This window comes from Leucoraja erinacea, chromosome 35 (genome assembly GCF_028641065.1).
Source record: "Leucoraja erinacea ecotype New England chromosome 35, Leri_hhj_1, whole genome shotgun sequence".
NCBI classification, from domain to species: Eukaryota; Metazoa; Chordata; class Chondrichthyes; order Rajiformes; family Rajidae; genus Leucoraja; species Leucoraja erinaceus.
The window spans coordinates 6,760,196-6,893,215 of NC_073411.1; the positions used below are offsets into that span (position 1 = coordinate 6,760,196).

The window sequence follows — 133,020 nt, forward strand, 5'->3', positions numbered from 1 at the left end:
CGGGCCTCCAGCTGGGATATGTGTTTAGGATGTGGATGGGGGGGGGGGAGAGGAAGGAGCAGACCCTCTAGAGGGGACAGGGACAGGACAGTGTATTAACAATGGCGTGGAGGGGGCTACGATACTTTAGGGAGGGAGGGACAGTGCTTTACTATGTTTAAGAGGGAACTGCAGATGCTGGAGAATCGAAGGTTACACAAAAAAGCTGGAGAAACTCAGCGGGTGCAGCAGCATCTATGGAGCGAAGGAAATAGGCAACGTTTCGGCCCGAAACGTTGCCTATTTCCTTCGCTCCATAGTTGCTGCTGCACCCACAGTGCTTTACTATGCTCGGCGGGTTGGAAGTGGGGCCAGAACAATGGCCAAGTTAAGACTCCAACATGTACCCCAAAAAACTTTTTTTGCAAGTTACAGGATGGCACCAAAAATGTGGTGATTGCTCTCATACTTAATATGATTGTGCCTAATGTGCAGTATTCATTGTACTTGGGTACACGTGACAATAAAGTACAATTGAACAATTGACTAACCCCTCGGATCTTGGGGAAAGCACTTCTTAAGATGAGGTGCCGTTTTAGTGGAGTGGTCTGCTCATAATTTCTTACTGTCAATAGTGATAATGCTCTCATTTGTAAGGTGATTTGATGAGATTGTCCAAGAACTAAACAAATATATTGAGTTACACAAAAAAGCTGGAGATTGTCCAAGAACTCTTCAGACTGGCGTGTGAATATATTGAGTTGTTTGGAAAACAGTTCACAAACGTATACTTTAACCTACATTGGAATTAACCCATAAGGAATATGCAGAACAACCAAATGGATTTTGTTAACTTGATTAGTTGACATATTCATCGTATGTGAAGAAAGAGGAAGATATATTGTTTTCTACTTTTGGTGTTTGAGGTGTTGCCTGCAATAATGCATTAAGTATAACTGGCATTTTGTTTTCGGCACCTTGAGATGCCTGCTATCAGAAATCCAGGTTTCAGATAATTGTAGGCGAGCAGGGATTGCTGTTGTCGGATAGACTGAGGTTTATGCGAAGTCTGTGGTTTTGATGTTCAAACACCAATCACATTGAAGGCATTGGTGAATATCGTCTTTTTTTTTCTATCTTTGTTGAAATGGAACCCAAGATATGGGGAGAGGTCCATGTTCTGAAAGGTGTCAGCTTGACCATTTATTATCGGGGGCCAAGTTGATCGAGGACCTTTGTCTTTCGGATGCCATGAGTGCTCAAAGTGGAGAAAAAGCATTGGGACAGTATTGAGAATTTCAAGACAATGAAGCCAGGATGCATAAAGGCTCCGCTCCATATGTGTAGTGGTCTACCTCACCACCTGCCCACCTCTGTCAGCCAAAGCCTGCCCTATCTATGGAAGAGGCTGCTGCTCGCACTTTGTCCTTGACAGCCACGTCATAGCCCAACCTACCAGAGTGCAAAAAAGCCATCCTGATTCTGAGGAGCTAGCCAAGAAGATAAGGCTATAAATGTGGATTTTGAATGGGGGTTGTGTCTTTTCTGTCATTACTGACATGAACTTTGTTGTGTCAGCAGAATGGCACGTAAAACTTAGAACATTTACAACACAGGATGCCTTTTAGTTTGTCACATTTGTGCTGGTCAGTAAAGGGTTCCCTGGCCTGTTCCTACCTTCCATCAATTGGTCTGTATCTCAGTTGGTTATAGCTTTTTGAGTACACATCCAACTACTCTTTAAATGTATGTATTGTTCTTGCTTCTATCATCCTTTCAGATAGTGACTTCACACCCTCATTATCCTTTGGGTGAAAATGGTTTTCCTCATCTCCTGTTTCATCCTTGCATCAGACGTTTGGGTTCTTTATTTTTGAGCCTTCTACTAAGAGTAATACATCCTTCCTGTACCTTCTGAAATGATTCATCGGGTTTAAGGGTGATTTGCTACCAGTCCAGTCTGAGGGTTGTAAGGTGGCCAATGAGGCCATAGATGGAGCTGGAGGGTCAAATATGATATAGAAACATAGAAAACATAGAAATTAGGTGCAGGAGTAGGCCATTCGGCCCTTCGAGCCTGCACCGCCATTCAATATGATCATGGCTGATCATCCAACTCAGTATCCCGTACCTGCCTTCTCTCCATACCCCCTGATCCCCTTAGCCACAAGGGCCACATCTAACTCCCTCTTAAATATAGCCAATGAACTGGCCTCAAACATATAGCGTCAAACAGATTGGAAGCAGGCCCAACTTGCCCAAAATGCCCCATCTACCCTGGTCCCACCTTCTCGTGTCTGGACCATATCCCCATAAACCTTTCCTATTCATTTACTGTCCATATGCCTTTTAAATGCAGTTATCCTACTCTGGCAACTTGTTCCATGTATCCACAACCCTCTGGGTGAAAAGGTTACCCCTCAGATACCTGTTAGTTTCTTCTCTCAGCTTAAACATTTGTCCTCTGCTTCTTAATTCCCCTACTCTGGGTAAATGACCCTTGTCCATGTTTCAAGACTGCATCTGTATTTCAGAGGCAGTGTTGTAAAGCAGGGGTAGATTGGTTGAGGATCTTTAACCTGCATATGTTATGCAAAAGACCCTCGGGTACGCTTCAGCTGACTGATTTGATGTTGATGGAGCTCTGATACCAAGTGAGAAAATAGAAGCATCGTATGCATTGTGCATTTGCTGAGTTTGGGTGATCGTAGTTCTATAGCGTGGCTACGGTAGATTGAACAGCTTCCCATTAGTAAGGCTGTAGTATTGATAACGTCTGCCCTCCGGCAGACGTTACAAGGCCTTCTACGCCCGAACCTCCAGACTCAGAAACAGCTTTATTCCAAGAGCTATAGCGGCTCTGAACCGGCCCTGCTGAGTGCCCCCCATCCCCCCTGGACTGACTCCCTCGGATGGTCATGACACACAGCTTATTTATTTATTTTGCTTTTCTTTTTCATCGGTTGGAGCTGCATACTAAATCTCGTTGCACTGACGTGCAATGACAATAAATTATGTTATTATTATTATTATTATTATTACATTTCCTTCAATCTTTCTCGTTACTTTTCCTCCCAGCAGTACCAGTAAGCTTTCACCTGGAGTGGTGTAATCTACGGGACCTTTCTTTTAAATCTGCCTCTCGTCTACTAATTTTATACAGGTCAATTAAAGTTTCAAGAAAACAACCGATGTGCATCCAGTTTATTCTCATAAGTATATTTTTTCTCCTAACAACACTTTGTCAATCTTCTCTGCACCTTCTCAATGCAATTGCAACTTTCCTACAATATGGAGATTCGAGTCATACCCAGTGCTGAAGCTATGGGTATGACTCTCCGTAACCTCTGATAGCCCACCTAATCAAAAACCCATTAATCTCTACCTCAATAATCCCCAATGTCTTGGCCTGCATACCAGTTTGTGGCAATGAATTGTACAGATTCACCATTCTCCGACTAAAGAAATTCCTTCTCATCTCCATTTTGAAGGGATGTCCTTTTATTCTGTGGCTGTGCCCTCTAGTTCTAGACTCTCCCATTACTGGAAACATCCTTTCCATGTCCACTCTACATAGGCCTTTCATTATCCTGCAGGTTTCAATTAAATTCCACCCATCCTTTCAAACTCCAGCTAGTACAGGCCCAGAACCTTCAAACGCTATAAATTGAAGCATCCGGAGAAAACCCACACAGCCACAGGGAGAACGTGCAAACTCCACACAGACAGCAGAACCTAGACATTGAATCCAATACACCAGAGCGGTGAAAGAGCTGTACTACTTGCTGAGCCACTGTGCTGCCATTAGACATGCTCTCATGTCCTGGACGCTGCAACCATCACAAACAGTTTTGTTCTACCAATTCTGTCAACTTTTGATCAAGTTATAAACTTCACTGTTACAAAAGAATAGATGTTCATAATTATTCAAAACTAAAAGATGTATAAATATATTTTTCTCATTAGTTTATTCTTTGCAGCAACCTAAACAAAAACATGTATTACTTAAAATTTGGAAATGGTTGCTGAATGAATCCGACCATTCATATTTACGCAGTTCATGAAACCAAATGCCAAGGGAGCTGTGACTGGAACAGGGAGATGTCATCATGCTTTGTTATAGCATTTACTGCTGGTTTTCATTACAGCTTTAACTTCCTCATTGCCTTCTGGTTTTCTCCTGTAGGTTTGAGTAAAAAAAACCTTAAAGATTTTCAAGCAGTCAATATCCTGATTTTTCTGGCATATCTGTTTGTTCGGATTGTTTCAGATCCCGTACATGCAGAGAATGTTGGCCATGTCCATTTGCAGCCCATTCTGTTCAAGTGTCGCCTTTACTTGGCCCAATTGTGTTTAACTTGTGAGCGGATTCAGAGACAACACAAAGGGCAATTTGGATCTGGAATCCTCTTCCGAAAAAAGGAAGCTACACTGAGTTTCTCGTGGATGTGTGTACTAATATATTAGCATTTAAATATTGCTTTTACTAAAGTCTCTTGGAAGACTGTAAACTGCATTTCTTTCCGAGGACTTCACATTGAAAATGTCTCCAGGCAGAGAGGATTGATGGATATGGCTGCAAAGACGATGATATAGGTTTATTATTGTCAAGTGTACACTGGAATGGATGGCTAACGGTAGACTCGCAGAATGTGGAAACACAAGGAACTGCAGATGGTGGAATCTTGAGTAAAACACCAAGTGCTGGAGTAACTTGCCGTTTTAGGTCACCATTTCATCTCTAGTTTTTGTCCACACATATTCCTATCAACCCCCCCATCTGAATCCACCTTTCACTGATCAGGCTTTGTCTCGCCCCATCTTTTTTCCAGCTTTCTCCCCCCCTATTGCAATCTGGCTGAAGAAGGATCCCAACCCGAAACGTCACCAAACCATCTCCTCCTGAGATGCTGTCTGACCTGCTGAGTTACTCCAGCATTTATTGTTTTAACGGTCTTGTCAAGATGGAGGGGTTTCAGAAGAAATCATAGCAAGCGGGACTCGGTTAGGGCCATATTTTTGGCTAAGAGATACATTTAAGTAATGCAGTTGGCTCATAACTACATCCTCAGTTTAAGGAAAATGGGGGAAGCATAATAAAAATGTTGGCAAAGGCAGCTATATCCACATCCTGGAAAAGAACAATTTATAAAAAAATTTAATAACTTATCTGATGTTTTCTTTGCTACTTTTCTTAAAAAAAGTTGGTAACAAATGACATTATCTAAACACTGAACATTCGGTGCTTTGTATTATAACAGCAGCTTTTGCAGAACAAGAACCCAATATTGGTGAGAAAATTGAAGATCTGTGGTTGTTGTGTGCATCTGCATGAAAGTTAGAATGGTATCGGATTTGAGACCAAAGTTTTGCTACCACGGTGTTGCAAGTCAAGTGCAGTTCACAGTCATGATGGTTTAATACTCAATCTCTATTGCGATGGCTTTTGTACTTGATCACTATTGTTCATTTGGAGAGATGAAAAATATGCAGTTAATTCACTTTTTAAACTCTGCATGCCAAGACCAAGCGGAGGTATTTGGAATGTTCCCTGGCAATTTAATATTCTTTAACATTGATTTTCTTACTTGTGCTTTTGTGACCTTATTTGCATCTGAACATGAGGCCACTGGAATTACAGGTTTGTCACTATAAGTCTGTACAATTGCCCTTGGTAAAACTCTGAATGGCTGGCAGCCTCTGCTCATTTCAATAGCAACAAAGTGCATGCAAATGCACTGTGTCCAAAATGCTTGTTGTAACATCGTGAAAGAGTACTTTATTCATTATTAATAGGAATTTGAAACATTTCATTTTTCATATGCTGCCCTGTGATCTCAAGTGTATAATCACAGCTCGGGTCAGCATTTAAGACAATCTAGACTAGTTTGAACTGCACTCCATCTGTCCTGTGAGTGTGTAAAATAATAACTCTTCTTCAGGATAACTTACATCTGAGAACTGTTCCATTGTTGCCTGTTTTTGTCCAGCTTCCAGAAAGTCAAATTGCGACATTTATTTCATCTGGCACTGTGGCTCGGCACTGAGGACAGTGGCATTATTTGTTGCCCTGCCTTTGTTTCTTTGTGGAAGTTACTTTATGGACCTCTGATACTCTTAAGAAGTGGTTAAACAACTTGCCAATGCTGTATCTTGCAGTTTTCGATTGTCTTCTAGCATAGTTGGGACTAATGACAAAGACCTGCGTTCATGAAGGAACATGAATTTTATTCTGCGTTCAGCTGTCTTCTAAAGATTGTTTCGGTCAGTGAGTTCAGATGAATTAATGAGGATCGGAAATTAGTAAATGACTGGAAGATAGGTTTCACCCCGAACCCACAGGCAAGGTGAGGAAATTCTGTTTCGTGGTCTTTCCTATCAACCAGACTCATTTCCAAGCACGACACAAGTTTTATTTATTCATTATTCAGGATGACCATGTGATTAGCAAGTTCCGCATTTAGTGTTCATCTCCATTCACCCTGGGGTATATGGTAGCGAGCCACCTGTTTGAATCACTACATTATGACAACACTGCTGAATGGCGAGCTCCCGCATCTAAACCCAGCGACGATGAATGAACGGTGATACATTTCCAATACAGGTTGTTATGCTCCTTGGAAGGGAAACAGCTGGTGTTTGTATTCCCACGTGCTTGCTGCCTTTATCTTTCTTGGTGCTAGACGTTATGGGTTAGTGTGCTGCTGTTGCACAGGTGAGTGTGTTTTGTGTATTTTGTTGAGTCGAGCAAAGATAGGAACCGAGGTGCATTGGCGATGGAAGGAATCATAGTTTAGGGTAGTGAATGGTTGTCAATGAAGTGGGCTACTTTTATCCTTGGTGCAATGGGAGCTGAACTTATCCAGGCAGCTAAATGGCATTTCATCACACTTCTGACTGATGCTGCATAGATGGTGCAAATACTGGTGGTGAGCCACTTGTTGCAGGATATCCAGTCTTTGAACTGCTTGTTGCTGCTGGTCTATTTGAATTTTGGTTAATGCTGATCACCAGGATTTTGATGGGGGTCAGATGATATTAATGCCATTGAATGGTACTTGTACTTTCTTGTTGGAAATGGAACTCTCTATCTCTCGATGGAAATGGGTTTTATGGGATGAATTACTTGCCATCACCCCATGCCAACTGTCACTTAAGCACCTCTGCATACGAGGTATTGATTTTGCTAACTCAGCCAACTGATCCATTTCTGCCTGTAGTATGGGTATGTTAATTACCATTATCTGAGGAATCAAAAGCTAGACTAGACCTTGCATGCAAAATATGGATAGCCAAAATCAATAAAGGAAGATGCTATATTTTACGCTGCTGGAAGCTTCAATGATACGATTATGACTGCAGCAATGAAAGTCTTACAGTGGAACCTGTCATAAAAGCTGTGTGTGGAAAGGAACTGCAGAAGCGGATTCATACCACAGATAGACACAAAGTGCTGGAGTGACTCAGTGGGCCAGGCAGCATCTCTGCCGAAAAACGATGTGTGACTTTTCTGGTTGGGACCCTCCTTCTGACCCGAGAGTCTGAAGAAGAGTCCCGACCCATCCTTTTCCTCCAGAGATGCTGAGTTACTCCAGCACTTTGTCCCTATCTTCTGTCACAAAAGACTCCTCTCCGACCTTTTCCAGGAAACGGTGACATTTAGTCAACTATACCAGAGCCTATTTCCAAAACCTGGGCATCAGTAAGCAAATTGCTATCACCGTCTTATGAATAGAGGGATATCACAGCATGAGATCATTGGGCTGTACTGATGTCACAAATCGTGGCATTCCATGAGAATATCAAAAATTTTTTTTTTTTCCTTCCCCCGAAGATCATGTCATGGCCACGGTCAAATCCGAATGACTGTGAAAGACTGGCCTCCCAGTTAAAGAAAGGCTGATTGTTCAAGCGCATAGCTTGCTGGTGGAGGCCCGAGATACCGGAACCAATAGCGGAAAATCAGTGTAAAAACAATGACATAAAGGCTGAAAGTGAAATAAGAACTTGACAGCTCCAGCTGCATTTAGGAAGGAAAATGCCAACAAGTAGTAGAAAGGGCAGCAATTCTGTGTCCACTTTGATGAAGCGATCATCGTAGCATGTTAAGCTGTCAGCGTCTGACTGACCTTTATCACTTCACTTGTCCAAGTTAAAAGGGATTGCAGCGAAACAACTTGCATTGATTTTGAAGCAACTTTGTTGGCAGTAGAAAATATTTTCACTGGGCCATTGACTGCTATTTATTGAACAGTGCCTGGTATAAGTACTTGGAAATTTCTAATCCCAAGAGCATGACAGTGGGGCAGTGTAGATTAAATAATGTGTGTCATGCAATGACCGTGCTTATATTGAACAAATGTTAAAATTGCAAACGTTTGCATTGGCGAAAAATGGCGTGCGTTACCTGTAATCTAGGCCTGCTAGTTTGTAGTTGTTTGATTGTAATCGGAAAAAACTCCGCCGCTCCTCCCACCACGGTGGAATGCTACGCTTTCGGAAATGGAGGACGAGTATGTCCCTGCGTGTGATGCCTCCATGGGGTGGGAGATTGCAACCTTTCACGTGGTCCTCCCTGTTTCGACGAATCCAGCGTGCACAATCAAATGAGATCAAATAGAACAAGTTGTCCTACAACTTTAGGCTGTGCACGCCATACGCAAGAAGAAGATGCCTCCGTAATTCAGATGTAGATTATGCTGGTTGTAAAAGCATATGTTGCCGGGATAGTACAAAGTTGACCGGAAGTGAGTATAAATTGTAATTTGAAGGGATAGAATAATTAACATTAGACACCTAACATAGCATCATTCACGAACGACCTTCTCTGTCCCAAAACAATATACAGCCAGTACATTATCTCTTAAGTACAAATAGTGTGATGATATGGGAAACCAGGAGTGCAGTCATGCACAACAAGCTTCCATGTGCAGCAATGCGACATCAACTCGATCATTTACATTGTGATACCGATGAAGCCATATACATTGCGATAGAGTGGATAGCTCTTCACGATGCTGGTTGTCACTCCTAAAGGAGCACTTCAGAATATCAGCTTTTAATTTCCATTTGAAAATGTCATGTTACAGAAGTCTTGGACGGTTTTTAAGTGAATATTTCTGAAAATTGATGTGCAAAATCATTCATGTAATTGAACATTTTGCAGGAAATAACACTATTTGTTCTTCAACTGCTGATATCTGTGGACTTTATATTCCTGTTGTGGGCCTTTTGGTTTAATTTGCAAATTGTGAGGATCACAAATCATGTAATATTCTGCAAAGCATGCAATATTCCACAGAGATTTAAGAAATGCTCTTTTACAGTAATTTTAAAACTAACACATGGTTTTAAAACAATTCTAAGTGAAAGTAATTACTTTTTCTGTTTAATATTATTTTTTTCCCTTTGCATCATGCTATTTCTTGTTATCTGACAATACATTTTGATTAGTTTCTGTGCGCATTCTGCACTCAACAGTTTCATTGAAATATTGTATGAGTCGGAAGTTAATCACAAACCATTTCAGATTGAAGACCCAGTAGAACTGGGGAAGAGAGAAATAAAAAGGACACAGAAAGAGCTGCAGATGCTGGTCTACAGAATAAGAGACAAAGTGCTCAAGTAAATCAGCGGCTCAGGCAGTGTCTTTGGAGAACGTGGATTTTAATAATAAGGAGTAAGCCATTTAGAACAGAGATGAGGAAACACTTTTTCTCACAGAGTGGTGAGTCTGTGGAATTCTCTGCCTCTGAGGGCAGTGGAGGCGGGTTCACTGGATGCTTTCAAGAGAGCTAGATAGGGCTCTTAAAAATAGTGGAGTCAGGGGATATGGGGTGAAGGCAGGAACGGGGTACTGATTGGGGATGATCAGCCATGATCACATTGAATGGCGATGCTGGCTCGAAGGGCCGAATGGCCTACTTCTGCACCTATTGTCTATTGTGGATACATGATGTGAAAATGAATAGAAACCTAGTTCTGTTAATGTTGATTGAGGGATAAATATTAACCAGGACATTTGTATCCCTGCTTATTCTCAGATGGGAGGGGGGGCACAGTGGCAGTGCCAGAGACCCGGGTACAGAGTTTACACATTCTCCATGTGACTGCGTGGTTTTATTTAAAGGGTGCTTTGGTTTTCTTCCACACTCCAATGACAAACAGGTTTGTAGGTTAGTGTTTAGGATAGTGCTAGTGTATGGGGTGAGCGTACTCGTTTGGCCGAAGGGCATGTTTCCACGCTGTATCTCTATAAAGTCTAGAGGACTTTTACATCTACCTGAAATGGTATGGCAATATTCTCAGCTTAACTCCTCACCTGAAAGATCTTGCCTTCACTTGCTCTGCTTTGCTGGAGTGCCAGACTCGCTTTTTGTGCTGACGTCTCCAGAGAGGCACTTGAACAACCAACTTTCTGACCTCAGTTGAAAGTGTTGTCAACGGAACCACAGCTGAACATTACTACAAAGTGGAGTCCGAGGGAAATGCAGATCTGAAATAATAATTGCAGAATTATATTTTACAGGATGCCTTTCAAGATCGGTCAACCCAAGAAACAGATTGTGCCAAAGACTGTGAGTAGATGCCAAAAGTAGAGAATGTGTCATTTCACACTTTGGACTTGCCTTTGTGGATTCACTACGCTTTCTTTTCAGTTTAGAGCATTTTATGATGTCATTGATTTAAGCATGGAGTATGAAACTTGAATTAGTCCATGTCCCCAAAGCGTGTGATGTTTTCAAATGGATTGGATCTGATTTTTTTTTCTATAAATAAGAGAGAATGTAGCAGTACTTTGAAGTGGCCATCAGAATTAGCAGCACATATGAGTTAAGTGTGAAAATCTGCTTGTTGGTGTGAGGCGCGGTGTTCCTCAATGGACTGTGAGAGGTCAGCATTGTGGCAGAACACACTCCAGTTCTCCAGCAGAGAACATTAGTGTTCTTGTCCTGATGCCATAGCTGCTGATAAAACCAGCAGGTGGAAACCTCCTTGGCACGAAAAACAAATGTATCCAAATGCCCACTTTCATTTCTGCAGCTTTATTGGTGATTGTAAATAAATTAATGGCTTCTTCAACTTCGTTTGATCATATTGAATGGCGGTGCAGGCTCGAAGGGCCGAATGGCCTTCTCCTGCACCTATTTTCTATGTTTTTCTTTTTAACTGTGATAATTTGTTGTTATTACCCCTATCTCCATATAGAATCAGAGTCGTACACCATTGAAACAGACCCTTCGGCCCAACTTTTTCATGCCAACCAAGATGCCCCATCTAAACTCGTCCCATCTGCCTGCATTTGGCCCATATCCCACCAAACCTTTCCTATCCATGAACCAGTCCAAAAGTCTTTAAAAGTCTTTAAAGTCAAAAGACTGAAGTATGTCTCGGCCAGAAACGTCACCCATTCCTTCTCTCCAGAGATGCTGCCTGTCTCGCTGAGTTACTCCAACATTTTGTGTCTACCTTCTTTTAAATGTTGTTGTAGGAACTACCTCAACTACCTCCATATACCGAAGACACAAAAAGCTGGAGTAATCCAGCGGGACAGGCAGCATCTGTGGAGAGGAATGGGTGACATTTCGGGCCGAGACCCGTCTTCAGACCCGAAATGTCACCCATTCCTTCTCCCCACAGATGCTGCCTGGCCCGCTGAGTTACTCCACCTTTTTGTGTCTATCTTCGGTTTATACCAGCATCTGCAGTTCCTTCTTACACATACCTCCATATACCGCTTGTTCCATATATCCACCACCCTCTCTATCTTTCTTCCTCTGCCTGTATTTTGCTTCCTGTTTCTGATTTGACATTGAATTCAGTATCTGAGCTTGCATTTCTGTATTTCCTGCATTTGGTTCTCAATTCTTTAATCTGATGGGTTAAGTGGATGTACAATCACTTCATTCTATTTAAGTCCCAGATGCAAACTGGTTAATATTTTTAATCTTCTGACTGAATCCCAATTCTCAATTAACTCACTGGATGATTGCGGCGTGAAATCGAGAACTTTTAAGGCAGTTCCCATTTCAAACACTATTAAAGATGTTATGTCGCTGTGTTTAGGCGATGTTACACGTTACAAATAATACCATAATTTAATGCACATAATAATGGTTGTGAAAATCAAGATATATTTCTTGTAACTCTTGCTAAAGGATTGTAGCTATATTTCCAGTTCTCTCACATCTTATTTGATAGTGAAAACAGTCTATTTCGCCGGTCTGCCGATCTAGATTTGCACTGAGATATCAAAGTTGCAACTGGACAGTCTGGTTCACTCTACTCGTTTGTATTTTTTGTCTTCTCATGATGTTAACTTGCTTACTTTGGCTTATCTCTGTGTACTGTGATTCACGGTGACACAAGAGACTGCAGATGCTGGAATCTGGAGCAACAAACAATCGTTCGGGGGATCTCAGCGGGTTGAGCAACATCTGTAAATAATTCTGATGCATGATTTTGACTCGAAACGTCAACCATTCCTTTCCACCCACAGTTGCAGCATGACTTGCTCAGTTCCCCCAACAAATTGCTGCCGTGAATCATGCCAGGTTTACGGGCAGTGTGCAATAATCCTTGAATTATTTAAAATTTAAGACCAATTTTTAATTTTTGTTTACATTGAGAGCTCTGCTTGGAAACCTAATTTTCAGGAGGTTTGTTTGCTATTTTTTAACTTAAAAAACAAGTAGATATACAGATTAACATGACCATCAAAAGTGCAAACAAAGCACTGGGGTTCATTTCCAGAGAAATAGATCTGAAAATTTATGTTGAACAGACAAGACTCTTGCAAATTACTTAGACTGGTATCCAGTATTCAAGTTTCCATGTACGCTAGGAGATTTGGGGTAAATACAAGGGAGCAATATAATAGAATATGTTAAAAGTGAGAGATAAATTGAGACAAGAGGAAGACAGTGTGAAACATGAGCAAACTAGTTGGGCTAAATAGTTTATTTGTATCCTATTTATTGCATGCGTCAAAAAATTTTTTTATGGCTTAAATATTAGACAGTATTAAGGAGACTCCACTTGCATAATTCAAAAATATTTATATTAAAATGGCTTCATGTATTATAATCACTTGTTTTCCTTTCTGAGTGTGCTGTGATTCAACTTGTTTCTGTGATATAACTTAATATGACCTCTGTGTGATGTGTTTGTTGCTTGGGATGTGTGTGTTACTTGTGATAACTTCCCATTTTGAAACCAACAAGGATTGATAACTTGATCTTTGATGAAGCATGCAAATGTTTTCTCCAAGTCCTGTGGTCTTAATCTCAGGGATTCTGCATGATTTATTCCTCCTAATCTCAAATCATGCTCTGCGATAATCCTCAACAATGGTGCCCTGCAAGAATGTGTTCTTGGACCCCTTCTTTACTCCTCATACACCCACGAATGTGCAGCCAAATACTCCATTTACAAATTCATGGACGACACCTTCGTAGTGGGCTGGATATTAAATAATGATGGGATGGACTACAGGAACGAGATTGAGACCCGCGAAACCTGGTGCCAAGGGAACAACCTTCCATGTCGGCTAAAACAAAGGAGATTGTGATTTACTTCTGGAAGCAAAGCAGTACACATAACCCACTATACATTGACGGAACTGAAGTAGAGATGATTGAAAGCTTCAAGTTCTTTGGAGTAAATATCACCAGCAACTTGGCCTGGACCTGCCATAGCCAAGCATTAGCCAAGAAAGCCCACGAATGCCTTTACTTCCTTAGAAGGCTTAGCAAGTTCAGCATGTCCCCATCTGCTCTCACCAACTTCTACAGATGCACCACATAAAGCATTTTATCGGGATGCATCACAGCATGGATTGGGAACAGCTCCATCCAAGACCGCAAGAAATTACAGAGTTGTGGGCGTAGCCTAGATCTTTACGCAAACCAGCCTCCCTTAATTCGATCTGCGCCTTGTGCTGCCTCAGCAAGTCTATCAGCATAATCATCCTGGTCACTCCCTCTTCTCCCATCTCCCATCAGGAAGAGATACAGAAGTGTGAAAACTTATACCTCCAGAATCAGGGAGAATTTCTTCACACTTGTTATCAGGCAACTGAACCATCCTATCATCAACTGGAGAGCGGAACTGACCAACCTCATTGGGGACCCTCGGACTATCTTTTATCAGACTTTACTGGACTTTATCTTGCACTAAACGTTATCCTGTATATGTACACTGTGAACGGCTTGATTGTAACCATTTTTGCTGAATTTTTTGCTGATTGGATAGCACGCAACAAAAAAGCATGACGATAATAAACTAAACTATTTCCTGTAACTCTTAAATAATAAGTGGTGAAAAAGTAGTGGCTTAATACTACAATTTAAGAACATGATCAGTGTGCATAGTTGAAGTACTAATTTAAATGTTTCTATAATAAGAAAGCCAATGGTAGAAATTGGCTGTTGTGAAGCCTTATCACCTCCTTAAAAAGGGGACAATTTGATACAAATGACTTTGCCCAATTTTACTTGGTCACGAGATGGAACATGTTGCTCTACTCGGAAAACTATCCTGGCAAATGACAGAAGGCTTAATTCTGATCAAAGGGTTACATGTATGTACACACATTGAGCGTGTGTTGGAGTGAGCAAAATTATGATGTGGATGATACTTCTGAGAGTTCAACAGCCTTCTAACATGCTTCAACACAACCATGATATAATATCTCATAAACTATGCAATTGGGTATGTAGTATTGTCTGCTAGAGTGACATTAATGTATTAGAATTTATCCTGAGGCAGGTGTGAAGGCTTTGTTACATCACATTTATGTTTGGTGTAATCTTTTGCCATGCTGCTTTGGGTGGGGTGGTTTTTCTGACTATTTAAATTTAAGCTTGTTTTTCTTTAAACATTCTTGAGTTTAAAAGGCATTTATTTCCCTGCACGTTTAATAGATATGCACTGGTGAGCTTCCATTATTAGACTTTAGAGATACGGCGTGGAAACAGGCCCATCGGCCCACTGAATCCGCGCCGACCAGCGATCACCCCATATATTATCCTACACCCACTAAGGACAATTTTACAATTATACCAAGCCAATTAACCTACAAACCTGTACGTCTTTGGAGTGTGGGAGGAGATCCCAGAGACAACCCATGCAGGCCATGGGGAGAATGTACAAACACCGTACAGACAGGACCCGTAGTCAGGAACAAACTCGTGTCTCTGGAGCTGTAAGGAAGAAACTCGACAGCTGCGCCACCATTCCGATAAAGAATTTTCTGTTTTTTATAACACATGCAATTAAACTTTGAGTGCATTATGAATTATTTTACATAGTCATTTAATAACAAAATAAATCTAGTCAAATTCACATTTTCTGCACATAAACTAAATATCCAATGGCTAACCTGATAAGTTATTAAACCCAGTAACAATTCCTGCTATGTTGGCTCAATTGACCAATATGACCAAGTATTTGTTTTTTTTATTACCTAAGTTTCCTTTAAACAACTAATTGAATAGCTTTTTGCTCCCATTTTGTTAGTATCAGATTAAATTACTTCCCTTTTAGCTATTTCACCTCATATATAAAATACATTAGGCCAGCTCCATAGAATGATGACCATATCCCACCAGGTTTCTTCGATGTACAAAAATAAAATTGCATATTGTTATTTCAAAATCAAGTAGTGAGAGACCTAGTCAGTAAATATCCTTCATTGCAATATTACAGAAAGAGATAATCCCAGTCATTACTGTTTCTGGGAGCTTGTTGTCCACAAAATGACTGCCACGTTTCTTAGATTACCATGGTGACTACACCTCAAGTATATTTCAGTAACGGTTAAAGCCCTTGGAACTGATTTGTGAATGCTACTCTATAAATGGTTTCTTCCATTATTTACTTGGATCAACTGAAGTGCAAAGAACAAACTATGGAGGGAGGGCTTCTAACTTGCCACAAGTTGACTCTTTGGAGGCTGTGGGTGCTCGGCTATTGAGGGCATTTGATTGAATCATCAGGCCCTGGTATCATTTTCGATGAAAAATCTGACGTTCCGAATGGCAAAAGCATCATCATTTCCATAACTGCTTAATGATTAAGTGAAGCCCACAGGCCATTGAGCCTCTTTATTTTATTGTAGCTATGAGGGGCTTGGCCACCCCTGAGACCAAACCATGACCGAGCTGGCCTTCACCTCCTATATTTTTTTGCCTCCTTGCAGGTTATTAACCAGTTGACTAAGCTTTTGCACACCTATCCTATTGTAAAGGCAGCTCGGGCGAGGTGCGGTGGAAGTGCAGAAGGGGGAGCTCCCGTGAGGTGTCCCAGCGGCGGCATACAATACGGACCTGCCGGCCAGCGTGAACAACCAGTGGCCTGTCGAGATTAAGAACGGCCCCGGTGGCTTATGGGAACATCAGGCAACCCGTCAAGAACAAGGACAGACCGGGCCGGCCAATTAAGCATGGATGGACGTGGCGGACTTTGATAGCAGAGACCCAGCTGGCCGCTGCCTACAGGAGAAAGCTCAAAAGCCCCAAATACTGGAGAGACGAGGAAGCCGCGTGCGACGACGGATGTAAGGAGTGGGCCGGTAGAAGAGGAACTGGGGTTATTGCCTCCAGCGCCTGCAAGATCAGCTGCAGGAAAGAGTCGATTGAGCGAGGAGATGGACGTCAGGTCGCAGGCCTCTACAGCAGCTTGGGGCTTATCTGGGTTTACCTTGATTGGGGCACTCCAGTACTTCCAGCATGTGGACTTTGGACTTTTTTCTTTAAACAGCACTAAAATATGGCGACTGTGCATTTTATGGGATGTGCAAAAGAACTTCACTGTGATGTGCATAGGCGACAATAAAGAACCATTGATTATGTGTCTCTGCAAAATATTTCGTTTGATAATTCTCCAGTAATGATTTGGAATGATTTACTATGTTAATTGTATATTTATGCAGTGTCTTTAAATGCTGTAAATGTGTTTCACAGGAATAATTTGAAGCTTGTTTATATGAACAAGACGGTTTCATTTCTTTTAACAATCTTTTGGTCATTTGGTCCAATATTTTTTGTTGTTGCTTTGTCTAAATTGATAACTCTTACTTTATGTTGTAAGAAAGAATTGCAGAGGCTGGAAAAATCGAAGGTTGACATAAATGCTGGAGAAACTCAGCGGGTGAGGCAGCATCTATGGAGAGAAGGAATAGGCGACGTTTAGGGTCGAGACCCATCTTCAACTGTAGATGGGCCTCGACCCGAAACGTCACCCATTCCTTCTCTCCATAGATGCTGCCCCTCCCACTGAGTTTCTCCAGCATTTTTGTCTAGCTTATGTGGTGCGGTTTGTTTTACTTTGTTAAAGTCATCATCTAAATAACTTTCATTTATACGCCATATTTACAACAAGATATGGTTCTGTGAATTTCTCCCTTGGGGCAAAACTAACTGAGCATTAAATCCCGCGGAAAGATTTCTGTGCCATAATATAAACGCTGTGAGAAGAGCACCCCATTTCGCAAAAGCCGTTTTGTTGTGGCCGGCTTAAGTACAACAATAAAGTTCACAACAGTGACTAACCAGAAATATTTCAATGCCTCTAAAAGTGCTTTGAGATAGCTGATTGCATCGAAGCCCGCAGTTCACATTTTGTGGATAACCTTGGTTTGAGAATCTTGAGTTCACATGAATTTTTGTGAGCTTTTTTTTGTGAGCTTGTCTGAATATGTTAGTTTTAAACTGCTGTTACCCAAAATATAAGGGAGAAAATTAACTTGCTTTGCTACTTGGTCCCCTAGTCGAAATCATGAGGCATATGTAAAAATTTCACCATTTGCGCATCGGATTTTCGAGGAGATATGAATCAAAGAAAAAGAGAATCAAACACACAAGGCACAAACAAGTACACAAATATCCAAGATCAGAGTTTTATAATAGTATAGATATGATATATAGAATTTACAACTGAATTTATTTTCATCTTTCAAATATTACAGATCATCACACATACAGATTCAGATTCAGATTCAATTTTAATTGTCATTGTCAGTGTACAGTACAGAGACAAAGAAATGCATTTAGCATCTCCCTTGAAGAGCGACATAGCAAACGATTTGAATAAAAAATAAATAATAAGTGTCGGGGGGGGGGGGGGGGGGTGATTGGCAGTCACCGAGGTACGTTGTTTAGTAGAGTGACAGCCGCCGGAAAGAAGCTGTTCCTCGACCTGCTGGTTCGGCAACGGAGAGACCTGTAGCGCCTCCCGGATGGTAGGAGGGTAAACAGTCCATGGTTGGGGTGAGAGCAGTCCTTGGCGATGCTGAGCGCCCTCCGCAGACAGCGCTTGCTTTGGACAGACTCAATGGAGGGGAGCGTGGAACCGGTGATGCGTTGGGCAATTTTCACCACCCTCTGCAGTGCTCACATACAGATTACATGCACGTGAAAAAAATGTTCTTCTCCTATCCTGTTTTGCCAATTGTCTTAAATCTTTATTCTCTGATTACCAACTCTTCTGCCACTAGAAACAATTTCTCCCTTTCTCCCCTGTCACAACGCTTCATGATTTTACAATAATATCTTGAGCTATCACTGTAATTATTTATTGTCAGAGCTCTGTATATCCCACTTTGTCTCTCAATTATCATGTTGTCCATATTGTCAGCTGTAATTATATTTATGGCATTTGTAAATGTCGCAGTAGATAGAATTGGCGAATATTGTTAGTGCCGTGCTAATCACTGTGAATGGCCAATCCTCAACACTGTGAATGATTCATCAATCTGAGTGTTGGGCAGGTCAAATAGTGTCATCTGAATCATCTAGGCAGGAATGAAAATTGTTCCTTTTAATGCCAGCCCTGGTGCTGAATGGGCCACAGTAAAGCTGTGATGGCTTTGTTTTACTGGAGTGAAGTATTAAGCCAAGAAGGAGCACTTTTACCACAGAGATTCAGAATGCTCTTGCAAATTTAGCTTACATGCATAGGTTAAGCTTGGTCTCAGGGCGGTTTTGCAGGATTCAAGCAAGATTCAAAATGTTTTAATGAAAGATAAAATAAAGTATGTGAGATTTTATTTGCACCTTGAGCACTCCCATGAGCAACTTTCAGTTCTGTTGCATCTCATGAATCGTTAACTAATTCCTTAGTAATGTCTTGTGTCTTCCTTTTAGAATACTTTTCCATTGAGGACACAAGATCATTTGCTTCAGTGTGATGAGATAAATTAATTAAAAGTTGTGATTAATACAGTATTATGAAGAACCAAAGTACAGTGACAAGAAACAACTTAGTCAAGGCTTCAGCTCCACATGCATTGTATGTTGCCACCTACGTACAGTGACAATGCATGCATTGATGTCCTGCTTTTGTTGAGCACTCTATAAAGTCCTAATTTGTCTCTCTGTTTGACTTTTTAATTTAAACTCCCATTTTTACATAAACAATCAGATAAAACCACGCATTGGAGTTCTTTGTAATGATTTTCTATTGGTTTCTATTTAGCCATGGTTGAGCCACCTTCCCAGTTTTATTTTTGGAGTTCATCCATGCAGTCTTTTCCATTGCATCTCCACCGTCAACCCTTTAAGCATAATTTGCCAGTCTATCCTAGCCAATTCCTGTCTCATACCTCCAAAGTCTTCTTTCTGTAAGTTCAGGACCACATCACTCTCCATCCTAATATAGAATTCCACCATATTATGGTCACTGTTGCCCAAGGGGCTGTACACAACAAGATCACTAACTAATCCTTCCTCATTACACAATACCCAGTCTAGGATGGCCTGCCCTTTAGTCGGTTCTTCTACATATTGGTTTAAAAAAACCCATCCCGCATACATTCCAGGAAATCCTCCTCCTCAGTGCTGCTACCAATTTGGTTGACCCAATCTATATGTAGATTAAAGTCACCATGATAACTGCTGTACCTTTGCTACATGCATCCCTAATTTCCTGCTTGATGTTATGCCCAACCTCCCTACTGCTGTTTGGTGGTCTGTATACAACTCCAACAAGCTTTTTCTGCCCTTTGCTATTTCGCAATTCTACTCATACCGATTCTATAGCATCCAAGCTAATGTCTCTCCTTGCTATTGCATTAATCTCCTCTTTAACCAGCAATGCCATGCCCCCTCCTCTTCCTTTCTTTCTATCCTTCCTGAATATTGAATACCCCTACGTGTTTAGCTCCCAGCCCTGGCCACCCCCCTTAAGAGTGAGTGTCATTCTCCCTGTGTCCACGTGGGTTTTCTCCGGGTGCTCCAGTTTCCTCCCACATTCCAAAGACGTTTCCTGTCTGTATCTCTAAAGTGGAGGGGACTGAGAAGTGGAGAGTATAAATTTCTGTAAGATAGGAAAGACACTGTTGAGGCCCCTGTCCATCTGTTGGTGGCCGGAAGTGCTTGTTTAAGGTGAAAGACATTGAAAGCAGTCGTGAAATGTGGCATTATTTGATTAGAACAATGGAATCACTTTGTGATTCTCGCAAATAGGTTACCATCGCAGTTGGGTGGAAAGGATGTATGGAGGGGAAAAATCAGATTGAAGGTTTGTTCTAACAGTATAGATATGATCCTGACATTCTTCTTTTCCTAGAAGTACCCTATAACCTCAAAGTGGCGTGTGTTGTATTCTGACAGCTGATGAGTGATTGTCAGTCAACGGTAGAATATTGAAGTTGAATGCTCTGCATGGAATGCAGTAATTCAAGGTTAGGTGTTTTTGATCTCGGTATGAAATAGTGAGAACTAGGAATCTACTGTCTGTTAGGCTGGTGGAAATACATTTAGCAGAAACCTTCAAAAGGGAGTTTGATAAATACTTGAAGAAAAAGAAATCGAAAGCTGCAATGAAACTAACTGGAATGGTCTCAGAAAGAGCTGCTGGGACGCAGCGGGTCAAATGTCTGCTTTAGTCTTAAGATCAACAATTGATAAGCCCAAGGATCATTTCTTATCATTTAAAGTTACAAATGCTAACCAATCCAGTTTATAAACTTAGATTTTGTAGATATTTTCCAGTTGATCCATGTCATTGAGTCTTTTACGTGTATTGTCGTCTAATTGACAATTATTTCTCCATTTAAATTTTCCAGATTTTTCATCCATGTCATTGAGTCAATATTTAAATGTGTGTATTGTATCTAATTGACATCTTTATTTTTTTCCCCATAGAAATTTAAATTTACAGGAGTAGCCATTCAGAGCCTGAGCCATTTTGATCATGGCTGATCATCCAACTCAGTATCCCGTACCTGCATAGCTCCCCAGCCACAGGGCCACATCTACTCCCTTTAATATAGCCAATGAACTGGCCTCACTACCATCTGTGACAGAGAGTTCCAGAGATTCACCACTCTCTGTGTGAAAAAAGTTCTTCTCATCTCGGTTTTAAAGGATTTCCCCCTTATCCTTAAGCTGTGACCCGTTGTCCTGGACTTCCCTAACATCGGTAACAATCTTCCTGCATCTAGCATCTAGTTTTGTGCCAGCATGATGTTTGATTGTTTACATTGTTAATCTGGTGGGGCTTGCATTTCTTCTTCGGCAAGACATGAGCATTCTTGATGATCGATCAGGCGTTGTTCATGGTACCTGCAACTGAATTTAGTTGGTGGCAACTCATCTCGACTGGTTGCATCACGACCTGGTTGGGCAACTCGAATGGCCAGGATTGAAGAAGATTGCAAAAAATGGTGGAACACTGCCCAGTCCATCACGGGTACCGGCCTCCCCACCATTGAAGGGATCTACAAGAGTCACTGCCTCAAAAAGGCAGCCAGCTTCATCAGTGAACCATTCCACCCTAGCCACACTTTCATTTCACTCCTGCCATCGGGGCCTGAAAACTGTAACATCCAGGTTCAGGGGTCACTTCTTTCCTATAACCATCAGGCTATTAAACATTACAACCTCCAAAATAGGCTCTGAACTATAAAGACTAAATTACATTATTTTATATTTGTTGGTAATTATGAGTTTTACAGAATACTAGATTTACATATCTGTCGTGCCACTGCAATAATGAATTTCATTCTTCCGTTTTGGAACAGATGACAAAACACTCTTGACACTTGATCTACAATGGGGAACACAGTTTGGTTTGCACCAGGGCGCTGAGCTTGGTTGTCTCGGCTCCTGGTTGCATCAGCACCTCGCCCATATACGAATGCCTCTGTTCAGGTCCATCTCGGGCAGTTCTGTGCCAGAGAACTGGTTGAGAGTCAAGAGTGTTTTATTGTCATTGGTCTCAAAATGGAACAAAAAAATCTTACTTGCAGCAGCACAACAGGTATGTAAACATAGTACTCAATAGATACTGAAATAAACAATAAGTTCAATAGATTTTTAAAAATGATATAGTGCAAAAACAAAAAAACAAAATCAAGGCCCCAAGTGCCTAGTGCAATCAAGTTCAGTTGGAATTTGTAGTGTTCAATAACTTGATGGTTGGTGGAAAGAAGCTGTTCATGAACCTCGACGTTGCAGTTTTCAGGCTCCTATACATTCTTCCTGATGACAGCAGTGAAATGAGAATGCGGCCACAGTAATGTGGGTCCTTGATGGTGCTGGCTGCCCTCAATGGTGGCAAGGTCCGTACCCGTGATGGATTAGGCAGAGTTGGTAGTCAACACGAAAATGCTAGTCGTCTTGCCGTGGGGCCTCATCTGTTATAAGTTGACATGGTAGCCTCGGCAACGAAAGATATTGTATTGCAAGATCTACAGATGCTGCATGAAATGGTGGTTGAACAGAGACTAATGTAGCATGTACGTTCCTAAGCAGCCTGTATGTTGCATTCTCCGTTCTATGTGGCTTGCATCTGGGAGCCATGGAAGATGAGATGTTAGATTCCTATAACAACAGACATTGTTTAATTTTGTAAAACACCTCATTTGTTAGATTGTGATGATGAAATATTTAACATCTGAATTCTTTGTGGCAGCACAAATTACCATCCTTTTTTGATGTGAAATGCTAATCTGAGACTCATTCTGATTTTGCATTCAGGTTAGAAGATCAGATTAAGAAGCTCCACAAGGATATGAAGAAGAGTACTGAAGCAGATGTAGGTAAGTACATGTGCTGCACTGGATACAATGAGGAGGTGTTGGCAGTGTGGAAAGGGCAAATGAACTACCTGGAGACAAGGAGGCAAGGCGCATTTCTTGTCACATTTACAAACTTAGAATGGTCGGAGAAAAGCTCAAGGAAACAAGGGCATTGGGTGTAGAATCTGCGATTGGGGATAGGCAAATGTGAGATCGGGTTGTTTGGTCTTAGAATGCTTGTTCATGTGCTTCGGGACATGATTTACTTCCTAGCAGATAGAGTGTTAACGGCCCTCTAGGATAGAGCTGATGTGCAGGTGGATCGTTGGTCGGTGCGGACTTGGTGGGACTAAGGGCTAGTTTCCACGCTGTATCTCTAAACTAAACTAATCTAAATAAAGTGCCAACTCTGATCATAGCCAGCTGCCATTCATATCAATGGAATGAACATCCAGGTAACTTGCCATAGGAATTTTTTGAGGGACGCTGATTTAAACGCTCTTGCACTATTTATAAATTGTGCTCAGGATCCTTTCTATCATCCAGAAGCTGGCACCTCGGATGGTTGTGGAGAGTCAACCTCGATCTTGTGCTCAACTCTGGTATTTACCAACTCTCAATAAACATATGGTTGAGGAAACATTATGCTTAGTACCAGTGATCTGCATCGTTCCTGATTCTGAAAAAATCCTTTTCTTACTGAAGGGGTATAGGGCCTGTCCCACCATGCGAGTTTACCCAAGAACTCTCCCGAGTTAAAAAAAAAATCAAACTCTTGGTAAGTGCGTAGAATGTACGTTGCAATGAGCAAATAATCTGTCTCCTAGAACATAATTGGAGCTCGTGGATGTCTCGTAGCAGCTCGTAATGCTAACGGCAGGTACTCGGGAAACGCGGTAACTCGTGAGGTTTTTTCAACAGTTTGTGAAAAATTTCCAAGAGTAAAAAAAATACTCATGATGAAGTACCACGAGCTTGATTTTTTTGGTAAACTCGGGAGAGCTCTTGGGTAAACTCACATCGTGGGTCAGGGGCTTAACATCTATCTATATATATTTAAAACTGTGTGTGTGTGTGTCTGGCTGTGTGTGTTTCTGCCTGTCTTGTGGGTGCCACATTCAGCCTTTGATTCCATGCTACACCAGCACTCTGTCATTAAACTCCGTCATTTTTTCCATGTCGCTAGCTCATTCATTTTAATCCGATTTTGCACTCCTCAAAACTTTTTTTCTTTTTATGTACCCATTTTTAAATAAAATCATACACCCCCCCCTCACTCATTTTGTCGCCTCCTGCTGGCCAGCGACCATAACGGCTGCTGGCGCCCGCCTCTCGCCTCAAAGACGCCATTTAAAAACAGCCGCACTGCTGAGTGCTGGAATCTTATGTATGGAACGGCTTGAGTTGGAGGACCACGTCTCCCGTGGGGGCTACGGGTAGGGAACGGGTGCGTTGGGGGAGCAGACCCAACGGGTCTGCACTTGGTCTAGTTTCCTATAAAATCTTAAAATATGCCCATAGGGAAAGAGCCATCTAACAATAGAAATGTTCACAATATGCACCCCTCATCATTGGCAAATTATGTTCTAGGAGACAGATTATTTGCTCATTGCAAACCAATTTAAGACTGGATTATGGCAACTGAAACAAAAAGAGTACATTAATAGTTTGTAACCTATCAGAGAGAATGATCATTGTCGCATGAGCTAGTCAATTTATACAGTGAACACTGAGCCTTGAACTATCCACAATGACAGTGCAACATGAGTATATGATTACACATTGGAACTGAACAACAATTGCAGTGCATTAGAACCTCAAGATGTGCTTTTGCTTGCACAAGCTCTTGCACCCATTATACTTTAAAAATAACATGAGAGATTTAGATGCATGTTATGTAATGTAGCTAAATGGTCACTGACAAAGAAAAAGTGAATGTTGCATGACTCACACTAAAGTGATAATTGACATTCTACAAGCTGGATGTTGAGAATTTTGTTAAGCTGAATGCTGGAAATAAAGCAACTAATGTATTACTTATCTTCAGAATTATGTAGCTGCCTTTGGAGAAAAGCATGATTTTTGTAAAAGGCAACATGAAACACTTTGGATTGTATTGCCTAAATTTCTATTTTATTTTTTTAACCTTCCATTTTGTATCCATTGAATCTAGTAAAACAGAAAGACATGCTTTTTAAATCTGTCCACATGTGACCACAGGAAACACTGAAGTACAATCATGAGAGGAATAGATTGGGTAAATGCACAGAATCTCTTGCCCAGAGTAGGGGAATCAAGAATCATAGATATTAGGTGAGGGGGGAAAGATTTAATAGGAACATGAGGGTTACCTTATTTGCACAAAGGGTGATGGGTGTGTGGGCAAGTTGCTGAAGGAGGTAGTTAAGGCAGGTGTTAGCGCAACGTTTAAGAAACATTAACACAGGTACATGAATAGGATAGGTTTAGAGGGATATGGGGCAAACGCAGGTATATGGGACATGTTGGTCGATGAGGGCAAGTTGGGCCAAAGGGCCTGGTTCCACGCTGTAAGACTCTATGAATCTATAACTATATAGAAGCTTGAAGAGTTGTTGCAGTCTGCAGTAGAAAATATAATGCTTATTTTATGCATCTTTGAATTAGAAGAAAGAAGTTGCATATAAATTCCATCACTGGCTTCTGCATTCCAAAATCTTTGCAGCCAGAGAAGGAAAATGCAGTCATCCTTGTGGGAAATAAAGTGTCAAATTTAAGTATAGCCGAATCCCATCGAACACCAATGAAATGAACACCCAGGTAACCAAATTCCCACAAACAGCAATAAGATAATAGAGTCAGACAGCGTGGAAACAGGCCCAACAGTCTGAAGAAGGGTCTCGACCTGAAACGTCACCCATTCCTTCTCTCCAGAGATGCTGCCTGTCCCGCCGAGTTACTCCAGCATTTTGTGTCCACCTACAGTTTTAGTGGTGGCTTTAAAACAGGCCTATTGACTGATTGAGGCATATCAATATTGGTATGTTTAATTTCCAGTCTCTGGAGAGAAAAATAACTCACGGTCTACTTAGCACTCATGAAGCTGTTATTTTTCATTGGCAATTAATTTATTTTAAGCAAGGACTGTAACATTCTTCTCCGCAGCAATGTCAAAATCCGCAGTGAAAATTTCATCAGATCTGTTGGCCAACCCTTTGTGCGATCAAGACCAAACGTTTATGGAGACGGTGACTGCTTTGGACACTGCAATGCGCAGAATGGATGCCTTCAATCAGGAGAAGGTGTGGACATTCTTTTTTTGCTTTAAAATAGATTAGATTAGATCCTTTATTTGTCATTCAGACCTTTCGGTCTGAACGAAATGTCGTTGCCTGCAGCCATACATATAATAATGATAAACAACAAAACACACAATAAACACAAATTAACATCCACCACAGTGAGTTCACCAGGCACCTCCTCACTGTGATGGATGCAAAATCTTAAAGTTACTGTCTCTTCCTTCCTCATTCTCCCTCTGCGCTGAGGCGATACCCCACCGGGCGATGGTAGTCAGTCCCGAGCTCAACCGAGCTCCGCGAACGGGCCGTTTCAAGCTCCGCGGCCCGGGGTGGTCGAAGCTGCCGCCCTCCAGTCCAGCGGACGCAGCTGTTGCCGCGGGAGCACCGGAAAACAGGCACCAGCCTGTGACCTGCGAGCTCCCGACGATGTCGTCCACTGGCCCGCGGCCGAGCCCCGGATTCAGGTCGCCGCCGCCTCAGCCACCGGAGCACCGTCTCAGCCCCGAGTCGTGCCGCTGCCACTGGAACGCCGGAACGCCGTTGCCGCAGCTCGAAGACGGCCAGCCTCGCGCTGGTGAGTCCTGGCTGGCTCTGTTTCCTTAGCTTCGAGGTCGGTCGCAGTTGGAGGCCGCCAGCTCCGCCATTAGGCCTCAGCGCAGACGGAGGCAGAGAAGGGGGGATACGACAAGAAGAGTCACATTCCCCCGAAGGGAGAGACAGAAAACCACGTTTCAGCCCCCCCCACACACACATAACACAGCCTAATAACTAAAATTTGACTAAAACAAGACAGAAAAAACAACAAAAAAAAGTAAAGACAGACGGACTGCAGGCGAGCAGCAGCCGTTCAACAGCGCCGCCACTTCCGGATATCATTTAAATGATGAAGTAACAGAGATTACACCGTCACTGTCATGTGGAGTGGAAATCTAATGTGATGGTGTTGGATTGGCAACTCGAAGTTGATACTACTACTTGAGTAATTTGGGAAATGCAGAATTGGGCGATCAATGAGTTTGCACAGGTGAAAATGATTGTAAATGTACAAGTGAATCATCAATACTCTGGAGTTTAACTACATGCAACTTGAGTCGGACAAGAGGTGAATTTTAATGCCCCATGAAGTAGCCGTGCACTTTGATTATGAAAATAATTATGGGAGTTTTGGTCTCCGATTCTATTGTGGAATTTTGCGCGGCTTCATAGTCCTTGCATTTTTTTTTTTTTTTGGCTTTAAATTGTTTGCTCTGGGCTAAATCTTGTGACATTCTTTATTTAATATTCTATTATTTCAGAATTATAAACTCCTTTATCACAATCCCCTTTGTGCCACAGTTCAAGTCTTTTTAGTTGTGTTTCTTCATTCCAAGCAGTAGATTGGGCTATTGTGTCTCTGTTTGCCAACATCTTTCTTACAGTGTGGCAACCACAATGGAGAGAGACAGTAGAGATGTCCTTGGATTTGGGTAGAGTGACACTGGTAGGAGAGTTGGTTACCGTTAGACTCACCATAAGATTAGCAAAAACAAGGCAAAGATAATCAGATAAGAATCCTTTGACGCAACAAGAATCAAGGCTTCATGAAAGGGTAATGGAAATGGATGTATTTCAACTTTCAAAGTGAAATTGGATAACTAAGGAAGAGTTGCAGACAAGAGAGTGCAATGGAACAAAAATGATATGTACGCCTAGTCAAAGAACTGGTAGAGGCGCAGCATGCCAAATGCCACCTCAGGTGTAAGATTCCATTGTGTAAATCGTAGTTTTTGATAGGCATTTTATTAATAATATGGAAAGAATGACATTTTATTTGCCTGCCGAGCAATGGCAAAATTATTCCCCACCCCCCATTCCAACAGAAGTAGAGATATCTAGTGTCTGCATTTGTCTATCAATTAAAGGCCTTCATTTCTGTTGAAAAGATGTTGGATGCGAGTCCCAGAACGTAATGGAATCCTGTAGAACTAGTGAAAATTAGAAATTAAAAATGGAACCCTGTGTAAATTGTATGAAAATGACTTGCATCTTGGAACAGTGGAACTGCTCACATGCTTTTGTTATCTTCGTTTTTGCATGCAGCCTTCGCTCTTAACTTATACTTCCTTTCAGTGCTCAGCATATTTATGCAAAATGTTTCTTTACCAGGTCAATCAGATTCAGAAAACGACCATTGAACCCTTGAAAAAGTAAGTTCAAAATCTTTGACTGTAAGTTCTTGTTGGAATATTGACCTATGTGTGGCATATTTGTTTGAAAGAAGGGATTGATGTATGTATTCAATAGTGGCAATGAAAGTATTGTCCGTTTTTCCTATTAATGCCACAGCTAAACCAGTCTTTAAGTTAAATCGGAAATTGAGGCCAAAGAACTTGACAAATGAGCAAATCCAATTGGCGATGCACAGAGGAGGCCATTCAATCCAATGGGTTTGTGCTGAATGTAGAGCAATCTAGTTATTATTCAGTGTTCTTTCTCACCAGCCCTTCTCATTTACCTTCACATATTTATTCAGTTATTTTCTAAAAAGTATAATTGAGTCTGCCATCAACACAGTCTAAGGATCGCATTCCAGATCATACTGCATAAAAGAAAGGATTTCCTTTTATTTTCCCTAAACCACCTGCATATTAAATCTGTATCCCCACTTGTTTTTTAACCCTTCCACCAAGCAAACAACGTGCTCTATTTCCTTCTCTAAACCTGTCAAGATTTTGTATACTTTGATTAAATAAATGCATTTATAATCTATGCTCCATGGAGAAAAATCTTAGCTTCCCTACTCTGTCTTTATCATTTAAAATTAGCGCAGTCCGGGGATATGGGGAGAAGGCAGGAACGGGGTACTGATTGGGGATGATCAGTCATGATCACATTGAATGGCGGTGCTGGCTCGAAGGGGCAAATGGCCTACTCGTGCACCTATTGTCTATTGTCTATTTAAATCCCCCAGTCCTGGAGTTATTCCCTTTCCAACAGTTCCTACATCCTACTTGCCTGCAAATCCTTCAAACACGGAGTGGCCGGAATTTAGCTCTATGCTCTGATTGTGGCCAAACTAGTGTTATATAAACATCGACCATAATCTCTTTATTTCCTCTTTCTGCATCAAGTCAAGTCAAGTTTATTTGTCACATACACATACGAGATGTGCAGTGAAATGAAAGTGGCAATGCTCGCGGAACAACAAAACATCCAAACAAACTATAAACACAATCATAACACACATATTATTTTACATAATAAATAATAGAAGGAAAAACGTTCTGTACAGTTAGTCCCTGGTGAGAAAGGCGTTTACAGTCCGAATTGCCTCTGGGAAGAAACTCCTTCTCAACCTCTCCGTTCTCACCGCATGGCAACGGAGGCGTTTGCCTGACCGTAGCGGCTGGAACAGTCCGTTGCAGGGGTGGAAGAGGTCTCTCATGATTTTGTTTGCTCTGGAGTTGCACCTCCTGTTGTATAGTTCCTGCAGGGGGGTGAGTGAAGCTCCCATAGTGCGTTCGGCCGAACGCACTACTCTCTGCAGAGCCTTCTTGTCCTTGGCAGAGCAATTCCCGAACCAGATGGTAATGTTCCCGGACAAGATGCTTTCCACCGCCGCTGCGTAGAAGCACTGGAGGATCCTCGGAGACACTCTGAATTTCCTCAATTGCCTGAGGTGGTAAAGGCGCTGCCTTGCCTTACTCACCAGTGCTGAGGCGTGTGATGACCATGTCATATCCTCAGAGATGTGGACAGAATAGGTTCAAGGAACGTTCAGACTGGAACATCACAATGTTAACCCCTTCACACAGAATCATTAGTTGAACTTTAGGGATTGCATAAAGACATTGGGGGGGTTGATGAGGGGGTAGATTGAGAAGTTTCTGGAAGATGAATCAGCCACTAAGCGAGAGTCACAAGCCAAGCAAATCTGAGTCACAAGGATCACTGTCTATTCCCACTGAATAAAAACTCCAACGTAAAAAACTATTCAACAGCACATGTTTGTCAGCTGTGAAGTCGGTAGAGGTGACTTTAAATTCATGACAGTGAATCCCATCCTTTCCATCTCCCATTATTCCCTAGTTTTATCCATGACCAGTTTGATCCTGGTTATGGTATTAAATGGGCCTTCCCAGAAGGGAAGCAGGTGTGGATTACCAATTGAGGGCAACTCAGATACTTGAACATGATGTTCAATTATTAGCCCATGTATTTATCATTTTGTAAAGAAACACAGATTTTTGTAAAAGCATCAACAGATGATTTGGGAACGGAATTAAAATTTGAACCTGAATTATTATTTTGTTTTAGCCTCCAGGGACTTACTGTTCCATTCAATGAATTACAGATTCTACTCTTGCTTGAGTGCTGCTCTTTTTTTAGCCTGCTGCCTAGGGATCTGTGGGATAGATACAGCAGAATAATATCCTGGAATCCAGTTGAAATCTGTTTTGGAAGCCAATCGCATGCAGTTCTTCATTGCATCCCTCTGCCAATTGTAGCAAGCTGGTTCACATTTGATTTGAATTGACTAGATAACCATTTCCATCATCGGGGACCACTTTCAGTTGCGGACACTGTTCAAAAATGCCATCGTCATGCCTACCATTTTCATTTCACAAACTGAAGTTTGCCTTGACATAGGAATTAGGATATAATCAGTAATGACATGATGGAGTTAAGCTAAACAAGAATCTGAGAGATTCTGACCAACATATGCTCTTGCAAACACACAGCCTTGCTCCCTCAAAAATATTTTTTTTCACTCCATGGCTTTCTCGCACACACACAATTGCAGGTTGGTACACTGCTGCCATCAACCTGCCAAGTAAGGGAAATGATACCTAAAAGGAAGTCTCGTACCTGTGTTGGACCATTACAACAGGCAACATGTTATTAACACCATTGGGATAACCTTCTCGAACTTGAATAGGCGATTGAAGCTGATATTTAAGCGCAGTATTGAAGCCCCATTTTCTGACTGGAAGCCATGTTCTCAGATGAGATAGACTGAGATTCAGTCTGTTTAAATGGATGATGCCGACTCAAGTTCAAGTGAGTTTATTGTCATGTGTCCCTGTATAGGACAATGAAATTCTTGCTTTGCTTCAGCACACAGAACATAGTAGCCATTTACTACAAAAACAGATCAGTGTATCCATATAGCATGATATAAATATATACACACACATGAATAAATAAACACATGACCCATTTAGTTCTGATGGAATGGCTTTAGATCTGGTCTCTATACAATAGTGGTCCCTCAATCACTTGGGCAATTCTGTAGTACTGCATACTGCATTTCATAAATCAAAGTAAGTTACTATCTATTTTAATGCATTTTTGAACAAAATGTTAGCTGGTCTATAAATACAAAAATACAAATTTACAAATCTATGTTTCAACTGTTCCATTTGCTTGAGTAAATAGACAAATGAAAGATATATGGATAGTGATAGGCAACGTTTCGGGCCAAAACCCTTCTTCAGACTGATGCGGGTGGCGGGGGGGGGGGGGGGGAAGAAGCCCGATTTATTTTATAATTTCTGATTTCACAGCCAATAAAATAATTCCTAAGTTTAAAAAACGAAATAGTCAGGAGATTAGGCAGTGTCTTTGTTAACCTTTTAAGTCAACAATTCTTCATCAGGATGAGGAAAAGTTAGAAATGAAACTCTTTAAAGTTGTAGAGAAAGGAGAGGGGTGATGGAAAAAGTTATTTGCAGAGGTGGAACCGACAGCGTTTGAATGAGACAAATGGCAGTCATGCTGGTTGACAAAGTGTGGAATGTTGAACTGACTTCAAGAGATGTAACTAGAAGAGAGTGAATGAGAACAAGAGGATTAAAGTTGCAGAACTGTGAGTTAATGGAACATTGTGATTGTTGAAACTCTGAAACAAAAATGACTGCTGGAAGCACTCAGTAGATCAGGTAGTTGTGAATCTTGGGGAGGAGGTAGAAGTGGTCTGCGCATGTTTGGAGGACCTTCAGAGGACTGTGAGACACTGGCCAGATGTTCACTGTTGCGGGCCATGCTCCAGAAGGAGAGATGAGAAGGTGCCAGAGAACTGGTGTTCAACTTCTGTGAAGTAGGTCAATTGCCAAACGACACCACGATTATCACCTGACTCTTGTGTATCTCATATTCCCGACAACCACAGGGTTTTGTATGAGACAGTTCCAGCTCATTTATTTTCTCCATTCTTGTTCAGCTCCCAATACATCACCAAACAAACCAGCTGCACATGACATGCCTTCATCACCTCTTAGCTAGCATTACACAAAATGTGTGTCAATTAATCTGGTACGATCACAGACATTTACTTTTTACTCTCTTCTCTCCTTTCCCGGTTCAATTTCTAATTTGTGCTATTTCTGATGAAAATCTTTTCAAACGGAAATATTAACCTTGTTTCTCTCCCCTGACTTAAGTATTTCCAGCATTTTTTTATATTAAATTTGCAGCATTTGAGTATTTTTGTTTTTCTCTAGTAAAATATGGTCAAATACTGTAATTTCAAATAGTGACAGTGCATTTCATTGTTTTTTCATCTCTTTGGATGCCCAATGGCATAAAAATAGTTGTTTTCTTCTCTGATTTATTAGAAAAATAAAACCACATATGTTTATGAAGTTAATAGGACAAAATAATGATAATTGGAACAGTCCAAAATCAAATAAAGATCTAATTCAAAGTGAAAATAATTTGTAAGGATTATTAAATGGCCTTTCCAACTCAACATGATTTTAGCTCCCATTGGCAAACCTGCAATACTAAGTTTTGATCAAAACCACACACACATTGTGAACAGCAATAGCTTGCAGCAAGCAATGCCTGCGTTTTATATGTCTTTTATAGACTTGCGAATGTTGGAAAGTGTTTTAATGCCATATTTATGCAAAAAATTATAGTGTAAATTTATTTATGTATTAAGATTATATGTAAGTAAGGAAACTTGGGAAAATATAACAATGCAGATAGATTTTAAGCTAATACAGAGTTTGTCTTAAACACTTGGAAAATGCCTTCATCATGAGCATGTTTTCACAGTCCAATACACAAGTCTGTTGGTGGATGCTGCCTTTTATTAGCTTGCTGAAGTGTTTGTACCTGGATGAGTTAATGCGCTTGCCTACCCTGTAGACCTTGCATGTTGCCTTAGAAACACGTGTACTGGGTCAGAATAATAGCTATCTTGCATACAAAGCCAGCATTAGACCTCAATATAACAAGCTTTTGATCGGGTCAAATCAGAGATAATGGTGAATCACACACAAAGGATTGCCGTTAAAACAGCTGACATAGCTATTGTTTAATTAATTTCTTGATGAGGGTTGAACACTTAGTCAAGGGCTTTGTCCTGCTTCTTATTTACAGATTTCCCACCTCTCACAGCTGAAACCAAGTCATAAAGAAAAAGAAAATCTAAATTATTCTCAGAGTGCTTGTGCAGGGAAATATAAACATAAAAACATAGAAAATAGGTGCAGGGGAGGCCATTTGGCCCCTCGAGCCGGCACTGCCAGTCATTGTGATCATCCGCAATCAGTAACCCGTGCTTGCCTTCTCCCCGCATCCCTTGATTCCGCTAGCCCCAGAGTTCTAGCTAAACATCTTTTAAATTCATCCAGTGAATTGGCCTCCACTGCCTTCTGTGGCAGAGAATTCCACAAATTCATAACTCCGAGTGAACTAAGTTAGTTCATAGGTTTGATTGTCCGGTGATGAGTTTGAAAGGCATCAAGTGGATAAAATAAACCAACTACAGATCTCCAGAGATGCTGCCTGATCCTCTGAATTACTTCAACAATTTGTTAATCTTCAGTATAAACCAGTATCTGCCGTTCCTTCATACACAGTGAAATTTGAAGCCTCTTCTCTCTCTACACCTTCAGTCTACATATTGAATGCTTTAAAAATTACCATTTCCAGTCATTTTCTTTGTCCCTTTCCTTCCTATCTCTTTAAACCTTCTCTTAATCTAATCTTTATTTTGCTTTTTAGTATCTATCTTTTTGTATCTTATTTTCTGCTGAATTCATTTTTATCGGATAATTCCTTCATATTGCTTGCACTGTCAGTTGTAATGGGTTCAGTTGAAGAGGTGTGAAGTTGCTGCTTATTCTGTTCACTTGTGCCCCCGATGCCCAGTCTATTTTCTACAAAATGTTAAGCTTGCACCACTGCCAACTTGTCTTTAAGGAAAATTAGAAACTAGCTTTCAGGTATGTTTAGTGGATGGCAAGATGTTATTCTATGCCTTTTGTATGGTCACATCTTATTATGTGCCTTGGGTTTTTTTGCACAGTTAAATGCTACAGAATCCTCATCTATCACAGGTGATTCTAGATTATTTTAAAATAATTGTAGGTATTGTGTGCTTCATCACACTCTCTATCCCAACCTAATGTTGATGGATGTTAGTAAGTTGTGAAGACTGCTGCATTAACCACACATACACATTTGGCAACTGTACATTCCAAAGTTTAATATTAAGTGTGTTCTATATTCCAGCTGTGACTTGAGAAAGTGTGCAGTTGTGTTTTACGATTTTTAATTTTATCAGTGTGTCCCCAAATGCTAATTACTTAAAACTGTAGTTTTGGAAGGTACTGTCGGGCAATTTCTGCACAGCAAGATCCCGCAACTAGTAATAGAAAAAAATGGCCAGCTAATTTGCTTTTGATTATTTTTCTTCAGTATAATGATGCTTGATTTATTGCTTATGTACAAATTAATATGTGTATAAAATGATGAGATGTATAGATCGGATGGATAGTCAGTGTCTGGAGGGTAGGGGTTGAAAGGAGTACTGAGGGATACATTAAATTTGATACTCAGTTTTGCAGGTTGATATTTTAAATGAGCTTTTAAATGAGGTGGTGGAGGCAGGAACAGTAACATTTAGGAAGCTGGAGCAACTCAGCGGGACAGGCAGTTTCTCTGGAGAGAAGGAATGGGTGACATTTCGGGTCAATACCATTCTTCAGACCCGAAACGCCATCCATTCTTTCTCTCCAGAGATGCTGCCTGTCCCACTGAGTTACTCCAGCTTTTTGTGTCTATCTTCAGTTTAAACCAGCATCTGCAGTTCCTTCTTAAACATTTAGGAAGCATCTGGGCAAGTACTTGAAAGAGCAAGCACAGAATGATATGGAATTAATGCATGCAAGTGGGATTAGCGTAGATGTGCATGATGGTAAGTAATGATGCAGTGGGCCGAAGGACCAGTTTCTATATTGTACAACTCCTTGACTTTATCATTAGAGCAGTTTCATGGTGATACAATAGACAGTAGACAATTGGTGCAGGAGTAGGCTATTTGCCCCTTTGAGCCAGCATCGCCATTCAATGTGATCATCCCCAATCAGTACCCTGTTCCTTCTCCCCATATCCCCTGACTCCGCTATCTTTAAGAGCCCTATCTAGCTCTCTCTTGAAAGTATTCCAGAGAACCGGCCTCCACTGCCCTCTGAGGTGATAGGCATATTTTAAGTTGTTCATATTTATCTTAGAGGTAAAAAAGGCAATGAATTGTCAAGCTGTAACAAAAATAGTAATACCAGCAAAGTGCCAAGTCCAACAGAAGGAAATATAAATGCATTCAACCTTTCATGAGTTAAGGAGACCAGAGTAAGAACAGATGACTGAAGAGAAAGCTTTGAAAGAATCTTAAAGCGTTTACATCATGTTGCTGTTGGGTTTCAGTGTGAGTTTACCAGATAAATGGAGACACAAGAGACTATAGATGCTGAAATCCTCAGCAAAAACATACTCCTGGAGGATGTGCAAAAAAAGAAACTGCTAGAGGATGAACAACAAACAGAACCCTTCAGACTGAAGAAGGACTTGATCCAAAATGTCATCTGTCCATTTCCCTTCACAGATGCTGTTTGACCTGCTTAGTTCCTCGAGCAGTTTGTTTTTCAGTAGCTGTAAAGCAAGGTGTTTTTAAGTTTTCAGGATCTGTGAAATAATGTTTTCATCTTTGATTCTTGTGCGGTTAAGTGAAGCCATTCAGGCCATTTGTTCCAAAGCAAAGGAATTATAGTCATCCTGGGCACAGTATTTTGGTGGCAGGATATAAAACAGAGGGGATTTATCGCAGTCGCTGCCTTAAAAAAGCTGCCAGTATCATCAAAGACCCACAACATCCTGGCTACACACTCACCTCCCTGCTACCTTCAGGTAGAAGGTACAGGAGCCTGAAGACTGTAACAACCAGGTTCAGGAATAGCTACTTCCCCACAGCCATCAGGCTATTAAACCTGGCTCGGACAAAACTTTGATTATTAATAACCAATTATCTGTTATTTGCACTTTATCATTTTATTATTCATGTGTGTATATATTTATATTATAGTATATGGACACATTGATCTGTTTTGTAGTAAATGCCCACTATGTTCTGTGTGCTGAAGCAAAGCAAGAATTTCATTGTCCTATCAGGGACACATGACAATAAACTGACTTAAATGTGTTATCAGTATTCCCTCATCCCATTTTCTTTCACATCTAATTCTGAAGGCCTTAGAAGTTAAGTGTCACATACCATTCCCAAGCCACAAGGAATTCTGTGATGCCAGTAACCTTTATCACAACTATTAAAAATACACCATTCTAAATCACTCAGAATTAACTGGAAAACACAAGGAAAAGACTAGGGTCGAGGTTATTGATTCATGTCGATCTATTTATGATGACGTGGTGTACAAGTGGTAGAGAGCATGTGAACTTGAAGCAAGTTCTGTCTTTGACAAGCAGGTGGGCTCAGAGGCTTTGCTGCAGGAGCAGGTGAAACATAAAAAGAGGTGGTTTCTCCGTTTAATTGGGATTATGTTGGAAGTTGTACAGACTACAACATTTTGACCAATATACTAGCGTTGTGTCGAGGTAAATCAGTCGAGGAAACCAAGGTAGGTTTCAGAGCGTTTCCGGTGCAAAACCTTACTGCACTAATTGGAAATCGGTGGAGATGGGGAAAGATGGCGGTAGTTTGTGGAACATGGAACGTAAGAAGGAGGAGCAGGAGCAGGTCATTCAGTTGCCGCTTCCATTCCATAGGCTTGTGACTAATCTTGAACATTAAATACTTTCTTGCACTATTCCCTTATTCCTTGTTTCCCAAGAAGTTAAAATGATAATCCCAACTCTTAACGTTGTTCCCTTCGCTCCATTGATGCTGCCTCACACACTGAGTTTCTCCAGCATTTATGTCTACCTTCGATTTTTCCAGCATCTGCAGTTCTTTCTTAAACAACTCTTAAATTCAGTACTTTTGGCTTCAGCCTTTCTTGAGATCATGAATGTTTCCTTTGGTTTCATGTTTTGTACAATGGTAATCTGGGCTGGACTATTCGCATTCCAGGAATAAGCATTGTGATCTTGCCATACAGCCCTGCACACAATGTTTGTTTTGTCTTGGAGACACATTCCGGTGAGGAATTGCTCATGGTGGAAACAAACTCATCCATATTCTGATGCCTTTCGATGTTAAAGTGCACAAGCTGACGGAAGCCATGGATTTCTGATCACAGACTGTTATATTTGGCCCATGTTTCGATCTATTGTCATAGTCTCCAACTTTGTTACTGACATTGAGTGCCGCTTTTACTTTGTCCTGGTTTTACAATTCCAAAGTTGTGATAACATCATCGACACCATTTCTGAGAATGTAGCAGTTAACTTGTAAAATTTAAAACGTCTGCTGCAGGCTCTGTTATTGTTATGCTGTGCTTGGCAGTAGATTACAGACCCAGGGAAAAACTTCACTGAACGGCAGTTATATATCAAGAAAGCAGTTGTAACACTCCTGTCTGTATTGCCCATTGAAGCTTTGGATTTTTTCAGTAGTCCATGCTTGTGAACGTAGCATAAATCTGTGGGCATCTCATATTTCTACACTTTTTCTTTCACAGGCAATTGATCTAGTGTGGTGGGAAAGTTAGGCATTTATCTATTTATAATTGTAGAGATTTACTGATTAGCACCTCATGCAAATCTTTCCTGTCTCTGGGGCGAGTGCGCTTTGCTCACTGTTAGATCATGCCTGTGGTTCAATGAATGGATTCATATTTCCCTTTCATTAAGCCATTAAAAAAAAAAATACTGCTAACACTGCCTTACATTTTAAACCACTTGGCTGAAGCAGACTGGTTTCCATTTCACTTCCTGGTGGGTGGATGGACGGACGTGTAGGTTCACATTGGGGAAGCAAGCATTCCTGAAGGCTGTTTAAATATCCGATGTTGCTTCTTCTCTTTGTTGCATTCATTTGATTCATGGCTTGAATTGCACACCTGACAAACTGAGATAGAATCCTTCCAGTGACGTTGGCTGCGCAAGGCATGATGTCATCACGCATTCTACAACCACATTGTGCATTTTAACATAATGGCTTTGCAAAACCTCTCTGCATTCCTTCAACCTGAATAGCTCCGTGAATAATGGTTTATACAGTTGCCCAGTTTATTCGACTTTACAGATATCAGCTTGATTATTTTCCAAGTAGTGTCATACTGTTTAACCCTACAGTGGCTATTTCCACTCTCAAATCAAAGCCATGTATTTAAGGAAAAAAAAGTTTCCATTCTGAGGTTGTGGTGCCAACAGTATATTGTGGTTCTGTACATTTTCACAGCTGTGACAATTAAATGTATCTTGTATCTTGTATCTCTGTGGGATAGTATAGTGATGCTGGCTCAAAGGGCCAAATGGCCTACTCCTACACCTATTGTCTAAGTGCAAGATACGAATGATAGGAACAAAATGTATTAAATTGGCATAAAAAGGTGCAGAGGATAGGATATAAAAGCAATAAATCTAATTGAGCCTACTGGTCTTGATGGGAATATATATTTCACTCCTCACTTTTGTATAATTTTATTAACATATGTTTTCCCCCCTTTTAAGATGTTTTGAATTACTACAGTGGGCAGAAAGTGAATATCTTTGAGCTTTATACAAAAAAAAGCAGGCGCTGGTATATACAAAAAGGGACGGTGGTAGAATAACTCAGCGGGCTAGACAGCATCTCTGGAGAACATGGATAGGTGACATTTTCAGTCCGGACCCTGCTCCCAAAACGTCACCTATCTAAGTTTTCCAGAGATGCTGCCTGACCCGCTGAGTTACTTCAGCACTGTGTCTGTCTTTGAAGCTTAAATGGATCAGAGTACAAAAAATTGTTTCAAGTATAGGTTGAGATCCAATCTCTAATGGGACACAGCCGAGCAAAGTTGCATTAGCGCTGGGGTGTGTGTGCTTGTGTTTCTCATCTTTCATGCCCATATCTTTCAACATCATCCATGGGCAATTTGAGTAGTTTACTGGCAGGAAATTCCCATTTCAATAAGGGATATTACCTTTCTACACAATCTTTGTGAAGCATTTTCTTTGTCCTTTCTGAAAATCCATTCTTGTGGCAAAGTTCGGAGGAGAGTTTCTGAGCGGTAAGTCGGGTGTTGGCATGGTAGTGATTTGATTACTCATCGCTACTGGGGATGGTGGTCTGAAAGAGGACATTGACATTGTTTGCCCATCCTGCAAACTGCTTCAGAGGATTTAGCAGAGGCGACATTGTTGAAATTTCTCCAGTGCCTTGAGGTTATCCATGATTTTAAAATGTACAAGTGGACATGGATTTTTGTGCTACTTGGCAAACAAGCAAATGGGTGCTGAAGTATGAATTCTAGGTGAAGACTATGCTTGTTGTGAGGTGCTCGTTAACGTTGCGCTAGATTTTGGAGTGGACATAGTAGAGAACGCATCTGCTATGAGAAACCCTGCCAACAATCACTACCTTGGTAGAGAGGAATTACTTGATTGCACAGGACTGGTACCAATAAAAACCGTGGCACAAGCCACTAACCCGAGCAAAGAAATGATGAAAAATTAGTAAAGAGGATTTGTTTGATTGAAATAGATGCCACAACCGCGGACTTTTTCTTCATTCCACATCATATTTCTGAGGGATATGGAAGCTTACCTTGTGAGGATCCACATCCATTGTGCGAATGTGCTGCTCTAATGTTCAATGCAACTGGTTTGCTTAGGATTTAAAAAAATAGTTGAAGCTTGTTGCCTCAATCTCCGCGCTTCACTGTGACAGCCTCTGATTTCTTTTCCTGCACCTTCGCTATTATACGAGTCAGTGATGGTAAAACTGTCAGAAAGACGAATTTGGGCTTTGATCAGTGGCTCGGAAAGCCAGCAATCGCTTCATTTTGATATTTGGGGCTGCCTACAATTTTGAAATGAGTTCAGTTATGTTGCTACTTTGGGTGCTATGTCACTAAGCAACAAGTAAACAGTTAATTGGCAGCTACTCGCTCCATCTGTGTATTTTAGTACCACTGAGAGGATTTTTTTTTTTAACCTTTTGTGAAATCAAATGAGGATGTCAGTCAGCAAAACACCAATCACAGCTCACTGAGTGAAATGAGCCAGGGAGCACAGAACAGTTTTTTTGCAATTGGTGGTTCCAGATTTTACTTCTTGAGTTGAAGGCAGCTGATGGATGAGAGCAGGCATTGTGTTCACGTTTCTCAAAGGCTTGAAAACATTTGCGGGTTTTGTGAAACAGGCAGGAAAGAGGAGTTGAGGCCAATGATCAGATCAGTCATAATCGTATTGAAGAGCAGTGCAGACTTGAGGTGCCATATGGCCCACGACTCTTTTTATTTCTAATGCTCTTATGATAGGGAATAAAGCGGGGGAGTGGGACTAACTGGATTGCTGTTTAACGGAGCTGGTGCTAAGGCAGTGGCGAATTGCATGGCATCCTCCCATCACATGACTTTATGAATTTACATTGACAGTGTAAGGCACGTTCATTTTTGAGGGTGATAATAGGGCTGCAGACTCAAAAGGCTCTCATAACATGAAGTCATATAATTGCACACCTTTTAAAAAAGAGATACAGCAGGGAAACAGGCCCTTCGGCAAACCGGGTCCGTGCCGACCAGCGATTCCTCTCCCCCCCATCCCACACAAGCACTACCCTGCACACTAGCGACAATTTTACAAAGCTAATTAGCCTACAAACCTCTTTGGAGAGTGGGAGAAAGCTGGAGCTCCTGCAGAAAACCTGGGCAGAACGTATAAACTTCATACAGGCAGCACCCGTAGTCAGGGTCCAGCCCTGGGTCTCTGGCGCTGAAAGGCAACAGCTCTGCTGCTGTGCTACCTTCTTTAGTTCACTTCCATTGTGTTCCCATGCAAGAGTGCTGGCAAGCTGATTTAACACACCCTGCATTTGGCATTACCTAGTTGGTTATAAAGCTCACAGGGATGCCCCAAGGTCATGAAAGGTGTGGTTGAAATTCAAGTTCGTACTTCCTCGGACCACAGAACTCCTTGGATACGTTAATGCATCCACAACAGGCTTAAATCTGTAATCATGGCACAGAACTGATGAGACGGGGGTCCTCATAAGTATTGAAATTATTTTGTCGGCTGACAGTAAATACAATCACATCAGCATAGAAATAGAAAGCTCTGCCCAGTCAAGTGATATGAAAGTTATTTTTCAGTTAATGATTGAATTACCCCCTTAAATAGTGGTAAATATGAATTATTGAATTGCCTTCGCAGAAACACAGCTGCAGGGTGACAATCTGGGAACAAAGTTTGTTTTGAATTTATTTGTTTTTTTGCGGATTTATGTTTATTGCCCATCCCTATATGCTGCGGATATTGTTGAGCTTCATGGGAGTAGCACTTGACCAGGCAGTGTGTTTTCCATTTGACTCACGACCTGCTCCTTGGCGATGATGAAAAGCCTTTTGGGAAGTCAGGAGGTGAGTCATTTGGCATAGGATGGCCAACTGCTCGACAGCTGTTTATAGCCACAGTGTTTGTAACTCATTCAGTTCACGGCCTCAAGAAGCGTCTCGACCCAAAACATCTATCACCTATTCCTTTTCTCCAGAGATGCTGCCTGACCCGCTGAGTTACTCAGCTTTTTGTGTCTCTCTCCAGTGTAAACCAGCATCTGCAGTTCCTTCCTGCTCTTTCCATTGAGTGTCCGTTCAGTGGAGACTCCTGGATATTCACGGTGGGGGAGACACAGCGATATTGCCATTGAGTGTCAGGAGTGGTGCTGAAACTCCCTCTTGCCGGAAAGTGTTGGAGGAATTTAGCAGGTCTGGCAGCATCCGAGCAGGGAATGGTCAGATGGAACTTCGGGCTGAGACCATTCACCAGCTCCTTCGTCTGTGACTGCCATTGATGTTACTTACCTCTTAACAGCCCTCGTCTGAATGTTGTTTAGATCTAGTTACATTTCGGCATAGGCTGCTCCATATACTGAGGAATTGTAAATGAAATTGAATGTTGTGCAATCATCAGTGAATATTCTCACTTTTGATCTTGAGATGTAATGAAGATTATTAATGAAACGGTGAAGATAGTTTTGGCCTGGACCACATCGCAGTAACTCGCACAACGATACTGTAGCACTTGAATGATCAACCTCCAATGACCAAAACCGTGTTCCTTTGTACATAGTGTGACTTCAATTGCTGGAGCTTTTTCCTCCTTGATGCCAATTGATTTCTGTTTTAAGGGCCTGCCTCACTGTACGAGGTAATTCAAGAGTTCTCCCGAGTTTTCCCCTGATTCGAACTCGGAGAATGTCCGTAGCGGGTCCGTAGGAGTTTGTGGATGTCTCGTAGCGGCTCGTACGAGTAAAAATTAACCATTTTTTTTCATCACGGCTATTTTTTTACTCGTGGACATTTTTCACAGTTTTGAAAAAGAGTCACGAGTTACCGGATTTCCCGAGTACCTACCGTTAGCATTATGAGCTGCTGCTATTTTCACTCCACTTCCATTCACATACTGACCTGTCTGTCCTGGGCATCCTTCTTTGTCAGAGTGACGCCTTCCGCAAACCAGAAGAACTCGTGCTCTGCTTGGATCAGCTTGAAGAGCGGGTCTCAACCCGAAATGTCAGCTATTTATGTTCTCAATGATGGCAGAATGGTCTGCTGAGTTACTCTAACACTTTGTGTCCTTTAGGATCTTACCTAGTTCTGGAGCTGAAGTAATAGTACTATAACTGGAAGGTTGTCTGATCTCATTGTGTTTGCTTAATCTCGTGGTTTATGCTGCTTGTTGATATTCACACTATTCAACATTTCAGAAGGCCAGGCATTGCCATTGATACAGTCCTTGGAAAAGATTTTGGTTCAGCAGATTAGTGTATAAAATAGAATCAGTTTGGGTTGAGTTAAAAAGCAGCAGAGGGCAGGAAAGATTTGGTGGAATTGTTTATAGGCTGCTGAATAGTAGTAGAGGGATTTTAATCTACGTACTGAAAATGTGAATTAAATTAACACTGACAAGTTAGAGAATGAATTTCTGCAACAAGTATGGGGCAGATGTCCAGATCAGCATGACAAGGATCTACGAACAGCTTTTAGTTCATACACAAAAGAGGGATTAATAATTTTGTTGCAGAGCGTCATAGTAAAGCAATAAAATTTTGCAAGCGATATTGTTCAAATTGAAAGCAGGTTTGCAATTTAAACAAAAGAAACTATGAAGGTGTGGCTGTGGTTGATTGAGAAACCACATCAACGTCTTAAGATGGAAGACAGGAAATGGGTACAATTTAAAAAAAAACAAATGTTGTAACAAATGTTCACTCATGCCAAGGCACAAAATGCAACAGTTTTACTGATCCAACAATAGATTACCGGGAAATAAAATTTACGGAAAAATCTTAAAAATGTCAGAAATGCCTGGGATTAGGAACATTTTGGATTTATGATGAATGGATGATGAAGTGATTTGTAGTAATGGAGGGTAAATAATGAGATAGTTTAAAGCATCAATAAGAACTTCTAGAGATATAAAAAAATAAGTGTAAAAAATGAGGACACATGTGCGTATGAATCAGATGGAAAACTTGTAATGGGGTATTAGGAAATGGCAGTGGATTGATACATATACTTCCTGTTTATCTTTGTAGAGGAAGACACAAAATGCCCAATAATTCTTTTCTTTGCCATAAATCTAGAATGGTAAATGTGTTGTAATGCATCAAAGATACAATTACTGTTTGCTTTAAAAAAAAAACTAAAATCTTGCTCAGTGGTTTAGGCGGTGGCTACAGTGAGATGAGCAGAGTTTATGTTTCGTATAAGCAGCGTTTCATCAGAACTGGCAATTCGGTGCTTAATACAAGTTATTGGCAAAATCTAGATCAGATTAGAAGCCACAAGTGTTTACCTGGAAACAAAATAACGAGTGGCTTGGTTTGTGACAGCTCATGGCTTATTAAATACACGTTTCCGATACAGTGGGGCAGAGTATACCTCATGTTTAAACAGCTAAAGGTTTGCGACACTCCTATTCTCTCTCTCTCTCTCTCTCTCTCTCTCTCACTCTCTCACTCTCTCTTTAACCAAATAGTCCAGTGTGGCCTTTGTGGTATTTGATCTCCATGTACGTGAGTGTGGGAGGACTGGTCTTGAGTTCAGCCAGCTGGAGCCAGTGAATGGATATTCCTGAGAGAGTCCTCCCACTTACAATTCATGGAGAACATTGCAAGTGTGCCTGGCAGATTAGTCTCTCTCTTAATCCTTAAGTAGGGGTTTGCAAAGCTTTTTCACCGCTGTGGATTAACAATTCTATAATTAGTGTAATGTGGCAGTTTATATATTAAGAGGTGAAGGAAGGTCTGTAATTATTGGACAAGTATTGAATTTGCACCCTTGGAGATAAAGAAACACTTATATTCCCTTGCTTTAGCATTGTTCTGTGTAATATACAGCAGTTGGTGGTCTCAACGCTTCATACTTCAAAAGTGGGTATTACAGAGGAACTCTTCAAATGAAAAAGAGAAGGCAATGTTGGTGTTGATTTCTAGGAAAGTTTATTTCATAAAGCATGGAATATCTTTTATTCGGGCTCTTGTGCCCTTTGAGAAAGCTGCGTACAGCTCAGTTTGTGGTCACATGTGGCTTCTATCCAGGATTACTCTTGCATGGGCTGTAAGCGCAGTTTGGCAGAGACCAGCTTTTGTAAAAAACGGAGACAAATATATTTACTGTCTTCTCCACAGGAGCAATAGGTTTCTATTGCATCCATTGTGCACACACCCTTCCCGTTCTTGGTGGCTCTTTATTGAAAAGAAACACATCAAGCAGGCTAGGGGTTGCATTAACTCTCAAATCTGATTGTAATTGTAGTCTCAATGTTGATATTAAGTTCCATTACAGCTCATGTCCTTGTTGGTATAGACATTATAACACTCTTGTTGTGTGGGGCCGATAAACTTGAAGAAGATGCTGATGCCTATTAACTGTGACAGCTTTCAGTTTAAGACAGGCTGGTGGAACATTCCCTCTGGGCATAATTTATCTTGGAGAGTTAAGGCTCAGTGGGAGTATTTTCACTTATAGTAGATTTTTTTTTTTATATGGAGGGGGTCGTGGTCTTTCTATTGGGCTTTGAGAAGTACCCCAAGTTATCAATTACCTCCCCTCCCAGCATTGTGTCCGATTCCAAACATGAAGTTCAACTTATTTCTGCATTATATCGTTTTTCTATAGTAACCATCTTCAAAGACCAACCTGTGATTTTTAGTTACCCACCATCTAGAAAGTGGTTTACGCTGGCCACAAAAGGAGATAAAATGAAATGGAAATGGGATAAAAACATTTCTGAAAAAACAAATTTAAAATATTGATCTAGTGTGGAATATTTAATCACTTCTCTGCATTCTCCGAATAAATTGAGATGGGTTTATACAGCACATTTTAAGATCTCAGGATATTACATAGTGCTTTACAGCATTTTTGTTGTAATACAGGAAACGTGCGAATAATGGTGAAAAATTGACCAGAAATCTGGTCAATGTATGGTATTAGGTGAGTACATTTTAGCTTGGGAACTGTCCTATGCTCTTTGTTGAATATATTTATCCATCTTGGAAGAGATCCAGGACAAGGGGTTAGCTTAAGGATAAGGGGGAACTGTGAGGAGCACAGAGAGTGGTGAATCCTGGTGCTCTTTGTTGAAGTTGAATGGCTATATTTAGGGAGTTAGATGTGGCCCTTGTGGCCAAGGGGATTGGAGAGAAGGCAGGTACGGGATACTGAGTTGGATGATCAGCCATGATCATCTTCTCCTGCACCTAAGCCAGTTTCTATAGAGTCTTGGTTTAATATCCATATGCTCCTCATGAATGCTGACTGAGTGCAATGTTCTGGAGGTAAACTACAAATATCTGGCTCTGAGGCACCATTACTAACCACTGAGCCAACAACAAACTGTTACATTTCATAGTTTCTACGTCATTCAAATAAATAATTGCCATATAACCATTGTCAGCTGCCCTATTTTTAAACCATCAAATTCAGAATAAATTCACTTCAATCAATTTTGGTTTCGTGGCATTTCAATAGTATCGTTAATAATTTGGATTGGTCTGCTCTGAGATTTCCTCATCATTTCGGCTCCATGTTACCGGGTAATTTTTCATTGTGAGCATGGTCAGACATGAGATCAAAATGTATTCTTAGGTTATTGCCCTTTTAACTACACATTAAACACCCTAAAAGCCATAAGAATCTTTTACAATTTCCAATCTTTACCAATGATAATGTATTCCCAGTTTCCCAGAAAGTCTGTTTTCGAATGCATTATTATTTTGGCCCCATCAAAGAACGTTCATTGAAGTTAATGTTAATGTTAAATTCTCTATAATCTTGAACCTCTGAGCTAATTGACTTTGTATTTGGATAAGGACAATTAAGTCTTTTCCCCTACACAGGCGGCGTATCTGTGTGGAGCAGTGGCCTTTAAATATGCAAATAGTATGACACATGAAAGCATGTCGCTACAAGTGGAATCTGTAGAAATCTAAGTAGTTAGTTGGGCAAGTGAAGGCAAGCGTAGTGTAGCTTGTTGAGTAACACTTTGTTGAAGAGTGCATTCGCAACTAAATTAGGGTGCAATTTTTGGGAGGGTTAGAAGTCAACAGTGCCAAAAAGCCACAGTATCGCCCTCGCCCCATAACATTTGTAGAAAAACAAAGAACTGCAGATGTTGGTTCATACATAAAAGGACACAAAGTGCTGGAGTACCTCCCCCCCCCCCCCCCCCCCCCCCCTCCCACCTATAATCAGTCTGAAGAAGGGTCTCGTCCTGAAACTTCACCTATCCATATTCTCCAGAGCTGCCTGACCTGCTGAGTTACTCCAGCACTTTGTATACAAAACTCTAGGCTGCTGCACACGGATATGGTTCAAAAGAATGCTGTGGTATTAGAGGTGATACCTTTTGAATTAGGTTTTAAACTGGAGCTCTATCATGTTACCAGCATGGATACAAAAGATTCCCTGGCACTAACCCTTGTTGGGGTCAACATTAAACACTCACTCAACATGAATTAAAAACATTAGCTTGGTTATCATTGGTCTTTGTGGGAATTAGTCACGGGCAAACTGGTTGCTGTGCTTCTAGCATTGCAACTCTGACTCTAAATTGGTGCGGAATATTAGATATCCCCATTCGGCCCATCAAGTCTACTCCACCATTCAATCATGGCTGATCTATCTCTCCCTCCTAATCCCATTCTCCTGCCTTCTCCCCATAACCCCAGACACCCGTACTAATCAAGAATCTGTCTTAAAATATGCATTGACTTGGCCTCCACAGCCTTCTGTGGTAGAGAATTGAGTATGAATGCAATTTTGTGGCAGAGTATGAATGCAATTTACTCCTTTAAATGACATCAAGTTAAAGCACCGAGAATTGTAAGTTGCATCACTTTTGTTTTATTGTTTTGTTTTCCCAGAATAAAACAATTTTGTTAAAACATCAAAGTAAATGATACATCGATGTGACTTTTTCCCAAAAGGTGTGCAACATCTCTTAGTCATTAATAGCGTAATTTTGCTATAATATCCTGAAGGGCCTATATACACAGCCTCCACAATGCATGTTTTTGTTAGAGCTTGTTGCTTGCACAAGTAACTGCTTGTGCTGCTCATGACGAAAGGTCATATTAATCCTCTGTAAAGTGGGCTTGCGTGATGAAAGCATTGTTAGATACAAGTATGATATTCATTGAGTCATTTTGCTTTGGCACCAGATGCCACTGAAAATGATGTGAGCCAGTCAATGCAGTTAAAGTCTGCCTTAGTTCACATACAAAGGTTTTTTACTGCGAGATTAGTTGCCAATGCAGCCATTGTTTTGCGGTAGAGTCATACAACATGGAAACAGGCCCTTTGGCCCACCTTACCCACACGGACAAACATGTCCCATCTATACTAGTCCCTTCTGCCTGTGTTTGACCCATATCCCTCTAAACCTATCCTATCCATGTACCTGTCTAAATGTTTCTTAACCGTTGGCAATAGTAATGTTTCTTTGTGATTTGTTATAGTTCTTCTCTGACCATTGGTTTTGTCTATCATACTACAAAGTTAATATTGGCAACACCATATCAATCTTAATGCAGATATTATTTACTGTGCAGGTGACATCTTATTATGATTTATGTCGGCATGAAGTAAGTGCTCAGGTTGTTGGAGGAACAGGTCGAAGATGAGGGATTCTCAAAATCTAGAATACTTATCATCTCCTGCATCTTTCAAAGATGGTTATTAATGACTGATGTATTGCTCCTGGGCAGAAAAGGAAGGGTCTGAGTTGTAAAATATAAACCTTTGTCTAAAGGTCCGTACATGACAAGCTGATTAAAATTACATAGTTTGAGAAAAGAGCATGAAGTGTCTAAATGTGCCCAGGTTTGAGCCTGACGGGATGATCACCACCATCAGAGTCATCAGTGTTTATTCGAAGAGCGCGGCAACTACCATATATTACACATTAACCAAAGCCTCTTTAACAAGCTGTGCAACGATCCTCTTCAAGAACACTGTACTGGCAGCTCTATCTTCTAAGATGAATCTCAGAGACAGGAATATCGATTGATTAGTCATTTTTCAGCTATTCAGATAATTGTCCACAGTACATCAGTACAAATTGTCCAGCCCAATGTTCATCAGTCTGTTCATCAGTTTGAATGCACACTCCAAACATAGAATATTTGGAGTTCCAAACATAGGTTTGGAGCTCCAGCCCGGCTGGAGCCAGCAGATCTTTTCCCAATAGCCTGATTTCCGAGGCTGACTTTGCTGGCCGGTGTCTTGACTTCCTGGCGGCCTAGGCAGACCGTTCTGGTATCGCTGGATTCCTCTCAGAGGCCGTGACGTCTGTTGGTCTGGCAAAATGGATAATCCAGAAAGGCTCTGGAACCAAGGATGCTGGAAAATCAGTGATGGACGTACTAGATACTTGCCTTGACATGCTGTGTATTGCATTCCACTGCTCTATATAATTTACTTCAAAAATGACAAGAAATAATGATTTCAGGTGAAGAAAGATGTTATATACAAAGCAATTTTTATTTGTTATGGAATTGTGGAATCTAGTACCAAGAAATTTCAGCTTGATACTAGCTTTGACTTTTCAATACACTGACCTTGCTACAGTCCATATTTGCCCAAAGTAGCATATATAAAAAGGTCTATTAAATTGTGTTTATATTTACTAATATAGTTAGGTGCAGGTGTATTGGAGCATAGTTATGACACTACTGATTATTAATCCATTAAAATCCAAACTGGAGTAAAAATCCCCAAAAGTCAGGAAGACAATTTCAATTCAATTAACTAATTAAATAAAATTAAAATCATTAATTATGATCATGAAGCTACTGGATTGTCATAAAAGCATCTGGTTCATTGATGTGCTTCAGGGAGAGAGCTGACAGATGTATTTAATGCAATTTCAATGAACCTTTTCTCTAGACTTATAGAGCACAAACAAGCCATCATCTCCATGTCAACCATCTGGTCTCCATCTTAATTAATCCCATTTATGAGCACTTGGCCCCTAACCTTTCCGTACCGTGCCAGTTCTAGTGCTCACCCCAATGCTTTTTGAATGCTGCAAGAATCTGTGCTTCCGCCACCTTCTCGGGCAGTGCATTCCAGTTGTTTACACCCACCCTCGAGGTGAAAACAACTTTGCTCAGCTCCCCTGAACCCTTCAGCTTAATACTTTACCCTCTGGTTTTTGATGTATCTGTGTTATGGGAAATGGTTTCTCATCGTCCACTCTCCCTGTGCTTCTTATTTCGCATTCCACTCCTGGGTTTACCCTTGGCCTCCTCTGCTCCAAAGAAAGCAACCCAGCCTATCCAGCCACATGGGATAGTTTCATCCGAGCAACATCCTGGTAAATCTGCCCTGCATCCTCCATTAGCGTTGCCGCCAAAGCTGTACAGTATTCCAACTGTGGCTGAACAAGTGTATAAAGTTGTACCATGATCTCCATGCCCCTCTGCCCAGGCTAATGAAGTTCAGCATCTTGCAATGCTTTCTTCACCATCTTGTCCACCCATGCTGCCATCTTTGGAGATCTATGGACTTACACTCAGATAGAAAACATAGAAACATAGAAATTAGGTTCCTTAAGGAGTCTTTGGTTTTGGGCCCTTCGAGCCTGCACCTCCCTTTAATATTATCTTGGCAGATCATCCAACCCTGTATCCCGTACCTGCCTTCTCTCCATACTCCCTGATCCCCTTAGCCACAAGGGCCACATCTAACTCCCTCTTAAATATAGCCAATGAACTGGCCTCAGTCTACCCTCTGTGGCAGAGTTTGCACGTTATCACCAACTCTGTGTGACAATGAAAAAAGTTCTTCTCATATTTCGTTTTTAAAGGATTTCCCCTTTATCCTTAAGCTGTGACCCCTTGTCCTGGACTTCCCTAACATCGAAAACAGGCTTTCCTGCATCTGAGCCTGTTCCAACCCTCTTAAGAATTTTGTAAGTTTCTAAATATCCCCTCTCAATCTTCTAAATTCTAGAGAGTATAAACCAAGTCTATCCAGTCTTTATTCATAAGCACAGTCCTGACATCCCAGTATTTGAATCAGTGCTCTGGTGAGACCGATCTAAACACCCAGATCCTTCTGTTCCTAAATACGCTTTGGTTTACTGAGGCAGGGAAAAAAAAAACGAGAACCGTCATCATGTTTTGGTTGTAATCCATCCGGATTCAGTTTTTTTTCTAATTTTATTTCAACTTTTAACTCCACTCCAAGAATTGTGACATAGCTGGCACATAACCTGCGATGCTTATTTTTTGAAGAAAGTAGATCATGTTCAGTCTTTTACATAATGGCCTTAAGTTTGCATGTTAACAAGAACTCTGTAATGACAATGAAAAATACTGTGTATAATATTTACAGTTAAATATTTTAAACCTTGAGTCTAAAGATTTTCCCCGATCATTCATTTCCAGAGATTGTCATTGAAATTCAGGCTTTTTGGGTTCACCTGAAATGTTAACTCTCCTCCTCAGAATTGCTATTATTTTAAATATTTACTTGCAGGTGATAATAATAATAATAATAATAATAATAATGTTTATTTATATAGCACTTTTCAACAAAACCAGTATTTGAACCAAAGTGCTTTACAGAGATTGATTAAATTAATTGAACAGATCAAATGTCAATAAATCCATACAAAACAAAAAAGAGAAAAAGAAAAAAAGACACAGAACAGTACACTATAGAAATCAACATGAAACGTCCCCCCACAGCAGAATTCACTGTGAGGGAAGGCACTAAAAATATCCAGTTCATCATAGTTCATCATCAATAATCACATCATAGTTACTGGATGGATGCTCTGTTGCCTGACTGCAAGGCCAGAGGATTCTTGACGTATCTTTTACTACTATTGGTAAATTCTACTTGGAAGTGTCATGGTTTATAAAGTGTATGATTTATTTATTTTTTAACATCAACACTTTTTCCAAAATGTATTTGAAAATGAAACGCATCATTTACTGTTACTGATTTGTTTTTATTTTGCACATGCACGCACTGGAAATTTTCAGCAAAAGAAACATTTCCAAGTGTTGACTTTTGGTGACTCAAAATGAGTTGACTCAATCCAGCAGTGTCTGGTGTGTTGTCCATTTCAGCTAAAATAGTTGTGTGGTCAGCCACTACTGATTTTCTACGGGAATGTAAAGTGCTGATAAAGCTGCTTGCACTTTATGCCAAAAAAAAATCCGTACCACTGAACAGGTTCTGGTTACGCTGTTTGCTGTTTTCCTAGCAGCATGCAAGGTTAAATTTGAGCGGGAAGTTTTAGCTCTGTTTACCAAGAGCAACATTTCAGATATCAATTGCAAGATACATAATACAGTACGGTATGATGTCTAATTTTTATTGCATTGCAATAGATAAGTGCATTTTTACTTGGAAGATATGGCATATTTTTCATTCTCATAAACCCCCTACTGATGGATCCTGAGTTGCCAAATTAAATAATTCTGCCATGTGCATAATTTAGCCAAATTGTTCTCAGTTGCTCTGATAAAATACATGGCCTTAAATTTATTTTTCCCCTCTTGGAATTTGATACAAAAGTTTACATTGTACTCTTGAAAAAGATGATAGAAATTCTAGGTGTGTGACACAGTGTTATCTCCTCAGCCAACATCAGTAAAACAAACTTATCATTTGGTGTTTGAAGGATCTTGTGCATGAAGTGGGTACTTTGGTTCTAGCATTGCAAAACTTCAGAAGTTCTTTGTGGCATTAAAACATTTAGAGAGATCTTCAGTTTTTGAAATGTGCAAGATGTAAGGTCGTCCTTAGCACAGAGTTGCTTTAAATTCTTCACTAATACATATGGCATTACCTTTTACCCGCATTGCTGTTTTCTTGTTTTTTTTGATGTTATTTTAATATTTGCAATATTTTGCATTTGTAGATTCAATGATACTTTATTGTTGCATGTACCTAGGTACAGTGAAATGCTTTGTTTTGCATGCAGCCTGGTAAAATCAGGTAGCAGACCTCACCTAAGCAGTACAAGTGACAGTCATACAACTCTTACTGAGCTGTCCTATCTATTGCCTACTGCCGCACGTGGCAACAGCCCCTCCCCCCGCCGGGTCTCTCTTTGTATTTGGCGCCCCCACCCCCCCACCTTCACTGGGTCCTTCTTCATTCTCGGCGACCCAGTACCAGGTCCCTGTTCGTTTTGGAGTTACATTTGGTTTGGAGTGAGTAAGAAGGACAGATTTCTCTCACATAAGTGCAATTAGCTTTACTGAAAAAAAATGTATACGCAGTACTGTTTGCATGAGATTGGAATATATTGCAAAGATGATGTTTAAAGCAAGTTGCTTGAAAATCGTGATTACATCCCTTTTCATGAATTCCTGGCATCGTGTGTTTGTTTCAGATTTGGGAATCGGTGGAACTGGATGCAAACCGCTTTTTTCATTTATCCTGGTCTTTGACCAAAGAACGCGCCCAAACGTAATGAATAGAAGCCTTCTTTGAGTGCTGTAAAACTTCTGCAAACATTAATAAAACCTGACTCTTGTAATGATGCAGTCATCTGTCAGTCTTCCAGTGCACAGGACATTGAGATCCAGTGCTGCTCTTCACCCATTTCAAAAGCAGTTTGTTAAATGATCAACATATCAGCCTTGAGATAATTCAGTAGTGGAGTGGGCCCAGCTGACTGAAAAGGCTGTAATTGTGTATTGTTTGAATTTCATCTGGTTGCTTCAAGAGATCTTTTCTTCAACTTCCCTCTCCACTTGATTTCTATCACCCTTGATGTTAATAAATGAAATATTTTGGTAGTTAAAGCCGTTCATTGTTGTTTCATGCTGCCCCAATATTTCAGGCGTATGTTGCATTTTCTCTCCACACTTCTTGGTTTTTTTATTATGTTCTTGTTTTTTTCAAGTCTCGGACTGCCTACAATCTTGGCTGTACAGTTGACGTTTGACCAATCACATGATTCTTCTATTGTGCAGTAGAATGCAAATTCAGTTTTGCTTCTACGTGAAAATGACCTATTGTCATCACCTTGAAAGGAACGTGATTGAATTGAAACCCCCGCAACTTCTTGTAGTTCACTTGGTGCCTTGTTTCCCGTCACTATCTTGCCTTGAATTTGAAGATGAATAGATTTAGCAACATCTTAAACATGTATCCCTGTGTGCTGTGATTTTGTTTGTTGTTCTTTTTTATTTCCTGTTGATTGTAATGCAACAAATCTGTATCTACGTTCTGTGACTGAAAATCTCCTTGACCCCTCTCTATGCAAGTCTGATATGTACTTTCACACCACAAGGTTATTCAGAATTGCACAAAAACGTTTCAACTTCAGTCCTTGTGGTTAAACCTTTCTTCCAATAACGTGCTGCCAGCAATCGAATGAAGCAAATCTAATGAAGGTGCTCCACCTAGGTTCAAAGTCAATACAAATAATGCAGGTCAGTGTTGGTTAAAACCATGACAGCAGTCAAAGCACTCACTCTGAAGTTTGACATGGGAGGTTTCAGAACCATGGCTAGTTTTATTCCTATCGACACAGTTAGCATTGCACAGTCTGTGTTGCATTGAAGTTATGCTCATGCACTGAATCTGTTGAGCATAAACACGGAACTGCAGGTGCTGGTTTACAAAAAAAAAAGGGCATAAAGTGCAGGACTAACTCAGCGGCTCAGGCAATATCGCCGGAGAACATGGATAGATGACATTTCGGGTTGGGACCCTTCAGTTCAGTTTCTTAGCAGAATTATAGGTGAATTGAGCTGGAATAACTCAGCATGTCAGGCAGCATTTCTGGAGAAAAAGGATGGGTGGCGTTTTGGGTCAGGACGTCACCCAAACCTATTTCTTCAGGGATGCTGTCTGACCCACTGAGTTACTCCAGCACTTTGTGTCTATGTTTGGTATAAGCCAGCGTCTTCAGTTCCTTTTGAGGCAGGATTAGGCTGTTTGATTCCTCTGTGTTTCTCTAGTGTTCCTCGTCTGTTGATCGTTCAATTACTTTGAATTACAGCATGTTTCTGTTAATCTGCAAGAGCCCTTCTAATGACTGAATGTTCCAAAGCAGTCTTGTCACAACATCACTGGAAGGGAATCCTGCCTATATTATCGTTTTTGTAGTAATGGTGCTCTGCTCCTGCTAGTGACCTGGGAATGCTGGAGAGAGAAAAACTACTCTACACGTTGCAATTAACATCTGACAAATGATCTGTGGTACGCATATGTTTAGGAAAAATACTTGGACGTATTTAAAATGGCCACTGTGCCCATTTTCATTCTCTCATGTTTGATTTTCATGCATGATGTTGGTGTACATTTAATATCTTAGATTTACAAAATATCTTTACTTATCCTTGGAATGTTGCCAAAGTGCCTCCTATCCAGGGATATGCTTTGAAGGTTGGTCGCAGGCAAATAGGACATTATGTACGTCATTAAATGATGATCCACAAGAAGTGTGCACATGCTTAACATCTAGAACAATCCAGAAAATACTGCAAGGGAGACAAAAATGCTGGAGAAACTCAGCGGGTGAGGCAGCATCTATGGAGCTAAGAAATAGGTGACGTTTCGGGTCGAGAGTTACCATGGGCCTATTGGCTGTTTCTCTGATCAATGCTCGCCTGTCAGTTTAGGTGGATGGCCATGTCTTGGTAGGTTTGCAGTTGTGCCATACTCTTTCCATTTTCGGATGATGGATTGAACAGTGCTCCGTGAGATGTTCAAAGCTTGGGATATTTTGTTATAACCTAACACTGCTTTAAACTTCTCCACAACTTTATCCCTGTCTGGTGTGCTCCTTGGGCTTCATGATGCTGTTTGTTCATAATGTTCTGTTTGTTCAGCTGTATTTAATGTTCTCTACACAAACTCTGGAGAAACTCAGCGGCCTTCACAGAAACAGCGTTTCGGGCCAAAACCCTTCTTCATACTGAGATTAGATTGGGGACAAGAAACACAGGAGGAGTGGAAGGCTGGGGGATGGGAGGAGACAGCAGGGGGGCTGAGGAAGGGGAGGAGACAGCAAGGACTACAAAATTGGGAGAATTAGGTGACTTCTGAAGGTGCTGCAATTGGTTGCACTGGACTCTTTTATTTAGGGGTATCACTGGAGTAAAGGGGTATCTGAATACTTTTGCACAACACACTTTTCAGTTTTTTATTTGTAAAAAAAATTGAAAACCATGTATCATTTTCCTTCCACAATTATGCGCCACTTTGTGTTGGTCTATCACATAAAATCCCAATAAAATACACTTACGTTTGTGGTTGTAACGTGACAAAATGTGGAAAAGTTCAAGGGGTATGAATACTTTTGCAAGCCACTGTATATACAGAAAATACTGGAGACACTCAGGAAGTCAGGCAGCATCTGCGCAGAGAGAAACAGCATTAACATCACGGGCCAAAGACCTTTGGACAGAATTGTTTCACATTTCTGACGAAGGCACTTCAACTTGAGATGTTAACTCTTTCTCTTTCCTGACCTGCTGAGTGTTTCCAATGTTTTCTGTTTTTTGAGTAAGCACATCAACGCAGAGGAAGGGGAAGAACCACCTAAGCCTTTCTGGGTGATGCTTCAGATCATCAATATCTACATAAATACACTGAAAAACTTGATTTATATTTTTGTGAAAGATAACAAAGTCTTCGAGTCACAGAAGTAGGCCACGGCCCTTCGAGCCTGCACCGCCATTCAATATGGTCATGGCTGATCATCCAACTCGGTATCCTGTACATTGTGTTACCTACTCAAAAAATTCAATCAGATTAACAAAGCCCTACTGGTCATCTCTGATTAGTCCTATGTGCCTTTGAAATATAACTTGCAAAATAACTATCGCCCATTTTTGATTGCAATTTACTCAAATTTCAGCCTGTCCTTTGGATTCCGTGCTCCAATTTCTAACTGTAAGGCTTTTGAATTCTATTTAGGTTCATAACTGTGACATTTTACTAGTTTTTCCTCATTTTATTTTTTGCTAGGTTCGGCAATGTTTTCCCAAGTCTCAACATGGCAGTAAAGAGACGAGAACAGACTTTACAAGATTACAAAAGATTACAATCCAAAGTGGAGAAGTATGAAGAGAAGGAGAAATCTGGACCTGTGCTGGTGAAGCTTCACCAGGTAAGTAGGAGCAAGATGATCCTTGATTTATCTTTGGAGACACGACAGATTGCAGATGGCATCTGGAGAACTCGGCAAGTCAAGCAGCATCTGGGATGGTTGACATTTCAGGTTGAGACCTTAGGGTTTCGGCTGAAAACCCATAGCCTTTGCTGTAAACAATGCCACCTATTTTTACTAATGTATCATGGAGTGAATCGAATTGGCTGAAGAATTGCTTCTGTAGTGATGGGGGTCATGGAGAGAAGCCAAAATAGATAGTTCATTGGGCATTTCTGGATGAACTTGGCTACAAATGCATCATCTTTAACTTTAACGCTCATATTCCGAGTCCCAACATCATTTAGGACAAAGATTGTCCAGGAGCCTGCTCCAAGTTTAGTTTAGTTTATTGTCACATGTACCCAGGTAGGGTGAATAGCTTTTTGTTTGTTGCGTGCCATCCATTCAGCAGAATGACTATAAATGATTACAATCAAGCCATCCTCAGTGCACAGACACAGGATAAACTGCTGTTGGAGAAGAGGTTTATAAGAGTGGAGCGATTGTCATGAACAATTTCAGTTCTGTTTCTGGGACCAAGATTCAGAGAGTCACCTGGCTTGTTAGTTGTTTAATTCTCCACCGTTAATCACAACTGGTCCTTTCTGCTCCTTATAAGATGCAGTTGTACAGGGTCTTGGTGAGACCACACCTGGAGTATTGCGTACAGTTTTGGTCTCCCAATCTGAGGAAAGACATTCTTGCCATAGAGGGAGTACAGATAAGGTTCACCAGACTGATTCCTGGGTTGGCAGGACTTTCATATGAAGAAAGACTGAATAGACTCGGCTTGTACTCGCTAGAATTCAGAAGATTGAGGGGGGATCTTATAGAAACTTACAAAATTCTTAAGGGGTTGGACAGGCTAGATGCAAGAAGATTATTCCTGATGTTGGGGAAGTCCAGGACAAGGGGTCACAGTTTAAGGATAAGAGGGAAGTCTTTTAGGACCGAGGTGAGAAAATCATTTTTTGCACAGAGAGTGGTGAATCTGTGGAATTCTCTGCCACAGAAGGAGGCCAGTTCATTGGCTATATTTAAGAGGGAGTTAGATGTGGCCCTTGTGGCTAAAGGGATCAGGGGGTATGGAGAGAAGGCAGGGATGGGATACTGAGTTGGATGATCAGCCATGATCATATCGAATGGCGGTGCAGGCTCGAAGGGCCGAATGGCCTACTCCTGCACCTAATTTCTATGTTTCTATGACTAAGCTTTTTTGATGTCTGTTGTTTAGCACTTGGTTTGCACCTCAGTTTTTTACTTAAATCTCTTTCTGATGTTAGTTTCACAGCAGAGTGAATCTCGCTCCACTGTGTTTTATCAGTGAATTACTGGCAAACTTTAATCTGAACCATCTGAACTTGGCACTTGCAAATGTATTTCTTTGCCCAGTGCTGTTCCAAACCTTCTTTCCTGCTACTTCTCGTTCGCATTCCTCATTACATGCTTCAAAGCAGTGCAGGACACAAACATCACAACTCTCATGCTGTTTGTATTTTGTAGGTAAAGGAGGAGCTAAGGCCAGTTCGAGAAGATTTTGAAGCCAAAAACAAGCAGCTTCTTGATGAGATGCCAAAGTTTTACAACAGTCGCATCGACTACTTTCAACCAAGCTTTGAAGCTCTGATTCGTGCCCAGGTAGGCGATGAGCAGAATCAAGCCCCTGTCCTGAGTTACCCATGAATTCTCCTGAGTTTCCCCCTTGATTCAAACTCGGAGAATGTCCGTAGCAAGTCCATAGGAGTCCATAGATATTTTTGTAGCAGTTCGTAATGCCAGCCGTAGGTGCTCGGGACATCAGGTCAGTCGGGGCGTTTTTTCAGCATGTTGAAAAATGTCCACGTGTAAATAAAATAGCCCCGAGTACCTACGGCTAGCACCTCCGAATTTGAATCAAGAGAAAAACTTGGGAGAATTGGTGAGTAACTCGGGAAAGTGGGACAGAGGCTTTAACGTTTCTTCATTTCCGCACACATCTTATATTTCTGAGGAAGGGTGTCGACCCAAAACGTCGCCTGTTTCCTTCGCTCCATAGATGCTGCTCCACCCGCTGAGTTTCTCCAGCACTTTTGTCTACCTTCTTGTATTTCAACCGTTACCAGTTGCCTTTTATTTCCAGTTATTTGTCCAACACTGCAGCAGAAGAACGGGTTCTTTTGGTAGCTGGTCAGAGTCATTGACAGGTGCTTGTTCTATGGAATGTGTGTTTCCAAGATGGCGGCGCTGCCTTAGCAGCTGCGGCTCGCCTGCAGTCCGTTTGTTTTTTCTTTTTTTGTTTGTTCTTTTGTCCTGTTTTAGTTAATTTTTGGTTTTATTTTTATTTTATTATGTTGTGTATGGGTGTGGGGGGGAGAAACGTGTTTTTGGTCTCTTCCTTCGGGGGGGGGGGGGGATGCGACTTCTCTTGTCGTATCCCCCGTGTCCGTCTTCATCTGATTCGAGGCCTAATGGCGAAGCTGGCGGCCTCGGAGCTGGGGCAGCGTTCCAGCGGCAACATTGGAGCTGTGGCGTTGCAGCGGCAGCGGGCACTGACCGACAACGGAGCTGTGGCGTTCCAGCGGCAGCTGCGACCTGACCTTGGAGGATCGGTGGACGACAGCGTCGGGAGCTCACAGGTCGCCTCGGAGCAGAGGCAGAGCAAGGAGGGAAGAGACAAGGACTTTAAGATTTTTGCCTTCCATCACAGTGAGGAGGTGCCTGGTGAACTCACTGTGGTGGATGGTAAATTTGTGTTTATTGTGTGTTTTTGAAATTTCAACACGAACGAACGAAACAAAACGAACAAAACATTTCGAAGGAAATGACAATAAAGGCTACTGTACTTTTTACTTTACTTCAGAAGGTTAGAGTGATTAGCATTAATGTTCAGTTTGCTGCATTTCACACGTTTTTGAAACTTGTGGATTTTTCTTCAAGTCTGGAGGACAAACATTTCCTCAGAATGTAACATTGATTGAGAAAATGATTCTGAAATCTTTGTCCTTTATATGGACACCTTATTTCCTCTGCCTCTAATTGTAATTTAGATTTATAGAACCTTATAACCTTATAACAAGAGCTGGCACACATGTGGAGCACACATGCCCGAAACTCAATTGAATGGCCCAGGTAACTCAATAATGGCTTCCAGACAGAAGACACAAATTGCTGGAGTAACTCAGCGGACCAGGCTGCATCTTTGGAGAACATGGATGGGCGATGTTCCCCGACCTGAAACGTCACCTTTCCATTGTCTATGGAGATACTGCCCGAACCGCTGAGTTAGTCCAGCACTTTGTTCATATCTGCAGTTCCTTGTTTCTACAATGGTTTCCAGGCACACAGGTTTGTCTCTGTACATTTAGAGATAAATTTGATGGGGATTAATTTTTCAAGTATTGATTGAACCCTGTTTTAGTGCCTGCTGTATAAAGTCGCAGGCAACTGCGAGGCAAAAACACAATGGTAGGCATTATAGCGGGCTGCTCTATTACTCCTGTCTGGCATCACTGTGCCAATGCCCCTCCTATATAATAAGGGCAGCAATGGCGAATAGTGCTGCTGTTGTTATTCAAGGTTTCAGAGCAGTTGTGATGTCCCAGCTTTGGTTGCACCTGATATGTGCTTCTATGCACAGAAGGGACTTATGGTTTGTGTGGAGACCAAGGCTATGAGGATCACAGATCCTTTTTAATCATCCCCTTCAGAGCAGGAGCACACTGAGTAATGCAGGTTAAAGTTATTGTAAACATATCAAGCTAATTGTGCACTCACTGACTTCCTCTTTTAAACATCCTCTTTTGTGTGATCTGCACCACTTGGAACATTGCCCAAGAAATCATTGTTGTGGGCATTACATATAATTACAACCAAGTGACTGGCTATCAACCCCAGCAATCATTGTTGGTGTTTTTTTTCTTCTTGGGCTGTCCTTGGAAATCAAGGATGACATGCTTCTAACAAGGTGTTGTGGGTTCTGAGGTGGTTATTGTGGAGCTCACAGCCTTGGCAACGGAAGAGGCAAAAGGCACGACAGGGCAGGTGGTTGGCTAGTTTGGGAGATGGTGTGTTTCTTCCACCTTTTACCCTCCACTGTTGTGTTCTTCCTGTGCATGGATAATGACATCCTGCAAACTCCTGCCAGGGACTCACAGCGGAGTGGAGTCATTACATTTTTTTTCAAGAAGGTATGGAGAAGAAAGGCCAAAAGCTTGAAAGCATGCACCGCCAAATTCAGGAACACCTTCATCCCCTCCATTATTAGGCATCTGAACAGTCCTTCAATAAGCTGGGATACTATTTAATTCATCTCTTGCTATTGAGGATATGGAACTGATATAACTATAGTCTGCACTCGGTATCTTTCCCTTTGCTCTATCAATTGTACTTGAGTTTGAGCTGATTGAGGCTTTCCCATTGATTCCTGGGAATGTTAGTCTCCCTCGTGATAATACTTTGCTTTTACTTTTCCTATACACTTTCTAACCAAACTCTAACTGAAAGCCTCATAGATCCCCTGATTTCTCCTCCTCCCAGTATTTTTTGCGACATCTTGTTCCATGAGGGCGTGTTGCCTCGCAGTTAAAAATTCCACTGTTTCAACCTGGTGTGTTCTGTGATTTAGCTGCAATTTGTAATCACTTTCACATGGTTTCTGAAGAGGTTGGGATTTTCCAAAAATTGCAGTCGCCTTTTGACAAAAGCTGCAAAAATGTCAAATTTATCTCACTCCTCTCTTGAATTTCCATGTTGGTCATTTAATGTTGGTATTCCAAGTATAATCTCTATCAAAGGTACCCAAGCATTTTTGTAAATGTACACTCCCCTCCCAGATTTTCCAGCTGCCCACACATCCCTGACAGCATATTGTTTTTATAGAACACAGAATAGTACCTATCCCTTCTCTGCATGTTCATGTGTCTTGAATTGTGGATTGAATTGAAAGATATAGGGTGGAAACAGGCCACCAAGTCCAATGCGACAATTGATCCCCCGTCCACACTTATTCTATGTTATCCTACTCTCCCTTCCACTCCCTACTTACTAGGGGCAATTAACCTGCCGGCCTGCATGTCTTTGGGTTGTGGGAGAAAGTCAGAGCACCCGAAGGAAACCCACGTGGGAGAACGTGAAAACTCCACACAGTTAGCACCCGAGGTCATGATTGAACCTGGATCTCGGGTGCTGTGATGGAGCAGTCTCTACCCAACTGCATCACCTTGCCACCCCTTCCACATGTGTTGCACTCATCACTGCTGTATCGGTTTCCACCAAGCCCCAGGTGGTGCGTTTCAGACACTTCCCACATTGTTTTTTTCTTAATTGCCTCGCACATCTCCTTTAGCATTTCCCCCTCTTGCCTTATAGCTATGCCCTTAGTATTTAACATTACCATCATGGGGGGGAAAAATAGTGAAATGTAGGATGAAAATAGACAGTAAATAGCGGCAATCTTATGAACATGATATACAGAAGGATCTTGGGGTGGAGCGTGTAGGAAGGAACTGCAGATGCTGGTTTATACCGAAGATAGACACAATGCTGGAGTGACTTAGCAGGACAGGCAGCATCTCTGGAGAGAAGCAATGGGTGATGTTTTGGGTCGTCTGGGATGACCGGGAACGTCACCCATTCCTTCTCTGCAAAGGTGCTGCCTGTCCCGCCAAGAGAGAGTGGTGAGCCTGTGGAATTCCCTGCCCCAGAGGGTGGTGGAGGCGGGTTCGCTGGATGCTTTCAAGAGAGCTAGATAGGGCTCTTAAAAATAGTGGAGTCAAGGGATATGGGGAGAAGGCAGGAACGGGGTACTGATTGGGGATGATCAGCCATGATCACATCGAATGGCGGTGCAGGCTCGAAGGGCCGAATGGCCTACTCCTGCACCTATTGTCTATGGTTACTACAGCATTTGTCGATCTTGGGGTACAACTCCAATTGTATGTGGGGAGAAACATTTTCTACCTTATCCATGCCTCTCATATTTTTATGTACTCCTTTAGGTCTCTGACTACCGATATTCCAGCGAAAACATTCCCAAGTTTATCCACCCTCTCCTTAGAGTTAGCACTCTCTACACCATGCAACATCCTCATGAATCTTTTTTTGCACACTCTCCAAAGCCTCGGTATCCTTTCTGTGATGCGGTGACTAAAACTACATGCGATACTCCAAATGTTTTATACAGCTGTAACATGACTTCCTGACCTTTACACTCAATGCCCCGAGCAATGAAGGCAAGCGTGCCATACACCACTTTCATCACCTTTTACACTTGTGTTGCTGCTTTCAATGAGCAATGGACTTATACCCCAAAATCTCTCTGTACATCATTGCTCCCAAGGCTCCCGTCATTGACTGTATATTTTCCTCTTGCATTTGACCTCCTTAAGTGCAACACCTCACACTTGTTTAGATTAAATTCCATCGGCCATTTCTCCGCCCATATTTACAATTGACCTATAATCTTGCTGTATTCTTTGACATCCTCTGCACTCTCTGCAACTCCACCAAATGTATGTCATCTGTAAACTTGCTAATCTGCCCATTTACATTTTTGTCCAAATCAATGACATACACCACAGCCAACAGAGGTCCCGATGGTAATCCTTGTGGAACACCACTGGTAACGGAACTTCAGTCAGATTAAAAACATCACCACCCACTAAATCCTCTGTGCCAGACCAATTTTGATAATTCACAACTGGGTGATGTGAGGAGGGTGCAGAGGTTTCGGGGGTTGTAGATAGGCCAGGTAAATAGACAAGGACGTGAGTGTGATTATTCTACAAGGATAGGTGACTCCGACAAATCTTCTTCCTTTAGAGTTATCTCTATACTTGGATGCGCTGAAATTTCTTCACCCTTGAGAGAAGCAGATATTTAGAATTATTTATGCATGAAAGCTTTGGAGACTCGGTCTGAATATATTCAAGACAGACGTCAATATACTTTTACATATTAAGAGATTTAATGGTCAATGCAGGAAAGTGTTAATGAGATAAATGATTAATTTATAGAATGGCAGAGCAGGCAAGAGGGAGACATGGATTACCACTGGTTCTGTGTCTTATGTTCGTGTGTCTTGTGGACATTGGGGACTAGACTCGAATACTTTGTCATCGCTATGTCGCAGTACTATTTACAGACAAGTTTTCTTTGCTTATGTTGATTTACACAATCAAAATTGTGCAGAATGATCTGTGGTTGTAGCATCTGGCAAATTATTTGATTAACAGGAAGGATCGTGGACAAATTTGTCTAGTCATTGACGATTAAATAAAATTATTTGCTTTGTTTTCTACTGGTAGTGTGTGGATCTGTAGGTGAAACGCAAACACCTTTTGGGGTTCTTTCTAGACTACATATGGGACCTACGAAATTTGATTTGCATCATGGACTTCAGACATTATAGGACATGGAACAGTCCAGCACAAGAAAAGGCTCTTCGGCTCACCATATCTGTGCCGAAGATGATGCCAATGACCTCTCTTAACTACCTGCGTATAATCCATATCCCTCCATGCCCTGCATATTCACATGCCTATCCAAATGTATTGGTCATTTTTAGTGTGTGATCAGTATTCTCATAACTGTCTTCAATCTTCCATAATTAGATGGACAAACCAACAAATATTTTAGGGGGGGGGGGGGGCATTGCCAGGAAGAATTGTACGTTCAAAATCAAACAGGTTTCTAATTACTCCAAAATGTTGCATGTCACCGAAGAAAAAGATCTGCCAGATATTTTGTAAAACAAATGTATTTTTATCCTACCAGGTTTTCTCACATCAATCCGATAATATTAGAGTAGAATATTTCAGATCTTTAATTGGCCCAATTTTCACCTGTTTTGAAGAAAAATGGCAGTCACTTTGTTTGTTGTTGATTTGTGTGCTGGTGATTCATGGTCTGAAATTAAACTGTGGCTGTCAAGACCCTCATTTTGCAACCAGCTGAGGCAAGATCAGCATCTGTGGTGCAGGACGGAGCCTTGTAAAGTGTGCTACCTTTTCTGATGTGTAGTGGCATGATGTCGTACAGTATTCCTTCCAGTTGCCCAGCCAAGAGCTGGCAAACTCTTCCCAATGAAGGGTCAGCCAGGTTTCAAACCTTTGATGGTCAAGGATGGAAGGTCAGCACTCTGCCTTGGGAGCTCCTGAAACGACTCGTTTGATCTTAACGCTTCCTCAGAAGAGACATGGATTTAAAGATTTACAGGCGAACAAAGAGAAACGGCTAAATAACAAAACATCTTGCAATGATGGAACTCAGACACTGCCTTAAAATGTTGATTATTTTAAACCATATTCTTGTTTTGTATTTTTGCAAAAGTATCTGGCAGTGATCCAGTCTGCGATGTTTTGATCTTGAACAAATGTCAAACAAGGAGAAAACAGGCAATTTTCTAGCATCCTTCACAATATTAGATCATCCCGCAACACAAGCAAAGGATGACTTCATTGGTGAATTATTTTCATGTGAAACTTTTAGGTATATATATCAGTCAAAGTGCACACAATCACAATGTGATTATGGGCAGATAATGTCAGTAAAGTCCCGTGTGCACTGTATCATTCCTGTTTTTTGTTCAGAGGTTGGTCCCACTTTGGTTGGGAAATTTGGGTTACTTTGAAAGGTTATTTCCTACCTGCGTGGAAGTATTTTTCTTTGGCAAATGGGAGGAAATTATTGACATTTGTAAAAGGCAACTTTTGGCAAGGTAAAACCATCATATTAACCACACTTCTTTGGAGCCAGACTGTGGGGGGTTGGTTTAAGAAAGAACTGCAGATGCTGGAAAATCGAAGGTAGACAAAAATGCTGGAGAAACTCAGCGGGTGTTTACATTGTTAGTGAAAATTAGTTTTCAACCAAAGATATATGCCTGAAAACAAAAAATTGTTTAGGACTACGGGACAAGAGGCTAATTGTTAGCCCTTCCCAAGAAATATGCTGTTATGAAGACCTCCCTGTGCCGTATGTTTTTGTGAAATCATCACTTGAATTGTATATCCTCAGATGAGCTGGTATCACTCTTTTTAGAGTTTCTGACTACACACATCCTTGATGTCTCTGGCAAACGAATCTTACAGTACAATGGAGGCTTATTCAGTCCACCTTGGTTGTGCAGCCTCTTGCAAGGAGCTGTCTAACAGGTTCCATTCCCCTGTTCTTTCCTCACCCTTCAGTTGTGTATCCATTTCCCTTTCAAGCAACATATTCCACACCATCATAATTGCCACCATAAAATAATTTCTGCTCTTTGCAATTTTCCTTCGATCAATGTTCTCTGATTACTGACCCATCTGACAATGAAACGTTATTTATTAATAATTCCACCAAATCTTCTCACCATGTTAAAAACTGTTAGGAATTATCTGATCATCATCATCATTCTAAGCAGAGCAATTACAGTTTCTCTGGTCTCTCCTTGGACTTGAACTTCTCTACACTGCACCCTCTCCATAGCTTTGACGTCCTTCAAAGTCTCAAAAGAGACATAATGCTCCATCAAGGGCTTAATAAGTAGGTTTGAAAGATTTAGCATAAATTATTTCTTCCATACTTAATATCTTAAATTATACAGCCCCTTATTCTACTTTTTTTTTGGGATATGCATGTCTTGCTTATCTTTTCACTTTCAAAGACGTCTGTGTATAAACAACCAAGTCTCTGTTCCTTTGTCCCATTCAGTGTTGGATCAATGGGTCAAAATTATTCTCCTTATTCTTTCTTGCAATTCTCTGCATTAGGTTTTATCTGCCACACGTACACATTCTGTCTCTCCTTCTCACTGTTATTTCACTTATATCATTTACAACTTTGGAAGGCTCATATATGTGTATTTGTTATCCTATCGTATGTATATAAACTAGGCACTTTTCAACCTGCTCCAAATGTAGCTGCAAACATTATGAGCTTTGGTTTGATTGCTTATTCAGTGCTTGACTGAAGGGACATGGCACCACATTATTGAAATGAAACTTGGAAGGCTGCTGGGTATGCTAAAGATGTGGTGAATTATCTTTGTGTGGGATCTGTACTACAAAGTTAAACCTTTTGAGGTTTTTGTTTTGCAGCAACTTCCACATTCACGGCCTGGCTACATTTTTCAAGTGACTCAATGCTTAATTTGCAGATTGAATTTAATAATGTGAATCACTCAGTTTTAGCGATTGCAGGTGAGGTGGCCTTCTGCTTTAAGAGTGGAAGATACCAGATAAACCATAAGTACAACAGTAGCTATGAATCGCAAACTCTGGAAAATATTATGTCAGCCTGTCCATTTAAATCTATCGGGTGAGACATCTCATTTTTCCATGAGGTTTCTCTAGTGTTATGGGATTGATGGTCCAGATATCTGAATATGACACTGTTTTAATGTGAAATAAGAAATTGGATGCTGGTTTTTAAAAAGGTTAAGATAGAAAACTGATATGATTCTAAACAATATCAGTTATTTTGTATGTTTTGTAGGGAACTTCCATCATTTTCAAGTTGTTAGTCCAGTTACCTCATACTGTTAGTACATCCTCTTTCCACAATTTGCACTCTCCCAAGTTTCTTAGAAAGCATTGTTATGTGAAAGGGCGGTAGCTGGTTCTCAACACTAGGTTAGAGGAACACGAATTTCCCGAGGAAACAACGTTTTGTTTGTCTTGTACAGGTTCCGCTCATTATGCCAGCAGTGAATGGTTACTATATTTTTGAACAGATCGCATTCATGCTGCACTCAAAACTTCAATGTAACTGCACCAATCCCCGAAAAAATAATCTGTATATAGTTTGGAAGTTTATTCCAACTGAGAGGGAACCCTTTTCTTCCTGGTCATCGTTTAATTGCAATGGGTCAGACCATCCTTTGAAATTCTTGTTCTTTAAAAAAAAATTAACAAATCCTTGCTATTCTTAAACGCTCAAGCACACTCCCATGCACAAATGGACTCTCTTTCATATACAAATATCAGGCACGTGCCGTGAGTAATTACTCAGGGTAGGCAGTCAGTCGGCTTTTAAAAAATCTTAAACCACGCATGTGCAGATTGTTCTCCTCTCCATAAGCTGTCAGTCGACTTTTATAAAGTCTTCAAAAGCCATATCTCTTAGTAAAGTACCGTATTTCCCGGCAATGAAGACGCACCCCCATTTTGAGTTGCTAAATTTTGAAAGAAGGCTGGCGGGACATAGAATTTCTAACGATCAAAAAAAAAAAAAAAAAAGAAAGAAAGAAAGTAACAATTCAATTTGCCCAAGGCTTCCAAATCTCCTTCATTCTGAATTACTGAATGGATGGGGGGTGGAGGGTGACAGCAGGTGGAGAGGTGGTAGGAAAAACGGGAGCACACCGGGACAAGTTGAACCAGTTGTGATCTTACTGAATGACAATACTAGTTCAAGGGACAAATTGGGGGGAGAGTTCCTTTCACAGCTTGTGGGGAGTCTGACATGGGGTAATGTTGCGGGGAGGGCAGGAGCGTTGAGAAGGAGGGGGCCGGGGATCATGCCAGCAATTAACTCACCGCTGCCGCGGCGCTCCGGGCGCGGAACCACAGCATTGTGGCTGGGGAGGGAAGTAGCTCGGGTGGCTGCGAGCGGCCACTGCCCAGTCCGTGTCTTTTAATGGAGACCAGACAGTGAGGGGACCAGCTCAAGAGCGGGTCAGCGGGCGATGGATAACAAGACAGCGGGCGGTGGAGCCTACTCCTGTGTCAGCGCAAGTAACCTCAATTGGTCCCTTGATTGTGCTGACACAGGAGTAAGGTCCATCGAGAGCAGTCCTGAGCTACCATCCATCTCACTGGAGACCCTCGGATTATCTTTAATTGAACTTTACTGAACTTTATCTTGCACTAAAAGTTATTTCCTTTATCCTGAATCTGTACGCTGTGGATGGCTTGAATGTATAGTCTTTCTGCTGACTGGTCAGCAAGCAACAAAATAATTTTAGTGCACATAAAGTAACATCAAGTAAACTGAATAAATCCAATTTGAATGTTACATGTCACTGGGATTTCCACCATAAATTATCCACTATGGTACGGACTGAAGAGAACTCGCCATAAAAACCTATCAAGGTGGATATCTGTTTTCCAATGAACAGCAACCTCAGTTGCCACGCATTTGTGTTATGCACAGGTTGCCTTTTGGGGCAAAGCTTTGCTTATATCACTGATTTTTCATCCTAGAAATACCAAAATCAACAAACTACTTGGACTCTGAAGGCAAGACCAGAGCTTTGATAAAATAATGTACAATTTGAAAATTAATGCAATGGAATCCAGAATTAGGATATAGGTTTAAGGTGAGGGGGGAACCTGAGGGGCAATTTTTTTACACAAATGGTGGTAGGTATGTGGAACAGGCTGCCAAAGGTGGTTGAGGCAAATACTTTCACAATGTTTAAGAAACATTTGGATAGGTGTGTGCGTAAGATAGGTTTGAGGGGATATGGACCAAACACAGGCAGGTAGGACAATGTAGATGGGGCAAGTTGGGCCAAAGCGCCTGTATCCACATTGTATGATTCTATGACTCTAATGCCAATAGTAGAGAGGACAACATAGTTGTTACAGATTGTATGAGTTACTCGACCACAGAGTTTACAAAATGTAGCCACTTTATTAAAAGTTATTGGCCGCACTTATCTCTTATCCTTTCTCATCAACATGTTAATTCAGGGGTGGAGTTGCTGCCTTACAGCGCCAGAGTCCTCTCTGTACGGAGTGGACATTCTTTCTATGACAACATGGTTTTTCTCCGGGTGCTCCGGTTTCCTGCCACTCTCCTAAGACTCCAGCATTTTGTGTCTTCCTCCTAGGACTTATAGGTCTGTAGGTTGAATTGGCTTTGCTAAAATTGTATATTGTTTCCAGTGTGTAAGATGGTGCTAGTGTACGGGGTGATCGCTGGTCGGCGCGGACTCGGTGGGCCGAATGGTCCGTTTCCACTCTGTATCTCCTATTTGTGCTGTCTTAGCCAAAGTAGTCCGAACTTTATCAAAAACAGCTTTAGTCCTATCAGTTTATTTAATTTTCAACCAATCTTCCTTTTTGATCATTGTGCCATTTAACTTGTAAGTCTGGCCCTGTGCTGCAGTTTAGGATATGGCTTGAGGTAATGAAATGGTCTTGTTCAGTGGACCGGAGCTGGCTATATGCCATAACGTATCACTTATACTGCGGCATTGACAGGCTGGTATTATTATCCTTTCTGGCTTGTGAAAGAGCTGGTGGGAGGATGGCACTAACACACTAGCAGATTCCTAACTTACCACAAACACTAGGCGTTATCTGTGCAAAGGTTTCAATGAGTGAAAATATGTTATGATGCCAGTGCCATCAGTGGCTATGCTAGTCTGTGTCATAGTGCAATCTTATGGAGAATAGTCGAGATATCACAAGCCACTCTGGTGCCAGAACCGTTGTAGCAGCTTCTAAAAGACGTGCTTTAACACTATCTGCCCATAGAGATCCTCTCAAAGGTCTTTCAGCTGTGTATTGGCTCCAGTGTTCCCCACTCTGCTGTGAAGTAAGCCACTGGGCTACTGTGCAAACTCTTGACTTTATATATCACTTCCTCAGTGTCCCTCACACGTTTTATCCTCTGTTAGCAACATTTTTGATCGCAGATAAGTACTGAATGTTGAGGCTCTTAAAGTGAGGGACAGCATTGTTGCAGTGCCCCCAAGTGAACCCTCTCACTCTCGTGCACTCAAAATTGGGTTGGGGTGTGTGTGTGTGTGTGTGTATGTGGGCATATGTGCACCTTGCGGTAGAGGCCTTCCCGAGGCACCGCCACTGTGGAACCCACCCCGAGGACCTGAAAGCTCGGCCGACCCTGGAACCAAGAACCCATCCGAAGTCTCGGCGTTCTGCTGAACTGTGAGGGAGCAATGGGAGATGTTGGACGCGAGGAGCGGGGGCCAGCAGCAGTAGGAGGGTGAACTGGGGTAATGCCTCCCGTGCCTTGAAGGTCCGCTGCCCACGGGACGCAATGACGGCCGGGCAAGAAGAGGGACATTGGTTCACTGGCCGATCCCGACGAAGGCGACTGAGGAAGGCTCTGCAGGAAACTGGGGCTTACCTGGGTTGGGAACCGCTCCAGTAGACCGAGCACACTGGTAGACTGGACTTTACAACCTTCGTATGTAAATATGCGAGAAGGCTTTCACTGTGCAGTGATGCCTGTGAACCATTGCTTGCAGGAAACTGCTCAGATCGATTGAGGTCTGCAAGGAGTAAGTGACTGGTAACACATTCTGTGAATGGGTGAAGGCACCCAATCCTCCCTGCAGCAACCTCCAGTGTCATGCAAGATTGCAATCTGCTGATCAACACAGTTTGCTGGCAACTGCGGGTCAGCATATAGTTTGCAGGATACCAGCTGTCGGCCAATAATGCCCGATTCAGTGAGTGAAGGAGACATCAGGCAGACCTCCTCATTCCTCATCATCCTCCACCTCTGCCTGCCCATCTTTCATGCTCTGTGGCTTCTGTCTAGCCTGGGATGGGACAGGATACACTGGACACTTTACTGCTTGCCACTGCTCTCCATGTCACTCCTCTCCCCAATCCAGCCCTCTCCTCCTTGTGAAACGAGCACCAACACCGATGGCCACTAATGCGAGACAGAGAAAGACAGTTGGTGACTGTGTCCGCCTTTGCCCCAGAAAGGGAGGGAGGGATTAATTTGCCAAGAAAATGAATATTGAGACAAATCTATCCATTTTTTTTCCACTTCTCAAGAAATGGTACTAATTAGAGTAAGTAGCATTTCACTGTTGATGTGGGTTGCCCTGAAACATGACCCAGAGTTTAGGCTGCTGATAAGTTGTTCACCATTGATTGCTTGGAGCTTTGTAAGACTTGAATGTGCCATCCTATTGCTCCTACTTGTCATTTTAGAGAAAATCCAACTTAATAGATAGCTCTGAGTACATAAAACAACTGCCTAGTTCCAGACAAGAAATAGTCATATTTTTGACCTTGGGTTGAGGAATATATAATATTGCAATAATGCCGTACATAGCACCAGTGGACTGGATAAATATTGGAAGAAGACTGTCTTAATTTGATTAGCAACTCGCTTCAAAAAGCACAGGAATTGGAATAAATATAATTGCCTATGATTATATTCAATGGCCTGTTTCTCAGCTCTTCTGTATGTGTCATGAATATGGCTCCTTGTGCTGTCATTGTACTGACGAGTTGCCTTTAATCCATTGCTACACTGCCACCAGCTGTAACACTGCCAGCACTTGCACTTCATCTAAACTAGATTGGATTGATGGCGCATTGCTCTTCAAAAAGTATTTCTTGGCTCATTTAATCCATGATGCCTCCATGATGCGTGGCATGTTAGGACATCAACGCCCAGTGTGACAGAATGCAAGATACATTCTTCCTTTTGCAATTGTTAATCTAACTGTTCATGTGTAGCTGATAACAGAATTTCAATATTTTATCGCTCTGATAATAATTACACTTTTTATGGAATAACCATGAGCCACAGTTATGTTTGTCAAGGGAAGGTGTGTCTATTTCTTCAGAGTACAGTGATTGTTTTTACCGCATTGGTATCTGGAGACCTGGATTAATGATGTGGAGAGGAATTCAAATCCCACCACAGCAGTAGATCGATTTAAATTTAGTTAATTAAATAATCCTGGAGATAGTTAAGTAATAGTGACTGAGAAACTGCCAGATTTTTATTTTTTTTAAACCCTCTATTTTAATTCCCTTTGGGAAAGAAAATCTAATATCTGTCTTAAACACAAAGTGCTGGAGGAAATGTCGAAACAAGGAACTGCAGATGCTGGTTTACTGAGGAAAGACACAGAGTGCTGGAGTAAGTCAGCGGGTCAGGCAGCCTCCCTGGAGAACATGGATAGGTGACGTTTTGGCTTTGGACTCTTCTTTAGACTGGAGGAAATTACTAGGTCAGGCAGCATGTGAGGATGCAATGGGCAGGTGATGTTTCACCAGAGCTCCTGACTTAGAAGTCTGATGAAGGGTCCTAATCTGTAACGTCACCTGTTGGTCTCCTCCTCAGAAGCCGACTGACCCACTGAGTTCCTCCAGCACAGAAGATTCCAGCCTCTGCAGTGTCCCATGTCCACTATCTGGCTTATACAGATTTCAGACCCACTGTAGCATGACTCATTCTAAAATGGCTGATTAAGACACTCAGTGGGATGATATCTGAGATGAATGACAAACATTAGCTGCTATAACCAATATAATAAAACAAAATGGATTAATCAGTCTTGACCTGAGCATTGAATTCAGCTACGTCAAAACTGCAGCCAGTCCTGGTGGTCAACCAATGTGAACTTATCCTTCACCTATTTGTGTGGTGTAGATGCATCTGTCCTTGTGCGAAGTGGAACAGCGCCATAGCAGAATAATTTTAATTCTCTCTCTTTAAGACTAAAGGGCGGAGGTTTAACATGAGGAATGTGGTTTAAAGGGAATCTGAGGAAGAATATTTTCACCCAGAGGGTGGTTTTAAACTGGAAATTAGTGGAGATTAGTCTCTCAACTTTTGAAAAGAATCTAAATGCGCCCTTGAATAGCTGTGGCATAGAAGGTTGCACCAAGTGCTGGTAAAGGGGATTATCATGGATGGTTAGCACGGACAGGGTGGGCTGAAAGGCCTGTTGCTATATTGTAGTACTCTCCGACTCTGCTCATAGCTTGACATATCTCTCACTCAATATCATGTAGTGAGGGACCAGCCCTCGTTCAATGAGGAGTATACAGTCGCTTGCCAAGAGAAGCAACGAACAAATCTAAAAATAAGTTCCCATCTTGGGAAATCTTCAACTTTATTTTATACATGCTAATCAATGAAACTTGTATCCAAAAAAAATCAGTTTAACAACTTGCACTACATGTGGACCAGAATTGGTGGATGATCAAACAATTAGCAAGGGATGGTCTTAGTGAGCACTCTGCCTAACTCCAGGATGCCAATCCTCTGGTCTGCTCTTATTACCACTCCAGTATGTGGGCAAAAGTGATTATGGTCATTTTCATTCACAAAAGCCAATGTTCCACTTATGACTCTTGCTGGGGTCCCTGCCATTACAGAAGTGAATCTATTCAACTCAATTTACTCTCTGTACTCCTTAAGCCATGCTATTCAGAGGCAGCTTTGTTCCAGTTGAGATTGTATGCCCTGTTCACCAACTTTGCAGTCAATTCATTGGCATCATGAAGCTCTGGTCAAACTGGTCAATGCTAGCCCTGTCTACTTTCACCAAAGGCAGCAGTGATTCAGGAGGTCAGCTCACCATTACATGTACATGTGAAGTAAAAGTGCAGGCAATAAATACAAGCAGCCTTGCTAAAATACTCGCATCCAGTAAATGAATCAGACATTCTTGAATTTCAAAAGGCATTTGATAAGGTTTAGTTTAGAGATACAGTTTCGAAACAGACCCCTCGGCCCACCATGTCCATGCTACCATCGATCACCAATTCTAAGTTAACCCACTTTCTCATTCATTCCCAACACTTTAGGGGAAATTTTACACTGGCCAATGAACCTACAAACCCTCATGTCATTGAGATGTGGGAGGAAACTAGAGCACCCGGAGGAAACCCACGCTGCCACAGGGTGAATGTGTGAACTCCACATAGACAGCACCCGAGATGACGATCAAACTGGGTCTCTGATACTGCAAGGCACCACCTCCACCAGCCGCATCACTGTGTTACCCCCACACAAGTACCAAACAAGGTTGTCGAGTACAATAGGTGCTCATAGAAATAGAGTGGCATCGAACAATGGATATATTGTTTAAATGTCGATTTGCAGTGTATTGCCAGTGTTTGCCATTAGATCAGTTTTGACCTCAAAGCCATCCAAATAATATATTAATAACTTAAATGAGTCCGTGTGTTGGGGCCACAATTATTTACAATCTTTATTGGTGACATGAACGTAGGGACCAAGTGTGCTATAGCCAAAAGCTAGATGGCAATGTGAGCTGTAACGACGCAAATAGTTTAAAGAGATAGGGGCATGTTACATGAATGAGCAAGTAGGACATAGAATGTGATGTGGGAAAATGGGAGGTTATTGAATTTCACGGAAGCAGAAATCAATATTTTTTAAATGGTGAGGAAGTGATATTTTGTGAGTGAATAGATGGATTTTCAAGCACTGTTTCATAACTTGCAGGAGGTAAACGGGTTGGTGTAGTAAGCACTGATGGATAATTGTACTTCATAACCATTATTCAGTGTGTCGGAGAACAAAGGTAAGGAAATCTCTCTGGGAATATAATCCTGAAATCAGTTTAACATGTTTTGCTCGATTGTTTCCAGTGACGAAATACAGGGAACTAAATGGTGGCGTTCAAAAGAATAAGAGATGATTTAGTTGAGAGGGGCAAAATTATGAAGAGGGATAATGTGGGTAGATGCTAAGAGGTTCTTTCTGCATACTGAATCCCAGCATAACGAGCCGGTAATTTATGACTAAGAAGACGAGAAATTTCTTTACACAGTAAATTGGAAATGTCATTATGCTCTCTCTTTGTCCAATGCTGCCCTATCAGGAACAATACCATTAAAAAACCTTTGCACCTGAGCCTGGATTAAATTATTAGCCAGCTCCAGTCTCCAGTTTTGATTGCTGCCGCCTTTATTTCCCTGAAGATCAATAATGGTGGTTCCAATTGTAATGTGCATCTTGAAGGCAATGGTGCAGTTCCCTTTGGAGACTCTGAGCCAAGGTTCTGCTGCCTCCACATAGTATTTCCTGTTCAACCTCCTACAATGTTGCAAACTCAAAACCCAGACCTAATCCGTGTTCTGTTTTGTGAATCCACTCAATGCAGCAATCCATTTTGCACCTGGCTCTTCAATTCCAGATTGGGACAGGAAATTAGAAAATTCTTTGTGTGGTTGTTGAGATGTTGCTCCCTGTAAAAGCTCTGTGCTAAAGTCATCCAAATTGTAGCTTTCCTGCCAGCTACGACTTGATGATTTTTTTATAAATGAGATCAGGCAGGAAGAAGATTGATGAGATGACTTTCCCAACCTCAAAACGTCCCAAAGCCCATTATAATGAATGAAGTATTCCTGAGGTGTTGATAGAAATTCTCAAGTTTTGAGTCAGCATGTTGTTAGTCCATTCTAGCGAGCAGAGTCAAAACTGAGACAATTGCAATGCCATATTGGAGGAATACTGCACTGCCAGAGGTGCCGTTTTTCAGATGAGCCATTTAAAAGAGAACATATCTACTCTTGTCAGGTAAGGGATCTCTTGGTTGTATTCTGAAGATGAACAAGGTTCTCTGTAGAAACAAACAACTACAGATGCTGGTTAATACACAAAAGGACATTAAGTGCTGGAGTAACTTAGCAGGGCAGCATCTCTGGAGAACATGATTCGGCGATGTTTCGGGGTCTGGAAATGTCACCTACCCATGTTACCCAGAAATGCTGTTTGACCTGCTCAGTCACCCCAGCACTTTGTGTTCTTAAGAGAGTTCATTGTATTGTCCTCAGAACTAGTTATTTCTCAAACGTCACTCAAATAGATTATCACATTGCTGCTTATAGACCTTGTTTTGTGTTGATTGACTACCAGGTAGCAAATAATAGTAGGCCTCTGGTCCCTCAAACTTGCTTTGCCATTCAACAAGATCACAATGATCCAATGGAAGCAGAAGGGTTTCGGCCCGAAACGTTGCCTATTTCCTTTGCTCCATAGATGCTGCTGCACCCGCTGAGTTTCTCCAGCTTTTTTGTGTACTCACAATGATCCAACCTTGGCCCACTTCACCATTTCCCTTGTACCTAAATCTCTGCTTACATCTCAAATCTATTTTGAATCTATTCAATAACTTTGCCTTCATGGATTCCAAAGATTCACAAACCTTTAGAGAAAATTAATTCCCCTCATTCTATCTGAAATTGATGACCCCTTATTCTGAAGCTATGCCTCTAATGCTGGATATCTCTCCCAAAAGAACCATCCTCTCAGCATCCGGTGTATGTAATGGCTCAGATGTGTTTAAATGCCTCCTTAATGCAGGTATAAGAGAGCTCTCAGCACCTAGTCTTTCCTCCAGTCTTTCCATCACCGTTGGAAATGTTTATTGCTGTTTATCAACATGAGGACCAAAGTTGTGCCAATGAAAGTCAAAGAAGCCAATATGAGACTGAGAAACAAGAATAAAACTGTCAGACATCAGCCAAACCTTAGGCTTACCAAAATCAGCTGTTTGGAACATAATTAAGAAGAAAGAGAGCACTGGTGAGCTTACTAATCGCAAAGGGACTGTCAGGCCAAGGAAGACCCCCACAGCTGATGACAGAAGAATTCTCTCTATAATAAAGAAAAATCCCCAAACACCTGTTTGACAGATCAGAAACTCTCTTCAGGAGTCAGGTGTGGATTTGTCAATGACCACTGTCGGCAGAAGACTTTATGAACAGAAATACAGAGGCTACAAGATGCAAACTACTGGTTAGCCGCAAAAATAGGATGTCCGGGTTACAGTTTGCCAAGAAGTACTTAAAGAGCAACCACAGATCTGGAAAAAGGTTGTGTGGACAGATGAGACTAAGATTAACTTATATCAGAGTGATGGCAAGAGTAAAATGTGGAGGAGAGAAGGAACTGCCCAAGATCCAAAGCATACCACCTCATCTGTGAAACACGGTGGTGAGGGTGTTATGGCCTGGGCATGTATGGCTGCTGAAGGAACTGGCTCACTTATCTTCATTGATGATACAACTGCTGATGGTAGGAGCATAATGAATTCTGAAGTACACATCTGATCTGCTCAAGTTCAAACAAATGACTCAAAACTCATTGGCCGGCAGTTCATTCTACAGCAAGGCAATGATCCCAAACGTACTGCTAAAGCAACAAAGGAGTTTTTCAAAGCTAAAAAATGCTCAATTTTTCAGTGGCCAAGTCAATCACCCGACCTGAACCCATTTGAGCATGCCTTTCATATGCTGAAGAGAAAACTGAAAGGGACTAGCCTCCAAAACAAGCATTAGCTAAAGATGGCTGCAATACAGGCCTGGCAGAGCATCACCAGAGAAGACACCCAACAACTGGTGATGTCCATGAATCACAGACTTCAAGCAGTCATTGCATGCAAAGGATATGCAACAAAATACTAAACATGACTACTTTCATTTACATGACATTGCTGGATCCCATTGTGACCCGAAATGGGGAGACTATGTATAAACCCAGCTGTAATTTCTACATGGTGAAACCAAAGTGTATAAAAATAGCCTTTATTAAAGTGACAATGTGCACTTTAACCACAATTTTTTTTCTATTACAAATCTCAAATTGTGGAGTGCAGAGGAAAATAAATAAATGATGGGTCTTTGTCCCAAACATTATGGAGGGCACTGTATTTTTCAAGCAATTGACTATTAACCTAACAACACTGTGAAATGCACTGAGGGAATATTGTATCATTTTATTGCCCCCAGGAATCTATTATGTCATGTCTGCAATTCAGGGCACGTCCACCTTGTAGTTGAAATACTTAAGGCATTTGATAATTGAAGCATCCTTGGACTATAGTAAAGTATATGCCAGAAGTATATCACACCACCACGCACCAAATCCCCACTGCATCTTCACTAATGGAATCACACTACAGCAGGAGGTCATATAACTCATTAAGCCCGCACTGGCTCAGTAAAAGTGATACATTTAATCTTATTTTGCTTGCTCTTGCTCTATTAATCACTAACAGATTTTTCTTCAAATGTTCAAACTCTTTTTTTCAAAAAGGACTCTTGTACTCTGCTGCCACCATTACCAGCTCATTCAGTGGCACAACAAGCAGTAGAAACATGGAACTGCAGAGGCTGACTTACAAAAAGAAAGAGATACAAATGCTGGAGTAACTCCGCAGGTCAAGCAGCATCCCTGGAGAACGTGGATAGGTGATGATTTGTACCGGGATCCTTCAGACTGATTGTGGGGCCAGGGAAGAAAGCTCGAAGGACAAAGTGTTGCAGTTAGTAGGTGAACACAGGTTGATAGGCAGGTGGTTGGGCAAAGGCCAGAGATGGGGAAGAAGGGTGTGAGACAAAAAGATTGAAAGCCAGATGAAGGAATGTAGTTGCATGGGGATGCTGAGACATGGGTGCAAATCTAGGTGGGGGAAGGGAAGATGTGTGGGAGAGAAATGGGAGGAGGGGCTTGATAGAAGTTACTTAAAATTGGAGAATTTAACCAGGCACGGAAATCGCTATCAAAACATGGGGGGTGGGGCACAATTTCTCGGCCTCCCCGTACACACACGAGGCTTCGGCCGTGGGCCCTGACTTGGTTGGTGAACAACTCCGAACTCCAGCAACAGCAGTTTCGTCCGCCCCGAATCGTGGGGGCTTCAACATCGGGAGCCTCGATAGCCTCGACGCAGCACTTTGACCTTGGGGCGGTGGAAGATCCCGCAGCCGGGCGATGAAAAGCCCCGTGAACGGGCCGATTCTTTGCTCCACCAGGACGTCTCCCTCCTCCAATCATCGCGTTCTATCCTCAGTCCCACCCCCTACTTCCACCTCTGACCGACACCTCCCTCCTCCAATCATTGCGCTGAATCATCATGTCCCGCCCCCGTTGCCTGCTGACCGATGTCTCTCTCGTCCAATCGGCGCCCTCGATCATCAGTCCCACCCCCACTGTCTCGCGGAAAGTGGAGATTTTTTATAACTTATTTATACTGAGTTTTAAAATACGGATCACAAAGCATGGGGGAGGGGATCGTTCCCCCACCTCTCCAAACATGGGGGGAAGGGATGTGTGGCCCCTGTCCCCCTCCCCCGGGATTTCCGCCTCTGAATTTAATGACATAGCGACTTCTGTCCAATGAGCCTCTCAACTGGGGTGGGGGATTACAATCTTCACGTGGTCCACCCTGTTTTGACGAATGCAATCAACCTTCCGTGCACAAACAGAAGATCAAACAGAACAAGTTGTCTTACAAATTTAGGCTGTGCACTTACACAAGAAGAAGAAGCCTCTCAACTAATGCAACACTTGGGGCCTGCTTCACGTCCGCAGAAAAATCCAATGGCTGAAGAGTATTTAATGTCCCAATGAAGAATTCACTCGGATGTATGGATTTAATGTTGAGGCTCTTCTTCAATTTGGAATTTAGGCCCTGCACTTCAACCCTTGCCCAAAGGAGGTGAATTTGGAAGTTAACGTTTTCACCATCTCCGTGCTTCCCTCCCACACTATTTTCCCCAATCCTCCCCACTCCCAGAAATAAAATGAACTGCTGGAGAAACACAGCTGGTCAGGCAGCATCAGTTTCAGTTTAGTTTATTGTCACGTGTTCCGAGGTACAGTGAAAAGCTTTTCTTGCGTGCTATCCAGTCAGCAAATGACAACGCATGATTACAATTGGGCCATTTACAGTGTATAGATACATGATAAGGGAATAACGTTTAGTGTAAGGTAACGCCAACAAAGTCCGATCAAGGATAGTCTAAGGGTCACCAAGGAGGTAGATGGTAGTTCAGCACTGCATCCATCAGTGGAGAAAAATGTTACATGTATGACTATGCTGTATGTCTCCATAGGCAGGTGGGACTAGTGTAGGTGGGGCATGATGGTCGGCGTAGGCAAGTAGGGCCGAAGGGCCTGTTTCCATGCTGTATGACGCTTTGACTGAATGGACAGGCAATGTTTTGGGCTGTAATCTTTCTTCAAGCTCCACCAAGTTCAGAATGTCTACTCCCTTCAATCCGCTGTAAATACAAAACATAATTTCTCAAGTGAATCTAACATTTCCTTTTTCATCTGCTGCCTATTTATGCAGTGATCATCCATGCGACAGAAATTTCTGCCGTCATTCTTAAATTTACTCCTGCGTTCTTCTGTTCCAACTTCTGCTGCCTCCAAAGACTGATGGCAGGTGGATGGCTCTGAAATGGAGAAAGGTGGATCAAAGCGTTGAGTAGCTGATAAATTTCTGGTCCCATCCAATTGTCGTGAAAAGCTAGTGGACTCTTGTTTAAAGAAATATTCTGAAAAAATTAGGGCTGTTACATTCTGGAATTCTGAAAAACATAACTGCCTATGTTTTCTTGATGTAGCAAGGACCTGCAGATGCTGGTTTATACTGAAGATAGGCACAAAGTGCTGGAATAACTCTGGGGGTCATGCAGCGTCTCCCGACAAACCATCACCCATCCTTTTTCTCCATAGTTGCTGCCTGGCCCGCAGAGTTACACTTTGTGTCTGTCTAAGGTTTTCTTAGTGTTCTCTTAGGAGGATTGTACTCAACTCCCTACCAGCAAGGCTATCGTCTATGAGTGACACACTGCCATTTCACCAGAATGATGCCTTCTAGGTCTGGAGGTCTAGGATTGTATTCCCTTGGAATGAGTGAGTTCTCCCTGATATCTGCAATGATTTATGAAGTTGATAAGATTTTACAAGATACAAGATCAAGATACATTTAATTGTCATTTGGACCCCTTGAGGTCCAAACGAAATGCCGTTTCTGCAGCCATACATTACAAACACATAGACCCAAGACACAACATAATTTACATAAACATCCATCACATCGCTGTGATGGAAGGCCAAATAAACTTATCTCTCCACTGCACTCTCCCCCCCCCCCCCCATGTCAGAGTCAAAGTCAAAGCCCCTGGCTGGCGATGGCGATTGTCCCGCGGCCATTAAAGCCACGCCGGGTGGTGCGAGGTCGCACACCGGGTCTTGGTGTTGGAGCCCCCGGCGTGCGCTCGCAGAGTCCCGCGGCCATTCCAAGCCGCGCGGGGCAGTGATGTAGGCCCCGCTCCAGGAGCTCTTCATCCCCGCAACTCGGGCGGGAGACGTCGCCGTTGCGAGAGCCCTGAAAAAGCGGTCTCCCTCCAGGGACCCGCGGGCTCCCGGTGCCGCCGTCCACAGACCTGCCGTTGGAGCCTCCGACTCTCCGGTCGGGGGCAGCAGCAGCAGCAGCAGCAGCAGCAGCAGCAGCAGCAGCGCTCCTCCACCGCTCCACCCGCTCCGGACTCGGCCAGCCCCGCGACGGTGACGGTGAGTCGTAGCACCAGAGTCCCCGGTCTCTTCCTGTTGGAGGCCGCTCCTCGTTGCGGCCCCAACGACAACGGAAACCCGACGAGAAAAAGGTCGGGTCTCCCGTGCAGGGAGAGATTTAAAAAGTTTCCCCCCCCCCCCCCCCCCCCCCCCCACCCCCCCCCCCCCCACACACACACACCCCAACAAAAAATAACAAAAACTACATAAAAACACAGACAGAAAATAATAAAACGCGGACAGACTGCAGAGGCCGCTGCTGACCAGAGTCGCGCTGCCCACCGAGAGAAACTCAATTATTTGGTTGGGCAGCCGAGAACAAGAGCTGATAAACTTTAAACAAGATGTAGCACTGCTGCCGGGCACGTTAGTCACAAAATGTTAATAGAACTCTTTACTTCAAAGCTAGAATGGTGCATAAGGGAAGTGGGGGAAAAAAATAGAAAAAAACTATTTTGTTTAGGCAAGTTTATTAAAGAATGTGAAATCAAACGGTCTAAGATTGTAAACACCTCACAGCTCCATATAATCTAGAGTTGTTCCTAGATTTTTTATAGTGGCTTAGTTTGAGAATCTTTTTACTCTGTGAAACCTTGAGTCTGTTTCAGTTACATCTTTCATGGGTGAAAAGCCCAAATGCTCCAGTTTTTCTCATACCCGAGTCCTCTGCTGCCTGAGATCAGACTTGTGGTACTTCTCAAAACCGTGTCTGGGGATTGGACATCTCTCTCGTGTCTTGTTTGACCCTCATTGAAGCAGTGCATAAGGTACCCAACTTGAAATTCCCCCCACCCACGCCTGGTCAGATGTGGGAACTTGTAAAAAAAACATGTGACCTCACGAGGGTTTACTCTAAAAGTGAACCACCAGAGTCTCCAGAGTTTACAGCTTGCTGTTTGTTCCGTTCAATCTGTGCACTTTCTTATTATAAAACTGCCCTCATGACCTGACAGCTGCCTCTCCCACCCCTCTCCCTCTCCTCTCCCTCTCCCTCTCCCTCTCCCTCTCCCTCTCCCTCTCCCTCTCCCTCTCCCTCTCCCTCTCCTCTCCCTCTCCCTCTCCCTCCCCCCCCCTCCCCCCCCTCCCTCTCCCTCCCCTCTCCCCCCTCCCTCTCCCTCTCCCTCTCCCCCCCCCTCTCCCTCTCCCTCTCCCCCCTCCCTCCCCCTCCCTCCCCCCCCTCTCCCTCCCCCTCTCTCTCCTCTCTCTCTCTCTCCCCCTCTCCCCACTCTCCCCCTCTCTCTCTCTCCCTCTCTCTCTCTCTCTCCCTCTTCTCTCTCTCTCTCCCTCTCTCTCTCTCTCTCTCTCTCTCTCTCTCTCCCCTCTCTCTCTCTCTCCCTCCCTCCCTCCCTCCCTCCCTCTCTCTCTCCCTCTCCCTCTCCCTCTCCCTCTCCTCTCTCCTCTCTCCTCGCTCTCTCTCCAACTTCAAGATAAGAGCAGTTTTTTTCACTGTTAAGGTTTAACCTAAATACTTCATTGACAGTCTTCATTTTATTTTTTAATAAATCTTAATAAAACCACTTTTTGTAAACAATGAAATTGGTCAGAGTGACTGACCTTATCAAACATTTTAGGGCAAGGCGAGGAAGGGAGCATCAGTGCGAGGGCATTTTTTGAAGATGTGATTAGATTACCCCGGTGCCTTTCTGGATATGGGACTGGTGTGGGTGAAGCTCACAAGCCAATAACAGCTGTGTTACTCACTGCAGCCCACAATGCCATTAGTCAGGAGCTGGAAACAAGCTGAGCAGTGTAAGTGTGTGGGATGAAGGTGTTTGACCCAAATTGACAAAAGGTAAGTTGGGTTGACACTGAAGAGATTTGTCTCTGTGGCATGAAATAAATGGTCGCACTGCCGAGAGAGAAATATAGTGGCATGTTTTTTGGAAGCTTCTCAAGATGTGTTATTGACCATTCTAGGCCGGGCATCCATCAATTTGTTGCTTATAAATAGGTGCTTGCGTTACATGATGATAATTTGTACATTGTGACATTGTACAGTCTTAGAATAAAGGGGAGGTCATTTAAGACTAAAGTCAGAAAATACTTTTTCACCCAGAGAATTGTGAATTTATGGAATTCCCTGCCACAGAGGGCAGTGGAGGCCAAATCACTGGATGGATTTAAGAGAGCGTTAGATAGAGCTCTAGGGGCTAGTGGAGTCAAGGGATATGGGGAGAAGGCAGGCACGGGTTATTGATAGGGAACGATCAGCCATGATCACAATGAATGGCGGTTCTGGCTCGAAGGGTCCTGCACCTATTTTCTATGTTTCTATGTTACTTGTGGTACAGTAGCAGCGTTTAAAAGACACGTAGGCAGTGTATGGATATTTTAGAGGGATATGGACCAAACATGGACTAGCGTAGATGGGGTAGCTTGATCGACACTGTGGCAAATTGGGCCACAGGGCCTGTTTTCATGCTGTATGGCTCTATGACGTGTGTGTGCACACACTTCAACTACAAATGGGGACCCGGCATGGGGGAGCCGCTGAGGACAAAGAGGAAGCCGTTGTGGAGAGGGCCACCGATAGTGAAGAGGGACCACTGGGACTACATTGAGCACTGTTACATTATCATAATCATACTAGTACATTATTAGCCAAGTATGTTTTGCAACATACGAGGAATTAGATTTGCCATACAATCATACCACTAAAGAGCAACAAGACACACAAATAATGTTTTAACATGAACATCTACCCCAGCGACTCCCCAACTTTCCTCACTGTGATGGAAGGCAAAAAAAGTTCAATCTTCTTCCCTTCTTTGTTTCCCCGTGGTCGGGGCACTCGAATCTTCTGTTGACGCGACCATCTTGTCTCCCGGCGGTTGTGCATTCCGCGTCGGTGCGATCAAGCTCCCGCATCGGGGGGGATCTCAGCTCCCCCGCGCTGGGCGATCAGACCCCGGGTCGGGGTTAGTTGAACCTCTTGCGACTTTGGAGCTTCTCGACTTCAGTCTCTACCTGAGACTGCGAGCTCCTCGATGTTGAAATCCGCAGGCCGTGGCTGGAGCGCAAGGGATTGCAGGCTCCGGTGGTAAGTCCACGGCCCCGCGGTGGGGCTCAAAGTCAATCTCGAGCAAGGCCACCACCTCCATGATGTTAGGCCGCAGGGCAACCGGAGATACGATCCGGAAAACAATCGCATCTCCGGCAAGGTAGGAGACTGAAAATAGTTTTCCCCCACACCCCACATAAAACAAACCAGAGAACATTAAAAGACACTTTTAAAACCCACTAAAAATAACAAGAAAGATGAAAAGACAGACAGACCGTTAGCGAGGCTGACGGCACCACCCTATACTCTGCGTATGGTATGGAAAACAAAGAATGTTATCACATGTCATAATAAAGAATTCAATTCAATTCTATTCTGTTCCATTCAGCAATACACTGTACTATCTTATGTAGTCTTGGATTTCTAGGAGCGGGAGAAATAAGAACAGATTTAAACACCTGGCCCCTGTCTCAATGCAAGTAGCTCCTGCAGGTGGTTCAAGCATTTGGTGAGCATGTTCTTGCCCTGGCCCTCCGCCTCTCGCTTAGTGTGGAATGACCTCCTCCTGTCACCTCTCCAGAGACCAAGCAAGATCTGGTGGGAAACGTAAAACAGATGGTGAAATACTGCCAATATGTGGAGCAGACCACTATTATAAACATCCCCCGTGGGCTTGTGAGACTCTGGACATTCAGGGAAGCTTCCGTTACCTGCCGAGTTCCTGTCGGTGGTGTCCACATAACGTGCGATTGTAGGGAAGAATAGGGATTTAAAAAAATGTAAAATATCAGTAATAGATTTGGGGCAAATTAAAGTTGTTGTCTTGTGAACTGATGGCATCTCACGGGATTGCGCACACACGGCTCCAGATTCAGCGACAGTTTCCTCCCAGCTGTCATCAGGCAACTGAACCATCCTACCAACAGCTAGAGAGCAGTCCTGAACAACTATCTATCTCATTGGAGACCCTCGGATTATCTTGATTCATCTTGCACTCATTCCCTTTATTATATTTCTGTGCACTGTGCATGACTCGATTGTCCTCCTGCTTTGTTTTTCCGCTGACTGGTGAGCTTGCACCAAAAGCTTTTCACTGTACACGTGACAATAATCTAAACTTAAAACTAAAACTAGTTTCAAGCTATGAAACCTGAACAAAGACTGTTTGGGTTGGGCATAGTTAGGGTTATACAGCTTTGATTGAATCTGTGTCAACCAACAAGCGCCCGTTACCTATTCATCCAAGGGTGCCGGCTGAGCCATCCCTTGTACTCCTGAAGAAGGTAGTGGTGAGCCGCCATTCTTGATCTGCTTGCAGTCCTTAAAGTGCGATATACATGCATAATGTGTGTGGGGAGAGTGTTTCCAGAATTTTGACCTATGCGACGGTGAAAGAATGGCGATATATTTCCGAGTCAGGATGGTGATTGTGTGGCTTGGAGGGCAACTTCTCGGTGGTGGTCTTCCTATAGTTTACCTGCTTTTGTCCTTCTACTTGGTAGAAGGTGTTCACTTGGAAGATGCCGTCTAACGATTCTAATCCTAGAGTAATTTTAATTCTTCCCTCGGAGGCACATCTGGTAGCATAATTGCCTCTCAATGCCAGGGACCCGGGTACGACCCTGACTGCAGATACTGTTTGTGTGTTTTTCCTCTGGGTGCTCCAATTTCCTTCCACATCCCAATTACATGCAGGTTTGTAGGTTGGTAGGCCTCAGTAAATTTCCTTGGAGGTGTAGGGAATGGGTGCAAAAGTGGGATAACATAGAACTCGTGGAAAGGGTGATCGATAGTGGGCATGGACTCAATGTCCCAAAGGCCCTGTATCCATGCTCTATATTTCAATTCATTAATCAATTTGCATTCAAATCCTTTCTGTTACTACCGCACATTTTAACGGCCGATTATGCTACTAATATGTTGGCTCCTGTGACTTGGGAAGAAACATGAGCTTCCAGAGAAAGTGCAAGCAATCTCATGGAAAGCACTCACCAAAGACAGCTGTGACGCAGCAAGCAACCAGTAGAGCACTACCTGTAAGACAGTCATGCATGTGACTGCTTGAAATACATATTGGGTATTGGGAATAAGATGAAAGTGTTGTGAATTCCATTATTTTCGAACCTCAAGTTTTGAAGTTCTCAACACTTGGGAGAAAAGAGAAATTTCTTGGAGATCATATTGCTATCTTTGCCGTGATCTGAAGGCAGCAGGCACATGGGGTTTAAACTGATTGCTTTTATTGGGTTGGTTCAAAAACCACTAAGTGTCTATTTGGCAGAATCTAATAAAACATTCAACTTTTGTTTACCCGAATAAAAACTGACTCCAACCCAAATGTATCTCTGCTACTTTAATGAAAGTCTTAAAGCCAGATATCCAGATTAAATAATTGCCTCATGTGACATGCAATGATAATCAATATAACTCTTTTAAAATCAGGAATATAAGTTGAACCCCCTCTTTTCTCAGCCAAGCCAGTCACAGAAGTCATCTCTGTTGCAGCCTGCAATTTCCTGTTGGCGAGAAACTGTGTGAATAAAAATTTGAAAAACAAACAAAATACAGCAGATCTTTTCACATTTCTCGAGTCCTCTGCAAACCACTGACTTTCTGTCCTGGCCCAAGCCTGTGTATGTTCAGGGTTTTTCTGTCAACTGATGGCAACTCCCACAAACCGATGTTTAGGAGCTTTCTAAGTGCAATCAAGTGTAGGGCTTGTTTCGAAATTCACTTCTAACCCAAAGCTGCTTTCAGTTGAAGGCATGAATTAGTGTGGTGTCCTTTTGAAAAGAGTTTGTTTTGGAAAGCAAAATATTTTCAATATTGTTCATCTTAAAAATATGTAGTGAACCTTATCCACAAATAAGCTTGAATGCTAAATGAATCAGCAAACCTATAACTAATGAATGAAAGTGCACTGAAAGCAGTTGCGGGCCAGGCAGCATCTGTGGAGATGGTTGACTTGCACTAGATAGAGTGTGAGGTGCAACAGATTTTAGGTAAGTACCGAGTCCGGGAATTGCAGAAAAGGGAAGGTCTGCCATCAAATAGTTTTTTTTTGTTTAATTTAGAGATACAGCGAGGAAATGGCCTTGGCCCACTAAGTCCGTGCCAACCAGCGATCACCCCGTACACTAACATTATCCTGCACACTAGAGACAATTCACAATCCTTACCGAAGCCAATTAACCTACAAATATGTAAGTCTTTGGAGCAAGATAGATCACTCCTGCTAAATGCAATGGGCTGACGTGTAGTACGCAACGGAACGGAACGGAACGTGGGCCTTTTTTTCATCCATTTCCGTAACCAGACCCGACCCGACCCGACTCGCAGTGTAATCAACGTTGTGGGGAACAGTTTGTGTTAATAAATTAAAATTGTGAAAATGAGGAGAAGATTTTTACCAAATAACTTTTATTTTTACGAGGATGTTTCCGTAACCGACTTCCGTCTCCACACTAGTATCCTATGGGATCTTTGGTGCAGAGATGGAAGCCGGTAACGGAAATGGGGCCTAGGATTACCCATGAATCGTCTTTTTTGTCGAGTGGACTATCTTGCTCCGATCCACTATAGGATCTTTGCTTTGGAGTGTGGGAGGAAACCAGAGCACCGTAGGAAAATCCACGCAGTCACGAGGAAACAGTACAGACAGCACCCAAAGTCAGGATTGAACCAGGGTCTCCGGCGTTATAAGGCAGCGACTCTACCGCTGTGCCACTGTGCTGCCCACTAGAGCTACCCGCAAAGGCATCCTCCCTGCTAAACAATAGCAGGGAGGATATTGGAAAGCTAAAGGAAGATGGTGATGGGACATAAGTTGAAGCTGAGGCAATCGAAGCCTGTGGAAAAAACAGAATCAATCTCTGACTCGGTTTTCAGAGGGCATTGCTGGCAAAGTATTAGGTTATTTCAAACTAAGTAGATTGCAATGACATAGGTTGAGTACATTTAAAACTTCACCCCCTGTGAGGAACATTATGTTGAAGTCAATGAATGAATTTCAAAGTGAGAAAGCAACATGCTGATGCATTTAGTTCTACAGTCTGCGAATGAATTTCAGGCAATATAGCTTAATTTTGTTGTCTTGCTGGGTTGAAAAATCTTCCACGTGTCTGAAGATATTTTTATAACTTAATGAATAGAATATGTCTGTACAGAGCCCCCATATTTGTTTTTTTTTGTGATGGTTCACAAAATTAGAGCTCTTTCTTTTGACTGTCTAGACCAACTAATTTCTAGTCCAGATTTGTTTGTCAATAGAGTCAACCATTGATTTATGAGTACTGTTCCTTCAGCAAATGCCAAGTGACTACTAATTTTGAGAAGCCCACAGTTTAGCAGCTTGCCGCCTCAAAATGAATAGGATAATGTTTTCTGCACGATTTCAATTTAAGTCATCATGTGCTCAGAAGTAAACTACACTGATATTAATCACTGCATCTGAAAAATCATAATACATTCACATCCAAATGTCTGGTTCCAGCCTGACGGTGTGGAGTCTTTGTATATTTCTTAAATACTAATTGCATCCATTGCTCTAGATGTCAGCTGATGAGACCAAGTGTAGGCTTGGCGATCGTTTCGCCGAACACCTCCGCTCGGTCCGCATTAACCAACCTGATCTCCCGGTGGCTCAGCACTTCAACTCCCCCTCCCATTCCGAATCCAACCTTTCTGTACTGGGCCTCCTCCATGACCAGAGTGAGCACCACCGGAAATTGGAGGAGCAGCACCTCATATTCCGCTTGGGCAGTCTGCACCCTAGCGGCATAAACATTGACTTCTCCAATTTCCAGTAGCCCTTGCTGTCTCCTCCCCTTCTCAGCTCTCCCGCAGTCCTCGGGCTCCTCCTCTTCCTTTCTCCTTTCTTCTCCCCCCCCCCCCCCCCCCCCCACCCTACATCAGTCTGAAGAAGGGTTTCGGCCCGAAACGTTGCCTATTTCCTTCGCTCCATAGATGCTGCTGCACCCGCTGAATTTCTCCAGCATTTCTCCAGCATCTGCAGTTCCATCTTAAATACTAACGGAGGGACTGGTTATTCTGTGAAGAAGGCCCAAGGCATGTGAGGCCATTTGGCCTCTGATCGTGGCAACATGTTCATGCTTAATAGGCAATTCCGTGACCATTATATGCAAGTAATCCAGTCTTCCACTTCATTGGGGTTTGTGGAGTTTTAAGTGAGTTGTGACATCTTGGTCACCATTACCCTGGGAAGTCGTTTTAGTTTATTGAGGTACAGTGAAAAGCTTTTTCCTCCGTGCTATCCAGTCAGCAGCGGAAAGACTATTCATGATTACAATCAAGCTGTCTACAGTGTACAGATACAGCATAAAGGAAACAGTGTTTGGTGTACGATAGAATCCGATTAAAAATAGTCCGAGGGTCTCCAGTGAGGTAGATGGTAGTTCAAGACAGCTCTCTAGTTGCCAATTCTAAGACCAAGGGTTCAATTGATTCAAAGTTGAATCCAGAGTAGTAAAGTTTCTATTTCTGAACTGATAATTCCACAAGCAGGTCAAAGGAGTGTTCCATCTCTCATGTGTGTGTGTTCAGAATAACTGCCCTATTGTCAAGTTTGCATCATGATCCTGTGCCCATGGAGGTTTAGCTGGAGAGCTCTGGTTTCCTCTCACATGTCAATGGCAGGCAAATTGACAAGTTAATTAGGATCTCTAAATTGTGCTCCCAGTGTAGGTCAAACGTAGGCGGCAGGGTGGCGCAGCGGTAGAGTTGCTGCCTTACAGCACTTGCAGTGCCGGAGACCCGGGTTCGATCCTGACTATGGTTGCTGTCTGTACGGAGTTTGTACGTTCTTCCCGTGACTTGCGTGGGTTTTCTCCGAGATCCTCGGTTTCCTCCCAACACTCCAAAGACGTACAGGTTTGTAGGTTAATTGGCTTGGGTTTGTATACATGGTATAAGTGTAAATTGGCCCTAGTGTGTGTAGGATCGTGTTAATGTGCTGGGATCACTGGTCGGCACGGACTCGGTGGGCCGAAGGGCCTGTTTCCGCACGGTATCTTTAAACTGTGGAGAGGCGTGTTGGGGTGCACTTGATGTGGATTAGCATTGATGGTGCCTGATGGTTGGTATGGACAGGGTGGGGCAAGCAGTCTGCTTCTCCTGTTGCATGACTCTGTGACTCAAACAACATTCTGTAAAAAAACATTATCACACAGCTTTTTGCCAACACTAGCTGTGTATAAAATGGGTTCCGCTTTTTCTACATTGCAAAAGTTAATTCATTTTGGAAATAGCTAATTGATTGTAAAGGAAGTCATGAAAGGTGTTGCATGAATACAAATCTTTCTCAGCCGGTGGGATACCACTCACTACTCAAATATGAGTCCGCTAGCTCAAAGCTAGATTGTGTGCACCTGGCTATAGAGGCAGAAGGACCAGGTGGTCAGTCCAAAGTTGTGGCATTGTTTAGATTAGTTTAGAGATACAGTGTAGAAACTGGCCCTTCGGCCCACTGAATCCGCACTGACCAGCGATCCCTAACACTAACACTATCCCACACACACACTGGGGACAATTTACATTTATACCAAGCCAATTAACCTACAAACCTATACATCTTTGGAGTGTGGGGGGAGTCCTAAGATCTCAGAAAACCCACCTCGGTCACGAGGAGAATGTACAAACTGTCCAGACAGCACCCCTGGTCAGGATTGAACCGGGATCTCTGGCGCTGTCAGGCTGGAGCTCTACCGCTAGGCTACATTGCCACCCGCTAATTATATTATGAAATCTGAAGTGCATTCTGTTTTACGTCGATCTCACCACCTGTTTGTATTTCTTTTTGCAGGTCGTATACTACACAGAGATGTCCAAGATATTTGGGGACCTCACTGGCCAAATTGACCAGCAGGGTATCAGTGATGAAGAACGACAGAAGGAGAATGAAGCCAAGCTCAATGAGCTGCGGGCTCTGTCTATCGTGGCAGATGACTGAATCTGAAAAGTTGTACATGAACTGAATACTGATTCCACACTGGCTTTAGACTCTGACGTTCAGATTAATCCAATCAATGTGTAGGTGGGAAATCATTTGAGAAACTGGTGAAATGTGGAATGTCTTTGGACAATGATCTAGAAATCCTACATTATTTTTCCTGTTACCCCCCTTTGTGTCTTTGCGGTTTAGAGGGATGTGGGCCAAACGCGGGCAGGTGGGATGTGTGTAGATGGGGCATCCTGGTCAGCAGGGGCAAGTTGGGCTGAAGGGCCTGTTTCCATGCTCTGTGACTCTGAAGGGCCTGTCCTACTTGGCGATTTTATTCGGCGATTGCCGGCGATTGACTCACGTATCAGGGCCACCGAAATATTTTGAACATTTCAAAACCCAGCGGCGACTAAAACAATGTTGCGACACTCGAGGAAACACTGCGCGTCAATACGTCATCACGCTGCGACTTTTTCTGTGACCTGATACGTCAGTGAGTGATGCCAGCAGTCGCCGAAAAGATCACCAGGTGGGACAGGCCCTTAAGCCAAAGAATGCTGAGAAATATCTCTTTTATCAGTCGAACATAGAGTGAAGGGGTCACATTCACTCTCATTGTTACAAAGTGCCTGGACTTCAGTCACGGCCCTTCATGAAAAACAGGTTTCGGTTTTGGAAGGAACGGATCCACCTTTCCATCCCATGGAAGTTTGGTAAGAACAATGTTTGGGGGGAAAATAATATAAGTGGGACAATTGGCACAACTGTTGGAGATTAAACAAGCCATGGACCTTCTTAACATGAAGCTGAGGTGTTCCAGTGTGGTATTCCTCACAAACACAGACCTGAACTGGTTAACAGGGAAAAGCAGATTATATACAGCTTAAAAAATATATATATATAAACCCTGAGATGATCAAGAGGAGCTCCCTCAAACCTGCTCCTTTGTTTATTAAGACCATAATGTCTTAACTTCATTTTTGTGCCTGATTCCATAAGCCTGGATTCCACTTTAATTCAAAGTTATTTGTGCCTTAGCCTTGAAACCTCACACTCCGATGCTCCAAAAGCTCACAGCCCTCTGATAGGAGAAATTATTCCTCATGGTCCCAGTTGGCGATACTGTATCCTGAGCATCAGAAGAGATGTCCACTCGATCTTTATCTGCAAAAAAGGTCTACAGTTTATTGTCTACAGTTTAGCTAATGAACAGCAGTCTCGAAGAGACTGCTGTTCATTAGCTAAACTGTAGACAATATGGGTCCAGTTTGTTTAAACTTTTGTATTAGGAAGATCCTCTCATCCCACCATTCTATCAAACATTTGCAGAACCACCACAAAGTCCAAACAACCTTCTTTCCTGAATAAGGGGACTGACTGTAGCTTTATGTAGTCTGTGAGCGTGGTCTCTGGCAAAAACGTGCAGTTGTGGCAAGACTTCCCCACTTGAATTTTCCCTGCAATCAGGGCTCATCCTTCTCTTTTCCTTCCTCATTATTTGCATCTTTACACGTTAATGTAGTGTTTCTAGAATGAAGCTGACAAAACCTTTCTGAACACTAATATTTAATGTCTTCCACTTATTTCAATAATGTTCAGCATTTTTCTTCTTCTGACCATAGTTGCACGTTTCACCTCTCGATATTCCATTTGCCATATCATTACGCACTCATTTAAATCTGTCTATATCCCTTTGCATAGCCACATACAGCACAGAAACAAACCAAGTACCTATCTATACTATTCCCATTCACTAGCACTTGGTCCATCGCCTCCTAAGCCTTGGTGATTCAGGTGCCCATCTAGATACTTAAATGTTATGCGAGCACCTACTTCCACTGCTCACGTTCTGATTCCAGACACCCTCTCGGTGAAAACATTCTTCCTCAGATTTCCTCTGAATCTCGTGCTTCTTGTTGTAAACCAATAACCTCTACCTAGTTTTCGACACTTCCTATGGGGAATTTCCAGCTATCTCTCCTATCTATATCACTCATATGTTTGTACATTGACTGATTGAAGGATACAGCATGAAAACGCCCTTCAGCACACCGAAGATAGAGACAAAATGCTGGAGTAAATCAGTGGGACAGGCAGCATCTCTGGAGGGAAGGAATGGGTGACATTTCGGGTTGAGATCCTTCAGCCTACCGAGTCCACACCGAGCATCGATCACCCGTTTAAACTAGTTCTATATTACCCCAGTTCTTGTCCATTTCCCCCCCACACACACACACTAGGGGCAATTTATGGGGAACAATTAACCTAGAAACCTACACATTGTTGGAAATGCTATTGGAAACCCCAAACACTACATCCACTGGCTCCCTTCCTTCTGTCCCATCATTCTCAAAGCGTTCTCAGGAACATTTGATGACCACAATTTCCCATGAATGAGAACACGCCGACTTTATCTAATCAATTTCTACTTTGCTAAGCATCTTGTAATCGCTTCCCAAATAAGGAATACCAGGTACAACTCAGGATCATTTTGAATGTAACTTTCGGCACTTTATCGGAAAAAAAGATTGCTACCCTTGACCTTCCCCACCAGGTTCCTACTCCCATGATGTCCAAACTGCAGCTCAAATGCTACATCTATTTCCAAATCCAGCCAGTTTGGTATTCCCTGTCCTTCTCTAATTTTGACGAGTTGGGAAAGGGTTTGAGCTGGATATGCATTGTTGTTGAATTACCCACAGCCAGAATACCAAAACGTTCTATTACCTGAGGTTCAGCGGTCAATTTAAATGGCTGAACCCCAAGTTTAATGTGGGTCCGACGTTAAGGTTTGGACAACACCTCTCGCTGACCCCGCCAACTTTGCTGAATCTGTTTTTGCACTTTTAACTTAAACACACATTCTGTCGCTTTTTGCCAGCCCCGCGTTAAACTGCGGCACTGTATGCTTCCTGGTTTCCCCTCTGCTTAATGGCGACTGTTCATGTTGAACAGACTCAGGAATAGCTGCTTCCCGAGAATTATATCTACCATAAATTCAAATCCACACATGCACTGACTACACCGCCCAACACGGACTTCCATCTGTATATATGTATATATGTATGTAGCGCCGTAGAATTTGTGCACCTATTCCCCCCCCCCCCATCTCCCTTCTGTTTTGTTTTTCTGTTTCTTGTTTTTTGTGTAAAATTGTATGTATGCACTGAGTACGAGCAGCTTTCAGTTTCACTGTACATGTATAGTGACAATAAATGGCATATCTATATCTATATCTATAATGGCGACTGTTCATGTTGCATCTGCGGAGAAAATGCCATGTTACTGTTGAGGAACTGGAGCTCTCAGCATAAGTGTTACCCCAAGAACCGAATGAAGGAAATGTGGGATTGCTCTGCAGATTGAAGGTGATGTTAATTATGGTCATTTGATTCATTGGTCCTGATATAATGAGAAAAATGTAAAAGTTGGGTCTTCTTGCACCTAGAGGTTGCTTCAATGGGATGTGAATTTGTAATGTTTGTAAATATCATTAGATGTCATATTTTCTGCACTCCATTAAAAGCACTATTGACCATGGTGACACGGATTTCTTCTGATGGGGAACACATAACCAGCGGAGGCAGAGTGTGGGGTCAATACCAAGAAAGGGGAAGTTGCTTACAATGCTTTCCCTGGAACAACGATGAGAGATGTAGTTTTTCTCACACAGGGTTTCTGCTCCTGTCGCACGGATGGTGGGGTGATGGGTGCGAAGGAAATCAGAACATGTTACCACTGCCCACAAAGGGGATTCCAGTCAAACAAAGCCAATCGGTCTTAGACACAAACAATGCAAGACTACAACCCTTAGACATCAGTGCAAAGGGATAAAAGAGCCAGTCATTTCAAATGGAAATAATAAAATAGAACCAAGGCGGCCTTAAAGCTTGGATAAAGTTGCTGCCTTACAGCGCAAGGGACCCGGGTTCGATCCTGACCTCGCTTGCTGTATGTACGGAGTTTGTACATCCCCCCTGAGATACTTTTGTGTTTTCTCCGGGTGCTCCGGTTTCCACCCACATTCCAAAGAGGTACAAAATTCTTAAGGGGTTGGACAGGCTAGATGCAGGAAAATTGTTCCCGATGTTGGGGAAGTCCAGGACAAGGGGTCACAGCTTAAGGATAAGGGGGAAATCCTTTAAAAACCGAGATGAGAAGAACTTTTTTCACACAGAGAGTGGTGAATCTCTGGAACTCTCTGCCACAGAGGGTAGTTGAGGCCAGTTCATTGGCTATATTTAAGAGGGAGTTAGATGTGGCCCTTGTGGCTAAGGGGATCAGGGGGTATGGAGAGAAGGCAGGTACGGGATACTGAGTTGGATGATCAGCCATGATCATATTGAATGGCGGTGCAGGCTCGAAGGGCCGAATGGCCTACTCCTGCACCTAATTTCTATGTTTCTATGTACAGGTTTGTAGATTAATTGGCTTCTGTAAATTATCCCTTGTGTGTAGGATAGAAGTACGTTGATAATGACACATTGAAGGGTTAGATGTTTCACTACAAGTCATTGTGACTTAAAAATAGTAGAATCAAGATGTTATCCAGCCTCTTCATCTGATACAGATTAGTGCTTGTGAGTTGCTAATATTAGATTAATTAATTTGCAGGATGGGAAGTAACCTTTTGGCATTTAAGGAAGCTACTACAAATGATTTAAGGCATTGCGCTATAAGTACTACTGGGCTGTATGTACATGGGTGTTAATTGTGCAAGATTTTCCTGCTGCTTTATTTTTGGTTTATATTTTGGAGATACAGCATGGAAACACAACCTTGGCCTAACTGTCCACATTGATCCCCCCCCCCCCCCCCCGCCTAGTTCTATGTCACCTCACCTTCTCATCAACTCCCTGCACACTAAGGGAAATTTACAGAATACAATTAATTGTATTGTATTCAAATTTATTGTCATTGTCTCAATTTGAGACAACAAAATGAATTTCCCTTACAGGCAGTATCGTTAAAAAAATCACACAAAAATAAATAAATAATAAATAATATTAAAAATAAAATTGAAATTGAATTTTAAAAAAAGCACAAACACAGAAAGTCCACGACACAACATAACATAAATGGCACCAAGGTGAGGACGGCACCATAGTCCAGCCAGCCTCCCCTCCGTGTTCATCCGTGGTCGGGGCCTTCCGAGCACCCGCAGTCGCCGCCCCGGGTGGCCCGATGTTCAGGCCCTCACGCCGGGCTGGTGGAACGCCGACGCCGAACCCCGACGGTGAGCATCCTCCTCCTCAGCGGCCCGGACCTCCCGATCAGCCGCCTCCCGCTGCCGCAGTCCACAGCTCCTGAGTCCACAGGCCGGGCCGGGCAGAGTCACAGGTCCCCGCCCTACAATCTACAAACCTGCACGTCTTTGGAATGTGGGAGAAAACCGGAGCACCCGGAGGAAACCCACGCCGTCACAGAAAGTCCAAACTCCACATAGACAGCACCCAAGGTCAGGATCGAACCCTGTATTTTACGCTGTGAAGCAGCAGTTCTACCAGCTGCGCCACAGTGGGGGGGCAGAAATATTTCAGTTGTCAGTCCAGGCAATACTTGATACGGAGGAGGGAACTAGGTGATGGAGTGGGGGCAATGGAAATAAAGAATGTGAAGGAGAGTGGGGGCATTTAACCTGAAGCTGGAGAATTCGATATTCATGCCATTGGGTTGTAAGGTACCCAAAAGGAATATAAGGAGCTGTTCTTCTAGTTTACCTGTGGCCTCACTCAGGCAGTATTGGAGACCAAGGACAGACAGGTCAGTGTGGGGATGGGAAGGGAAATTAAAATGGCTGGTCACAGGGCGATCCAGGTCAATTACTCAATACAGTGGTCGCCTAGTCTATGCTTGGTCTCACTGATGTAAGGCCATATCAAGAGCACAAAATATGACTCCAGGTTCCAGTATCTGCTGCCCCTTGTGCCTCCATCCATAGAAACATAGAAACATAGAAATTAGGTGTAGGAGTAGGCCATTCGGCCCTTCGAGCCTGCACCGCCATTCAATATGATCATGGCTGATCATCCAACTCAGTATCCCGTACCTGCCTTCTCTCCATACCCTCTGATCCCCTTGGCCACAAGGGCCACATCTAACTCCCTCTTAAATATAGCCAATGAACTGGCCTCAACTACCCTCCTTGGAAGTCAAGATCCACAAGAAGAGGGATAAGCCCCCAAGGAGAAATGACAGACACCACCAACTCAATGTTACTTGCCTCAAAGTTATGAAACAGGTCATATGTTTTTTTAATCTAAAGAAAATGGATTGCCACAGTGGGAGACATTGACCCCTGCTGGAATGTTGAAAGTACTGCAACCATTCCGGACAAAATGAATTAGAATTAGATTCCTAAGAATAAATATCACCGGCAATTTGTTCCGGAACAGCCACATTGGAGCTATGGCCAAACACACAAAGCCTCTACTTCCTTCGAAGGTTTAGGAAGTTTGGCATGTTCCCAGCAACTCCCACCAACTTCTACAGAGAGCATTTTATTGAGATGCATCACAGCCTGGTTTGGGAACAGCTCCATCCAAAACAGCTAGAAATTGCAAAGATAGACACAAAAGGCTGGGAGTAACTCAGCTGGACAGGCAACATCTCTGGAGAGAAGGAAAGGGTGACGTTTCATAGAAACATAGAAAATAGGTGCAGGAGGAGGCCATTCAGCCCTTCGAGCAACCACCGCCATTCATTGTGATCATGACTGATCGTCCCCAATCAATAACCCATGCCTGCCTTCTCCCCACACCCCTTGATTGCACCAGCCCCTAGAGCTCTATCTAACTCTCTTAAATCCATCCAGTAATTTGGCCTCCACTGCCCTCTGTGGCAGGGAATTCCACAATTTCACAACTCTCTGGGTGAAAAGGTTTTTTTCTCACCTCAGTCCTAAATGGCCTCCCCTTTATCCTAAGACTGTGGCCCCTGGTTCTGGTCGAGACCCTTTTTCAGACTCTGTCCCGCTGAGTTACTCCAGCTTTTTGTGTCTATCTTCGGTCTAAACCAGTGTGTGCTGTTTCTTCCTACACAGAAATAGCAAGGAGTTGTGGACGTAGCCCAGAGCATCACATAAACTCCCTCCATTGCCTCCATCGACACTTCACACTGTCATCAGCATAATCAAGAACCAGTCTCACCCTGGTCACTCCCTCTCCTTCCTTTTCCTATCAGGTAAGGGGTACAGAAGTTTGAAAGCGCATACCTCCAGATTCAGGGACAGTTTCTTCCCAGCTGTTATCAGGCAACTAAAGGATCTCATCAGCTGGAGTGCATTCTTACCTCATATCTACCTAATTGGAGACATTTGAACTATCTTTAATCAAACTTTACCTTGCATTAAATATTGTATCCTTTATCTGCACACTATCTGGCTTGAATGTAATCATGGATAGTATTTTTCTTTGATTAGATAGCACACAAACAAAAGGGTCTGTCATATGCTGAGAGAATGGAGGAGCTGGGCTTGTACACTCTGGAGTTTAGAAGGATGAGAGGGGATCTCATTGAGACATATAAGATTGTTAAGGGCTTGGACACGCTAAAGGCAGGAAACATGTTCCCGATGTTGGGGGAGTCCAGAACCAGGGTCCACAGTTTAAGAATAAGGAGTAAGCCATTTAGAACGGAGACAAGGAAACACTTTTTCTCACAGAGAGTGGTGAGTGTGGAATTCTCTGCCTCAGAGGGCGGTGGAGGCAGGTTCTCTGGATGCTTTCGAGAGAGAGCTAGATAGGGCTCTTTAAAATAGCGGAGTCGGGGGATATGGGGGGAAGGCAGGAACGGGGTACTGATTGGGGATGATCAGCCATGATCACATTGAATGGCGGTGCTAGCTCGCAGGGCCGAATGGCCTACTCCTGCACCTATTGTCTATTGTCTTTTCAGTGCACCTTGATACAGGTGAGAATAATAAACTAAACATATTTCGAAGATCGACACAAAATGCTGGAGTAACTCAGCGGGTCAGGCAGCATCTCTGGAGAAAAGGAATAGGTGATGTATTGGGTCGAGATGCTTCTTCAGACTGCTAGCAGGAGGAATCAGAGTGGGTGCAGAGAGAGAGAGAGGCTGTTGCAGAACTCTAGGAGAAAGGAGAAGAACTTCTTCAAAGTAAGTATACCTTGAGATTTTCGCAGTGGAGCAGACCCTAAACATCTCTCAACATCTATACGAGAAATGCAGCAACTACAGATCTAATGATTAATTCCTGAATATGATGTAATTATTAGACAACAAGCAGCTTTTTAACCTGCTATCATGGAGTTTGCATAATTGTTTCTTGTGAATCTTCCCCTTAGTGTGGGCAAGTGGCAAAAATGACCAATTTAAACAATGACCAATTTATCGCTCATTCCTTGAGTTGGCCACAGTCTCCCAATCCCATCTATCCCAGTTTCCTCATTGCTCTGTAGCCCCGACAACCTGGTCTCTCTCTCATGTCAAAGATCTGGCAATACGTTAATCGGACAGTGAAACTTACCCATTTTAGTTTAGTTTACTTTAATGTCACATGTAGCGAGATACAGCGGAACAGTTTTTATGTTCTCTCTGTGAACGGGCGAGCTCTCGTAAGGGGATCACTGGAGCTGTGAATGGGCAACGCTACTGATTTTTGTTTATTGTCACGTGCACCGTGATACAATGGAAAGCTTTTTGTTGCATTTATATGATAAACAATCCACAGAGTACAGATAAAGGATGAAGGGAATAACATTTAATGCAAGATAAAGTCCAGTCAAGTCCAATTTAAAATAGTCCCAGGGTCTGCGATGAGGTAGATGGGAGGTCAGGGCCGCTCTCTAGCTGGTGATACAATGGTTCAGTTTACCTGAGATGAAACTTGCTCCCTCAACAATGTGTCTCTGGCTGCACGATATGAGCTGCCAGTTCCAACCTGCCTCAGCTCACATGCTTGGGCTATGATAATCATCCTGATGTAAGTATAATTGGAGGTAGGCGGAGGAACGAATACTTCAAAGTTATTTTTAGCTGTGAAACTTGTGAAACTAGTCATAGTAATGAGTAAGCTTTCACTGTTTTCTGATTGACTTATCAGCGGTGGTTGCCTCTGCTGCAGTTGGAACTTTCACAGACATTCCTCACAGGTCAGTGAAACTCCCCGAGTCGGGCAACACTCCAACTGAAGCCCACACATCTTTCGACTTGGCAATTTGTTCCTCAACAACATCCACAGGCTCCCAACAACAAAGATTGGTTACATTGCCAAAAGATATTATCAGGGTTGAAGGTGTAGGAATGAATTGTGGAGGCTTCCAGAGAGAGTTAGAAACATATAGCTCTTAGGGCTAACTGAATCAAGGGATATGGGGAGAAAGCAGGAACGGGGTACTGATTCTGGATGATCAGCCATTCTTAGAAACTTACAAAATTCTTAAGGGGTTGGACAGGCTAGATGCAGGAAGATTGTTCCCGATGTTAGGGAAGTCCAGGACAAGGGGTCACAGCTTAAGGATAAAGGGGAAATCCTTTAAAACCGAGATGAGAAGAACTTTTTTCACGCAGAGAGTGGGGAATCTCTGGAACTCTCTGCCACAGAGGGTAGTTGAGGCCGAAGGCAGGTACGGGATACTGAGTTGGATGATCAGCCATGATCATATTGAATGGCGGTGCAGGCTCGAAGGGCCGAATGGCCTACTCTTTTGCGCCTATTTTTGTGTTTCCATGCTGGTTTAAACCGACGATAGACACAAAAATCTGAAGTGACTCAGTGGGTCAGACACATCATCTCTGGAGAAAAGGAACAGGTGACGTTTCGAGTCGAGACGCTGTCTGACCCACTGAGTTACTCCAGCTTTCTGTGTCTTTCAGGGTTGAAGGTGTTCAATTATTCGTGAGTTCGTTCAAAAACGGAATGATTATCACTGTGGGATTAACGACTTCACTCTCGCAATATTCTGACTTGTGTAATACTATCATCTCCAAGTCCTGACATGCTATTGGAGAATGTTCACATTTCCTTACAATTAGAAGCCAAATGATCTGTCAAGTCGGTGCTGGCTCTCCGAGCAATCCCGTCCCCCTCATATTTCCCTGTAAACTATTCTCTCTCACAGGCACAGCCATTGCCCACCTATCGTCTGAGGGGTCATTCACAGTGGGCAACCTGTGTGGATGTGGGAGGAGACCAGAGCTCCGAATGGTCCTGTCCCACTTGGCAATATTTTAGGCGACTGACATAGTCGTAGCAGGTCGGCGACAACCTATGTCATCCTGGTGACAACCAATGACAATCTATTCTCTGCCTCAGAGGGCAGTGGAGGCGGGTTCTCTGAATGCTTTCAAGAGTGAGCTAGATGGGGCTCTTAAAAATAGTGGAGTCAGGGGATATGGGGAGAAGGCAGGAACGGGGTACTGATTGGGGATGATCAGCCATGATCACATTGAATGGCAGTGCTGGCTCGAAGGGCCGAATGGCCTACTCCTGCACCTATTGCCTACAGCACCTACGTCAGGAGACGTCAAGCGACATCCATTGGCATCAAACCCACTGTTGCCGAAAAATGTTCAACGTGTTGAAAATTTAGTGGCGACCCTCTGGTGGAATAAAACTGGGTGAAAAAAAGGTTAATATTAACATAAGTATGTGACCTCTGCAACTATGAATGAGCACTCCCAGGAGTAACAGAGGTCACATGCTTATGTTAATTTTTTTTCACCCAGTTTTATTCCACCAGAGAGGTCTTACCTTCCACTACCTGCAACCTCCGGCAACCACCTGCAACCTCCGGCAACCACCTGCAACCTCCGGCAACCACCTGCAACCTCCGGCAACCACCTGCAACCTCCGGCAACCACCTGCAACCTCCGGCAACCACCTGCAACCACCTGCAACCTCCGGCAACCACCTGCAACCTCCGGCAACCACCTGCAACCTCCGGCAACCACCTGCAACCTCCGGCAACCACCTGCAACCTCCGGCAACCACCTGCAACCACCTGCAACCACCTGCAACCTCCGGCAACCACCGGCAACCACCTGCAACCTCCGGCAACCACCTTCAACTAGCATCGCAACCGGCTTCGACTAAAAAATTACCGATTTTTAAAACGACAACCTATTTTTAGTCACGGCCGGTTTTTAATTTTGTAGAAATTATCGCCGGAACATAGAACATAGAAGAAGTGGAAACCACTTTCGACCATTAGAGAGACTGACAAAAACCTCCGGGAACCGCAATGGAAACCTTGGGTGGGGCGCAAAGTCTCCAGAGGTTTCCCTTCAGGTTTCCTAAGTGGGACAGGGGCATAAGGGTTAAGAATAATGTTGAAAAAGAGATTAAAAGATGCAAGAGGCTTTCACAATGTACCAACATTTGAGGAAGACACATGGATAGGGCTGTGAGTAAATAGACAGGGGTTGGTTTTCTTGTACAAACACTAGTATAATGGGTGGCACAGTGGTGCTGCCTCACAGCATCACACACACGGGCTCAATCCTAACCTTTCTATAAAAACAACCTGTCTCAAAAAGGGGATTTAATGTAGTAGAACAGAGGCACGTCTCACTAAGACCTGATGAAGTATTTTGCTGAGAATGGACTTTGACCAAACTGTTTGTGGTTTTCTGTGCAACTTTGAACATTGATTTATTTTAAACCCTCAAGTTTGATGCCAGTGTACCCTCTATTGGTCAGCAGCGGAATTGCAAGCGGCAGTACCTGTCCCGCAAACATCGCATCTCACTAGGAAATTGTGCCGTGATAATTAGACTCACCCATCAGTTGACACGATAGTTGGAGCTGGGAAGGGAGCACAGACCTGGTCAAGGTTGTAGGCGTGGGCATCCTGCAGCTAGAAGCTGTAGAAACGATTAGAAGCAAAGAACTACATATGTTGGTTTCTACCAAAGGTAGACACAAAGTGCTGGAGTAACTCAATCCTGGTACTAGCCAATTCTCGCTTCCAGCTCTTCAGCTCTCTGTACAAAATCAACTAGTTCTCAAATCCCAACACCAACCTGCCCACTTTTCAAAACAGGTCAATAACATAACCTGCCTCAAGCCAAGAGAATATAAACGCACTCTGTGGAGATAAAAACACTTCCACAATCCTGTATAACCAGCAGAGGTCAGTCTAACATGGTCTGAAAACACAAATCTCTAAACAAACCTCAAACGACATCAAACCTGTGAGAAAATCTCTTGCTGTAGCTGAAGCCATTCTCTTTTAAAGATTCAGTATTAGATCCATTATTAGGCTGCACAGTGCCGCAGCAGGTAGAGCTGCTGCCTTACAGCGCCAGAGACCAGAGTTCGACCTTGTGTTCGAGGGCTGTATGTGTGGAGTTTGCATGTTCTCCCTGTGACCACGTGGGTTTACTCCAGGTGCTCCAGTTTCCTCTAACATCCCAAAGACATGCGGGTTTGTAGGTGAATTGGCCTCTGTCAATTGGCCCCTAATGTGCAGGGAGTGGGATAATAACATAGAACTCATGTGAAGGGGGGATCGGCCGTGAACTCGGTGGACCAAAGCGTTTGTTTCCATGCTTTGTTGTTTCAAAAAACTATTGTGAATTTAAAGAAATTGGATAGTTATATGGACGGGAAAGGTATGGAGGGTTATGGTCTGAGCGCAGGTGTATGGGACTAGGGGAGAATACGTGTTCGGCACGGACTAGAAGGGTCGAGATGGCCTGTTTCTGTGCTGTAATTGTTATATGGTTATATGGTTAAATTGCATTTGTATCAAGTTTAACACAATTAGCTGCGGGGATTTACAGGTGAGTTATCAATCGGAATTTGATGTGGAGCAGAGAGGAGAGGTTGGGACAGATTAACAAAAGTCTGAATTAAGAGGATGCTTTCAAGAATAGAAAAAGTTGAAGGGTTGGAAGACTCAGGACACAGACAGCTGAAGGCATGGGTGTCAATGGACCGGTGCCTAAGGCAACAATTCATGACTCGATCCAGGAATAGTGATCTTTCCAGTGGAGCTGAGGGACACTATTATTTTGAACATCATCAATATTGAGATCACGTTGCAGTAGTTTCCAAAGTTGTATCATCTTTCCTGCCATTCGCCACAGTGAATGTCAATGCAAACAATCTCCTTAACTCCTTCTTCTTGAAGATCTCGCAGAGTTACTCTCTCTATCCCTCCCCCACCCAAGTCGAACTAGCTTCTCGTTTTCACCCAACAAACAGCCTGTTTCCTTTATCATCGTTACTTTTTTTGCATATCTTTTATTCGTTGTTCTTTATCTCTCCACATCACCGTCTATATCTCGTTTCCCTAATCCCTAACCAGTCTGAAGAAGTGTCTCGACCCGAAACATCACCCATTCCTTCTCTCCAGAGATGCTGCCTGTCCCGCTGAGTTACTCCAGATTTTTGTGTCCATCCCTGAAGATGGGTTTCGCCCCGAAACGTTGCCTATCACCTTCGCTCCATAGATGCTGCTGCACCCGCTGAGTTTCTGCAGCATTTTTGTGTACCAGAGTTCCAATGTGAGTTCTATCCACCATGAGGTGTGGTGAACATTTTTCTCTGTTCAACACACCAAAAAGAACATGTGGACCACAAATTCTGCCAAAGCCAACACACCCTCACTGCTCACTCCAGCAGGGAGCCATTGAGGAGAACGGCAGAGGCACATTTGACATGAAACAGGGAGAAGAAAGCAGGGAGAAAAGAGAAGGATTTGATGATAGTGAAAAGGAGAGGAGGGGAGTGTAGGTTAGTTAAGTTTCGGGAGATCACGCAAACTCCACACAGGCAGCAAGGTCAGGATCGAACCGGGATGCCAGGCACTGTGAGCAGCAGTTCCACCAGCTGTACCACCGTGCAGCTCATTGCCATGGATGTCTTGGTTTCAGTTTTAGAGATACAGTGTGGACAGTAGAGATACAATTTTAGAGATACAGACACAGGCCCTTTGGCCCATCAAGTCCACGTCAACCATCGATCATCTAGTTCCATCCTACACTTTAGGAACAATTTTTTTAACAAAGCCAATTAACCTACAAACCTGCACGTCTTTAGAATATGGGATGAAAGCAGAGCACCCATGCGGTCACAGGGAGAACATGCAAACTCCACACAGACAGAACTCGGGTCTCTGGCGCTGTAAAGCAGTTACTACCGCTGCACCACTGTGCTGCCCTAATGAACACCAACAATGCACATCTCCGACAACAAAAAATATTTTTCTCTTTCCTCAGAAGCTGCCTTACAGCGCCAGAGACCCAGGATCGATCTGGACTAGGGGTGCTGTCTGTACGGAGTTTGTATGTTCTCCCCGTGACCTGCGCGGGTTTTCTCCGAGATCTTCGGTTTCCTCCCGCACTCCAAAGACGTACAGGTTTGTAGGTTAATTGGTTTGGTGTAAATGTAAATTGTCCCCAGTGTGTGTAGGATAGTGTTAGTGTGCGGGGGTCGCTGGTCAGCACAGACTCGGTGGGCCGAAGGGCCTGTTTCCGCGCTGTGTCTCTAAGTTAAAGAAGCTGCTGGGGCTTGTCGATTGTAAATCAGCAGTTTGTATTTTGCCCGCCAGTGTACAGCATCTCCTGTGGGTTGTATTAATCGCCTGGCCAACAGTTCAAAGAGTCTCAGACCGAGTAAATAATGACCACAGCAAATATTGGCCTTGCCTGCATTGTCCACATCCCCAAGAATAACCAACATCTTCATCTCAAAACTTCAATGCAGCAAATCAAACCACAGTCATTAATAAATAGTGGCCGTGATGTTCGGAAGGGCAGATCAAAGAGCTCTCGATCAAAGGGCAGAACCCAAAGTGCTGGAGCAACTCAGCAGGTCAGGCAGCATCGGTGGACCGAGACGGCATTTCGGGTCAGGGAACCCTTCTTCAGACTGGTGGGGGGAGAGAGCTGGGAAAGAGCTGACCTTGTAATGAGAACTGATATCAAGGAACTTGAGCTGCCAGTCTGAAGACAGGTCCCAACCCAAAACATCACCTATCCATCTTCTCCAGAGATACTGCCTGACCTGCTGAATTACTCCAGCGTTTTATGTCCTTGGGTGTAAATCAGCAACTGCAGTTCCTTGTTTTTACAGCGAGAACCATGGCAATCCTCATTTAAGTCTTTGAGATGTTTGGGAAGGCTTTGGGGGTGTTAGGAGGTGAGTCACACTGGTGATTGGTAATAATTAGGTAATCTGGTGAACAGGACATGCCTAGATGCTGCATCCCAAAATGTCACCTATCCATGTTCTCCGCAGATGCTGCCTGACCTGCTGAATTACTCCAACACTTTGTGTGTTTGTAAGGAGGTCTGGCGTTTGGAGAGTTAATCCAGGATGTCAAGTGTTAAGTGAATGCTCCACCCGTCCTTGAGGGAAACGCTTTTGTAATTCACCTTTAATTACCAATTAATTTTCTCCTTTAGCGGTTAGATTTTTTTTTTTAAAAGGACGTTTTCTTATTAAATAAGTGCAAGAGCCTAAATCCGCAGGTATAATTATGTGGCAGCTTTGTGAGTCTGTTTATCTGGAATTGGTCATTCTGGCTATCTCCTCTGGGGGATTACTGGGGCCTCCGCTCACTCTGGGGAACATCGGCGATACAAAGGTTGACAATTGCGTTACTCATTAAAAAAACATTGTTCTTTCTTTTGCACCGGCGGCAACTCTGCTTGTAACTGTGATTACATCCTTGGATTCAGAGCTGCATTCGACTACGCCCCACCCCCCACCTCTGCCTCTTACCCCCACCCCCACATCCAAACCTCAAGCCAAAAAGGTGCTCATCCCCCACACCACAGAAAATGTCTGCTCAGTAAATTGAAACTGCCCAAACAATAGAGTCTCCATTATTTGACCTTTAGTAATGCTGGCTCCTGTACATCCTTGTCCTGAGTAACGAAGGAGATGAAGGCTTATTCTAAAACCTTGTTACAGCTGGTACCTGCAGTCACTGACATAGCATTGAATCTATAGAAGATTCTGTATCTACATAGATATAACAGATACATTCTTAAAATCAAGTCAAGTCTAATATAGAAGGGTTTCGGCCTGAAACGTCGCCTATTTCCTTCGCTCCATAGATGCTGCTGCACCCGCTGAGTTTCTCCAGCATTTTTGTGTACCTAATATATTATCACATTTACAGTCCCAGCGAGGTACAGGAACAATGTAATTCCTGCTTGCTGCAGCATCACAGGCAAATCGACTCAGACAGCACACCACACCACAGCATAAATTATACATAAATTATACATATAATCGTCCCCCATTTAACTAGGGTTGAGCAGAGGAGGTTTGTCTTGCCAGGAAGTGTCGAGAGGAAATTAACGAAAGGAGAAGTTATTACTGCTGCTTGAAGGTCAAGAATCATGTTGATGAAGAGATTGAAAGACAGGAGAGGCTGTTGTGGCTTTCACCATTCACCAAACATGGATGGTTTTGTGAGTGGATAGACAGACTTGTTTTCTTGTACAAAACACAAGTATAAGAAGAGAGGCACATCGGAGCAGCTGGTAGAGTTGACTAAAGTGAACACTGCCTTTGCTGTATAGGCTGTTACTCAGTCCCCTGAAGCCACTGATGACATGGTCTGATTATTTAATTTAATATTTCAATATTAAGTTCCCAATTTGACGCGTTATTTGCCTTTTTTTTAAAGGGTCTATTGTTTCTCAGTATACTTAGTTTTAATTTAGAGATACAGAAGTCCGCGTCAACCAGTGATCCCGGCACACTAACACTATCCCACACACACACTAGGGACAATTTACAATTATACCGAGACAATTAACCTACAAACTTGCACATCTCTGGGAGGAAACTGAAGATTGTGGCGAAAACCCATGCAGGTCACGGGGAGAATGTACAAACTCCGTACAGACAGGTACCGGTAGTCAGGATCTAACCGGGTTTCTCTGGTGCTGTAAGGCTGCAACTCTACCCCTGCGCCACCGTGCCACATTAAAAGACACCACACAAACATTGGTGATGTTACCCCTACCCTCCCCCACCCCATCCCTTACGTAAGGACCTGTTGTTTGGGATTTTTATCATCTAGAAAGTAACTGTAGAATGAGAAGGGAGGCAATTCTTTAAACAGGTTAAAATTGAATCTTCAAAGTCCATGGTCTGACTTTGGGTAAATTAGCTGTAATCCGTGTGAGTTTTGAAGATGAGACACCGAACACTTAAACACACAAAGCCGACACATTCCACCGTAGCTCCTACTTGAGTAATGTACTGTAAAGGTTTACAAGCTTCTCCCATAGCTCACTCCTATTTACGAAGCACTTGGTCCCTTTGAACTTAAAGTTATAGACTGCAATCTGCAGCTTAAAAAACATCCACCGGGCATTCATCGGTGTGAAATCTAAAGGCAGAAAATCAATTATCTGAGTCAGTGAACATATTTGTAGCTGGGTGCTACCCAAATGCAAGCCCTTTGATGCCTTGGGCCCACCTCCTCTATCAACACAGGCAGAAGTCCTGTTGCAGTCCACATTACTTGGTTGTAATGCTGCTTGTCGGAGGGGAAGAGCCTTTTACAGGTGAGGGGGTGCGCCCTGTCGCAGAGTCGCCACTCCTGCACTAAAGCAGTGGTTGGCCATTAAGCCCATTGAGCCCGTCGAGTGGGAATACGAAGGCCTTTCGGTCCCTCCTCCCCATTCAGTTACTCAGCACTGAGTGGGTTAACATATGATGAGCGTTTGACAGCACTGGGCCACTGCTTGCTGGAGTTTAGAAGGATGAGGGGGGGACCTCATTGTAACACTGAATGGTGAAAGGCCTGGATAGAGTAGATGTGGCGAGGATGTTTCTACGAGTGGGAGAGTCCAGGACCAGACGTCATAGCCTCAGAATTAAAGGACATTCCTTTCGGAAGATGAGGAGGAATTTCTTTAGTCAGAGGGTGGTGAATCTATGGAATTCATTGCCACAGAAGGCTGTGGAGGTCAAGTCGATGGATATTTTTTAAGGCAGAGATATATTCTTGATTAGTACGGGTGTCAGGGGTTATGGGGAGAAGGCAGGAGAATGGGGTTACGAGGGAGAGATAGATCAGCTATGATTGAATGGCGGAGTAGACTTGTTGGGTGGAATGGCCTAAGTCTGCTCCTATCAATTATGAACATGAGCCTATGGGCCCCTAATAACTCTTCCTCGGAAGCACGGAAGACAGCATCCTGACAGGTTGTGTCATGGCCTGATACGACAATTCCAACGTGCAGCATTGCCAGAGGCTGCAGAGAGTGGTGGACTCAGCCAGGTCCATCAAGAACGCTACCCTCACCACAATCACATGCATCCACATGAGATGCTACCTCAAGAAGGTGGCATCTTGTTTCTTGGTTTCTTGGTCCTCCAAAATATTCCAAATGGAATTTAAACAGGAGGTGGTGGAGGGAGGACTTAAGCCAGGAAGGGTTATTGGGAAGAAAGAGCTACCTTAAATTTAGTTGCATCTGGTTGGGTAACTATAGTAGGGTGGAGATTATTCCGTGCTTTAATTGTGTGGGGGAAGAACGAATTGCTGTATACATCTGTCTTTGTAGCTGGAATCTCAAATTGGATCGAATGCCCTCGTCTGCTCCAAATTGGTTTGGGTTTGGAGTAGGTCTTGTAATGTATGTCGAGCTGACCATTTAACATTTTGCATCCATCATCAAGGATCCCACCACCTGGGCCATACCCGCATCTCACTGCTACCATCGGGCAGGAGATACAGAAACCTGAAGTTCCACAACAACAGGTTCAAGAACAGTTGTACTTTCCTACAACTATCAGGTTCTTGACCCAACCTGTACATCCCTAATCCTACTTCAACACTACAGTCATCTCCTGCACTACCAAGGTCATGTTTTATTTGCTAATTATGTTTTGCACTAAGGTCTTGGGGTCAAGGAAAGAGGGTTCACATCGTCCTGTTTCCACCAATATTTCCACCACCATGCACAAGCAGCACAAGAAGTGACATAGAAACATAGAAATATAGACAATAGGTGCAGGAGTAGGACAGGCCCTTCGAGCCTGCACCGCCATTCAATATGATCATGGCTGATCATCCAACTCAGTACCCCGTACCTGCCTTCTCTCCATACCCCCTGATCCCTCTTAAATATAGCCAATGAACTGGCCTCAACCACCTTCTGTGGCAGAGAATTCCAGAGATTCACCACTCTCTGTGTAAACAATGTTTTTCTCATCTGTGTCCTAAAAGATTTCCCCCTTATCCTTAAACTGTGACCCCTTGTTCTGGACTTCCCCAACATCGGGAACAATCTTCCTGCATCTAGCCTGTCCAACCCCTTAAGAATTTTGTAAGTTTCTATAAGATCCCCCCTCAAGCTTCTAAATTCTAGCGAGTACAAACCGAGTCTATCCAGTCTTTCTTCATATGAAAGTCCTGCCATCCCAGGAATCAGTCTGGTGAACCTTCTCTGTACTCCCTCTATGGCAAGAATGTCTTTCCTCGGATTAGGAGACCAAAACTGTACGCAATACTCCAGGTGTGGTCTGTACAAGACCCTGTGACAAGACCCTGTGACAAGACAGACACCATTGTATGCAGATGCTGAGAAGTGTGTTCAGCTCTTGCTGAAAACTTCTAATCTTGTGTGTGGACTTGATAAGAAGACGACTAAGATCTTGTCTTTTTGTATGGTCTTTTTTTTCTTTTTTTGGTCTTGCAGAGTTTTCTGTGTCATTTGTGTACAGTTTATGTTTTTTATGTGTGGTCTAGGTCCTTGTGCCTATTATTGTACCTCACCGTACCTGCGCATGTGGCAATAAATAAACTTGACATATTTCCTTCCAAACCCTAATGCAACAAAGATCTGTTGCAAATAGAAGCAGAACATTGGGAATACTCAGCAGGTCAGGCTGCGTATGTGGAAGAGAAACACGGAAGGTCGACAACTACCATCAAATCTAGAGGAGTTTGCACATTCTCCCTGTGACCGTGTGATTTTCCTTTGGGCGCTCCGGTTTCCACTCACATCCCAAAGATGAGTGGGTTTGTAGGTTAATTGGCCTCTGTCAATGGTGTGTGGAGTGGATGAAAAGGAGGGATAACAGAACTGGTGTGATCTATGATTGGGTGCACTCAGTTGGCCATAGAAACATAGTAACATGGAAAATACTTGCAGGAATAGGCCATTTGGCCCTTCGAGCCAGCGCGTACTCCGTCTTCTAGGTTGATTGGCTTATTAAAATTGTAAATTGTCCCTAGAGTTTGTGGGATAGGGCTAGTGTGCGGGGATCGCTGGTCGGCAGGGACTCGGTGGCAAAGGGCCTGTTTCCGCGCTGTATCTCTAAACCAAACTAATCCCAGAGACGTGCGGGTTTGTAGGTTAATGGGCCTCGGTAAAATTGCCCCTAGTGTGTCGAGACTGGATGCGGAAGTGGCATTTAAGAGGCTTTTGGATGGGCACAACAATAGGCAGGGAATAGAGGAATAGAGGAATATCGATTAGGTGGAGGTAGATAAGAGGTGATCTTGGCATCATGTTCGGCACAGACATTGTGGGCTGAAGGGCTTGCTTTTGTGCTGTCCTGTTCTATGTTCTAGTTGCAAGTAAGGACTGCGTGAGTGTGGTGGCGGTGTGCCATGCACCTGTTCCTCATGCCCTGCGACACATTCACACAAGGATGGAGTCACAAGGCTGATGGATTTCTGCTGTTACAAAATCCGCTACACGTCCCCGCTCTGACTCAACACTCCAATAGCAACGGCAACAAACCACTTGACCGGACGGTGGGCAAACGTTAGGCTGCACGCACAGGGAGCTCGGTCAAAGAGGCAGCTTGAATGAGGAGAGACAGTCTGGGCCTCACAGTCTCTACATGTGACAATGCCAATAGTCACAGATCCCCGGAGCAGCGAGTTAGATTTATTCATAATGCCAACAGACCAAGGTGCTTAATACAAGATGGTCATTCCTCCTTCTCTCTGCTCCCATCCAGCAGAAAGTTCAGAAAGCTTGTATCTTCCAGCACCACCAGATTCAGGAACAGCTTCTTTCCCTCTGTTGGTAGACAAAAGTGCTGGAGAAACTCAGCGGGTGCAGCAGCATCTATGGAGCGAAGGAAATAGGCAACGTTTCGGGAGGAAACGTTGCCTATTTCCTTCGCTCCATAGATACTGCTGCACCCGTTGAGTTTCTCCAGCACTTTTGTCTACCTTCGATTTTCCAGCACTTGCAGTTCCTTCTTAAAATCTTCCCTTCTGTTATCAATCTTCTAAACGGCCCTTCCATAAGCTGGGGTACTGTCCGATTCACCTTTGAGGATATTAGACCTTGTCTCTGGAACTGTGCTACAATGCTGAGAACTATGTTGTCCTTTCCCTTTGCTCCACCTACCGTTCTTGAATTTGAACATTGCATCTCTGTATGTCATATCTGATTTGTTTGGCTAGTATGAAAAGCAAACCTTTTCATATTGTACAATAATATTGTACTTGTTTGTGTCCTTTAAAATATTGTCCTTTAGGTGCAACTGTATCGTAAAAAGCAATTGTTGCAGGTATGGGTGAAAAATGATCAACAATATAAAAACTCATCTCCTTGCATCTATCTATTTGCTAATCTCTCTCCTGCTCTCTCTTCTTGCTTATTTATTTTCTTCACTATCTCTTTCCCCCTTTTTATTATACACACTACACTTTTCTCTACCTTTTATTATCTCTTTCTTTCTTATTTCTCTCTTTAAAAAAAAAAAAAAATGAAGTTGTACAGAGAATGTATCATGTTAACATATATTTGGCACCTGTAAAAAGGTACCACTGTATTGAATTGAATTGAATCGAATTGAATACGTTTATTGTCATTCGGACCTTATGGTCTGAACGAAATTTTGTGCCTGCAGTCATACATACAATCATACAATAATAAACAACACTAAACACAACTTAACATCCACCACAGTGAGTCCTCCAAGCACCTCCTCACTGTGGTGGAGGCAAATATCTTAGGGCTGCAATCTCTTCCCTCCTCTTCTCCCTCTGCGCTGAGGTGATACCCCACCCGGCGATGGTACAAACATTGTACTTACAAACATTGTAAGTATTGTACTTACTTCTAATAAAATTTTAAAAAATAATTTTAAAAATATATATATTTGAACAAGTTAGGGCTTTATTCTTTGGAGCGCAGAAGGTTAAGGGGGGACTTGATAGAGGTTTTTAAAATGATGAGAGGGATAGACAGAGTTGACGTGGAAAAGCTTTTCCCACTGAGAGTAGGGAAGATTCAAACAAGGGGACATGACATGAGAATTAAGGGATTGAAGTTTAGGGGTAACATGTGGGGGAACTTCTTTACTCAGAGAGTGGTAGCTGTGTGGAATGAGCTTCCAGTGAAGGTGGTGGAGGCAGGTTCGTTTTTATCATTTAAAAATAAATTGGATAGTTATATGGATGGGAAGGGAATGGAGGGTTATGGTCTGAGCGCAGGTATATGGGACTAGGGGAGATTATGTGTTCGGCACGAACTAGAAGGGTCGAGATGGCCTGTTCCCGTGCTGTAATTGTTATATGGTTATATGGTTATATTGTCCTTTAAAATAAAAAGAGTGCAAAAATTAAATGGTAGTGAAGTGAAACTGTGCAAGGCGGCTCATAGATTCAAGCATTTTGTGAATAGCTGGTCCTAATCTGCATTTCAGTGTCTGATTGGAATCCCCAGAGAGAGAAGTCACACAGAGAGCGAGTGCCTGGCAGGATCGCTTCTAATCTCTAGTAGGGAACAAGGATGCCTGGTTATTACAACACTCCCAGTAACTATCTTCATCCACTCTCTGAATTGCTGCTGGTTAAGATGAAGTGGGAGATCGCTGACGGTAAAAGGGGAGAAGCACATTCCGAGGGACCACCTGTCTGACGAAGGGATCCGACCCAGTAGACAATAGGTGCAGGAGTAGGCCATTCGGCCCTTCGAGCCAGCACCGCCATTCAATGTGATCGTGGCTGATCATCCACAGTTCCTGCCTTCTCCCCATATCCCCTGGCTCCGCTGTCTTCAAGAGCCCTATCAAGCTCTCTCTTGAAAGTATCCACCGTCCTCTGAAGCAGAGAATTCCACAGACTCACAACTCTCTGTGTGGAAAAAGTGTTTCCTCATCTCCGTTCTAAATGCCTTACCCCTTATTCTTAAACGGTGGCCCCTGGTTCTGGACTAACCCAAAACCAGGGGCCACAGTTTAAGAATTGTGACACAGTTTGACCCGAAACGCCATGTATCTACGTTCTACAGAGATGCTGCCTGACCCGCAGAGTTAGTGAGATACAAGCAACTAAACCATCCTAACACAATGCGAGAGCAGTCCTGAGCTTCTACCCTACCTCATTGCAGCCCTCAGACTAATCTTTTATCAGACTTTACTGACTTTATCTTGCACTAACGTTATTCATGTTATTCCCTTTATCATGTACCTATACACTGTGAATGGCTCAAAATGCAATTGTGTATGGTCTTTCCACTGACTGGTTAGCATGCAACAAAAGCTTTTCACTGTACCTCAGTTCAGGTGACAATAAACTAGGCTAAACTATTCCAGCACTTTGCGTCTTTTTTTAAATTAAACCTGCATCTGCAGTTCCTTGTTTTTACACTTCTTCAGGGGTGGTGAGGGTTGATTGGGGTATGGCTTGGTCAGTTTGGTGCTGGGCCTGGCCAAGCTGACCATTCTGTTCCCTGCCATTGAGTTCCGTGACCTCCAGAGCCCAATGCCGTGGTGCTTTGTTTAAAATCCCCACTCCACACCTGCCTCAACTACCCCCTTCCACACACCAACCACCCTCTGAGTGAAAACGTTGCCCCTCAGGTTCACAAGCTCACAGGTTATCAGAGTAGAATTAGGCCATTCAGCCCATTGAGTCTACTCCACCATTCAATCATGGCTGATCTCTGCCTCCTAATCCCATCTTCCTGCCTTCTCCCCATAACCCTTGACACCTGTTCTAATCAATAATTTGTCTATCTCTGCCTTAAAAATAGCCACTGACTTGACCTCTCCAGCCATCTGTGGCAAAGGATTCCAGATTCACCACCCTCTGAGTAAAGACATTTCTCCTCATCCAATTCCTAAAAGAACGTCCTTTAATTCTGAGGCTATGGCCTCTAGTCCTTGACTCTCCCACTAATGGAAACATCCTCTCCACATCCATTCTACCCGAGCCTTTCATTAATTCTGTATGTTTCAATGAGGTACCCCCTCTCATTCTTCTAAACGCCAGCAAGTTTGATTGGAGACGAATTCAGAAAGGGATAGAGTAAGTGTGCAGAAATGTTGACCCTATCACCGATCCATGTTCTCCAGAGGTGCTGCCTTGTCCAGCTGAGTTATTCCAGCACTGTGTGTCGTTTTGTGCAGAGGTTATTTTTTGTCTGCACGGGATTTGGACGGTGCAGCGGCCTCTGAAAGTGTCCCTTTAACAGAGAAAGGCTCTGCTCAGCCCAAGAGCCAATCGATGCTAGTGTTTCTGCAGGGCTGAATGTGTAATGAGGAGGCTGGGCAGTCTGTCGGGCAAGTGTGTGTGTGTGTGTGAAAGAGATTATGCTGCAGGGATTCCTAGCTTTCCCCTAGAGTTGGAAATCTCAGCGCCGGCTGAACAGCGGCAAACCGGGACAGGGTGTAAGAACAACTTTTCTACATTCTGCCTTTGGAAAGATGCTGCCCCGGACGTGACAATGCAAACTGGTGCAAGGATTCAATGTGTGCAAGGTGCGACACTGTAAAATGACCCTTGCAGAGGAAGCTCAGCGGAGGAGCCTGCCAGATATGCATTTGGAGAAGAATGTTATCGCAATAGGACTATGAAGAGAGGTATGATCATTTAAGGTGCACTCTGAAACATACTGGATTCCTGAGCAAAATACGAAGTGCTGGAGTGAGTCGGCGGCTCGGGCAGCATCTGTAGGGGGAATGGATGGGTCCCGGGAAGAAACGTCGCCTGCCAATGTGCCACCAACACACCGTGGTGCCCGAACCGCTGACTTCCTCCAACACTTTGTGTTTTGCTTTAGAAAACACTGTTATCTTACACTGCAGTCGCTGGGCGTCGGGATGTCCCAACTCCCCTTATTTCAACAGGAATCGGCGGAGACATTTGCACTTGAATAGGATATATTTGTTCAAAGGTGTGAACAGCCGGACTGGAAGTTAAGGCCCAGAGAGGGTAGACTCTGGACTTGGAGGGGCAAGGGGGAGGGGAGGGGGGAGAGGGTGAATGAAGAGTGGTGGGATGCAACTGATTTGGGGATTGCTCCACAAAGGCCCAGTATGGATTTGATGGGACGAATGGACTCCTCCCATTTTGGATTAAATCTGTGCACGTCCCGTTACAGGTCTCAGTGACCCCAATTTTGTTGTTAGGAGTTCTGTGAGACCCTCTGTGTGTGCCCCCCCCCGCTCTGTCCCCTGTTTGTTTCGCCATGTTCCTCTCCATTCCCCCTGTAGATGGGCGGCAGGGTGGCGCAGCGGTAGAGTTGCTGCCTTGCAGCACCAGAGACCACGGTGTCTGTACGTTCTCCCCGAGACTGCGCGGGTTTGCTCCGGGTGCTCCGGTTTCCCCCCACGCTCCAGGTTTGTAGATGAAATTGACTTCTGTAAATTGTCCCTAGTGTGCAGGATAGAACTAATGTCGATGGCTCTTCGGCACGGTCTTTATGGGCCGAAGGGGCTGTTTCTGCGCTGTATCTCTAAAGTAAGATCTAAAAGATGCTGCCTGACCCGCAGAGCTCCTCCAGTATGTTGTGTTTCACTGTTTAATGCTAATTGCATATTGTTCTGCTCATTGTTATCAATTAATTCTCCACACAGCTGAACAACTTTGCACATCATTCTTTGCTTGGCTTGACATGATTGTGCTACTCTAGCTGTGTGTTGTTACCCCAGGGCTGCTGTGTTTGTGTTTGGTACCAGCACAAGGATTGGCACCCTCTGCTCGCTCGCTTGCTCTGTATACATTTGCAGCCTTGGGTTGGAGCTCTTTGGTGCTAAACTCATTAAATATCATGGACACAAAATGTTGGAGTAACTCAGTGGGTCAGGCAGGCAGCATCTCTGAAGAAAAGGAATAGATGATGTTCGGATCGAGACCACTCTTCAGTCTGAAGAAGTGTCTCAACCCGAAACGTCACCTATTCTTTTTCTCCAGTCCGTTCAGCCACCGGGTCTAATCTGCCATTCAATCATAGCTGATCTATGTTTCCCTCTCAACCCATTATTCTGCCTTCTCCCTATAACCCCTGACACCCGTACAAATCAACCTTTTCTCCAGAGATGTTGCCTTACCCACTGAATTGCTCCAGTGTTTTGTGTCTATCTTTGTCAAATGGTCTTAGATGGCAGAACTTTAAGGTGAAGAGGGCAAAGTCTAAAGGAGATGTGGAGGCCAAATATCTTTACACAGAGAATGATGGATGCCAGGAATACGCTGCCAGGGGTGGTGATGGTGGAGTAGATATGATAGGGGCATTGAAGGGGCTTTTGGGTAGACCCATGGAGGTAAGGATGGCGACATGTCAGCATATGGTCATATGGTTATAGCGGGCTGAAGTGACATGTACCTGTGCTATGCTGTTTAGTTTGGAGATGTAGTGCGGAAACAGGCCCTTCGGCCCATCAAGTCCCTGCCGACCAGCGATCACCGCACACTAACACTATCCTACACACACTAGGTCAATTTCCAATGATACCAAGCCAATTAATCAACAAACCTGTACGTCTTTGGACTGGGGAAGAAAACCAGAGATCCAGAAGAAACCCCACACAGGTCAAGAAAAGGATGTACAAACTCCATACAGACAGCACCCGTGGTCAGGATCGAACCTGGGACTCGGGCGCTGTAAGGCGGCAACTCTAATGCTGCACCACCCCTCAGTGCCACTCCATACGCTCGAGGCTCAATGGTACGAGCAAAGGATAAGCTCCAGTAGCAAGCCCATGCCATGCAAGCACAATCTGAGTTGACAGGTGCAACCATCTTGGGTGTCAATCTCCATAAGTGTCAGACTCAGGCAATTCAACGCATTCACTGTAGAAAGACCAGCGTGCAAAGTTGGAGTAAAGACTGTATGCCAAAGTAGTGGCCGTCAAGCAACTGCTCACTAAAAACGCAACACAGGCTCGCGTAATGAAATTGCTGAGCATTGCAAGGAGCACAATTTAAAATTGTAGCCACCCCACTGAAGGCAAGAGCAAAATGTAATATAATAGTTAATAACTGAGCCGATGCCAGGAGTATTGACAAAGCTCAGTTGAAAATGTATTCTGAAGGAATGCTGAGACATTGGGAATGAGAGAATATATCATTTTCCTCAATGCACGCAAGGTCAAGTTAGATTTTAGAGATACAGCGTGAAAAATAGGCCCTTCGGCCCACAGAGTCTGCTCCGACCAGCGATCACCCTGTGGACTAGCACGATCCTACACACTAGGAACAAATGAAACTTTTACTGGGAAAACTCACGGGAGGAGAGGAGGAGAAATGTCTTTAGTCAGAGGATGGTGAAACTGGAATTCTTTGCCACAGAAGGGTGTGGAGGCCAAGTCAGTGGATATTTTTAAGGCAGAGATAGATAGATTCTTGATTAGTAAGGGTGTCAGGTGTTATGGTGAGGAGGCAGGAGAATGGGAGATAGATCAACCATGATTGAATGGCGGGGTTAGACTTGATGGGCCGAATGGCCTAATTCTGCTCCTGTCACTTATGACCTTATGAAGACACCAAACCTAAAAGAATGTACACAAAAAAGCTGGAGAAACTCAGCGGGTGCAGCAGCATCTATGGAGGGAAGGAGAAGGGCCGAAACCCTTCTTCAGGCCCAGCTCCATAGATGCTGCTGCACCCGCTGAGTTTCTCCAGCTTTTTTGTGTACCTTCGATTTTCCAGCATCTGCAGTTCCTTCTTAAACCTAAAAGAATGTTGTACCTTCAATAAAGTCAAGGTGAGTCTTAAAGTTGATGAGTCAAAGCCATGACTGAAAAGAGCAAATCATTTTACTCCTATTCCTTCTGACCTTGTGTCCACAATGTACATTCTCATCTCTGATTCACCCGAAGGTCTTGGCACACAAACATATTCGAGCAAACTGAACCTCTTCCCTTTATGATGCGTGCCAAGACCCTGAACATGAGTCAAATGCCTCTCTTTAACCTCTCTTTCCAGATTAGGTCAAACCTGATATCTTCTATACTTTGCGTGCCAACAATCTAGCTGGAAGGCTGACAATGTTCTGCTACTAAAGATGTTCTAAAGTAATGTTTCGTGTTAATATTCAGTTCAGTTCTGTTTAGTTTATTGCCACATGCACTGAGGTACAGTGAAAAGTTTTTGTTGCGTGCTAACCAGTCAGCAGAAAGACAATACATGATTACAGTCAAGCCATCCACAGTGTAGATACTTGATACTCAATCTTTCTGCTTATTACTTGTTAGAATCGTCATCCATCCATGTTCAGAGACTCGGTCCGAAATGTTGCCTATTTCCTTTGCTCCATAGATGCTGCTGCACCCGCTGAGTTTCTCCAGCACTTTTATCTCTATCTCCACAGATGCTGCCTGACTTTGTGATTTTTAGTAAACCAGCATCTGCAGTTACTTCTCTCTTATTTCTTGTGTTGACTTTTCTGTGCACTTTGAAATTTCAGCTTCCCCACTTAGAGTCACGGAGCAGGGAAACAGGCTATCCTGACTATGGATACTCTCTGTACGGACTTTGTATGTTCTCCTTGTGACCACGTGGATTTTCGCGGGATGCTCTTGTTTCCTCCCACACTCCAAAGACGTGCAGGTTTGTTGGTTGGACACAAAATGCTGGAGTAACTCAGCGGGTCAGGCAGCATCTCTGTAGAAAAATGTTGGGTGATGGAACCTTTTTTCAGACCTTTTTCTTAAGAGATGCTGACTGACCCGCTGGGTTACACCATCACTTTGTGTCTATCTTTGGTATAAACTAGTATCTGCAATTCCTTCCTACAGGTTTGGAGGGTTAATTGGCTTCTGTAAATTGTAAATTGTCCCTAGTGTGTAGGATAGAGCTGGGTACGGAGTGATCACTGGTCGGCATGGATTCGATGGGCCGAAGGGCTTGTTTCCACGTTGTATCTCTAAAGTCTAAATGAAGCTGAAAGCAAGATTAAAAATTGACCCATTCTGAGAGAGAACATTTCAATTCCATATCTCAGATATTTGTTTGATATCGCCTTGCCACATTAGCGAGGGTAAGCTTGTTACCGGAACCGCTGCAGTGCGGACATCACCTGTAACCTGCCTCGAGGGAGGGAGCGGGAGGAATCATTGCTTTACGCAAATTCAAAGGGCAGAGGTGGCTGAAGAGTTTGATCGAGTTGTAAATGATCTGAGTGAGCTGCTCTGGGTTACAGCTGGGACGTCCACTTGCTGCTTATTTCAGGATGTCAGGGGAAAAAAAAGCCAACTTGTCCCAGCTTGTGTTTCACTGGTAGACCTTTCAAGCAGCTGCCCACAGAAGTAAGTCACTGACACCCGACACTGCAGTGTGTTGGCACTGGGTCAAATGGTTCCCCCAGCTACAGCGCTGGGCAAAACGATGGGGCATCAACGTGTTAATATACCATAAGACACGGGCGGCCCAGCGATAGAGTTGATGCCTTACGGCACCAGAGACCAGGGTTCGATCCTGACTATGAGTGCTGTCTGTATGGGCTTTGTATACTCTCCCTGGGACCATGTGGGTTTCACCAGGTGCTCAGGTTTCCTCGCACATTCTAAAGGCGTGCAGGCCTGTGGCTTCTGGTGTGTACGGGATAGAACTAGTGAATGTGGGCAGAGTTACTGCCTTGCAGCGCCAGAGGCCCGGGTTCGATCCTGACTACGGGTGCTGTCACTGCGGAGCCTACACGTTTTCCCAGTGACCACGTGGGTTTTCTTCTGGGTGCTCGGTTTTCCTCCCACATTCCACAAACGTGCAGGATGGTAGATGAATTGTCCCTAGTGTGGAGATGGGATGACATAGAACTGGTCAGCGCAGACTCGGTGGGCTGATGGGCCTATTTCCACGCTGTATCTCTAAACTAAAAGGCCATAAGATATACGGGCAGAATTAGGCCATTAAGCCATCGCATCTGCCCTATCATCCAATCATTTTTTTCCATTCTCCTGCCTTCTCCCTATAACCTTAGACACCCTAACTACTCTAGGCCCTCTCAATCTCTTGTGTTGGGAGGAACTGCAGATGCTGGTGTAAACCCTTCCTTTTCAATCTCTTGCCTTGATGGGGCATTGGGGAGGGCAATGTTTTCTCCAAGTCCCATGGCTGTACGATTCTGCAGCCTGGGATGACCAAGGTACTGCACCCCTCTGAATGCACCGTTGAGGTGGACTCCAAGATCGGTGGAGCTCTGGAAGGGAAAGGCCCAGGCAGGGGGGCTGGTTCTCCGTGGGCAAGAGCACTAGATGTGAGCCAGAGTCTGGGGCAAGAGGGTCTTTAGAGCGGGTGGCTCGCAGTCTATGGGCGGTAGAAGTGGGACGAGTGTGGGGAGTTGCGTAAATGATCAGTAAGGGAGGAGATGTTTTTCAAGTCATGGCTCACTTGGTTTTGGTATTAATCCATTATGGACATGTCTGCCTAAATATAACAAACCAGCCTGAAAAAGGGTCCCGGCCTGAGACTTCACCTATTCATGTTCTCCAGAGGTGCTGCCTGACCTGCCGAGTTACTCTCCCACTTTAGAAAGAAGATAAGGAGGAATTTATTTTGTCAGAGGGTGGTGAATCTGTGGAACTCGTTGCCACAAAGGGCTGTGAAGGCCAAGTCAATGGGTATTTTTAAGGTGGAGATTGAGGAGAATGGGGTTGAGAGGGAATGGTAGATCAGCCATGACTGAATGATGGAGTAGACTTGATGGGCCAAATGGCCTACTTCTGCTCCTATGACTTATGAACCTTGTGTCTTTCTTTGTAAACCAACATCTGTAGTTCCTAAGGTAGACAAAAATGCTGGAGAAACTCAGCGGGTGAGGCAGCATCTATGGAGCGAAGGAATAGGTGATGTTTCGGGTTGAGTCCTTTTCCTAATGTCTCCTCTCTCTTAATTAAAATCAGTTTTGTGTGCTATCCAGGCCCAGCATTACCATAGGAAAGGCACAAAGTGCTGGAGTATCTCAGCTGGTCAGGCAGTATCCCTGGAGAACATGGAGAGGTGACGTTTTGGGGTGGGACCCTTTTTCAGACTGTTTGCAGGGGTGGGAGGAACGAAAGCTAGAGGAGGGGAAGGATGAAGCCTGGCAGATCATTACTATCAGGCACATCAGGTAGTGCAAAAGAAAATAAACAGATTGCAGAATATTGTGTTACAGCTATTGAGAAAGTGCCAATTTGAAAAAAAAAGTGCAAGGGCTACAATGAGGTAGATGAGAAGATCAGGAATTATTTCCTAGCATATGAGATTATGATGGTGAAAGGGGGTCACAACTTGTTCTTCCAAGGGTTAAGTACTTTACTGGGAGTATTTCAGAGTTCCCCAATATCAGACATCGCAAGGGGCAGCACGGTGGAACAGCTGTAGAGTTGCTGCCTTACGGCGCCGGAGACCCGGGTTCAATCCTGACTTCAGGTTCTGCCTGTACGGAGTTTGTGCATTCTCCCAGTGATTGTGTGGGTCTTCCTCTGGTGTTCCGGTTTCCTCCCACACTCCAACGACATAAAGTTGTGTAGGCTAATTGGCTTCGGTAAAAATCCTAGTGTGTCGGATAGTACTAGTGTATGGGGATTGCTGGTCGGCATGGACTCCTTGGGCTGAAGGGCCTGTTTCTGCGCTGTATCTCTAAAGTGAGGAAGTCATTTCCCCAATGAATAGAACTCTCTCAGCACAGATGCTCTTCATCCTGTTGCAGAAATAAAGTGGCCTTTAATTTTCAATTCATTGATGCATCATTTTAGAAAATGCAATTGTGACACTTCATTCATCAGCCTGGAGTTTGAACAGCTTTTGCGAATGAGACTTGGGAGGTAATTTTGAGGAAGAAGCTGCAAGTGGCTCTTTGAGGGCCCCTCCTCTCTCTCGCCTTCCAGAAGCAACTTGTTGAGACAGGCAACACTGGCCCGAAAATAACTCTGGTGCGTGACGTGCCAGTCCAGATTCCAGGTGTAAGTTTACAGCATTGAAAGCCACCATGGAACGACTGAAATAGCTCGACCCTGTGGCTGGAACCGGGCCAGTATTCACTTCTGTTTCAAATTTGGTAGCGATCCAAGGAGAAGTATTTCATCAATGGTCGGGCAATGTTAACCAAAAGATGGGGCTGCCTTTATAATCAGTGTTTAATTTTTAAATATTCCATCGACAGAGCATATTCTGCATTCTCTGTGAAGATGGTTATAAGATTGAGGTTAATCAAGTGATTTGAGAGGAGATATAGTTGCAGCCACATTGTTATATGAATGGAGTCATGCACAGGGCAAGGGTGTCCTTGAGGCACATTAATTTGTGCCCATCAATAACAACATCCCTTAATGTGATAATGTCGTCTGAAAATAATCTCATGGGCATGTTGTCAGGCAATGTCGTAGAAGGTTAGACTTTACTTTCATGGTGCCGGGCGGAAACAGCACTTCAGGCCACCGAGTCCGCACCGACCATCATCACTCATTGACACCAGCTCTGTGTTATCCAACTTGCTCACCCACTCCCTACACACCAGGGACAATTTACTGAGGCAGTGCTCCTTTACTTCTCCTGACTACGGGTGCTGTCTGTACGGAGTTTGTACCTTCTTGGTACAATACATTTATTCATTCATTCATTCACCATGTGGGTTTCCAAAGACATGCGGGTTTTGTAGGTTAATTGGCTTCTGTAAATTGTCCCTAGTGTGTAGGATAGAACTAGTGTGCAGGTGAACGCTGGCCCGGCACGGATTCGGCAGGCCGAAGGGCCTGTTTCCACACTAGAAACATAGAAAATAGGTGCAGGAGGCCATTCGGCCCTTCGAGCCAGCACCGCCATTCATTGTGATCATGGCTGACCGTCCCCTATCAATAACCCGTGCCTGCCTTCTCCCCATATCCCTTGACTCCACTAGCCCCTAGAGCTCTATCTAACTCTCTCTTAAATCCATCCAGTGATTTGGCCTCCACTGCCCTCTGTGGCAGGGAATTCCATAAATTCACAACTCTCTGGGAGAAAAAGTTTTTTCTCACCTCAGTCTTAAATGACCTCCCCTTTATTCTAAGAATATCTTTATCTTTAACCTACACTCTATCTTTAACCTACACTAAACTAAACTACAGCAAACAGGCACCAAATGCTGGAGTAATTCAGCAGGTCAGGCAGCAGAAAGTGCTGGAGTAACTCAGCGGGACAGGCAGCATCGCTGGAGAAAAGGAATAGATGACGTTTTGGGTGGGAATCTTTCCTCTGACTCCAGCAATGTGTCCCTTGCTCAGCTACACACTGCCACGGGACTGAAGCTCTTGCAATTAGCCAGCCCACTCACCAGCTTGTGGCTTCACAAATTCCATTGGAAACCAACTTCCACCTACGCCCTTTCAACTTGGAACTCTTTTTGCTGCTCTCATTGTTTTCATTTACTAAGGACAAAAGCTGAAGATGGAGCTTTATACGTGGATTTCTAAGAAACATAAGGAACATAATTTCTAAGGAGTAACTACGGAACATAATTTCTATCGGATTAATGCAACTAGCACCTGAAGTATTTGCTTTCATCCAGGTATTCTAGGTAGATTTCAACTGTGTTATGAATGAAACCCACTTGGGGCCCATTTAAAGCCACACTATCCATGCATTCCATGAATTCTGCTTTTAAATATTTAACAAAACAGATGATATTCTGAAATTAAAAAATCACCACGACAGATAAAAGAATAAGTATGCTTACCTGAGCGGCAAAGCTTAAAATCACCATTGGGGTACCACAAGAGTAAACTCTTTTGCGGGGTGGCAGGCAGAATTGTATTGTGCAAATTCGGGTCGCTGGACCCAGCACTCTCCCCAACATCACAGCAGTGGCACCTTCATCCATCCACAACACTTAAAGGTTTGCTTCACCAGAGAACTTCTGTGCAAATTAATGTCAGCTTCCCCATCCATCCACCCGACCTCTGGTGGCACGGTGGCACAACGGCAGAACTACTGCCTTGCAGCGCCAGAGACCCAGGTTCGATCCTGACCACGGATGCTGTCTGTACGGAGTTTGTACGTTCTCCCCGTGACCTGCGTGGGTTTGCTCCGAGATCTTTGTCTCCTCCCACACTCCAGGTTTGTAGGTTAATCGGCTTGATATCGTGTGTGTGTGTTAGTATGGGTGTTAGTGTGTGTGTGTGTGTGTGTTAGTGTGTGTGTAAAGGGCCTGTCCCACGAGCATGCGACTCCATGCGGCAAGCCCGACATAACGTGGTCGCTTGAGCCGTACGGCCTCGCGCGGGGCCTGTCCCACTTCGATCGCCGGAGTTGTGCGGAGCTGGTCCCAACGTCGCGCGGGGCTCCGAAAAACTGACTGCGTACAAAAATTCCGAGCGGCGACGGCCTGCCGGCCCGCAGTCGCCTCGACACCGTACGCACCGCCTCGTCGCCGTACGTCACGCACGAACTTCCCGCGGACTTCGCTCAAACTTCATGTCACTCACTCGACCTCCACGCAGCCCCCACTTCAGGCTTGCTGCATGCAGTCGCATGCTCGTGGGACAGGCCCTTTAGTGTGCGGGGCTTGCAGGTCGGTGTGGGCCGAAGGGCCTGTTTCCACGCTGTGTCCAAGAACTAAATTAAACTTTCACATACTATGGGGGGGGGGGGGGGGGAGAGTGAGAGTGGGTGAGAGAGAACAAGCAAGCAAGCAAGCTAGCTGCAAATCTCCCAACACCTTTTGCTTGTAAAAGGTGTTGTTTATGGCAACAATAAACAGACCATTTGTTCATTTGAACCAAGTAATTAAAGCATTAAGCAGGACAGGAACACTTTAAAGGTGTGCAGTAGTTCGGCTGAAAAGACTGAATTAGGAGACACACACTCCGCTGCGAATCACAATATGTGTTGAAATCTGTTTGGATTGTTGTGCATGGTTAGATTTACAACATAGCATCCATCCTACTTGACACCAAAGATCTTATATCGCTCTAAGATCTTTGCTTGACACAAGGAGAAGTGGAGGTGTGGACTTCCAGCATTGGGTAACTACTGTGGATAAAAGCTGTGGATAAGGAATACAGAATGTGCGATTGAAACCTACACTTACATGGATCACTGTATCTAATAGAACATAGAACAGCATAGCACAGGAATTGGCTCTTTGGCCCGTAATGTTTGTGCCAAACATGAAGCCAAGTTAAACTGATCTCATCTGCCTGTACATGATCCGTATCCCTCTATTCCCTGCACTTCCATGTAGTTATCCAGAAGGCTCTTAAATGCCACAATCATATATCTGCCTCCACCACCACCACCACACCTGGAAATGCGTTCCAAGCACCCACCACCTTTTAAAAAAAAACCTTGCTCCTCACATCTCCAATAAACGTACCCGCTCTCATCCTATAGCTGTGTCCTCTGGTGTTGGATGTTTCCACCCTGGGTGGAAGGTTTTGACTGTCTACCCTCAAGGATGGCTGGTCGCCCTGTCTCCATGCTGTAGAGCTCTATGTCTCTCTTTTTTTTAAATTTCAAAATAGACTTTATTCAATTGATAAATATATGCAATTCATGAAACATTCGAACAAAAAATTCATCCGACATTTTCGGAGACTATGCAAATTTTTTCAGTACAATTTTTTTTACATTTGTCAAATTCCACCAAATTGTCCCCCTCACCCGTGCCACTCTGTGGCCCCTGTCCAAGTAATACATATATACAATGTGTACACAGTGCTCTATGTGTCTCTCTCACTTCGCTACAGGGTGGAGTTTTTACAGCCTTCCTGTAATGTGTGGGTTTCTCTCCACATGTTTCCCCCATCTCCACACATCCCAAAGACATGCTGGTACACATGCCCCTTGGCCTCTACACATTGCCCCTGCTGTAAATTGGTGGCAGGAGGATTGGGAGTGCATTGATGGGTGTATGAGAGGGATTAGGTTGCATAAGGAGGGCATAACTTAGATGAGTTGAGTACAGTTTAAAGGAGATGCGCGGGGGCAAGTATTTGTTGCTCGGAGGGTGATGAGTGCCTGGAACGAGCTGCCAGGGTTGTTGGTTGAGGCAGCTTTGGATAAGTATGTGAATATGCGGGGAACGAAGGGATATAGATTATGTATGGGTGCATAAGAGATGGTCTTGGCATCAAGTTAGGCACAGACATTGTGGCTGAAGGGCCTGTTCTTGTGCTGTACTGTTCTATATTTTATGTCCTTTAGTTCACTTTAGAGATACATCAATTTACCTACATTAACCTACAAACCTGCATGCCTTTGGAATGTGGGAGGTAACCGGAGTACCCAGAGAAAACCCTCGCGGTCACAGGGAGAACATGCAAACTCCGTACAGACAGCACCCGTAGTCGGGATCGATCCCAGGTCTCTGGCGCTGTGAGGCAGCGGATCTACCACTGCGACACTGTGCCGCCCCTTGTGCTTGTTGGCATGTACTAGCTCTAGAATTACCACAGCTATTCAAGTCACAAAGCAAAGAAACATAACTGCTGCTGGGATGTTTGTGCTGTTTTATGTTCTATTCTAACTAAAGGATGTTGTAGACTTGGGGCATGGATTTGAACAAAAATAAGTTGATTCTGGGCCTGGGAGATTTGCGCATTACTTGAAACAGGGAAATCTGGGGTAAGGGAGAGGAGATGATGCCAGTTGCTGCAGGAGGTGACTGGCTGAGGATGGGGCAGGGGCTGTGGGCCTATGTACGTCAGGGGCATTCCTGCATTGTGTAGCACCACACGACAGAAAGGGAAGGTTTCTCAGTGGCTGGGACGTGCAGGGTCTGGCTGCCAGGGTATTGTTCTGAGTCAACAGGCTGCATGCGGTGTGTGGGCATGGATCGGGCAGGGTTGCTGGGCCTGATGCCAACACTGCCAGCTGACAAAAGGCAAGTGACCGCAAGTGGCCGATGGCAGGTTTAGCTCAACTCACAGCAGAGGCATCGACGGAGGGTAGCGTGTGGCAACTGGGCCCATATATATGTGTGTGTGTGTGTGTGTGTGTGTGGTCCCATAATCGCCACACACTGTGAACGCTTCCTCTTTGTAAAAGCGAAGTGGGATTAGATTTCTGATATTGGTGCCCTGCCTTCAGCTGCCCCCATCCCAAGCCCCACTCAATTTCTCCAACCCTGTCTCCTCCTGCAATTGTGACAATGATTGTTGCTAAATATTTGGAGTCCCTCCAACCTGCTGGTAATTCATTTCTTATTAAGAGAGTCATAGAGTGATACAGTGTGGACACAGGCCCTTAAACCCAACTTGCCCACACCAGCCACTCAAATTTCTCGTATGTTGCGAAACATACTTGGCTTGGTTCTTGGTTTCTTGGTTCTCCAAAATATTCCAAATGGAATTTAAACTGGAGGTGGATAATAACGTATGATTATGATGTCCCGTCTACACTGGGGCATTTTGCCCATATCCCTCCAAACCTGCCCTATCCATGTACATGGTAGACAAAAGTGCTGCAGAAACTCAGCGGGTGCAGCAGCATCTATGGAGCGAAGGAAATAGGCAACGTTTCGGGCTGAAACCCTTCTTCAGACTGATGGGGGTGGGGGGAGACGGGGAGAAGAAAGGAAAAAGGAGGAGGAGGAGCCCGAGGGCTGAGGGAGAGGTAGGAAGGGGGAGGAGACAGCAAGGGCTACCGGAATTGTGAGAATTCAATGTTCATGCCACCAGGATGCAGACTCCCCAAGCGGAATATGAGGTGCTGTTCCTCCAATTTCTGGTGTTGCTCACTCTGGCCGTGGAGGAGGCCCAGGACAGAGAGGTCGAATACGGAATGGGAAGGGGAGTTGAAGTGCTGAGCCACCGGGAGGTCAGGTTGGTTAGTGCGGACCGAGTGGAGGTGTTCGGCGAAACGATCGCCAAGCCTACGCTTGGTCTCACCGATATAGATCAGCTGACATCTGACATCTAGAGCCATGATTGAATGGCAGAGTAGATTTGATAGGCCTAATTCATAAGATCATAAGTGATAGGAGAAAATTAGGCCATTCGATCCACATGGCCTACCCCGTCATTCAATCATGTCTGATCTATCTCTCCCTCCTAACCCCATTCACCTGCCTTCTCCCCATAACCTCTGACACACCTACCCTAATTCTGCATCAACTTGTACTTGTGCTACATGCAGTCAAGCCAAGTCTCAAGTCTTATTTTTCACATACACTACGAGAGTAGTGAAATGACTTTCTATTCCTGATTGTGTGCAACTACTTGAGATATCAAATTTAAACGGATCATAAACAAATTCTTTTACTAATAAATAATGGAAGGAAAAACGTTTTGAGTTAGTCCCTCAGCTAGGCGTCACACTGAACCTCTGGGAGAAAAGGTGATGTTTTTGGGTCGGAGGCGTTTGCCTGACCGTAGCAGTTGAAAACAGCTGGAACAGTCCGTTGCAGGGGGTGGAAGGGGTCTCCCATGATTTTATCTCGGTCTCATTCACTGAGTACATTGACTTTCTATTCCTGATTGTTACTACTTGAGATATCTTTTGACGGAGCAAATTAAATACTGCCTATAGACGCAAAAAGTTTGAGTAGCTCACCTGGTCAAACAACATCTCTGGAGAATAGGTGATGTTTTGGGTCGAGACCCGCCTTCAGTTTAAACCAGCATCTGTAGTTCTTTCCTTCACTTGAAACGCTGCCTGTTGTATTAATGAAGCATGCAGTCTCTTCAAAGAGTATTCTTTCAGCATTTCATTATATGTTTAGCCACTAGATCTTTCGTCTCATTAAACCAGTCATCGCTTACTGGGATTTGTGAATGAGTTTAAATGCTTTCTAATCCAAATTGTTGATTTTTGGAATATCTCATTTTAATGTGCTTCATTTGATAAATCCCGTGACTCTTCAGAACCAGTGTCGGTGGAGTAACGGATTCTCGGAGTGACCATCTTTCGGATACTCAAGAACGGGCAGCACAGTGGTGCAACTGGTAGAGCTGCTTCTTCACAGCTGTTTCCACCCTGACCTCAGGAGCTGTCTGTGTGGAGCTTGCACGCTCTCCAAGTTACCGCGTGGTTTCACTCCAGGTGCTTCGGTTAATTGGCCTCTGTAAAATATTGGCCCAATGATTTGTACACTCTGGAGTTTAGAAGGATGAGAGGTTATCTCATTGAAACATATAAGATTGTTCAGGGCTTGGACACGCTAGAGGCAGGAAACATGTTCCCTTAAGTTGGGGGGGGAGTCCAGAACCAGGGGCCACAGTTTAAGAATAAGGAGTAAGCCATTTAGAACGGAGACGAGGAAACACTTTTTCTCACAGAGAGTGGTGAGTCTGTGGAATTCTCTGCCTCAGAGGGCGGTGGAGGCAGGTTCTCTGGATGCTTTCAAGAGAGAGCTAGATAGGGCTCTTAAAAATAGCGGAGTCAGGGGATATGGGGAGAAGGCAGGAACGGGGTACTGATTGGGGATGATCAGCCATGATCACATTGAATTGCGGTGCTGGCTCGAAGGGCCAAATGGCCTACTCCTGCACCTATTGTCTATTGTCTATAAGTGTGTAGGGAGTGGATGCGAAAGTGGTTTAAGATAGATCTGGTGTGGATGGGTCGTCTGAAGAGCGTGAAGAAGGATCCCAACCCGAAATGTCAGTTCTCTCCAGAGATGCTGCCTGACCCACCGAGTTACTCCAGCACTCTGTGTCTATCTTTGGATTGACGATTGATGGTCAGGGTGAACTCAATGGGCTGAACGACAGTTTCCATGCTGTCTCTTGCAATCAAAGAATCAAAAGAGGTGGTGTAAAAGATTCCCTGCTGTCCTATGTCTGAGAAAAAGAGACTTATCCTGGGGATGATATCAATTTCTCCCACTAATGCAGATGATCTGGTCCATGTTGTTGGAGTTTGCTGGAGTTTGCTGCGGAATCTGTCTCCTTAGATCCTGGTGAACTTCTACCGCTGCACCATCGAGAGCATCCTTACCAACTGCATCACAGTATGGTATGGCAACTGCTCTGTCTCCGACCGAAAGGCATTGCAGAGGGTGGTGAAAATTGCCCAACGCATCACCGGTTCCTCGCTCCCCTCCATTGAGTCTGTCCAAAGCAAGCGTTGTCTGCGGAGGGCGCTCAGCATCGCCAAGGACTGCTCTCACCCCAACCATGAACTGTTTACCCTCCTACCATCCGGGAGGCACTACAGGTCTCTCCGTTGCTGAACCAGCAGGTCGAGGAACAGCTTCTTCCCGGCGGCTGTCACTCTACTCAACAACGTACCTCGGTGACTGCCAATCACCACCCCCCCCGGACACTTATTATTATTTATTCAAATCATTTGCTATGTCGCTCTTCCAGGGAGATGCTAAATGCATTTCGTTGTCTCTGTACTATACACTGACAATGACAATTTAAATTGAATCTGAATCTGAATCTTAATTGACTTTATACTTGGCATAGGCACAGTTAGTAGAGATGCCTTATTATTGCCTTCAATCCTGACCTGCAGTGCTGTCTGTTTGTACATTCTGCTTGTACCTGCTAGGGTTTCCCAGAGGTAACAGCCCCTTCAGCCCACCCTGTCCGTGCCAACCATCAGGTGGCCAACTATAATCTTCCCATTAACCA

At 43.4% G+C, this 133,020-nt stretch overlaps 2 protein-coding genes across 2 annotated transcripts in view; both read left to right on the plus strand.

Annotated features, from left to right (window-relative positions):
• The first annotated feature begins 22,941 nt into the window (after positions 1-22,941).
• Positions 22,942-95,286, plus strand: bin3 (bridging integrator 3). Its single transcript, XM_055662185.1, has 6 exons — positions 22,942-23,023; positions 26,147-26,283; positions 28,429-28,469; positions 57,171-57,312; positions 58,858-58,992; positions 92,205-95,286. The coding sequence occupies exons 1-6, from the start codon at positions 22,996-22,998 to the stop codon at positions 92,349-92,351; spliced, it is 630 nt and encodes a 209-aa protein (XP_055518160.1). The 5' UTR covers positions 22,942-22,995; the 3' UTR covers positions 92,352-95,286.
• A 21,429-nt stretch (positions 95,287-116,715) lies between these two features.
• Positions 116,716-133,020, plus strand: part of LOC129713247 (leucine zipper putative tumor suppressor 1-like) — a 35,400-nt gene continuing 19,095 nt past the window's right edge. The window contains exon 1 of the mRNA XM_055662184.1: positions 116,716-117,120. The gene's annotated coding sequence lies outside the window, so the exon portion shown is untranslated. The remainder of the gene's footprint in view (positions 117,121-133,020) is intronic.

What these genes read in the sequence shown, in the direction of transcription:
- bin3 (XM_055662185.1), top strand. Translation starts at nt 22,996, where the DNA reads ATGAAGAAGAGTACTGAAGCAGATGTAG. An exon ending in ATGCCTTCAATCAGGAGAAG is followed by an intron (nt 26,284 to 28,428) that starts GTGTGGACATTC and finishes TTTCTTTACCAG; the next exon opens with GTCAATCAGATTCAGAAAAC. An exon ending in AAGCTCTGATTCGTGCCCAG is followed by an intron (nt 58,993 to 92,204) that starts GTAGGCGATGAG and finishes TTCTTTTTGCAG; the next exon opens with GTCGTATACTACACAGAGAT.